This window comes from Humulus lupulus, chromosome 5 (assembly GCF_963169125.1).
Source record: "Humulus lupulus chromosome 5, drHumLupu1.1, whole genome shotgun sequence".
Classification (NCBI taxonomy): Eukaryota; Viridiplantae; Streptophyta; class Magnoliopsida; order Rosales; family Cannabaceae; genus Humulus; species Humulus lupulus.
In genome coordinates this window covers 227,070,887-227,215,065 of record NC_084797.1, presented here as the reverse complement: position 1 = coordinate 227,215,065, position 144,179 = coordinate 227,070,887, and the positions used below count along the sequence as shown (strand labels likewise).

Below are 144,179 nucleotides of genomic sequence, written 5' to 3'. Positions count from 1 at the left end.
ATTATATGCATGAAACTATAATGCAAGCTCATGCAACTTCATGGAAATTTAAAAACTAATATGCTTATTTAATCTATATGCAACTAATGCAACTCATTGCAATCTCAAATGCAAGCCCTATTGCAACCCTCATGGAAGCTTCAAAAACTCATATGTTCATTTCATCCTTATGCAACTTATACAACCCAGTGCAACCTCAAATGCAAGTCCATGCAACCAAATGCAGCCCCATACAACTTTAGAAACTTATACGTTTCATCTTTATGTAACTAATGTAACCCACTGCAACTTAAAATTTAAGTCCATGCAACTCAATGCAACTTAAAAACTCAAATGTTAATTTCATCCTTATAGAACTAATGCAACCCACTGCAACCTCAAAACAACAAAAAATGAGAATATTAATCTCTTATGCAACTTACGCAACCCTCTAGTATGTAACTAAAGCATCTTAAACAACCTCATTTACAACTTAAAAAAATATCATATGCAAATGAAATCATGTTAAGTAACTTCATTTGCAACCTACTCAGCTTAAAACAAGTTAAAAAAACTAATTTACAAATTACAACAACTTAAGCAACTATAGCATTCTCATTATGCAAATGAATCATCCTTAAGTAATTTCATGCAACCTATAGCAACTTAAAAAAAAATTCATTTTGCAAATTAAATTAAGTCATGTTAAGCAACCTACTATGCAACTAAAACAATTTAAAAAACCAACATGCTATTTGATTTTCAACTTGTTAAGAAACCTTCTATGCAACCTAAAGCAACTTACATTTTATTAAAACTATATTTGAATGATTGGTTGCAAGAATGTAACTATATATGTAACTATAAGCTTATATATAAATATCAATAGGTTATTGTCAAGTAATTGTGACATTTCATTCACATGATCAAATTGTATGAAGATGAAGAACACATTATTAGTAATGTATGCATGCAATTGGAGTAGGTGTGTGACCATACTTTTATTTTATGAATATATATATGATGACACTACTATATATATTTCCATTGTGTTATTTCAATTTAATCATATATATAGAACCAACTTTTTGTACAGCCAAAAGTCACTTAGTGGCAATTAGTATGATATATAAGAGAAGAGAGATCGAGAATAAGAGTCTTTTAGTGTAGACCGTAGTTTTAAAAATAAAAAAATTATGTTATACATTAATGAAATAAACTTTTACTTATCGTATAAATGAAACAAAAGTTTCTTATTGCATGCATACAATACTAATAATTTGTTCTTCATCTTCATATAATTTGATCATATGAATGAAAAAGTCACAATTACTTGGCAATAACCTATTGATATTTATATATAAGTTTACAGTTACATATATAGTTACATTCTTGCAACCAATCATTCAAATATAGTTTTTGTTGACTCGGTTCTTCGCCAACAGGTAATTATACGAATAAGTGGGATGGATTAGTGCTAATTGGTGAACCGTAATATGAAAATAACTATATTCTAGACTTGAGAAACTAACATCATGGGAAGATGATCACTCCTTTCTTTTTAGGTGGTTCGAAGCTTAAAATCCCTCTAGTCCACCAGTCGATATTATTGATATCTCTTGGCTATTTCTTACAGAGTATTTCTTTACAAAAATATGCCAACCCCTTGCACTGCCCAGGGTCTTGGTATTTATAGGAAGAGGATACCTGGGTTGGCAATGGGGTCGTCCCGTGATCTCTTTATCCTTCACATCATCTCTGTGACATTGATGATTAATTCTTAAAACCTTACAGTGAAGTGTGGTCTAATCAATAGGTAAGGATGGGTAATGGGCCGCCTGACCCAAATCAGATACGGGATGTCCGAATGCGCATGTTTATACTGCGCACCCGAGAAATCAGGAATAAAACAGACATGTGATGTCTGATATATGCACGTTTATATTGCGTGGTTGACTTTAAAAGGATTCGGGTGTCAGATCTCTGCGTCATCACGAGCTTAATGTGGCGCCAGCTCATGACACTCATACTGCTGACATGATGCCTCCGAGTAGTAGTTAACTCTCTAATCAGCTCGGGCTGGACAGATGGAGGCCCATTACAAACAGCTCCGGGTGGACGATTTACACGTGGCAGATCGAATTAGGCCATTTTCTAGCTCTCCAATAGTGCGCGGATATTTAGGGCGTACATTTGCCCCCCAAGTACCTGCTCGTGACCCATGATGTCATCTATGACCTTCACAGTAGGGGCTTTTAAGTTTCCCTTTCGACTCTTCATGTTCCGCCTACTGCGTGGGTATCATACACGTGGCGCGCTGTGGTTGGCGACTGTTCAATTTCCGAGAATTGCATTAAATGGCCTAGCCTGCCTTCGGCCGTTGTTTCACCTCTCGAGTTATGACCCTCGTATCTCGCATTAATTGATCGAACGGTCCTTGTTCCTTTGTCTTTTACGTATATATAAGGTTGGCCATCTTCCGTATTAGCCACCCTTCATTTGAAATTTTGTCCTCATTTTTTCTCCTTTTTAGTCTCAGAAGTTTTTCTTCTTCCGGTTATCATCCTAGAGATCCCTACGCTCTTGCCACAAGAGTTTCTTCGTCAGTCCAGCTTTGAAGGCTCCACCAGGACTCCGATTCCTACACTTTTTGCGACTTTCACACGGAAAAAACACTGTAAGTCCTCTGCCTATTTCATGTTTTGATCTTTTCATTTTTCTGTTAGGTAAACTTCTTTCTTAGTCGCACACTGTAGGTTGTTTTTGGCTGGTTTTTGGTGCATAGGTTTTGATCCTAGGTATATTGAATATATGAGAACATGTTTAGGAATGTGATGTTTAGGACAAGATAAATTTTGGGTAATTTTTTCTGGGTAGCTTTTCTGGATAGCTTTAGGGAATGCCTGTTTGGAAAGGGGAAGGTGAGAGGTTTCTAGGGCGCAAAACCGGGTAGCTTAGGGGTCACACTTCCTAGGCGGTTTTGCTTTTTAAAACTTTCCCTCCAAGGCAAGCATTATCCTGAACCTCTTGACACACAGATCCCGAGCAATCGGAGATCCGTTGGAAACGTGGGCGCGTGACCGTGGCAACGCGTGGCTTCACACACCGCGGGCTGAGATTACCTCAGCCCGTGTACGAAAATCACTTCTCGGGATATATTCCCTTTCCTATTTTTAGGTCTTCTATTTAAACTTTTCTTCATTCTTGTTCGTTAGGCGACTAGATGGGGCCCAGGAAGAACATACCCAAGAAGAGCATGGCTGACTCGTCATCCCAGCAGGCTAGCAAGTGGAAAGGGATTGCTGTGGATTCTCCCATCCCCCACTTCGGTCCCACAGTGGAGAAAGAGGTCGAGGTGGGACCTGATGCTTTCTTCAAGGCAGAGAGGATAGTCTTGAAGATTATGACCCAAGGGAGTGTCAACAAGATCCTGCTGTCCCATAACATTGAAATTGGGACAGGCGCTCTTGTTGCCTGTCCTCCCCTCGAGGGCGAGAGGAGCTGCACGCCTCTCGATGAGGAGTTCGCAGCTTGGAGCGACGAACACCTCAAGGCCGGGGCCTTCCTACCTCTAGACCAGTACTTCGCGGATTTCCTAAATTACGTGAAGATGGCTCCCTTCCAACTGTCCCCTAACTCCTACCGTCTGCTAGCAGGGCTGAGGTACCTCTTCCTGAGGCACGAGTGGGAGGTCCCTACACCAGCGGACATCCTTTTCTTCTTCTGCCTCAAAGCCAGTCCAGATCAACGGGGGCGAGGCGAAGGGTTCTACTATTTGACTCGTTTTCCCAACTCTCCTGCAGTCATCGAGCTGTCCAGCCACCCCAACGACTTCAAGGATCAGTTCTTCATGTCGATGGGGTTTCGCAACTGCGAATACCACTACTTCAACCGTCCTCGTATGTTCTCTCTATTCTCAGCTCGCAAAATCACCATATTACTTTATTTCTTTTCGTACGTATTGACTTGAACATCATCGTGCAGCCATTTTTGCGAGGACGACCAAATCGGTGACCCTTGGGGGTCAATATGATACCTTGGCAGGGCTCCCACCAAGTGAAAAAGACTATCGCCAGCTTGTATCTGATGAGACGATGCTGGTGTGTAAGTTAATTTCTCCGGGCCAGACTCTGGCCTTGAGGAGGTCGTGGGCTATCCTAACAGCTCGCGAGCCGGTGCCTATCCCCGAGGAGGATGCTGCGGACAGTGACGAGCAGGACGAGGAAGATGAGGTGTCGCTCGTGCGACGAAAGTGAGCTCTCGAGGCTGCTCAGGGCCTCGACGTGGATCAGATTCAGTCCAGAGCAGCAGCCGGCCCCTCCGGCCAAGGTAACCCCTATCTGTTTAGGGACTTAGACAGGGCTGCCGCAGACCTAAGGCTTGCTAGGTTTAACCCAAGCCAGCTCGTACATCATCATCGATATGACCCAGACCTTAACATAACCCTACTCCAGTGTGTAGATCAACTAGTGTTGTGCCATGATATGGGCCGTCCTAGGGGCACTGTAGTAGTAAACAACACCCTGGCTTTTAGGTTGGCCTTTTTTTAAGAGTACGAGACCAACCTTAGGTCGTGGCCCTCCCTTCTGGAGGATGTAGTCGCTCCAGGGCTTAGGTAGTATGTAGAGGAGTCCAGTCCTGAGGAAGATCCGGACCCAGAGCCCCCTCTCATCCTTGAAGTTATAAACTTAGACTCCCCCACAGAAGCTCTGAGGCCGGAGGTCGTGGCAATAGATTCCTCCTCTAGCTCGGAGGGTAGGACCTTTTCAATACACCTTTAGATTTTTCTTGTAAAAAAGTAACCTTACATGTATACTAACATTCCCTTCTTTTTGTTTCAGGCGAAGAGATGGCACAGCCCGGAGACAACGTCCTGCGATCCATCTTCCAAGGGGGGAATCCTCCCTCCGGATCGTCCGGGCCACTGGTCAAGAAACCCCGACTGACCAAGAAGACTCCTCCCGAGACCACCTCCAAGTCTCCCACTAAGGGGAGGGGCCTGGTCCCCGCAACTGCAGAGAACATGCCCCCACCTCCCCCACGACCTCCATCCCCTAGTCGGGAATAGGAGGCATCAGCTGAAACCCTGGCAGTTCCCACTCCCATCGTGCGCATCTCGGTTAACACCCAGGCCCTGGAGAAAATCCCCGAGGCCTTCCGAGGGACGGTCTATGAGACCGCAAGCTATACAGTGGAGCATTGCTACAATGCCACCCCGAGGGACTTGCGGGAGATCGAGACGAGGAGCCCCGAGAATGTCATGGAGTCTTCGCTTGGGATGACCCTCACGGTAAGTTTACTTAGTTAAATTTCTTTGCTTTCTTCCCAGCACATGCTTCTTTGCTTTCTTCCCAGCTTGTGCCTTACTATCTATGTCTTTGCAGGTGGCTTTGGCTCTACACTGTAGCATAGCTCGGTTCAGGGCCAGGATTGACGAGATCAGGGGCGAGTTCCAGACTGCTCAGGCCGCTCTTACGTCTGCCCAACAGCAAGAGCAAAGTGCCAAGGTTGCTTTGATGGCTGCCAAAGAAAGCGAAAAGGCTGCACAGGCCACCTTGGCTGCTGCGAAGACCGAGCTCGAGGAGGCCGAGGCCGCCATCATGGCAAAGAGGGTGTCTTCCAGCTCCTCCATGGAGGCCATGCTCTACCATTGTTGGGCCTTCAACCAGGATGGTGACTTCTCCTTTTTGGCGCCTGAGGTGTGGGAGCTATTCCTCAAGAAGTTCAAAGCCCGTCTACAACAGGAGTCGCCTTATGAGACTGGAGAGACTTCCGCTGCTGGCGAGCAAGAGACCGAGGGGGTGACCTCGTCGGAGCTTCCTGGGGGGGCTTAGCCCTTTTTTTTATTATTTTTTTATTTACTTGTAATATTTTACCACGAGGTTTTTTCTCCTCGAGACAATTGATTTCAGTTACCCTGAATTTCATCATTTATTTTTCTTTTTAATATGATGTGATTGATAAAAAAAAATCTAGTTCGCACTAGTTTATTGACTTTCTTCGCAACTACAAAGCATTGCCAGTCAATTTCAACCAACTTCTAAGTTTTAGGACCTAGTTATGTCCAGGACATTAATTTTTAAAAAGCTTAGTTCGCGTTAGTTTTATCGACATCCCGTGTTCTTTAGGAAAAACACTGAATTAATCAATTTAACTAACTTCTAAGCTTCGAGACCTAGTTGTGTCTAGGACATTTATTTAAAAACTTAGTTCGCGTTAGTTTTATCGACACTTCGTGTTTTTAGGAAAAACACTGATTAGTCAATTTAACTAACTTCTAAGTTTTTAGGACCTGGTTGGTATCCAGGACATTGATTTACCAACTTAGTTCGCGTTAGTTTTATCGACACCTCGTGCTCTTTGGGAAAAACACTGGTTAGTCAATTTAACTAACTTCTAAGTTTTAGGACCTGGTTGTATCCAGAACATTGATTTAACAACTTAGTTCGCGTTAGTTTTATCGACACCTCGTGCTCTTTAGGAAAAACACTGGCTAGTCAATTTAACTAACTTCTAAGTTTTAGGACCTGGTTGTATCCAGGACATTTATTTAATAACTTAGTTCACGTTAGTTTTATCGACACCTCGTGCTCTTTAGGAAAAACACTGGTTAGTCAATTTAACTAACTTCTAAGTTTTAGGACCTAGTTGTATCCAAGATATATGCCCCCCAAGTAAACAGAAAGGGATCTTTCTTGGTTACTTGGAACACGCTCTTCTAACACTACACGCACACGGAAGCATACAGCGATATACAAAAGTACTTCTCATTTTTTAATAAAACAAGGTGGCTTTCATAATTAAGCCTTACAAAATTATGACTATTGATAATATTTCTTTAGGTGTATAGCGTTCCATGTCCGTGGGACTGCTTCTCTATTAGGCTGAGCTAGTTTAAAGGTCCCTTCCTTCACAACCTCTATTATCTGATAGGGTCCTTCCCAATTTGGCCCCAAAACTCCGTCCTTGGGATCCTTATCGGCCAAGAAGAATCTCCAAAGCACCAGGTCGCCTAAGTTAAAGATGCGTCCCTTGACCTTTGAGTTGAAATAATGAGTGATATTTTTGTTGATAATGCGCGAGATGCAGCTGCAAAGCTTCTCATTTTTCGTCAATTAGGTCGAGGGACGCGCTAATCAATCTGTCGTTCTGGTCTCGGTCAAACGCCCGGATTCTATGCGAGGCTATCTTTGTTTCGACAGGAAGGACGACCTCGCTCCCGAAAGTCAAGGAGAAAGGAGCATGAACCGTCGAAGTTCAGTGCGAGGTCCGGTACACCCACAGCACCTGGGGGAGCTGTTCAGGCCAAACTCCCTTAGCTTCATCCAACCTTTTCTTGAGGCTCGCTTTTAGTGTCTTGTTCACAGCGTCAACCTGTCCATTAGCCTGGGGGTAGGCCATGGAGAAAAAACTTTTAATTATGTCGTGCCTCTCGCAGAATTCAATGAAAAGGTCGCTATCGAACTGGGTTCCATTATCCAATACGATCTTCTTTGGCAGCCCGAATCGGCAGACAATATTCTTAACTACAAAGTTGAGGACCCTCTTTGATGTAATCGTCGCTAGGGGCTCCACTTCTACCCATTTCATGAAGTAGTCAATATCCACCACTGCATAGCGAACTCCTCCCTTTCCCGTGGGCAGGGCACCAACTAAATCAATTCCCCAGACCGAGAATGGCCACGAGGGCGAGATCATCTTCAGCTCGACTGGAGGGGCTCGGGCGACTGTGGAGAACCGCTGGCACTTGTCACACTTTTGCACATAAGAAATCGAATCCTTAGACAGAGTGGGCCAATAATATCCTTGCCTTAATATCTTCAAGGCCAGGTTTTGCCCCCCAGCGTGATCTCCACAAAATCCCTCATGCATCTCCCGCAGAATAGTTTTTGCTTCGCCTGGCAGAACACACCACAGAAGAGGTAAAGAAAGACCACGTCGGTTCAACGTCCCGTCTACCATTGTATACCTCGGAGCTCGGTAAAGTATCCTCCTCGCGTCGTTTCGCTCTTCAGGTAACTTTCATGTTGTGAGGTACTCGACTAGGGGAGTCATCCAGGTCGGCTTGGCATCGATCATCTCGACCTCCCTCCCGGTTTCCTCTATGCTTGGCCTTTCCAAGAATTCCATCGGTACCAGGCCCAAGGTTTTGGCCTCCCCAGAGGTGGCGAGCTTTGCTAAGGCGTTAGCATTGGCATTCTGCTCCCGAGGTATCTGTTCAACTAGGTTGTGCTCAAATGCAGACAACTCCTTCTCTACCTGGGCCAGGTAGGTCGCCATCTTGGTTCCCCGCGCCTGGTATTCTTCTGACACCTGGTTTACCACGAGTTGGGAATCGCTATAGCACTGGATGGAGCTGGCCTTCAACTCCTGGGCCACCCTTAGCCCAGCCAATAAAGCTTCGTACTCGGCCTCGTTGTTGGATGCTTTGAATCCGAACCACAACACAGAGTGGAAACGATGTCCCTCTGGGGATATCAAAATGACTCCAGCTCCGGATCCGTTCTCGTTAGACGAACCGTCCACAAAGACTTTCCACAAGGCTTGTACCAGTTCGTCCACTGGTTCCTCTTGGAATCCCGTGCACTCTGCTACAAAATCAGCCAGAGCTTGGCTTTTGATCGCAGTTTGCGGCACGTACAATATCTCGAATTGGTTGAGCTCGATAGCCTACTTCAATAGACGCCCCGATGCCTCAGGAAACTGTAAAACTTGCCTTAAAGGTTGATCGGTTATGACATGGATTGAATGGGACTGAAAGTACGGCCTGAGCTTTCTGGAGGCCGTGATAAGGCAGAACGCCATCTTTTCCATTGTCGAATATCTAGACTCAGCTCCGAGAAGCCTATTGCTAATGTAGTAGACCAACTTCTGAGACCGGTCCTCCTCACGAACCAGCACGGCGCTGGCTGCATCTTCCATTACAGCTAGGTAAAGAAAAAGAGGCTCTCCTGTTGTGGACTTAGATAACAAGGGCAGCTCAGCTAAATGTGCTTTTAGGTCAAGGAAAGCACACTCACACTCATCGGTCCACTCAAATTTTTTATTTCCCCGGAGCAGGTTATAGAATGGAAAACACTTATCGGTTGATTTGGAAATGAACCGATTAAGGGCTGTCATCCTTCCTGTAAGACTTTGGACATCTTTTCGCGACCAGGGTGATGGCATCTTGAGTAGCGACCTGATTTTATCGGGGTTCGCCTCTATTCCTCTGGTGTTGACTATGAAACCAAGAAATTTTCCTGACGCAACCCCGAAGGTACACTTTTGGGGATTTAGCCTCATGTCTTACTATCTTAAAATCTTAAAACATTCCTTCAGATCGAGGACATGGTTATCGGCAATTTTTGACTTGACCAACATGTCGTCAACATACACTTCCATGTTTCTCCCAATCTGATTAGTAAACATCATGTTGACCAATCTCTGATATGTAGCTCCTGCATTCTTCAGCCCGAAGGGCATGACCTTGTAACAATAAACGTTAGTTAGGGTCATGAAGCTAGTGTGTTCCTAGTCCGCAGGGTTCATGGAGATCTGGTTATAGCTCAAGTATGCATCCATAAAGGACATGAGCTTGTGCCCCGCAGTGGCATCTACCAATTGATTAATCCTTGGCAAGGGAAAGCAATCTTTGGGGCAGGCTTTATTCAGATCGGAAAAGTCGATGAGGTCCGCCACTTCTTATTGGGCTTCAGGACTAAAATAGGATTGGCGACCCAGATCGGGTATTTTTCCTCGCGAATAAAGCCGCACTTTAAAAGTCGAGCTACTTCCTCTTCTAGGGCCTCAGATCGGGTCGTGCCCAGGCATCTTTGTTTCTGGGACTTCGCAGACACGTTCTTGTCCAAGTTGAGGGTGTGCATGATGACGCTTGGTTTGATCCCTATCATGTCTTCATGAGACTAGGCGAACACATCCAGATTCTCTTGTATAAATCTCAGCAGCTCCGCCTTCCTCTTATTACACAGGTTTTTCCCGAGCTTCACCACCTTCGAGGGGTCTTTCAGGTCGATGTTCACCTCTTTGAGTTCTTCGATGGCCTGGAGCTCGGATCTATCTTCGCCTATCCTGTGGTTGATATAATCATTCAAGGTGATACCTTCCCCATTGGCTTTCTGAGGTTTTTCTATCTCAGGAATAGGTCCTACTTCCTGAGATTCCTCATTCCCGCTTTGAATGGTCATCGTCTGCTGCCCAGGTCGTGATTTTCCCTTCATGGAAATGCTATAGCATTACCTGGCAGGGAGCTGATCACCTTGGACCGTACATATCCCCATAGAGGAGGGGAATTTGACTGCGAGATGGCGAATAGAGGTTATGGCCTCAAATTCCATCAACGTAGGTCGGCTCAGAATAACGTTGTAGGCGGTGGGACAATCGATAACCACGAACTCGAGGAGCTTAGAGACAGTTCGGGGCCCCTCTCCCAAGGTTATTACTAGCTCGATTGTTCCTATCACTGCCGACCCTTCTCTGGAAAATCCATACAACATCATGGAGGTGGCCTTCAGCTCGGTGACAGACAATCCCATTTTCTCTAGCGTAGACCGAAACATCAGGTTCACCGAACTCCCATTATCGACTAGTATCCTCTTAACTCTCCAGTTGTCGAGTTGGGTAGTTATGACTAGAGGATCGTTATGGGGGAACTGGACGTGACTAGCGTCCTCCTCGGTAAAAATGATTGGTTGCCTCTCCAATCGTTGTTGTTTGGGTGGATGCTGCTCCAGGACAAATTCCACTCCGTTATGAGCCTTCAACTCATTGACATATCTCTTCTGGGCACCTCTGCCCGTGCCGGCCAAATGGGGGCCTCCAGAGATTGTGGATATCTCTCCTCCTATTACAGGAGGAGGGTGTCCTGACTTCTCCGGGGCCCGGGCTGATTTACCGGAGCTTCCGGAGCTGGTTGACTAGTAGGCACTCGATTCCGTGTATATTGAGCCAAATGTCCGGCTTTGATGAGGGCCTCAATCTGATCCTTCAAATGCCTACAATCGTCAGTGTTATGGCCAATGTCGTTGTGGAATCGACAGAACTTGGAAGAGTCCCTCTTAGCCTTCTGGTGTTTCAAAGGCTCCGGCTTTTTCCAGGGCAGGCGGGCAGAGTTTGCTAGGAAAATGTGTTCCCTAGTGTTTGTGAGCTCGGTATAAGCCGCGTAGACTAGCTTAAATTTTTCCACGGGCTTGTTCTTCTTCGGACCGTGTTGGTCACCCTCGCTGCTCCATTTTCTCTTACCTCCACCCCCTTGGTTATTCTGTGCAACGGTTTGAGTCATTTTTACGACATCCGTTTCCACTCCAATGGGCTGATCAAAGGTTTGGCTGGTTCCCACAACTGATGCTCGCGCCTCTTCCAGGTTTATCCATTTCTGGGCCTTGTTCAGGAATTCATCCACCGTGCTGACACATCTTCTCTATATCTTTTTCCATAGCCCGCCTCCAACGAGGATTCCAGTCCTCAAGGCCATAAGCTTGGAACTATCGTCCGCGTCCCTGGCTCGAGCCGCGACGTTTGCGAACGTGCTCATGTAAGCTTTCAAAGGTTCCCTGGGCTGTTGCTTCACGTTTGCCAGGGTATCAGCTTTGACGCGGGTAGCTTAAGAAGCTCGGAACGCCCTCTTGAAGTCGGCAGAAAAATTCTTCCACGAGCTGATGGAATACTTTTTACACTGCTTGAACCACTGCCTAGCTGGCCCAGTCAAGGTGGAAGGGAATATCAAACACTTCAGCCCGGGACCGATATTATGGGTCATCATCAGGGTACTGAACATACCCAAATAATCTGACGGGTCTCCATCTCCATCAAACTTAGATAGATGGGGCATCTGGAAACCCAGCGAGTACGTTATGGATGCTATGTTGGGGGCGAAAAGCTTGAGTTCGTCCCTCGAGTCATACTCATCCTTCTCCTTTTCTGACAAGAGCTTCCTTATTAGCTCCTCCATCTGAGCTGAACACTCTAGGGTCTGGTCCTTAATCCCTTGGTTGTTCTGGGGCTGTTCAACAACTCCAGTTCCATTGTACGTGTTAAGCGAGTTATTGTCCCTCCAAGCTTAAGCTTGGTTAGGTGGGACATTCCCACTGTCACGTACTTCGGAAAAACCATCCCCTCGGTGAGCATGACTTCTATTTCTAGCCGGATCCCCCCTCTCCAAGTTGAGGCGATCTTGAAGGTCGACCCTCGAGGTGGCCTGAGGGCTTTGTGCTGAACTCAAGCGATTACGCAGGTCTCCACCAGATCTGCCACTTCGGTGACTCCCGGCCCATTAGCTCTTGTTGGAAAATCTTGGAGCTCGCTGCTGGGGGTGAGGATCTGGGACCTCCCTGCGTGCTCAGTTGCGATGGGAAGGACCGGCAGGAGGAGGATTTCTTCTGCTGCTCCCGTGCATCGGAATGTCTCGAACTGGACGGGGAGGAGATGGGTATCTTATCAGCGACGGGGGATGCCTAACTGGCGACGCGATCCTAGTCCCATCCGGGCGGATCAAATTAGCTCACGACCGTTCTACTCTACCATCTTCAGCATCCTGTGCTCGGCGGTCTGACCGCGACACGGGAGGGCTGGCCGTAGCAGGTTGTCTGCGCGAGCCTTCCCCAGATCTCCTCCGCAAGCTGCCACGAGCCCTTCTGGGCGCGTTCGACGGTGGAATCGAGCTAGGAGTCGAGGTTCGGACTGATCGGCTGAATTGCTAATTGGCCATGGGAAACTCCTCAAACATAGTTTCCTGGTTGTGGTGTGACGTGGGTGTAGAACTCGGGGTTGAGGTTCTAACTGATCGACTGGGTCTGGGTCGATTATCCCTGCGGGACTTGTGAGTCTCACTTTGCCTCTTTCCGACGTTAACGTTGGTTGCAAGAGAGGGTAGTCGGGCCAAGACTTCTTCGATTTGCTTACTTGCTCTGGATAGCTGACTCCTCAACTGTATGTTCCCCATCTCTATCACCGTCAAGAAACCCGAGTTCGGATTTGGCGGTCGGGGCGCCGAACTCCCGGTGTCGTCCTAGCCCATCAGTTGTTTTCCTAATCGCTGCAGGATCTCAGGGTTTGGTTCATCGGATATCGCGGCATGGTGGGCTTCCTGCCCATCATGTTGATCCGCCTCGTTACCATGCCTCGAACGAGTAACCACCATGATCAGGTTTTTGCGATAGCACCAATCTAAATCCTCTCAATGAAAGCACAAACTGTTGACGCGGTTCTTCACAAACTGTTGACGTGGGATGGATTAGTGCTAATTGGTGAACCGAAATATATAAATAAATATATTCTAGACTTGAGAAACTAACATCATGGGAAGATGATCACTCTTTTCTTTTTAGGTGGTTCGAAGGTTAAAATCTCTCTAGTCCACCAGTCGATATTATTGATATCTCTTGGCTATTTCTTACAGAGTATTTCTTTACAAAAATATGCCAACCCCTTGCATTGCCCAGGGTCTTGGTATTTATAGGAAAATGATACCTGGGTTGGCAATGGGGTCATCCCGTGATCTCTTTATCCTTCACGTCATCTCTGTGATATTGATGATTAATTCTTAAAACCTTACAGTGAAGTGTGGTCTAATCAATAGGTAAGGATGGGTAATGGGCCACCTGGCCCAAATCAGATACGGGATGTCCGAATGCGCACGTTTATACTGCACACCCGAGAAATCAGGAATAAAACAGACATGTGATGTCTGATACATGCACGTTTATATTGTGTGGTTAACTTTACAAGGATTCGAGTGTCAGATCTCTGCCTTATCACAAGCTTAATGTGGTGCCAGCTTGTGACACTCATACTGCTGACACGATGCCTCCGAGTAGCAGTTAACTCTCTAACCAGCTCGGGCTGGACAGATGGAGGCTCGTAACAAACAGCTCCAGGTGGACGATTTACACGTGACAGATCGAATTAGGCCATTTTCTAGCTCGCCAATAGTGCGCGGATATTTAGGGCGTACAGTTTTAATAAAATGTAAGTTGCATATGAGGTTATTGTAAGTTGCTTTAGGTTGCAAAGTTGTTGCTTAACATGCATTAATTTTCATATGATGTTATTGTAAGTAAATTTAGGTTTCATAGAAGGTTTCTTAACAAGTTAAAAATCAAATAGCATATTGATTTTTTTAAATTGTTTTAATTGCATAATAGGTTGCCTAACATAACTTAATTTAATTTGTAAAATGAGTTTTTTTTATTTGCTATAAGTTGCATGAAATTACTTAAAAATGATTAATTTGCATAATGTTCATGCTGTAGTTGCTTAAGTTGTTGTAATTTACAAATTAGTTTTTTTTTAACTTGCTTTAGGTTAAGTAGATTGCAAATGAATTTACTTAACATGCTTTCATTTGCATATGATATTTTTTTAAGTTGTAAACGAGGTTGTTTAAGATGCTTTAGCTACATATTAGAAGATTGTGTAAGTTGTATAAGATATTAATATGCTAATTTCTTGTTGTTTTGTAGTTGCAGTGAGTTGCATTAGTTATATAAGGATGAAATAAACATTTGAGTTTTTGAGTTGCATGGGCTTCCATTTTAGGTTGCAGTGGGTTACATTAGTTACATAAAGATGAAATTAACATATAAGCTTTTAAAGTTGTATGGGGTTGCATGAACTTGCATTTAAGGTTGCATTGTATTGTATTAGTTGCATAACGATGAAATGAGCATATATATGAGTTTTTAAAGCTTCCATGAGGGTTGTAATAGGCTTGCATTTGAGATTGCAATGAGTTGCAATAGTTGTATATAGATTAAATGAGCATATTAGTTTTTAAATTTTCATGAGGTTGCATGAGCTTGCATTAGTTTCATAAAGATAAAATTAGTATATTAATTTTTTATAATAAATTTGTAATGCATTAGTTTCAAATTAATGGTTTAAATTTGGCTAATGTTGCTAGTAGATTCTTGAGCTTCATTTACTTGTGGGAACAACCCTTGGTATATATATGTGCTTCTATTATGTACTACATATTTAATTGATTTTCTTACAAAATGTAAAAAAAAATTAGGGTTATAGAATAACTTAGCTTTCACATATATATATATATAAATTTCTATACATATATAATTAGATTTTAGCATATTTGAGTGAAGACAATCAATATGTAATTAATAATCATAGGACCACTGTAATAACAACTACATAGGCATGTCATGAATGAATTGAGTATATATATTTATCAATTTATACAATCACTACAACATTTTATATTATATATTACAGAAAAAATAACATTTTTTTAAAAGTATTATAATTAAAAACTAATATTGGGCCTACATTGCTGCAAAATAAAAATAAGGCCTACATATTTTGAAATAATAGAAATATAACAATAGCTATTAGGGCTTTTATCATTTATACTTACAGAGCCATTCTTACATAGTTGTTTGACTGATCAAATCCATTCTTGCAATTTGTTCAACCGATCAAAGTTTTGCTCCTCCGATCATCCTTCTCTAGCATCGTCCATGGAAGTTCAGTAGTCATCGCCCACCAATCTTCATCCTAGCTTCTTTATTTTCTAGGTTTGTTTTAATATTTCTCTTTCTCTTTAATCCCTTCAATCGGTATTTGGTAATAATTTTAAGATTTATAGATCTGTAAACTGATCATTAGTTTAAGTTCATTTCTAGACTAGTTATTGCTCTATACTGTACTTTTCTTCATCTTTGTTTAATCTACTGTTCATTTTCCTATTTTTTTTCCTTAAGTATATATGCAAAACTATGAACACTAAGGGCTTCATCTTCAGCTTTGGTTTTACGTTGATGGCATATCTTCTTCATTTACAAATTTTTGTTTGGTATATGGTGCTTTTCGTTTGTATTTTTTTCCTTTAGTGTTTGGTATTGTTTTTGTATATATGGTTTTTCCTCATTTTTTTAGTTCCTAGAAAGAGCATTTATTCAAATCTTATTATATAAGCCTCATCATTATATCGATCAACTCTAATCGTGCTTCTGACCTCTAGTTAGTTATGTTTAATCACTACAACAGGTAATAAGAATTGAGGACTTAGTTAATATTGAATTATTAAATTCATAGAAAGATAAGTTATACCTTTCTCTAATAATTTTGAGAATATATATTTCATTTAATTGTAGAGCCTTAGATGAGTATAAGCAAGGTGCTATGAGTTTTGTAGAGACAATAGAGAAAGCGACTAATTATCCAAAAAAAATTATTGTCCCTGCAAAGTGTGTCGAAACTTAAGTCACCAAGATGTCAACATTCTTTATGAGCATTTAATCATAAATGAGATTGATCAAACTTACAAAATATGGTTTCATTGGGGGGGGGGGGGGGGGGGGGGGGGGAAGAAGTATCTAGAAGTGATGATATTGAGGAAATGAATTCTTTTGATGCTTATAATGTGTTTAGTGCTACAAATCTCGATGAGTGTGATTTTGACGAACATGTAGAAGGCCCTGATGACAATTTCACTAAAAAAAATTAGAAGATGCAGAAGTTCCATTCTATCCACAGTGCACAAAATACACTAAGTTATCTGCTATTGTTGTGTTGTATAAGCTTAAGACTTCTAATGGATTGTCGGACAAATGTTTTGATGAAATGCTAGGGCTTTTCCATGATATCATTTGAATATGTGTTCCTCAAGTCTATGTACTCAATTAGAAAATTTCTTCGAGCATTTGACTTAGGATATGAAATGATTCATGCATCTATAAATGATTGTTGTCTATTTATAAAAGATAAAGAGAAGTTGGAAAATTGTCCAACATGTGGAACTTCTCATTGGATGTTAGACAAACTTACTGACAAGGTTTAGAAAGGTGTCCCTGCAAAAGTTTTGCGGTATTTTCCTATAATCCCAAGGTTCAAACAAATGTTTAGATCTAAGGAAATGGCTAAGGATTTAAGGTGGCATCACAATAATAAGAGCAACGATGGGAAAATGCGCCACCCGATAGATTCAGTTGCTTAGGAGTTAGTGCATGAGAAATGACCTTCTTTTTCAAAAGAAGAACGGAATCTTAGATTTGGACTTTCTACAAATGGATTCAATCATTTTAGTATTTTGAGTAGTAAATATAGTGTTTGGCCTGTGATAAATGTTATGTATATCTTGCCCCCATGGTTATGCATGAAACAAGAAAATATTTTATTGTCATTATTAATTCCAGGACCGAAGCAACACGGAATTGACATTGATGTATATTTAGAACCACTCAAAGAGGACTTGAATGCATTATGGGATAAGGGAGTTGAAGTTTATGATGCTTTTGATAACAAAACTTTCACGTTGAGAGCAATTTTGATGTGGACCATCCAAGATTTTCTAGCTTATGGGAACCTTGCTGGATGTAAAACTAAGGGGTATTGTAGTTGTCCTTTATGTGGTAAAGATACATATTCAGAGTGGTTAAAACATAGCTCAAAATTTTCTTTTTGAGGCTAAGTCCACTTCATCCTCAATTTAGCACACTTCACACTACATCCACTCCATCCCTTGATTAATTGCTAAGTCCTGAAAATACACACCAGCACAAGCATAATACTGCACCAAACCACCTTAAAGATTAAAAACACACTCTAAAATCATACTAAAATAGACCTAAAAAATTCTCCGAAACTTACCATTTACTCGCCCTCGAGTAAAGAACACAACAATAAACAGACTCGAGTAAAAACCTAAAAAGCAAACACCACTGAATCAAGCCAACAACAACAATTCAAGCCTCAAGTTATGATGACTAACACACTTATATAATCTTCAAGAAAGTCAACCAATAATCCAGAATTTCAGTCAAAACATTCTTCCAATTCACTTAAGCCCAAGCAAAAAAATTAAAGCTCTCCTAATCATGATCAATAAATAAAATGTACTTGAATCAATTCATGCTCACCAATTTTTTCATTGCAATTGTTACACCCAAATTTTGAGAATAAATAAATAGCCTCGAAATATAGGCTTGAAAAGAGTAAGCTCGAAAATAATAAGTGTTGGCTGTACACTTGTATAAATTGACATAATCCCAGATCTGCTCAGTTAATGGCACTCGAGCATGAGTTGCATTGTTCGAGCCTGATTTGCAGACTTGAAGGCATCGACCTTCTCCAAGGAACGAGTTTGGCAAAATCGCTAGATAATTCTAGATCAGTCTCGAAAGCGCATCAGCCTAACAATCAAGCTCAGAGACGCGCTTTGCATGCGAAAAAACTGTTAGAGAATCCCTATTCCTTAAGGATTTGTTGTTATCAGATATTAAATCCCTATTATCATGGGATATTATGTAATTAATGCATTATTTTTATTTATTTCAAATTTAAATGCTTGATTGTAATTTCTTGAAATAATGGGAAGATATTCTTTCAACCAGGTATATAAATAGCCTGGAGAATTTCATTTGTATTGACGCACAAATTCTATTGAGAGAAAACTCTGCCAAATCACTTTCTGAAAGAGCTTTGGGAGAGTAGTAAATAATAATAGTAACTCGTGGACTAGACAGATTTTAACTGCTGAACCACGTAAAAAGCTTGTGAATTCTTCTGTTTCTTCTGCAAGATTGTTTAGTGCTCTTCATATCTAAGTTGAAGAAAAATGGCTTCAACAGTTTGGTGCTTTCATTGAGAGCATTAAACAAATTTTTGTATTGTTTAATCAAAAACCTCTTGCATAACATCAATGGCCGCTACAAACAATCCTGGAACTCGGGGGTGACCATTACCACAAATCCCTGAAGAACGGACTCCTCAAACTGAGAACTACCATCGAAGGCCTGGGAAGCAGCCCATGGCAGATCAGAGCTAGGATGACAGAAGTGTGTCATCCGACTCCAAGGGGCCACTTGCTCCAACTCCTAGGCCCGATGAGGATTTATACTATAATCCTGAAATATATGTGCCCATTGTGGAATTGGAGAATTGCCGACTACGCGAACAGCTGACTGAAGCCACACGGCGTAACGAGGAATTGGCTAGGCAAGCCGCTAAGGCACATGCACCTCCTCAGAGGACCAGAGGGCATCCCTGTAGGAGTACGGCCACTAGAATGGCCAAACAAAGGGCTTAAAAGGCCCAGCTAAGGCCTAGAGAAAATATTGGCAACGGTCGCCCGGGGAGAAAAACTCAAAATGCTACTACTGGCAACCCTACAGTGAGTGTAACTGCTGGAACGGGGAATAATCAAGCTCCCCCTGTAGCTTGGAATATAACCCCGAGCCTATCAATAACAACTCAGAGTTAGTCCTTCCCAATTCTGGACCTTCCAGACACAACAATGGAAGGCCCCGACCGTCGTCAATAAGGCACCAAAGACCCTCTCGGAGTGGTAGCCGAGATAGAAACCATAGGGCTCAACTTGGACACGGAGGTGAACGAGAACCCCCCCGAGGATATAGGGCATCCTAGCCGGGGGGAAGTCATATGTCGAGGTCAAAAACAACTGGAGCGAGGGGGGCATTGGAAGACCCACCTTGCTACCATCGAGCCACACAACAACCTGAGAGACATGTTAGCTTCATAAGTGGAATTTTGGACATCAATAGGTCGATGAGTGTATACAACACCAAACCCAGAAATACTGGGAATTATGAGAACAACACTGATCTTCGAGATCATTTGAATCAAAAATGGGGGTAAGCTAACCCTTCAAACTTGAATTTACGAACACATTTTAATAGCCGAAAAGAACCCATGCAGCAAGTATACGAGAATCAAAATAAATCTGTACTGGAGTAGGGAGCTAGTTTTCACAAACAATAACCAACAGCCCCAAGCGCAAGCTCAACCTCCAATGGATTTAGTCCAAGAAAGAATTAACCAACTTGAAAGAGCATTCAGACTCCTTCAAGAGGAGAGAAATAAGGACAAGGTAGACGAATCCGATGAGGAGCTCGAGCCTTTTGCTCCACATATATCAAACACTCCATTTCCTTACGGTTTCAAGATACCCCATGTGGCACCTTTTGACCGGACCTCAGACCCATACAACCATCTGAGTATGTTTAACACAATAATGATCACCAGCAACGTCAGATATGAGCTTAGATGCATGCTTTTTCCAACCACGCTGATGAGACCAGCAAAATCTGGTTCGACAAGTTCCAAAGGCATTCGATCTCATCTTGGGAACAATTGGCAAAAGAGTTTAAGAAACAATTCAAGACCATGGTAGGTGTAAGGCCCGAAGCCTCGGCCTTGACTAATGTTAGACAACATCCAAGAGAATCATTGAAAAGCTACTTAGCAAGGTTTAACATAGAGGTGGCACGAGCTCAGAATGTCAAAGACAGTGGTCATCTTATGGCAGTACGAGTTGGGGTATTGCCAAGAAGTCCCCTTTGGGACGATATGGAAAAGAAACCTACAAGGACAATAATCGAGTTCAACAATAGAACTCAGAGATTATTCAATGTAGAAGAGGCGAGGTCAGCATTAAAACTGACCCCTCAACCTATTATAATTACAACGATGAATGTCAACGTAACCTCGACCTCGGCTACCCCCTCAACGTCGTGACCTTCAGGAGACAACCCTTCAAAAAGAAAGAAAAATGAAGGGAATAACTCTGAGACAAATGGGGGAAAAAGAAAAAAGGAGATAAATATTTTTCCATTTACACAATTTAAACTGAGCTTACAGAAACTCGGGAAACACATTTTTTTTGCAAACAAAAATCAGGTCACGTTTAGACGACCTGATCCAATGCGAAATAAAAAATAAAAAAAGAGATACCAATAAATTTTGAAGATTCCATAGAGATGTCGGTCATACCACCAATGAATGCAGACAACTGGAGAACGAGATCGAAGGTCTGATCTCACGAGGATATTTTGGGCAATATGTAAGAACAAAAATTCGGCCCAAGCGTCGGCTAGACAGAGGGCAGCTCCTACACAGCCTGCCCAACAGAACACGGCCACGCGCACAAGGGAGGATGATCGACCTCCCCCAATTGATGAGGAGGATGTGGTAACCATTTTTGGAGGACCATACCTCGTTGGGTCGCGTAGAAATGCCCAGAAAAGAGCTCATAGTAAATGCTCGGGGCATAGAGGCAAACCCGGATAAGATTAAGGCATTAATCGATATTCCCTCACCTCGAAAACATAAAGATGTCCAAAGCCTAACTGGAAGAATGGCGGCCTTAAGTAGGTTCATCTTGAAATCTACAGATGGATGCCTCCCATTCTTCAATCTTTTGAGAGGGGCAAGAAGTTTAAATGGTCGAACGAGTGTGAGCTCGCGTTTCAAAACCTTAAGAAGCACATCGTTTAACCACCAATCTTATCCAAGGCAATCACAGGGGAAGTATTGTAGTTATACCTCGACACAACTAAGCATGCAATAATTGCGGTGCTTGTTCGAGAGGATAAGAAAATGCAAAAACCTGTTTACTATGTTAGTAAAAGGTTATTGGGGGCATAGTCAAGATATCAGTTAATGAAAAAGGTGGCTTTGTGTTTTATACATGCATCTCGAAAGCTTCGACCTTATTTCCAAACACATCCTATACACGTATTAACTGATCAGCCATTAAGGCAAGTACTATCCAAGCCTGAGGCCTCCGGCAGATTGTTAAAATGGGTTGTCAAACTCGGGCAGTTCGAGATCACCTATCATCTAAGAACAACGATCAAAGGGTAGGCCTTAGCTGATTTCATAGTTGAATGTACGGGAATCACCAACGAGGAAGTTATAACCCCAGCCCGCGAGCTGTGGAGACTTTACGTCGATGGATCTTCTAATGAGAATGGGTCAGGGGCAGGAATCATTTTGATCACTCTGACGGGAAATCGTTTTCATTCAGCTTTACAGTTTGGCTTCAAAGCGTCAAATAACAAGGCTGAGTACAAAGCACTATTAGCAGGACTCCAGATAGCTTCCAAGCTCAAGGCAAAGGCCACTCACTGATATAGTGATTCCCAATTAGTCGTTAACCAGGTTTTAGGAGAATATCAAGCTCGTGGCATTAAAATGGCATCCTATTTGGAGAAAGTTAAGGCAACATTCGTGGAGTTTGAGTTCTATACCATAGAAAAAGTTCTACGAAAGCAAAACTCATATATGGATGCTCTGGCTAGGCTCACCACGACCAAAGAGGCTGACACACTCAATGTGGTGCCGGTCGAATTCCTACGGTCCCAAGTATAACTGAACTCGAGGAAGAAGATGTCAACATGATTGACTCGCAACCTACCTAGATGACCCCCATAATTGATTACCTCAAAACCGGGAGTCTCCCAGCAGACTGAAATGAGGCTAGGAAACTTATGTACAAAATACCAAGATACACCATGTAGCGTCTCGAAATATTACTTAGCTAGATAGTAGTAGCTTGTGCTGTAGTATTTTAGTTTTCGTGGTTATTAGTTCAAGCCGAGATTTAGTCGGAAACTTGTAGAGATAGTTATGGATTTTATAAGTTTAACTTATAGTTTAAAAATATTAATTTTAACATAAGGTTTGATTAATATAGTTGGTCCTAGAAATGATATTTATTATAACCTAAAGTTTAGATAGAATAATTAAGAACGTGACACTTGTCACATGCGTGTTTATTAAGGATTTAAGGATTTTAGATGAATAAATTAATAAAGGATAAACCTAGGAAATCTAGAACCTTCCCTCAGCTATTGGGATTATGTTTTACTCAGTCAAAGTTGTTTAAACAAACTTCAAGTGTGCAAAAAAGTGTTTGATATATCAACGTATGCCGATATATCGCAGCTATAGGAGCCGATATATTGCCTATGGGTGATATGGAAAACATGTTGACTTCGTACGAACGAAAACACAGAGGCTCGGGACAAAGGGGGAGGCGATATATCGCCTATAGGGGGCGATATATCGGCCCCACTTGTATGCTTTGAAAATCTGTGGAATTCGAGTTAGAAACAGCCCTCAACAACTTGGACTTGCTCTTGAACGTTTTTGACGGAGTTCTAGGCATCTGTTGAACAGAAAATTCAATTTTTATTCAATTATTTATTCATTTTAAAAAGGAGTTAGTTTCACTCCTTGAACTCTATAAATAGGACCTTTCACTCAGCCATTTGCATTATCATTCAAGTATTCTTCAGAGCTTCCAAGCTTCTAAGTTCATTCTAGAGAGAAACACTAGGGTTTTGGGGTTAAAATCTTTCTGATCTAAGCTTTTCTAAACACTTGGGAAGTAAGATAGAGTGATATTTTGGTATTGAGGTGTAGATCGAAGTTCTAATCTATCTAAGGTACTCTTAACCTCAGGTTTAGTTCATTATAGTTCCTCTTATTCTTTTCATTTTCTTCAAAATCTGAACTTGTTATAATGGCTTTTGGTTAGGTATTTGATTCCTTTGAAACTAAAGGTTTTTGGTAAGTTCTTATCTTGATGGTTTAGATCTTCTTTTCATCTTCTTTTCTTTAGAAAACTTATGATTTTTACTATTTAGTTTTAGAAGTTAGAAATCCCGTTCTTGTCTCCAATATCCCCATTTTTGGTAAGGAAAATAGGTTAGATTTTATGTGTTATGATTATTTTTATGTGCTATATGTGTATGTAAGTATGTATGTATATGTTTTATGTTGTAGTCACTTGGGAAATGTAGTTGCTTAGATAGCAAATAAGCAAATCCCAAGATTTTTATCATTATCGTAGACTATAGTTATGATTTAACCTACCTCGAATAGTAGCAAGAGGACCTAGATGGTTTATCATATGCTATATTTGTGTTTAAACCTATCTCTAATAGTAGCAAGAGGACCTAGATTGTTTCTATCACATACTACGGTAATGAGTTATTGACCATTAATATTGTAGTCCTATGTTTTATGATTTACGTTTTTACGTCATACGCTTTATGATTTATGTTTTTTTAGACTTATAACTTATTATATGTTTTTAGTAGATTTTCCTTGCTGTGAATTAGGCTCATTCCTTTTTATTTTAGATTGTGCAGGAAAATAAACTTGGAAGGCGGGATGGATTCATGCCAGCTTTGGCATGTGTATTGGGCGAGAACTGAATGAATGGACTGGTGGGAAAGATCGAGGATGACGTTTATATTGTGAGTCTTTTTAATTATGTATTATGATTTTTCGCATTTATTATTTGAATGATTAATAATAAAGGTTTAAGTTTTCGTTATGATTTTTATGTAATAACAATGGGATCCCGTATTTTGGATTTTTATAATAAAGTTCTATTAAATTATGTATGTATTCCAAAATAGTAGTTATGCTTAGTAGTTTTAAATGGTCTGAGGTCTTTAAGTTAGTCAGGTCATTACACACCATCTTGGAAGGGAAGTTGTACAGAAGAGGGTATTCCATCCCACTACTAAGGTGTGTAACTTTTCCTGAAGCAAGAATTTTTTTAGAAGAAATCCATGAAGGATTTTGCGGAGACCACACTGGGGGACATAGTTTGTCAAAAAAGGCGATTAGGCAAGGACACTTCTGACCTACAATTAAAGCAGACTCATTTGAATACATCAAGCGTTGTGACAAGTGTCAACAGTTCGCTTCGATACCACGAACTCCACCCATCGAGCTCACCATGGCCATTCGTGATATGGGCAATTGACCTCATAGGTTCCCTACCAATCGGAAAAGGAGGAGTAAAATATGTCATAGTCGTTGTTGATTATTTTACAAAGTGGACTGAGGTTGAACCTCTAGCTACGATCACCTCAAAGAAAGTTCTTGATTTCGTGGTGAAGAATATAATCTGTAGATACGGGGTGCTCAGGAAGATTGTATCAGACAACGAGACCCAGTTCGATAGTGATTTGTTCACACAGTTCTGTGAAAAGAATGGGATAATCAAAAGTTTCTCCTCTAGGGCCCACCCATAGGAAAATGGCCAAGTCGAGGCAGTGAATAAAACTCTGAAGAGTTATATTAAGAAAATGTTCGGAGAGGCTAAAGGGAAATGGCCAAAGGAATTACCACAAGTCCTATGGGTAGACAGAACGACAGCCCAGACCTCAACGGGACATACCCCCTTCTCCTTAGCTTATGGTTGCGAGGCTATGTTACCTATTAAGGTCGAAATCCCAACAATAAGACGCGAGGCATACGACCAGACTTCAAACCAAACCCAACTCGAAGAAACTTTAGACCTAATTGGAGAAAGACGAGACGAAGCCCAGCTAAGAAATGTTTCATACCAACAGAGGGCTACAAGATATTTCAACAAGAGGGTTGGAGACAGAAAAATTGGATTGAGAGATTTGGTGATCAGACGCATGTTTTTGGCCACATGGGACTAATTGGGAAAGATCATACCAAATCGAGTTCATCATTCGACCTGGTGTTTATAAACTAGCGCAATTGAATGGAGAATTGGTTCCACGAGCTTGGAATGGTGAACATCTACGACCTTATTATCAGTAATGTAGGATTGATGTTTATTCATTTTTAACCCATCATGTATTTAATTTATGTTTTTTATCAATAAAGCATTGATTTTTATTCAAAGTTTTGTGTATTTTTATTGCTATACTTTTTGCAAGCTCTGAAAATTCAATAACCTAAGATTGCAATCATAGGATATTAATGGGGCATAAGTGGTATACGATAATACCATAAGCTCGAAAATGTAGCATCAATAAAATTAATCAAAATGATAATAACAGTGTATGGATCACTAACCTAACAAAAATTATAAAAGTTTGGAACAAACTAGCAAAACCCAATCGACACGATCACAAGTTGGAATTCTAGATAAACCAACAAAAGTTTATAAGTCGAGACAGAGCTAGAAATTTTTGCAAATAAGTTACGACCTCGGAACCCCGAGACCATACTCGAGGATGAGGAAAAGTTACTATCAATTAGTAAGAAATAATTAGACTAACGAGGATACATGCCAACTAAGTATTTCCTAACAAAGATACGAGGTAAAAGTAATATTTGATTTTGAAGATAATGAAATTGAAAAATGTGCAATCGAATGGACTATGTATGAATACATCAAAATTTGAGCTTAAGCACAACAAGTATTTGTATAGATAAACAAATATAGAACTTTATGCATAAGCTCGGAATATTTTGAGGCCAAAAATGTGAAGCGTGTGATAAAGGAAAAAACATCCAAGGTAGAAAATATGCATAAATATTTCGAGCAAGAAATGAAAGCATACAAATTTAAACCACCATTAAAAGAGTAAAAAACTCAAATCTTGAGTTTCAATTGTCTTGGTTCAAAATGCATGAAAGGAAGTTAATTACAAAAGTAAAACTAAGGGATACAACCATTGTTAAAAAATGGTCTTCAAGGATCAACAGCCCCATCAACCATGGTCCCGATTTGCTCAGAGGCCTCCGCCGCCTCTTTAGCATTGAGCCTGGCCTCTTCCTCCTCCAGTCGAGCTTGCCACCTAGCAATAAATTTGGTCTCTCGATCAGAGAAGAAGCTGGGATCGAGGTCAGGATTATTAGCCCAGATCCGATACATCGCTATATCTATAGTGCGATATTTTTTGGTCTTAAACTTCTCAAGAAGATAAGTCTTCTCGCTCTTGATGAACTCGAAAGTCATCTTCTTGTCCTCTTCCAATTTGGTGTTGAGCTCTTGGAGTCTTTTGATCTCTGAGTCCCTGACCTCAACGTCCTTCCGTGTCACCTCAAGCTTGGCGTCCAGCTCAGGGATCCTCTTGATCTCTGCATCCCTCGCTTCAAGCTCCAGCTGAGCCTTTTTAAGGATGTCCCCGACCCTAAGTTGTGCATCTCTGGCCTCTTGAGCAAATGCCTTGCTTGATGTGACCTCGTAGTTTAGGAAAAAGTTATGCTGAACAAAGGATAAGAATGCCTGTAATGAAAAACTGATGTTAAAAGCAAAAATTCAAAGTTGGAATAGATACAGGAAGCTTGTCAGAAAGTCACTAACCGAAGAAAACAGTTCCCCACTCTTGTCGAAAAGAGTGTTGGCATCCTGGAAACTCCCACTGGAGAGCCCCGAGGTTGCTAAAGCCTCGAACCAGGTGCGAGTCCATATCACTTGAAAAAAAAGGAAGATAAAACATCAGCAGTTGATTAGTGTGACAGTTAGTAACCCATGATTTGTTGGGAGAAAGACCGGGTAAAGCTGTGCAATCCCACATCGCCTAGGGAAGGTCATGTGTGATGATTCTAAGACTGTGTAGGTAGGGACTACACAGTTGAAGAAGGCTTAAATGGATTGATGGGTACTACCTATGCCAACAAGATGCATCTTCTTTTCAGTAGCCCATCTCTTGAGAACTCCAAAGTTAAGCATGCTTGACCTGGAGTAATCTCAAGATGGGTGACCTCCTGGGAAGTTTTCCCAGGAAGCGTGCGAGTGAGGACAAAGCACGCTGGAAAGACTCGTGTTGGTTTATAGGGCCAGTCGTCATTCCAAAAAGCAGCCATAGTGACGTGGGGCGTTACAATTAGGTTACCATAAGTAATGAGACTCCAAGTGAAAAGAAACCTAACTGGTAGATTTTTTTTGAGCTTGAGCTCGGAGACCAAGAAATCCCCCAGTCTTCTGATGACTCTAATGGGGTTCCCTCTCTATAGGTGGGGGAAAGTCTCGTTAGATCCCTATAGATGTTGGTCCCGTATTGGATGAAAATCTCATCCCATACTTCATTTAGATTGTACATAGACTGGTATTTCCATAACCAGCTATCAAACCTATGGACTCTAAGGTCTACCCTTGACCAGGCCAGAAAGTTATTCCTGAGGTCCTTAAAATGAACCATTACATCAGGCTCATACCTAAGAAAGGTGGGAGACCTCATTGACAAGTCCAGCACTACCTTACCTCAATCCGCTGAGCTCGGCGAAGCCTCGTCTTGGGCTTCAGTACCCGAGCCTGGATGCTCAGGTAGGCGGGGAACGAAGATGTGGGCTTGCGAGTCTGAGGGCCTCATCCTAGAGGGAAGTTTGGCAGTGGGGATTGGAATGTCTTCCTATCTCGTATATTTTTGGATTCCCGAGTCGTCGGTGGACTCGCCTTCGTCAAGGAGGCCACAAGCTCGGAGCCTATCCTCATGGAGGAGGTAGGTGAGAGACAGCCGACCGTAAGGAAGCTTGAGAATCTCCTCCCTGTGGTCTTTCATAGCTTTGGTCGGTGTTGGTCGATGGTAGTTGGCTGTAAGCAAGAGTTGAGTGAGCGTTTCGGGCTCAAAAAACCAAAGAAAAAGAACAAAAAATGAATATGGCGAGACACTTACAAATATACTAGAAGGAATAAAAGCGAGAGGGACCAAGACCGTCTGTCCAGAAAAAGATGGTCTTGAAGTTAGGAGGATGGTTGGGTATATCCTCAAACAACCATTTCTCCTTGGGGTAGCTCGAGAGGTAGTAGAAGCCATCTTCGCCGTGAGCTCGTGAAGGTTACTTTTAAGACAAAAAAAGATAGAGGATCTCGTGCGCTGAGGACCCCTCCCACTTCATCTCATTGTACATCAACCTCAGGGCGACCAAGATCCTATATGAGTTGTTTTGAAGTTGGAATGAGGCGATACCGGCGTAGTCCAAGAAACTCCATAAATAATCCCTTAAGGGCAGTAAAGCCCCAACTCGCATATGCTCGCGACTCCAGGCCGCGAGCTTAACCTTCCTATCGGGATTAACATCACCAGGATCATAACAACTCCTCTTGTTGGAGGTACAAGCCGACACATCAACCTACCGAATAACTTTAAACCGTGGAAGGCCACCAATTCAGAGATATGTCCGGTGGAGGTCACAGAGCTCTGATAATGCTCAACTTCGAAGAAATTGTCCTCCGAGGTTGGAATAGAGAGGACGTTTGGAGGTGGTTGGCTGGGTCGGAGCACTCTCCATGAGGCTAAATGAGAGCTCACCTGGAGAGAAGGCTATGGTAACTCTACACTTAGGGTCTAGTGGCATTGGCCGAATCTCAGGGTCCGGATCGGGATACACCGCAACTCAAAGTTTTTTTCTCTTCCTCTCCTCGACCTTTTCGATCTGGAGTCAAAAATGGGCTCTTATGTCTTCTTGTTCGTGTTGTTCCTTATGCTCACAGATTAATCATTGATTTCGCATGAATGGCGATTCAAGGCAAGGAGATGATGGGTGGTAAGGCAAGCTCATGCCCCCGCTGTGTAACGACCCAACTAATTCTAGGACCTTGGACCATTAAACTACTAGACATAACTACTTACTTTGAGGAAAACATATATAAGAAATAATAATAACTTTTATTAAAAATCCAACATAAATATTGTGCAAATTACAAAGTAAAATATAAAATGTGGTATGGGTACCCATTGTTTCATAAAACATAAAAACATTGTTTAATAAACATAAAACATAAACTCTAAATACTAGTTGTAGAATTTTATCAAAAACATAGTTTTAAGAGACTAAAATAAATGTCATCCTCGATCGACACGCAGTCCACTCAGTCTGTTCATCCTCAACACACATTCCAAGCTTCCAAGAATCCTTCCGCCTCCATATCTAGTTTCCTGCATCACACTAAAAATAAAGGAATGAGCCTAATGCCCAGCAAGAAAAATCTACTAACAACATACAACATAAATCATAAACATGAGGCTATATCATAAACGTATACTATAAAACATATGACTATATAAAAACAACATCTACTATAGCTCTAACCCATGATCATGGTAAACATTTGGGGTTTGCTAGCTAACAACAATGAGCCTCAAAATACATTAAGGTTTGCTAGCTAACAACAATGAGCCTCAAAATACATTAAGGTTTGCTAGCTAAGCAACTATAAGCCCCTAAGCAACATAAAAACATTGGGGTTTGCTAGCTAACAACTATAAGCCTCAAAATACATTGAGGTTTGCTAGCTAAGCAACAATGAGCCCCAAAGACTACAATACATAATCATAAATCATAACATATCATAACGCATAACATATTATTACATGAGCATATCATAACATATAAGCATATAAACACTATCCTATTTTCCTTACCAACACCGGGATATTTGAGAATAAGGACGGGATTTGGAACACTCCTAAAACCAACAACAAGAATAGTGAGTATTTCGAAAGAAAAGAGATGGAAAGAAAAGAACTAAACCACCAAGATGAGGCTTACCGAAAAGAAACCTTAAGTTCAAAGAACTTGAATACCTAACCAAGAATGGAAAACAACGAGTTAGGATTTGAGTAAAGAAAACTAAAGGAAACTAAGGAACCATACAAAAATGAACTTAAGATTAGGAATACCTTTGAATATACTAGCACCGAACTACACCTTGATATTGAAAACACACTATAAATCTCACTTCCCAAGTGTTTATAAAGCTTAAGATGATAAAGCTTTTGTCCCAACCCAAGTGTTTATCACTCTATAGTAACCCTAGCAACTTGAAGTCTCTGAACGAAGAATGAGAAAAATGGCTGGGTACTAGGTCCTATTTATAGAGTTCAAGGAGTGAAAGTACCTCCTTTTAGCTTGAATAAAAATAATGAATATTAATTGAAAAATATTTGAATAATCATTCAACAGGTGCTGAAGACTCGGTCAAAATGTTCAGAGGCAGTCAAGAGGTTAAGGAATGAATTAAGCTCAGTTTCAACATCATTTGAAAATATGGCCCTAGGGCCGATATATCGCCCATCATAGGCAATATATCACCTGGCCCTATGTCCCGAGTGCTCGTCGTTTCGTTTGTTCGAAGTTGACGTGTTTTTCGTAATTCCCGTGTGGCAATACATCGGCTCTTATACTGCGATATATCGACATACGTGAATATATTAACACGTAATTGCACTTTTTCAACATAATTTGAATTGATTAATCAGGTTTGATTAAGTAATACAAGATTCCAGCAAATTCTGGAAGAGTCTAGAGCTTCTAAAAACTTCTATTTTGAATTATCCACTTAAAATGCTTAAATCCTCAAATAAACAAGATTGTGACAAATGTCATGCTCTTAATGGTCTTGGAAGATTCTAGAGCTTTCTTGAAATTTCTTTTATTTAAACTATAATTAAATCCTTAAATAAACATGCACTCGACAAGTGTCATGATCTTATTAATTCTATCTAAACCTTATAGTATTATAAATGACATCTTTATAATCAACTATATTAATCAAACCTTATGTTATAATTAATATTCTTAAACTACAGGTTAAACTTATAAAATCTATAAGTGTTGCTATGAGTGTTCAACTAAGTCCCGACTTGAACCAAAATCCACGAAATCTAACATACTACAAACTAATACTAACTACTACTAGCTACTACTACTACAATCTAACTAGCTAAGTAAAGTTCTGGGACTCTACACGCCGATTCTCTGAAGACTGCGACATCTAACAAGAAAGAAAAAGGCGAGGGCCCATTATAAAAAAGAAGAGGAAGAGATTTAGATCTTGCTAACTCAAGCTCGTAAGCTCAAGATAACAAGATCGCTTAATCAAGCCTGAAGGCTCGAAATGGTGAGATTAACTCAAATGCTAACACTGAACTGCTATAAATTTCAGGGCATCGAGGGTAACTCCATGTGAGAGTGGGGCAGTTATTGTTAGTTTAAGAGTATCCCAAATTTCTAGGAAAAGAGTGGGCAGCTACCCAAAAAGGAGATACTATTGGGACGCGTGCATTAAAACTCTAGTCCAAAACCCTATTTCTTAAGCTACACGAAACTCATATCCTAATACCCCATAACCTAAAAAGGTTCCATTTTTATCTGTTCTTACCAAATTGTTTTTCCTAAATAATGTTTTTGATCAGTACAAGTCTATACAATCAAAACTTACCTATTGCAAAGGTGTTTTCAAGAATCTAGTAGAAACCAAAAATTTTACGAGATAAAGATCAGGAAACTTACATAAAGATGATCTTAGAAAAGTGGAAATTGTTGACCAACACTACTACAAAATACCCTTTACGGGACACTTTTTTAGGACACGCACATAAATGCAAGTCCTTAAAAATATTTATAGAGTTTTTAGGACACTCATTGAGAGTGCTGAAAAAACACAATTTAGGACTCGCAATGAGTGTCCTAAAAAAATAAGCGAGTCCTAAAAAAATCTGAGCTAAAAAATGAGTGTTTTACTTAACAATTTTAAGGACTTGCTTTGGGAGTCCTTAATACTCTTTTAGGACTAGCTTTGCGAGTCCTAAAAATACCTAAATTAGGAATGATGACTTTTAAGGACTTGCTTTGCGAGTCCTAAAAGAGTATTAAGGATTCTCAAAACAAGTTTTAAGTAAAAGAGCATTTTTTTTATCTAAATAAAATTTGTATAGATGTAATTTTTAAAATTATTTTTTATAATATTAGAGTATAAAATTGGGAGTTTTATAATCACATTTTTTTTATCTAAATAATATATTCTGATTTTTATTTATAAAATAAAATAAAATAAATATAATTCCCAAATCCCTTTCTCCCAATCCCTACCCGATATCCTTACTTTCCTTTCTCCCTCTCTCTCGCATGCTCTCTGCTAGGCCGGAACGACGGCGGCAGAGGCTCGGGGAATGGTGGTCGATGGCGTTAGGGGGGTCGGGGTCGGGCTGTTCGGCGGCAGGGGGCTCAGGGCTGGGCTCGACAGCAACGACTGGTGGCTCGGGGCTGGGCTCGACAACAACAACTGGTGACTGGGCTCGACGGCGGGTGGGGGTTCTCGGGTCTGGGCTCGACGACACAGGAGCTGGGCAGAGGGCTGGGCTCTCCTATCTCTCCATGAACGCAAACCCATTTCAGCTCAAGATCTATTCCATTTTCAAGTTTGTATTTTTGTTGAACATTTTTATTTTTGCTGTTGATTTGAAATGATGGTTCAACTTGGACTTCAGTCAATTTACACTCTTTGTTAACTTTGTTTTGATGAAATTTCAGGCATGTTTATGTGTGGCATGCAATAACAGGCTACTGGGGTGGTGTTAGACCAGGAATTGCCGAAATGGAACACTCTTTGTTAAAGTTGATGTTCAGAACATTTTTGAGACTCTTGGGGCAGGCCATGGTGGAAGGGTGAAACTGGCTAGAAAATATCATCAGGCATTGGAGGCTTCAGGTATATGGTTTCATTTACTTGAAATACTAAATTAATATCAAATTACTAACAATGACTGTCTTCTGTGAGGCAATCATTACCTTTTTCCTCTCCAATTTTTCCTTCCTGCATGATGCTCAATTAATCTGAAAACTGTGGTAGTTATTATCCTTGTCAATAATAATAACCATATTGTTATAGTTTTGTTACTGCAAAACTTTTTTTTTAATGCCAATATGTGTTGTTGCGTAGCTTTGAAAGTTCATACTAGTGCATCCAGATTTTGTCATATCATTTATGGGCTTGTTGCGTCAATATTTAGGGAGTAGGGACTTTTCATGAAGGTTTCTTTATTTTATCGAATGGGTTTGCTTTCTACTCTAGGAAGGTCCAAGTAATGGGTGGTTCTATGAGTGCTTAATGTAAAGATTTACATCTTTTCCTGATTTACTTGGGAATTGGTGTCCTTGGTTGTATTTCTAAGATGATAACTTATTATCTGCAATAACTTTTGCAATAACTAATGAATCTCTTGTTAGAATTAATCGATATTAAATGTGGAAAATAAACAAGAATTGGTAAATATAGTGAAGCCTCAAGAATGCTATTCTCTCGCCAATGAAACTCGCTGCATTCAATCTCACACACTATTTTTCACTCATTAGTGCTTTTAAACTGATAGAAATTGTTTGATTATAAATTTGCAGGAGAAGAAGTGTATCTTCCCAAGGATGCATCTTTGCCAGTAACACTAAAATCAAGAGAATATGAAGTGTTTACTGTGGTTCCAGTGAAGGAGTTGTCCAATGGAGTGAGATTTGCTCCAATTGTAGCAATTGTGAATAAACTTATTTATGTATACTACAATAAAAATCTAGTTATAATTTTTCATGTTTGGTGTATTATAATGTGATTTTTCATGTTTCAAGGATGATTTTAGAAAGAAATTCATGGCTGTTATTTTAATCAATAAATTTTTAGATTAATTTGTATATAAATATTTCATTTAAATCATAATTTTTAATTTAAAATAACAATAAATAAATTTTTTAAAAATTAAAAATATAACTTTTAAGGTCACCCAAAGAGAGTCCTAAAAACCTTACTTAAAGGCACTCAGCAAGATCTTTTAGGACTCGCGGATATTCTTTTAGGACTCGTAGTGCGAGTCCTAAAAATATCATTTTAGGACTCGCAACATGAGTCCTAAAAACCTTACTAAAAGACACTCAGCAAGATCTTTTAGGACTCGCGCCATTTTTTTAGGACTCGCAGCGCGAGTCCTAAAAACCTTACTTAAAGGCACTCAGCAAGATCTTTTAGGACTCGCAAACCTTAGTTTTTAAGGCTCTCAAATAGAGGACTCGCAATGCTAGTCCTAAAAAACCTTTTTTGTAGTAGTGCAAAGAAGGGGAAGTAGAAATGATCCCACTGAGCCAAAAGTAGAGAGATTGCGTTGTTTCTTCGGTTTGGAGAACATGCAAAGAAAAACTCTGGTTCATGTTTTCTTTGGTTCGTATTTTCTTAAAGTAAAATGAAAGTGTGAAGAAAATTGGGAAGAAATGGTATATATATATATATATATGCCAAAGGGAATAGTAAGGGTCGGGTGAATCTAAGCCCTTGATTTGAGTTAAAAGGGGATCCAAAGGATCACGTTTGATTACAAAAACTGGCGGCAAAAAGGTAATAGGAAAGGACGTGCGTAGGTAGGTGTAAACACCCTGGGTAGCCAAGACCATTACATTGTATGTTTCAAATCGTGCTTAACTCGCTAAATGAGACATTAGGCCATAAACGTGCATCTAAATGTAATTACTGGTCCAGGGTTAAAAGTTTCGGTTAAAAGGAATGGACGTTTCATTAAAAACATTAAACCGTACATGGGATCCCATAATAACGTTTACAAAGTTTTTTACAGTTCCAAAATGATCATCATAACTCAAAAGTTACAACCCGCTGACCTAAACGGCAAAAATAGGGCTACACCCTAGTTCCTCTGAGAAACCTTGGCCGCGGTGGTGAAGCTGTCGCATATGTACACATCGCCACCTAAGCTCTCCAACTCATGGCTGGTCTAGCTTTCCTTTCCCTTTACCTACACCACGAAGCACCCATCAGCCAAGGCCCACCAAGAAAACTTAATGCAAGTGCATGAATAATATATACAGATTCAGATGCATATCTAGCATGCCCAGTAGTAATAACACTACTCATGATGCATACCATTCATATAAATTACTACAACATCATATGGGACCAAATTCCCTAAACAAATGAAACAGAATTATATCAGAGCCCATTGCCCAAGCACATGACTAATAAGTCACACTGGGGTTTCAGCGCCCTAGGATCTGGGACTAATAAGTCACCTTGGGGTCCATTGCCCTATTGTAATGACCCAAATTTCCTAATAAGGTTTGGGACCTTAATTAGGAGGCCGGGAGGGCCATAAATGATTTATTATGCCATTAAATGATTATATGCATGTTTATGTGAACTATATTAGAATATGATGATAAATGCATGCATGTGGGTTCACATTTCATTATAAGGGCATTTTGGTAATTTGGCCCGTTGAGAGCGTAATTGTGTATTTTCATGCATGTTGGTGAATTATTAATAAGACCACATTATAATGTGGATTTGTTCGAGCCATTCGGCATGAGACGATCTATGAATACAAGTTATTGGTCTGGTCATAACGGGGTTAATTTCGGGGCTCGGGGTGAGTCTCGGGGTAATTTGAGGATTAGAATGTTACCGGGATAAAAGGGTAATGGGATATGGTTTATTGGTATTTGAGAATATTGGGAATAATGGAAATTGGAGGGTGTTAATTATGATTAACGAGATAAGCGGGAAAAGACGGTTTTGCCCTTGGAGGCTGTTTAGGGTTTTAATTAAGCTTAGGGGCAATAAGGTCTTTTCACCCTAAGGATATATATTAGCCATTGAAGGCTGTAGAACCTTGCCAAAACAAAGTGAGCTTCTTTCTCTCCCGTACACCATTTCTTCTCCTTTTCTTCTTGGATTTTTTAGCTTAATTTGAGGAACCAAGCTAAGGAAGTGGACCTTGAGGGCTTAGGGTTGTGTTCCACCATTGAAGAGCGTTCTAAACTGAGCTTAAGGTAAGGTTATAGCCATTAAAACTCTGGTTTTGCTCTGTTTTCTATTGGATTTTGACTTGGATTTCTAGATTGGATATTGGTGATTGATGGGAGTTTTTGGCAAGGGTTACTTGGGTTATGATGCCTAGGACATGTGTATATGGTTTTTGGGTTCGATTGGGAGTTTGAATGGGGATTGGAAGCTTGTTGTTCAGGTTGGAAATGGTGGTGTCGAAGGAGGGAAAAACCAGGGTTGAAAACCCTAGTTGTAGCGCTATAGTGCCCATCCATGGGCGCTACAATGCTAGCCAGGGGGTGTTTCATTTTGCCAATAGCGCTGAGGCGCTAAGGGGGTAGCGCTATCCTGCTTTTCCAGATTCCTGTTTTGGGAACTTTTGAGGGTTTTTGGCTCGGGGTTTCAATTTCCAAGGCTCGGGATCGAGTCTACTCATCGTTTGGGTACAATTCGGGGTCCCAGGAGTGAGGTTTAGGTCAAGTACCTTTTATTGTTAATTTTCATTGATGGAGGTTATATTTGGTTATGACTAGGTGACCGCTAAGGAATCAAAGGAATCGATCATTCTCAAGGGTCGTTCTTTTATTATTCCACGCTTGAACCAGAGGTAAGAAACCTGCACCCCATATGTGACATGCATGGTTATTAATGAGGCATGTTGAGTGTTTAAATGTGGACATTGATTGCATATCAAGTGCTTGGCATTTTGTTATCTATGAATGGGATTGACTTATTAGCCAGAATCGGCAATGGTGTCAGTATTAACTGTGAAGTTGTGACTCATTAGTCAAGTTCGGCAGTAGTACTGTGCACTTGTTGTATGGTATTGGCTTATGAGTCAAGAACGATATTAGCGTGTTTAATGCAAGTTGAAAAGATTAGATCTAATTGACATAAGCATTATCATCAGAAGTATGAAATGCTTGACCGACCTTAAGGTCGATGAAAACTAAAAGCGCTTGTCTAGTCTAAAGGCTAGTTATTTAGAGCCAGGGCTAGAAAGGCTAAGGTGACCTACATGTCACATGGCTAGGAGGGTATGGGACCTCAGAGATAGACTTATCAGTTATCTGACCGAGATAGACTTATCAGTCATCTGACCGAGATAGACTTATCAATCATCTGACCAAGATATACTTATTAGTCATCTGACCGAGATGGACTTATCAGTCATCTGACCAAGATATATCAGTCATCTAATCGAGATGGACTTATCAGTCATCTGACCGAGATAGACTTATCAGTCATCTAATCGAGATAGACATATCAGTCATATGACCGAGATAGACTTATCAGTCATCTAATCGAGATAGACTTATCAGTCATCTGACCAAGATAGACTTATCAGTCATCTAATCTAGATAGACATATCAGTCATATGACCGAGATAGACTTATCAGTCATCTAATCGAGATAGACTTATCAATCATCTGACCGAGAAAGACTTATCAGTCATCTAATCGAGATTGACTTATCAGTCATTTGACCGAGATAGACTTATCAGTCATCTAATCGAGATGGACTTATTAGTCATCTGACCAAGATGGACTTATCAGCCATCTGACTGAGATAGACTTATCAGTCATTTGACCGAGATAGACTTATCAGTCATCTATTTAGAGAATGACTCATTAGTCAATTATTCAGAGAGACTTATTAGTCGTTTACTTTAGAGAGACTTATTAGTCATCTACCTCAGAGCGAGAGACTTATTAGTCATCTACCCAGAGCGCAGGACTCCATAAACATTTATTTGTACGTACTTGCATGCATGAGTAGGGTTATTACTGCTAGGCATGCCTATTAAGACTTAGTAACATGTTATTACTTGTTCATGAGCATATTGAGTTTTCTTGCTGAGCTTCGGCTCATGGGTGCTATGTGGTGCAGGTAAAGGTAAAAGAAAGCTGGAACATCCTTGAGTTGGAGAGCTTAGGTGACGATGTGTACATATGCGCCTGCTCGACCGCCACGGCCGAGGGTTGAAAGAGGAACTAGGGTCAAACCCTATTTTTCCGCTTAGGTCGGCTGGTTGTAAATCTTTTGTTGTAATTAACCTTTAAGTTATATTTTTGGAATCCCAATGTATACAGTAAACGTTTTAGTGAAACGTTATATCTTAACCAAAAATTTTAACCCTAAACTGCTAATCATACTTAGTTACACGATTATGGCCAAATGACTTGATTAGCGAGTTTAGTACTATTTAAAATGCACACCGTAACGGTCCCTGGGTAGTAGGGCGTTACACCTATCCTCTGTATAACTGACCTTGGAGTTGAACAAGCGTGTAATGCGCTCCTAATTAGATCCAATCATATTGACCAGCACTCAGCATGCTATTTCCGCCCTTGACTCATAAGTCAATGCTTTACGACAAGCACTCAACGCTATTGTCGTCCATGACTAATAAGTCAATGATTTTCTCAAGTATATAATGCTTAACAAGCATTCATCATATAACAAACATCCATATATAGAGCATTCAACATGCTTCATCAATAATCACAGGCATTATCATAATCATGCGCATTTACAGGGGCCAATGCCCAATCAAAACCATATTTAGTATTCAGGCGAAGCCCTAATCACGTATGTCACATAATGAGTGCAGTTTTCTTACCTCAGGTCCGAGTATAATGTAAAATAGAACGACCCTCGAGCACGATCCTGATCCTTAGCCCCTAGCGATAACCTAGTCACAACCAAGTATAGAATCCCATCAATAATGAGTAAATAAAGGCTTCTAAACTAAGTCCTAGCCTCCGAGATGTTGAATCCTACTAAATCGAGTAGTAGGATCGACCCCGAGCCCTTAGGTTTGAGTTCCCACACCCAAAACCACCCTAAGGCCAATTTTTCCCTTAAGTATTGCGGTCACACACCCCTGAGCCGCAGCCCCCCTCCAGACATAGGCCCCTGCCCCATTCTGCCTGCACCTCACGCCGCGGTCCGCCTAACAGGCGCTGGGACCCTAATGCCCATCAACCATGTTCTCTTCTTCGTTAAGCTTAGGTCGCAGCGCCCAAGAACAGGGCCGTGGCCTGACCTGGAACTCAGCCAAAAACCTTCATTTTTCCCATTTCAAAACACTCCATAAACCTATCCAAACATATCCAAATCCCAAAAACAAAGTTCCCAATCATCTCAATGGCCCAAAACCATCAAAACCTAAGGTTCAAACAACTCAAAAACTCATCAAAACATAGAATCCAATTCAAAACTTAAGAAACTTTAGGAAACAAAAAACTCAGGAATTCAAAGCTTAAATTACCTCTGATTATATTGTTTCTCGCTAAATATTCTGGTTAATAAGCTTCTAATCTTTCTTAGAATTACTATGACTCGATCCTTGCTTGAATCCGAGTCCCAAAACTCGAGTTTCCTTCGAAAATGCGAAGAACGGTAAAAATGAATAACGGAAGAGAGCGAAAAAGTATTTTGAACGTGTTTTCTTTCTGACAGGTTACTTCAAGCTTAAGTAACCTCAAGTAATTCCCAATGCTCGATGTCCCAAAAATGCCCCGAGGGTAAAATAGTCAAAATTCCCATAATTTCCTCCTGATCTCACTAATCCCCAATATATCATCAAATAACGAGCCAAATTACAAAAATTTCCCTTCTAATAAGAAACAAACCCACATGTTTAATTAATACACCTAAACATGCATATCAAGTCATATAATAATATAACTCACATAATCACATATTTACACGCATATAAAACACATAAACATTTAATTTCCATAATTTACCATCCTGGCCCTTGATTAGTACTCAAGTACTCTCGGTGAGCAATCCCCCAGTGACGCATGTCCACACTCGAGTGTGGTAGATAGGCACGTTTTCCAAAGGTGAAGTTCAAAAGTTTCCTTCTTAAAGGATTCGAACCAACACTTTTGAGGGGGCAAAATGTTACATCCAAATTTCGAGAATAAATAAATAGACTCAAAATGCAGGCTCGAAAAGAGTAAGCTCAAAAATAACAATTTTTGGCTGTACACTTGTATAAATTGATATAATCTCAGATCTGCACAATTAATGGCACTCGAGCATGTTGCATTGTTCGAGCCTGATTTGTAGGCTCGAAGGCACCGACCTTCTTCGAGGAACGAGTTCGGAAAAATCGCTAGATGAGGAGGAGGTTATTACCGGAATGACGAGTTCGAAGTCTGGATCAGTCTCGAAAGCGCATCAGCCCAATAATCGAGCTCAGCGACACGTTTTGCACGAGGAAAGAATGTTAGGAAATCCCTATTCCTTAGGGATTTTTTGTTGTCAGATATTAAATCCCTATTATCATGGGATATTATGTAATTAATGCATTATTTGTATTTATTTCAAATTTAAATGCTTGATTGTAACTTCCCGAAATAATGGGAAGATATTCTTTCAACCAGGTCTATAAATAGCCCGGAGAATTTCATTTGTATTGATGCACAAATTGTACTGAGAGAATACTCTGCCAAATCGCTTTCTAAAAGAGTTTTGGGAGAGTAGTAAGTAATAATAGTGACTCGTAGACTAGACAGATTTTAACTGCTGAACCACGTAAAAAGCTTGTGAATTCTTTTGTTTCTTTTGGAAGATTGTTTAGTGCTCTTCATATCTAAGTTGACTAAAAATTGTGTCAACAACAGTCAATTAATATCATTATCTCATAAGCTTGCTATACTTACTAATCTCCACTAATGTAGAAAACACATGCTCAAAAATCAATAGGACTTTCATAGCTTATAATTGAAGGCTTAGGTAAAGGCCAATGAAAAAGCCATTTAAGTTCAAATATACCATAAGCAAACAAAACAAATAAACCACTCTTAATATCAACCTCACAAACCCAAAACAACCCCAAATCACCCATTCTTTCTTGTTTTGAGAGAAAATTCATATACATTATTTTTTTCCTTTTTTTTTTAATTGTTTTCTGATGTAACCACACTCCCCCAAACTTATTTCTGTGTATTTTCAATTGAAGTGCATTTCATATTCAATATACCTTTTTTTTTCTTTCTCTCTCAATTCTTCTTCTTCTTCTATTGACACAAATTTCTAAATATAAACCTCATTACAAACCATCCCCCAGTCACTTTTCATATGCTCATGGTATATCAAAGGGAAGGAAAAATAACAAAGTTTCAAATAAGCTCAAAATAAATGTCAAACAAAAAGAATCAAATTAGGCTCAAATTTTGGTAACTAAGGATTTAATACATCAATGTTGGCTTGAAAGACACAAATATTCCAAATAATTGCCTAAATCACCTTCCTAAGCATGCATCATCTAGGATTTCGTCACAAATAGCAAGTAAACAAGTTCTGAGATAACAACATTTACATAATTTATTTTTAGTTTCAAAATTCAGCAAGCATAAAAATTGTTCAATTACACAAAATTTATTAAAAATCATGATTAAGCTCTCAATTGTTTAAATGGACTCATGTAAACAAAACAAGAAAACACCCTAAACAAAACATAACCTAATTAAAAGCTAAACAAACACCAAACATAGACAACTACAATATATATATATGCAATGAGCAAAACAACAAAAATCAAATCCCTTCCCCAAACTTAATCTAAGCATTGTCCCCAATGTATAAATAAAAGAAAAGGAAACGAAAGCTTCCCTGTAATCCAATGCATTGCTCCATTGTAGTGACTCTCATTGTTGTCCTCCTTGGGTTGCAAACTTACATGAAAACAAGAAAACAAAACAAAAACTAAATATAAACATGAAACTAAACTAGGTTGCCTCCCAAAACGCTTTGTTTTACATCATCAGCGAGACGCTTACCTCCTTTTTGTTCAAACTATCAACTCCTTTGCTTCGCATAAACTAATACTACCTAAAATTAGAAATTTAAGACACAAACCAAGTTAGAATTATGAAGGAAAGACAACCAAATTAGAATAAAAATTAATTATTTTGATATCAATAAAACAATCCCCGCCAACGACGCCAAAAACTTGTTGCGATAATTTCAATGTACAAGTATACACAATTGTAGACAAGTAATAATAAAGATAAGTAGAGTATCGTCCCACAGAGATTGTTATTAACTACCAATAATCAACTTCCTAATTCTATTTAGCTCATAAAACTTAGATTCAAGAATATCAGGAATAGAAACATGAATTAACAAAACTAATAATTAACAAATATCAAAAACAAATAAAAGCATACTTAATTCAATGGATGAAAGCCTAGGGTATTTAATTTCATCATCTATCCACTTTATTATTTCATCAATACAATTTCACTATTCTTTCTCTTATTGTGATAGCAGATTTACTAATACAATCTATATTCTTATTAGGATATATAAATTTCTCAACCTATATATGAATCTTCTACATCTCCATGATAAATTCCAAACATACGCCAAGCATTGAGAATAGAAATCCTAAAAGCTACTCAAAGCATATAGGTACTCTCATCCTATATCGAAATCTATGTCTATTTAACTATAGCATATTTAAACCTCACCTTTCAGATTTTGACTTAAATTCATATGTAATGCAAACAATGACGTCAAATTATTTACTTTCATTAAGCACAAATTAAATAGATCACAATGAAGAAGAAGAAATCATAGAATTTGCATTAACTAATAATAAAGTATCAAGAGACTACATTAAAACCCTAGAAAATAAAATTAGTTCATAACTAAATTCATAACATCCATTAATTCATAAGAAAATTAAAGAAGAAGAAAGAAAACTCTTGATGAATTCCAGTCTTGTTTTCCAAGATCCTCTTGATTTCCAGTGGCCAAAAGTGATTTGAATCACTCAAAATTAAGTTTTTATAGTAATCCTAGCGATTCCCTGTAAAAAGACCATTTTGCCCTCATAAAAATACAATTTCTGTACGCTGTATGAACTCAAGCGCCGCGGCCCAGAAATCAAGCGTTGCATCTCGCTTCCAGTTGCCCAGATTTCTTTAGCCTCTATCTTCTTTAGCACTGTGGTCCCACTTTCAAGCGCCTCAACCCCATTGTCCAATATTTTTAAATCACTTTTCGAACTTCATTTTTACTTTTGTGGTCTCTCTAGGCATCCAAGAACAATCAATCATCAAACTATATGCCAAAAACCACCAAAATCATCCTCAATTTAGCACACTTCACACTACATCCACTCCATCCCTTGATTAACTGCTAAATCCTGAAAATACACACCAACATAAGCATAATATTGCACCAAACCACCTTAAAGATTTAAAACACACTCTAAAATACTAAAATAGACCTAACATTTGGAAGTGAAGTTTAATTCCAAAGAACAACCAATAAGTACAACATCAGTAAAATTGTCTTTTTATAAGAGCACTTGTGAGAGAAATTGTGCCAATAATAATAACCGATTGGAGGAAGATCACTTCAGGAATGAAAGAGGTTTTATGGAAATCTATTCAGGTATAAAGTCCCATCTATATATATTGTACTGTATTTTATGATCATAAAGTTTGATACAGTTTATTGACACTAATATATTTTCATGTTTAATTTTATACTAGGAAAGATATAAGGTTGACAAAGAATGACAAAAATACTATATCTTTAGATCAATGACAAATATTTAGAGAGCTACACATCAAGTCTGGTTTCTAAAATTAGGAAGGCACCCAATGAAGAAGCAAGAATGAATCTGAAACCTGATAACATCAAGTCAGAAATTGAGTGGAAAAGTTATGTTAGAGAAAAAACTAGTGTTGAGTTTAAGGTACCTTAATTTCAATTTTTATTCTAAATGTATTACAAATTCAAGTTCATTTATGATTAATACTATTATCATTAATCATGGATTCTAATAGGCCAAAAGTGAGAAATTAAAAATATACAGACAAAACAATTACCTCACACTTGTAGATGTAAAGGATATGCACGCTTGACTGAAGAATTGGTAAAATTAGATCTATTCGTATGTGACATATAAGAAATTGATTTCATCTCAAATTTTTATTCACATTTTTGACATCCTTTTCTAGCTTAATAATAGTGAAAGCAAAGAAGCACCTTCTAGAGTTGATGTTTGGACTAAGACACATAAGAAGAAAAATGGTGAACTTGTAAATTCAGAAGTGGCTAAAGCTTTTGTATGAACTAACCTTATTTAATTATGATATTTTTTATTACATACTTTTCATCTAAATATTACCATTGATGATTTTACATATATGTTTTCAGGATTTAGTGGAAGAATATAAAAAGATCCAACTATTTCTTCAACCACAAGTGTTAATGATGACATTCTAACAAAGGTGCTTGGCCCTGAAAAAAATGCATATTTGAGGGATTTTGGAAGAGGAGTTACTCGATCAAAGTTGGCAATTTTTTATGAACGAGATGATCATATGATTCAAATAAAAGATCAATGTAATGAGTTGAAGGATAGAGTGTCACACATAGAGCAACTAATTCAACCTTTAATAAAAAATCAAGTAAGTTGTTTTTTCATGAATTTGGTTATAATTAGTGTTTTTTATGTTTAAATAGTTTTCCATGAAACTAATGGCTGACGTATAATATCGATATAGAATGAGCCTGTTCAAAGTGGGGAGCAATAAAATGCCCATGTTCCATCATCGTTTGTGGTAACTTCCTAATCATTAAGTCTAAAACTTTCTCCACTTCCTTTCAATGAATTCTAACTATTGCCCCTATTCTTAAAGAGTGTAAGGAACATATGTGGCCAAAAGTGCAAAATATTGGATTGGACTGGATCTGGAGATATTATTGCAGATAGATACTTCATTTCAAGTGATCCAGAAGATGAGGTCCATCATGTTCCTCTTGGTCCAAATGCCATGAAAGTGGGGATAGATTTTGCAAGGAAACCCAATGCATTTCTTTGGAGGCCTACATCTAACATCTGTCATATGGAAGATGTTGTTGGTAGTATAATTCTATGACCAACTAAAAAAGTTAGAATGAATTGACCAGGTTAGTAGATTTTGCAAACTCTACATTAGTACTCTACTATTTGTTATATATATATATATATGTCAAGTAATTTAATTATGTATATTTTGTGTTCTAATGCAGTTGGTTATGCTGCCATACATCTTCATATAGTTAGGCTCTTGAGGTGTGTTTTTATTTCCTTGTACTCTTTATAAAGGAAAAGATCTTGCTGGCTTGCTTTAATATTGTTGTTGTTGTTGTTGTTTCATTTATGAGTGAGACATGGATAAAAGGGATCAAATGGAAGGTCATGGTACACTTTTTGGGATCGACAATAGGCTTTCAAATCAAGTGGAAATAACAAAGCATCATAATATCTTTAGATATCGTTATTCACTTTTTAAGTGAAATATGGAAGTTTTTTCAAATTTTAACTAGAAGTTTATTATGATGACTTTGATTCTCTAAACTTTACTTTTTGAAAGTTGTTCACTTCTTAAGTGAAACATGTATTTGGACTGAGTTACCTAATACGATGATATTGACATTTTTGTAGATCTAATATTTTTTTTTATCATTATATTGTTATCAAGGTACAAAAAATAAATTTTATTAAAATATAATATAAATCTTATAAAAGAATCTATAATAACATATTTTTTATAACACTTAAATAATGTCATGAAATAAACATAATGTTTGGCTTTTTGACAAAATATTTATAAGCTTGATAAATAGATATTGTTGTATTGTGTAACAAATAAAAACTGTTATAGAATAGTCAATTATAACACTATTGATAACACTTAAAAATTGTTATAAAAGGCCCAGACTTTTAATAACATGGTCTATGTTAGCATTGGGTAAAGTGTTATAAATTATTTTTGATAACACTTTTTTAGAGTTATCCATAATATTTTTTCCTTGTAGTGAATGTTTAGAGGAATACTTAGCACAGGAAGAAAAGAGGAGTTAGCATGAGAAAAAGAGGGGAAAAAGGATCCCAATATATAAAAACTAAAGAGCAAATCGTATATATGAAAATACAAAATTAATTAAGTAGTATTTATGAAAAAAAATCGTCATAAATTGATAAGAAATTTTAGGAATAAAAATCATCTGTCCTATTATTTCCTATCACTTTCGTGTCCCTCCAATAAACAATTTCCACGTCACTTTGTTTTAAAAACCAAACAAAAGGAACTTAATGTGAAGTTACAGGAATGACTGAATTTGTTTTTAAGAACTTGTTCTAAAGTCTAAACACATATTTTCCATATATTTGGCAGTTGTTATATAGCATATAAATTAGCTTGAAGAAACATTATTTTTATTTTAAATAAAAAAAACATATTATCTAGTAGTCATACAACAAAATTTGTTTTTTCTTAAAAAAAAAAGAATTTGTATCCTTCTTTCTGGGAAAAAAAATTAACAAAGCAATTTAAAAAAAAACAAATAAAAATTATTGTAAACGTCTCAACACCTACAACATCTCTTCTATATAATAAGTGTGTAGATAACGAAAATTCTGTGTTTTAACGGTTTTTTTTTTTTTTTCCCGTTAACTTTAACGGAATATTCTTATATTTAACATTAGAATATAAACCTGACATAAATTTAATTAAATAAATAATTAAACAAATTAAAATAAGATATTTTTGAGATATTTTACAATGATAATTATTTTAAAATAATAAAACCATATATTTTATAACTTAAATAAAATTTAATTCAACTTAAACTTAATATTATATTAAACATATAATATATAATCTTTTGTTATCACTATCAAATTAAAAAATTAGAACAAACTTAAACTTAAACAAAAATTAATTAATTAAAATAAGATATTTTAAATATATTTTATGATAATTAAAATAATTCAATCATATTTATTTAAAAATAATAAAGGCATACATATCATTTTTTTATCTTATAAATTTGCATGATAGTTTATTTTTTATCAAGTGATTGGAGCTCTTTTTCTTCATCAAAGGACATTGTGAGATACATTAGAAACTAAAAATAGTTTATGCGTGTATACTAATGTCTACACTATAACTTTTTCTATTCTTATTTTATTTCTATTATTAATTTATAATTAAAAAAATTAAAATAAGATATTTTTGAGATATTTTACAATGATAATTATTTAAAAATAATAAAATCATGTGTTGACCTTGATTTTGGTCAACGACACGGAGTCTAAAAAACGACAGAAAAGTAATATAGAGCTTGAGAAAATGATCTAATGGAAAAAATAAAGAACACATAAAATTTATAGTGGTTCGGCCCCAGTGATTGGTAATGACCTACGTCCACTTGATACTATTATTAGTATTAAGCTTCAAAGGTATGATCAAAGAACTTGAGTTCCTGAGTTTCACAGACCTTAGAAGAAGAAAACAATACAATGATGGATAATAGTAATATTATTCTAAAGGAAAAAGATCGATCCCCTTCCTTAAGCTATTTCTTGAGTACTTATAGGCTCAGGAAAAGTTACATAAATTAGGAAATAATATATATCCTTAATAATTGGATCTGCAGGTCATAATGCAGAGATATTCTCAGATATCATCATAATTGTACAGATCTTTACATAAATGAACTGAGTATACGACCAGTCTGGTCGTATATAAAACATGATATTTCCATACGGAAAAAATCCTGGTCGATAGGCGAGCAATATCTGTGCCACGTGTCGGTCACATGTTGAAAATCTTTGCCACGTAATCAACAGCTGTTTTTTGGATAAACACCATGTATTTTATAGCTTAAATAAAATTTAATTCAACTTAAACTTAATATTATATTAAACATATAATATATAATCTTTTGTTATCACTATCAAATTAAAAAATTAGAACAACCTTAAACTTAAACAAAAATAAATAAATTAATTAATTAAAATAGGATATTTTAAAGATATTTTATGATAATTAAAATAATTAAATCGTATTTATTTAAAAATAATAAAGGCATACATATCATTTTTTTTTATAAATTTGTGTGATAGTTTGTTTTTTATCAAGTGATTGGAGCTCTTTTTCTTTATCAAATTCATCAAAGGACATTGCGAGTTACATTAGAAATTAAATTTTTTTTATGCATGCATACTAATGTCTACACTATGACTTTTTCTATTCTTATTTTATTTCTATTATTAATTTCTTTTTAAATATTATTGTAATTTGTATATATATATGTATATTTCATGTAGTCATGTAAATATATATATGTCAATATTGTACTTAGATGTCATATATGTAGAGATTATTGATATAAATATTTATATATACTATAAAATTATAATTCATTCTATTATGTATATATATATATATATTTTAAAACAGGGAACCAATTTTTATCAAAGTGATAGACAATATTTACAACTTTAAAACTAAGCAGATGTGCATTACACGTTACTTTTACCTAGCAATAATAAAAAGAAGTTGAAAGCCATGGTATTCATATGGGTAAGAACATATAAATATCTCTTCTATATAAAATGTGTGTAGATAACATAAATTTTTTTGTTTTAACGATTTTTATTTTTTTTCCATTAACTTTAATGAAATATTCTTATATTTAATAGAATATTCTTATATTTAAGAGTAAATTGTAAACATGACTTAAACTTAAATAAAATAAAATAAATAAATAATTAAACAAATTAAAATAGGATATTTTTGAGATATTTTACAATGATAATTATTTAAAAATAATAAAACCATGCATTTTATAACTTAAATAAAATTTAATTAAACTTAATATTATATTAAACATATACTATATAATCTTTTGTTGCCAATGCCAAATTCAAAAACTAGAACAAACATAAATTTAAGAAAAAATAAATAAATTAATTAATTAATTAAAATAGGATATTTTAAAATGTTTTATGATAATTTAAATAATTAAATCATATTTATTTAAAAATAATAAAGGCATACATATCATTTTTTTATCTTATAAATTTGTGTGATAGTTTGTTTTTTATCAAGTAATTGAACTTCTTTTTTCTTCATAAAATTCATCAAATGACATTACGAGATATATTTCAAACTAAAAATAGCTAATCCATACATACTACTGTCTACACTATGACTTTTTCTATTCCTATTTTATTTCTATTATTAATTTCTTTTTAAATATTATTGTATTTTATATATATTTCATATAGTCATGTAAATATATATATATATATTTATGTAAACGTTGTGTTTAAATGTCATATAAGTATAGATTATTGATGTTGACGCCGTTTTTCGTCAACTTAAAATGTAGAGCACGTAAACAATAAAGACTATGGCAAAGATGAATAGTATAGTAGAACAATGAGGATTTTTTACGTGGTTCAGCAGTTAACTCTGCCTAGTCCACGAGTCTTTTTTATCCTTCAGGGAATAATTCTCCAGAAATTCTCTCAAGATCACAAAATTTCGTCTTTTTCAAGTGTCCATGATCTACCTATTTATAGAGGGTTCTCAGAGTTCGTTCCCACATATTTCGGGAAGATACTCCTCTTCATTAATGGGAATAATGACATTAATATCTGTAACTCCTATATACAAGGAAACGTCCCCTGAAGACCAGGGGGCATATAACAGACTAGTTAATAACCCTTTAATATAGGGAAGTTACAACAATAAATATCTTTTGAATGCATGGACTGCGTCTCATCAGATGACCCACTAAGCCGTTCGAGGTCGGCAATCAGCATCATGCCAGTCTATGTCTTTAGGTAAGTTATGAGCTATGCAGCTTTCCCCAAGACCAGCTCGGAGCGGGTAAAAACCACCGAGGCTGTTACATTCCGAGCTCATACCCATGCCAAGCTCGGGCTACTTGATCCGAGACACCTGATAATGGATATACTCCGATGCTACGTCTTTCGAGCTTAGAAAGAACTCTGAGGTTACATATCTTCGAGGTTACCACCTTGCTTCGAGGGTTTGGCACCTGGACCACGAACATGCACTTTAGATATCACGAGCTCAAATCTGACGAATCCAACTTTCGAGGTCACAATCTCAGGTCTCAAAATATGGATGTAACAATTGATATAAATATTTATATATACTATAGAACTATAATTTATTCTCTTATATATATATTTTAAAAAAATAGTGAACCAGCTTTTATTAAAATTATAGATAATATTTACAATTTTAAAACTAAGCAAATAACATGTATTACACATTGCTTCTACCTAGTATATATATATATATATATATATATTTGGATTTGAAAATTTACAAATTACTTTTCTGTTGTATTTCTTAATTAGGAAGAAAGAAATTGATTTTACATGCTAATAAAAACAAAAAACTTTGAAATAAAATCACTGAACACTAGAAGTTAATATTTATATAGATCTATTTCTGTCCAGGTATATTGCACTTCATTTTGGTGCAATTTTATTTTCTGGCTTTTTTAAAAAAAAAAATATTTGTATATGTCTCAACGCTGGCTTTATTCAGATAAGTATTGTTTGAGATGTCTCTGTAAAAAAAAAAGTTATTTAATAATTTATTTTAAAAAATAGATATCTTTTCGTTAACTTCCTTCCATATTATTTTAAAACAATAATTGATGTGGCAATTGCTCATTGGAGGGAGGAAAGTGATTGGAAAAAATGTGAGGCGATTTTTATTCAAATTTTAGTGGTAGTAAAAGTGAATTTTTTTTTACAAAATGTAGTAATTGTGGTAAATTTCCATAAAAACCCCTTTTTAATAATATTGATCGGGGTAGAAAGTGGATTCTTGTGGCCTGGAGATTCCTCTTTCCTTATAGAAAATATATGTCACCGATCTGTATATTATTTTGACTTTCTATTGTATAATATTGATTGAGGTTAAACAATCCTTATAATATGGGCATACATTTCGGATATTTTTTTTTTTTATTGTGTGTGCAATTTTAGGAGCTTTATATAATCATCTCTTTCTTAATAAAGTTTAAGTCCTCACTTGCAAGTTTATTTTTCTGGCCATTGAATCTCATCAATATGTATATATATACACATATTTTAGAAATCTCTACACCAAATATGTCATCTTTATTTCTACAAAAATGACAAATTATTAATCAAGTAATAAAAACCTTAGCTACTTATCACATCATACTCTTCTTCATCGCATTCTATTTAGAAGATGGTGCTAAATAAACAAAATGTAACATAAAAAATATCGAAAGAATTTCCAAAACATTAAATATTGGGTGCAAATCTTCATTAACCCAGTACAAGTATCCTTACATAGAGATCAAAGAAGCCCTCTCCAAAAAAAGCTCAAATCCCTATAGCTAGCTACCTCATCAAATAATTTATTGAAATGGAAATATATATATGTATATATAACATATTTTTGCTGTTATTATTATTAAATCCATTCTCAAACAATGTTTCACCTTGAGCTCAAGTTTTTTTTCCTTCATCTCCAAACCTTTTATTACTCAAAAATGACAGAAATTGGGCTTCTAACAGAGTGTTTATGATCAGAAACCCATCTCAAATATCCCTGGCTGAAATTGCTCTGGGAAGAAGTAGGTACAGTTGTTGGGGTAACTGTGATTGTATAGTTAAGCTTCTGGTTCAATTCTGTGAATGTAAGCTTACTAGGATTGACAACGACTTTAGTTCCATCTGGGTCGAAAACCACCGAATTGTAGACCGAGTTAGCTAGACCAACATTGGTGACTGTTCTTGTGTAGGTCTGGGGCCCAGGTGACTTACTGTTGAAAATTAGAGAAAAGGAGGGATAATTGAGCTCTGTTGCTGATATGGTTTTGACTTCGTTGCACCTCACATATTGGTCAACGATGATTGAGACTTGTGTGTCTGAGTAGCTCAGTCCACAAAGATAAGGTATGTAATCTTCTGGTTTCAAGTCGTAGATCAGACCTGGATCTTGTGCTAATGCCGGATTTATGTGGCCTGAGCCGGTGGCGAACAAGTCTGCTGGATTGCTCTGATAATAATAATAATAATAAAAGACAAGATTAGTGTAAATTACAAAATCACATATATAAAATTATTTCACGAGAAAAAAATCATTTTTTAATGGAGTTGGAAGACCATTTTTAAACAAATTATATATATGCATGAAATTATTAGCTACATACGGTTTCGTCCGGGATGGGTTTTCCTCCGCCGTTGATGACGTAGGCGGTTGTCATCATGGCGGACTTAATGGCGGCCGGAGACCAGTTAGGGTGAGTGCTTCTGAGCAAAGCAGCTACTCCACTGAGATGTGGGCAAGACATGGAAGTACCTGAAGCGGTGTTAAACGTTGCAACTTCTGAAGACGAGTTGCCATGGGAGATTGGCCATGCAGCCAAAATATCGACGCCGGGACCTGTAATGTCCGGTTTCAGAATACCAGGGCTGGTTAGACTCGGACCTCTGGATGAGAACGAAGCAATGGTTGGTGCAGTTGAATCTCCCAGCGTAGTTCCTTCAAACGATATCGTAGCCGTTGGTGACGTTGTCGAGTTTATATATGCCATGATCTTCAACGACTCGGCGTAACTCACGTGACTCGCCGGGAGCACGTGAACATCAGCCGAAGTGACCGCCCCGTCTGACTTTCGATTCATCAAAATCATGGCTACACCGCCGGCTCTCTTCACTTCCAACCCCTTTGCGACTCTCCCGAGAGACCCGCCTCTGTCACAAGCCACGATTTTCCCGGCAACGATGTCTGCGCTTAGCGTACCGTTATCGCAGTAATTGGAGTTGTTAATTTTGCTTGCTCCGCCGTAAACGAGTGGCAGAAACACCGCTGAGTTTAGAGTCTTGGGTTGGTACATCGACTGCCCATCTAATGCCTCTCCGTTTCCAATCTTCACCGTTGCCTTGATTTTCCGGTCAATGGTGGAGGCTCCGACAGTGAGAAGCCAAGGAGCTATGTTTGACAAAGTGGAATGTTCAGGACCAGAATTCCCAGCCGAGGAACTCACGAAGATACCCTTTCGGATAGCAGAGAAGGCACCGACGGCGATCGCGTCAGCGTGCATGGGATCATTTTCTCCTCCGCCGATGGACAAAGAGAGAATATCAACGCCGTCGTTCACGGCAGCTTCCATCCCAGCCAAAATGTCACTCTCAAAACAACCTTCGAGTCCGCATACTTTGTAAATCGATAAGTGGGCAAGCGGTGCCATTCCCACCGCCGTGCCGTTGGCGTTTCCCAGCACATTTGCACCCTTAACAAAGTTCCCGGCTGCCGTACTCGCAGTGTGCGTCCCGTGTCCTTCCACGTCCAACGGAGGCGTTTCTAAAGGCTTTTCTGTTTCGTTAGTGGTTACAAAATTCCTAGCTCCGATCAGCTTTTTGTTACAGCCGCCGAAGCCAGAAAACTGGCACATGCCTTTCCATTTACGTGGCGGAGGAGGCATCCCATCGTCCTTGAACGAAGGGTGGTCCGGCTTTATTCCGGTGTCGAGAACACCCACTATGACACCTTGTCCTAACTTGGCCTTGTCCCACAACCCTAGCCCTTGGCGCAATCCCAAAAAGTCGGGGGTACGAGTGGTGTGTAAAGAGTAGAGTTTCTCCGGTTTAGCTGAGATGACACCTTCTTTGGCAGCCACTTGTCTGGCTTCCTCCTCCGTCAACTTGGCTGCGAAGCCGGTGGCCACACTGTTGTACGTGTGAACCAGACGTGGGTCCCTGCCGCCACCGCCGCCGCCTCCTTCGATTTCCGAGCTCATGGTACCAACAGAAGAACTGCTCGCAGGTAAAAATGTTTGATACCAAGGATCTAAAAAATTGTTTCCTCCGTTCGAAAGAGGGAGCATATTTTCTGGTCTTTTCACGTAAACAATGTAAGTCTTTTTCGTATTACTTTCTTCAGCTGTAGCCACCGCACAATTCAAAATCAAAACTGATAGCAAAAAAGGGTAGAAGAACTCCACCGCTGTCCATTGTCGTTTAGTCTCCATCTTCTTGGGAAAAGACAGTGTTTGGTGTCGTTTTATCAACTCGATATATATATATTATATACAAGGTAGAAACCTAAGAAAATGAACTTGAATAATAAAAAGGTCTAATGGGGTTGTAAAGAAGAACATAGGTTCGAAGAGGAAGATAGTTAGAACAACATTAATAGAACACTAACCATTACGTTAAACATGTTTTTTTTTAATTGTTATATTTTGTCGTGGCCAACTGCATGATATATATGCTAAGCAATTAAGTGCTTTCTTTAGAAAATTGTGAGATAAATTTAGAAACTATGATTGAGGGAGAGGTGGGCTAGGTAGTGTGCCGTTCATATTGGTTTTGACAGTTTCAAAAGTTGAAAACTTTCATGTGCATGGCTGGAATGGAATGGAGGGATTATCGTTTTTTTTTTTTTTTATGCTATATAGCAAGAATAGTAAAGCAAGACCCTGGTACTATTTTGACTACTTTTTGTCCTAAAATAAGATATGCTCCTCCTTGGCAAAGCCTAAAAGATGGGTGTTTTGGGGTTTGATACGTTTTTGGAATTCTTTTTTTTTTTTATCATTTTACTATTATTTTTTAAAATTACAAAAATTCAATTTTTAATTAAGTTTTTATTTTAAATATAAAATCTTTGTATTTTACGTGAATTAATTTACACCATACTTTTATGGGAAAATATTATATATGGATTTTTTTATCATACACAACAAAATCTCACTTTACAGTATAATAAGTCATTTATTTATTAAAGATATTGCTTAGTGCACACGTGTGAATGTATGCAAAGTAAAACTTTTCTTGGACAAATGTCACAAAATCCTCTAATTTTTGTTGAACCATTGGTAATACGCATCTATGCATTATATTCATTTTGTTACCTATGATAAATTTCACACTAAACATTATATTTTTCTCATCTACAAACCATATTCATTTTCTCATTTGATTTATTAGGCAATGTTTTCTTTTTTTACTTGTCAACCTATATATTTAGGAGTCATAAAATTAATGCCTTCACCTAATGTTACTATGAAATAAAGTGCAGCTCCTCTAAAAAAATTAAATCCTACCTCTAATAAAATAAATTCATTTGTTTTGTTTTGGAGTTAAAGGGCTCGGACCATCAAATAATTTGCTAAAATTGTAAAATGCTGTCATTGTTACTTAATATGATTTTAGACAACACATACCAATAATGGTTTGACAGAAAATGCTGTAATATTTTGGTCTTTTCAACCATTTTAACTCAATATTCAATCAAATACGACAGATATTTGGCTTCTAACAGAGTACTTATCAGAAACCCATCTCAAATATCCTTGACTAAAACCCTTCCTATTGGTCCTAGCTCCACCACTTATTGAGAAAATATTAATTGTATATACAACCTTCTGGTAAACCTCATTGAACATAATCTTATTAGGCTTCACACCAACCCCAGTTCCCTCTGGTGGGAAAACCTCCAAAGTGTAGATTGAATTAGCCTCACCAACATTCGTCACTGTCCTATTATAGCTCTGAGTTTCTGAACCCAAAATTATAGAAAACGATGGATAATTAAGCTCTGCTTCTCCTATGCTTTTCACAGCTGAACACTTTACTGTTTCTTGTGTAATGACCGAAACTTGATCATCTGTATAGTTCAATCGACAAAGATAAGGAATGTAATCTTCTGGTTCAATGTTGTAGATTAGACCTGGATTGTTTGCTTTGGACGGGTTCACATGGCCTGCCCCTATGGCAAAAATGTCTGCTGGAGAAGCCTAATTGTGTTATGATAAAGTGTTATAATATGGTCAAAAGATTAAGATCACAAGTGTGTATGTAATGTAAGTGACTAAAGATTCACTCTTTGTTTGTAGTACCTTTTCGTCCAAAATGGGCTTTCCTCCGAAGTTGACAACGTCGGCAGTTGTCATGATGGCGGACTTAATAGGGGCAGGAGACCAGTCAGGGTGAGAGCCTTTTAGCAGAGCTGCAATACCACTGAGATGTGGGCAAGACATAGAAGTACCCGAAATCATATTAAACGGTATGTTTGAAGTAGAGTTGTCCACCGAGGACGGCCATGCGGCTAATATGCTGACCCCGGGACCTACAATGTCCGGCTTTAGAATCCCAGGACTTGCCGAGTTTGGTCCTCTGGAGGAGAACGAAGTCAACGCCGGAGAATGAGAATCTCCTATCACAGTTCCTTGGAACAAGATTGTGGCTTCTGGGGTTGTCGAGGTTGAATTTATATAGGATTTGATCTTCACTCCGGCGGCGTAACTCACATGACTCACTGGAAGCACGTGAGGATCAGCGTATGTACTGAACCCATCAATCTTTTTGTTCATCAGAATCATGGCGGCGCCGCCGGCTCTCTTCACTTCTTTTCCCATTTCGATTCTTCCAATCTCTACACTTCTGTCACAGGCGACTACTTTTCCCGCCACAACGTCTTTTTGGAGCGATCCCGGCATGCAAAACGCAGAGGAATCGTTGCCATTCGAACCGGCGTAGACTAGCGGCAACAATGTCGTTTGGTCGTAGTCCTTAGGCTCAAACTGAAACAACGATTCGCCCTCGAATTCTTCTCCGGTTCCGAGCTTCACAGTGGCTTTTATTCTCCTATCAATGGTGCTAGCTCCGACAGTGAGAATCCACGGAGCTTCATTGGCCATCGTAAAGTAACCAGGACCCTCGTTTCCGGCCGAGCAGCTGACGAAAATACCCTTTTGGGCGGCGGCGAAGGCGCCAATGGCGATCGAGTCAGCGTAGAACGGAGTCGAGCCTGCACCGAATGAGAGAGAAAGAACGTCGACGCCATCACTTACGGCAGCGTCGATTGCAGCTAATATGTCAGCTCCATAACAACCAGCTTCGCATACTCTGTACATCGCCACGTGAGCAAAAGGTGCCATTCCGGCTGCCGTGCCGTTGGCTTCTCCGAACACATTAGCGCCCTGAACAAAATTCCCGGCTGCCGTACTCGAAGTGTGAGTCCCATGACCGTTCACGTCAAACGGAGGCAGACTTTTAAGCTCCCCTGTTTTGTCCAACTCTGTCACAAAATTCCTTGCTCCTATAAGCTTGTTGTTACACGCGCTGCCGGTAAACTCGCACGTGCCTTTCCATTTAGGCGGTGGAGGAGGAACCCCTTCATCACTAAACGAAGGGTGGTCTGGCCATATCCCGGTGTCGAGGACACCTATGATAACTCCTTGGCCTAATTTGGTTTCATTCCACAATCCTAATCCTTGGTGTAACCCCAAAAAATTTGGACTATGAGTTGTGTGTAAAGTGTAGATTTTCTCTGGTTGAACTGAAACGACGCCGTCTTTCTCCGCCAAGGCTTCGGCCTCCTCCGCCGTCAACCTAGCCGCAAATCCGGTGGCCACATTCCGGTATGTGTGAACCATACGAGGGTGCTTGGTTGAGCCGCCGGTGGTGGTGGTGGTATTAGCACTACTAGGAGGTAAAAATGTCTCGTACCAACTATCCATATGGCTAGTTGACTGAGCTGAAAGCACTTCGTAATGTTTTGGCTTCTTCACATGAACTATGTAAGTCTTAAAGCTACTTTCTTTGGCTTCTGCTATGGCTACTAAATGATTGAAAATGAGAACTGACACCAAAAAAAAGAGAGAGACTTGGTCTAATATGTTTCCACATTTCATTTTCTTAGAGAAAATTGATTAATGTAGAATGGTTGGTGTTTAATCTTTTACTTGATTTTAAAGAGTTGGTCTTGGATTTGAAATAGGCCGGCTGATGAAGATCTCAGCTACTTTGGAATTTAGAGTAAGTAATGGCCAAATGGAGGTGTGTAGAGATCACAATATGACTATATGCATGTAGAACAAAGCAGCAAAATATTGACCTTAATATTAGACAAGTTTTGACTTGGTAGCTGTGGCTTATATTTTGTATTTATATGTAATGGTAAGATAAAGTTCATTAAGTAAAAACAAATTAATAAAATAGTTTTGAATTCTTGACGTAACACTTATTAATTAGAGATTTAAAACTATGATTAAGAAAGAGGTGGGCCACTCTTTCTTGAATGAATATTGCATAAGGGTTTGGTGTAATGTGTTATGTAGTAGTCATTGGTAAAACTAGACCTTTTTTCCTAAGTGAACGGAATGTTATCACGTGCGGAGGAGACCATCTTAAGTTATACGAGAGTCTATTTAAGGGTTTCATTAGTTTGCCAATAGAAAATTGTGTTTTGTAAAAATGTAATTTTAAAATGAAAATCTTAATTTAGTTACTGAAAACATATTTTTGAAAATGTAATTGGTTCATTGTCTGTAAATTATTTTTTAATTTTAAAAAACTGAATCTGTCATTGGTAAAAAATCTAAAATATAACAGAAATAGAATATATAATTGGTTTACTGAATTTAAAAATTATTTTAATTTATTATTTATATACATAGGTAATATAATATTGAATTTTAATTTATCAATAGATTTATTCAAGCTTTTGATGAGCATATATTATATTTATACATGCATTATAAACAAAAATAATTATTTTCAATCAATATATAATATCATATACAGTAACATGCAAGCAATATTAATATTATATATTCTAATTTTTATTGTAAAAGCACTATAAACAAAAAAAATTTCATATCAAACACACACATGAAAGGTGTTCATATTCTAATCTTTTAGGTTTCATAAACAGGTGTTCCCGAATGAATTTTTTCATCTTCTTTTCTTGGTTTCACATGAAAACAGATCAAACATCGACACCATTATAGGAGAGACTCTTGAAGATCATTGTACTAATTATTCTTACCCAGGCAAACCAACCACAACGGAAATGAATATTTGAAAAAGCACACACACAAACATAAACATAGGGGTGTGGACTATTTGTACTATGAATTCTAGGATCCCATGTGTTGAATCTCTACACTGAGATATGCTTATGTCTGCTTGAACAACTACCTGATTAAGATCATAGAGCAAATTAAGACACACACACATATATATATATAATAATTATGAAAGAGCCCTCCAAAAAAAAATTGTCATGATGTGTTTACCATGCACCAAAAGCTTGGCATTGTTGGTTTTATTCCAAGTTTTTGGTTTTGGAGATAGTGTTTTTAATGGAGCTGGTCTGGGTTTGGATTGAAGAAAGCTCTCGAAGAGCTAACCAAAATGGAAAGAGTTTAGAATATACTTGAATATTGCGGCTAGGTCATGTTCATTGATGATGATTTGTATTTATATAATACCGAAACTGTACTGTTTTTACAAAGATAAATGAGCAGAGCAAAAGACAAATTCAAATAAAACAATATGACATCAAATATAAAATGGACATAAACGACAAACATTAAATTAAATAAAAAGCATATTTAAACTTAAAGTAAAGAAGCTGGTCACGTGGTGCTCTGCATCAGTCTTCCTTGCTATGAGAAAAACTCGACTCTGAGTTTGTAGCTGCAGTTGGAGCATCGTTAGGAGGGTGATAGGTGAACAAATCAGCAACGTTGAAGGTGTTGGAGATACAAAGGTCAGATGGAAGCTCAACCACATATGCACTATCATTCACTTTGTGGAGGATTCGACATGGGCCAATTTTCTTGGGCATGAGCTTGTTGTAAGTGCTAGCAGGAAAATATTCCTTACGGAGATGGACCATAACCAATTAACCTTCAGAAAATGTCTTTAAACGATGATGTTTATCAGCAGACTCTTTGTAAGCAACAGCTGATTAAATTAAACAGTGCTTAACATCTTGGTGCATCTGGACGATTTCATCAGCAAGTTCAATAGCAGACTTGGATTTCAGTTTCGGAAGAGCAACCAAATCAATAGTCAAATTAAGAACCTTAGTGTAAACTATCTGAAATGGGGCAAGACCGATAGAGCGATTAGGAAGAGAGTTAAAAGCAAATTCAACCTGAGGAAGAGCTAAACTAAATCCCACTGTTTGGGTTTGTCGTTGGCAATACAACGGATCATGTTGCCCAATGATCGATTAACAACTTTGTTCTGTCCTTCGGTTTGAGAATGATGTGCACTACTAAAGTTGAGAGTCATGTCTAGCCGCTACCACAAAACCTGCCAAAAATGGCTTATAAATTTGACATCCCGGTCAGAGGTGATAGAGTGAGGAACACCATGAAGACGGACGACTTCGTGGAAAAATAACTTGGCAACAAAACTAGCATCAGCTATTTTCTTACAGGGAATAAAATGAGCCATTTTGGAAAATTGATCAACGACGACAAACACAAAGTCGACATGTTGTGCTGTCTGCAAAAGACCAAGAACAAAGTCCATGGTCAAGTCTTCCTAAATGTTCTTTGTTATCGGGAGTGGAAGATAGAGCCCGATATTTTGATGTTGTCCTTTTGAGGTTTGGAAAATACCACAATGTTCAACAAATCGAGTTGCTTGGGGCTTTAATTGTGGCCAAAAGAATCTGTCCTCAATCAAAGCAATGGTTTTATCGCGACCAGGGTCTGCTACAAGACCGCTAGCATGGAGCTCACAAATTAGTTGCTCACGAAGTGAGGTATTGGGGATGCATAGTTGATTCCCTTTGAAGAGATATCCACTATTAATGTTAAAATCCTTAAATGGTGTACCTGTCTTGCAATGGGACCAGATATCAGCAAAATCAAAATCAGTGTCATAGAGTGTAGGGAGTACCTCAAAGACTACAATTTATGTGTGAAGAGTAGCTAGCAGATGCGATTTTCGACTCAAGGCATCAACAACTTTATTAGTGGAACCATTTCTATGTTTGAAGACATAAGAGAATTTATGCAAAAAGAGAATCCAACGAGCATGCATTCTATTCAAGGACTTTTGGGAACTAAGAAATTGTAGAGCTTGGTGGTCACAATGCAAAATGAAATCCTGCTACAATAGGTAAGGCTCCCAATGGTGAAGAGCTCTCACAATGGCATAGAGTTCTTGCTCATATATAGTCCAACATTGCCGAGCATCATTAAGTTTTTCGCTAAAGAATTCTACAGGTCTACCATCTTGAGAGAGGACAGCTCACATGCCAGTCATAGATGCATCTGTCTCAACTTCAAAGGGTTTGTCAAAGTCTGGCAGAGCCAACACTGGAGCATGACACAATTTTTCTTTTATGAGCTTGAAGCTTGCATCTTGTTCGAACCCCCAAGTGAAATGACCAGCGCGCAAACAATTAGTTAATGGAGTCATGATCACACTGAAATTCTTAATAAATCGTCTATAGAAAGTAGCCAACCCATGGAAGCTCCGAAGTTCTGAAACAGATTGCGGGACTGGCCTATCAGTAATAACTTGTATTTTGCGAGCATCCACATGTATCCCATCAACCCCAATAATGAAACCAAGAAATAACAAATGATCAACTAAGAATTCACACTTCTTCAAGTTCAAATAAAGTTGATTGTCGTGCAAGACTTTCAAAACTAACTCAAGATGCAACAAATGCTCATCCTCATATTTGCTAAAGATTAGGATATCATTAAAATAAACAACAACAAACCTGCCAATAAAAGGTTTTAGCACCTCGTTCATCAACCGCATGAAGGTTCTAGGAGCATTGCTAAGGCCAAACGGCATGACCAGCCATTCATAGAGGCCTTCACGAGTCTTGAAGGCAGTCTTCCATTCGTCACCTTGGCGAATTCAAATCTGATGATAACCACTGCGAAGGTCAAGGCGCGAAATTACTCGCGAACCATCAGTTTGTCAACCATATCTTCCAAACGGGGAATGGTAAAGCGATACTTTATAGTAATTTTGTTGATGGCACGACTATCAACACACATTCGCCACGAACCATCCTTTTTTATGACCAATAAAGCGGGAACAGCACAAGGGCTTAAGCTAGCTCGTATTAGATTCTTAGCAAGAAAATCATCAACAAGACGTTGTAAAATGCCGTGCTCCTTTGGTGCTAGTCTATAGTGGGGAAGATTCAGAAGAGTGGCCCCTACCTGAAAATCAATATGATGTTGAATCTCCCTCAATGGTGGCAGCTAGTTAGGTAAATCAGACGGAGCCACTGAAGGAAATTTTGAGAGTAACTGTCCAACAACTGGAGGGACAATAGAGGAATCGGTCAAAGCCTCTTTCACGAGCACAATAACCAATACAGAGCTGTCCTTAAGAGCAACACCAAAATCAATGGCATCAAAAGGGTGTCTACCTTTGGGGATGTAGATGGCAGCGGTGAAGATGGGATAAAAGGTAAAAGGGCAATCTTCCTTCCTTTCCAATGAAACACATATGTGTTGTCTCGACCCTTGTGTAAAACATCCCTATCAAAAAGCCACAGTCTCCCCAAAAGTATGTGGCAAGCATCCATCTCAACCATATCACAACTAACATCGTCATGATAATTCTTGCCAATAGAGAATGAGAAACGACAAAGCTCGGTGACCTTAGCTTCAATACCACACTTAATCCAACCGAGTTTATAAGGTTGCGGGTGTGGAGAAGTTTGCAAAGCAAGAGTTTTCACCAAGGCTTTCGATACAACATTCTCTGTACTACCACTGTCAATAATGACATCACACACCTTGTTGTTGATGGTGCACCGAGTACAAAAGATAGTATTGCGTTGGCTAGGCAATGATTGCTTAGAGGCCAAAATAATTTTTTCCAGAATACACACAATTGGGTCACCCTCGTCACCGACAGCAAAATCAGTATCATCATAAAGAGTAGCAGAATCATCAACATGAAAAAAATCATCTCCATGCGCACCGTCATAATCATCAATCACAAAGGCAGTCCTGCATTTAGGACACTCGTTGGAACGGTGTCCGGGTTCAAGGCAGCGATAACATCGATCAGGGCCAGAACGGGAATACGGATTATGAGATCGGGGAAAAGATTGTTTACCCGGAGTTGTAGGTGGTGGTTGTGGTCGCGACGGTGGGGCAGAGGAAGAACTAGGTTTATTTGTAGGAGGAGCAGAGGCAGAAGATGGAGTAACATCAGAAGTGGGCCGCCATGAAAAAGAGGAGTGTATGGGAGCATGAACTTGTTGAGTTTCCACTTTGGTTGCCAAATTGACTGCATCAGAAAGAGACCAAATAGAGTGCAAAGATAGTGGGTACTTAATGTTTTCACGCAGGCCACCTAAGAAATAAGTGACTTGTTGTAGCTCGGTCTCTACCAAATCTGTTCGAGCATTGAGACGATAAAACTCAGAAGCATAGTCAGCCACAGAACGTTTATGTTGACGACATTGTTGGTACTGTTGGTAGAGAGTTTGTTCGTAGTCCAGATGGAGAAAACGGGCACGGAGGAGTTGTCTCATTCTAGGCCATGAACGAATTGGTTGTTTGCCAGAGCGACGCTGATGATTTTGCAATTGGTCCCACCATGCAACAACACCTCCTTTAAGTTTATAGGAAACGAGCTGAACTTGAGAGGTAGCGACAACATTCATGCACTCAAAGAACTTTTCAATTGTGGACAACCAATCTAGAAAGTCTTCGATATGTAAATGGCCATCAAACCAAGGAATGTCAATCTTCATCTTAAAGTCATGTTGTTGATTGTGACGGTGGTGAAGAACAAGGTGGTGAGAAGCAAGAAGTTACAAGCTGGGCATTACGACGAACATGTGGAGGGCGAACATTGGGAGCAGGAGGTGGTGGCAAATCAGCAGCAATAAAGGCATGTGGTTGAGGAATAACTTGATCACCAACAGGTGGAACATTATGATTACCTTGGGGACGTGGATGGAGCTGGCCAAAGGCATCACAAACCTCTTGGATGAAGTCTTTACATTGATCTAAGTGTTGCTCCATCGTGGTCATCCTTGCCCAAAGGGCCTGCACGTCGTGGTTTTTTCCGCCGGCATGGCGACCATCGCCTGCATCATCTGTCATCAGTACAACTGGGGAAGCTTGGGGCTCTGATGCCAAATAATGGAGCTGGTCTGGGTTTGGATTGAAGGAAAATCTCGAAGAGCTAACCAAAATGGAAATAGTCTAGAATATACTTGAATATTGCAGCTAGGTCATGTTCATTAATGATTATTGGTATTTATATAATACCAAAACTATACTATTTTTACAAAGATAAATGAGCAGAGCAAAAGACAAATTCAAATAAAACAAGATCACATCAAATATAAAATGGACATAAACGACAAACATTAAATTAAATAAGACACATATTTAAACTTAAAGTAAAGAAGTTGGTCACGTGGTGCTCTGCATCAGTTTTGTTGAATTTTTGTGTATAGTACCAAAAAACAAATACAGAACTTGAATCAAAATATAAACTGTAAAAAAAAAAAAAACCAAATTTTATACTGGCTCAACCAAAGATAAAACTTTGGTCTACATCCAATTGAGCTTCATCATGATCAACCCATTATTAACATCAACATCACACCACAAATTATATAAATATAGACCCCAAAATAATAAACTCTACCAAACAAGATATGTAACATCAATTTCAGCAAGGAAAACTAGTAATTGTAAATTAAAGCAATAAACAATTCCATATCCATTTCAGCAAGCATGGAAAACTTAAATTAAGCATAAGGTTTAGCTAAATACAAACTCCAACTTCAACTCAAATACCAGGTTTTCCTACATGTATTTTAATCCAAGCATCCAACATAACTTCTAAATAAAAATATTAAGACTATAGTCATTTTGGATTATTGCTGCCACTTTTCTTTTTTAACCATATAGATATAGATTATATGTATAACCATATAATCAATGTGCAGAAAACATGGTGAATTTTCACATCTATTTCAAGCTAGACTAACATTACATAAATGTGCTTAGAAACATGGTTAATGGACTAAAAAAGTACTTAGAAAATGAAGCTTAAATCCAAACAGTTCTTGCCATGTAGGAAAAGCAAGTATCAACAACTTTAACACAATCATAGATTACTTTAAGCATTGCTTTAAGTTCACCTTCAAATATATTGCCAACAACAATTATCATAGCTGTCAAAATCTTAAACAGACCATTGCAATCTTTGATAACTACTATGTCGTGCCCTTACCTTACTTGAAATTACAGTCTCTTATAAAAAATTTAACAAACACTTGAAGGACATATTTCATATACAAATGGAATTAAGCACAACTTCCTTCTTCCTTACCCATTTCTGTTTGAGATTTTTTAGTCAACTCATCATTTATCTTGTCATTTTACTTTCTTTACTTCTTTAAAGACCTCTAATGGCAGTGGAGCTCTTAAGGTTTCCATATTCACCAAGTGATAAAAAATATCTAGGACTCGAGGAAATGGAGAGAATAGAGGGTTAGAGACAAAATAATAAATCTAATTTTAGGGGAATAGGATAAGGGCTAAAAACATATTAACAAATATGATTTTAGGAAAAAAAACATATTCACACTCGGATCAAGAGCAAAAACACATTCAAACTCAAATCAAGAGCATTTAAACTCAGATTTATTGCTCTTTCATATTTATTTCTCTTTCAATATCAAACATTAAAGTTCAGATCAATAGCAAATATAATCAAAGGCCAAGTCTTCAAACAAAACTTTCAAATAATTTTTTTTTAGATGTAAAGCATAGAGAGAAAGAGAAAGAGCTCACCTTAGATGGAGTGTTGGCAACTACGTGGTGGATTGGTCGACTCTGCAATGGTGTGGTAGAGAAAGACTGAGTGTTGAGCTGCTTAGAGGAGAGAACGAAGTGGAGAGACTTTTTAAAGAGTTTTTTAAAAGTGAGAAAACGTGGTTTTATCGTTTTTTCTTTTACAACGTAGAATTAGGATCTTATTTGGATCCAATTTTAAAAAATATTATACCAATCAAGAATTTATATGGGTCCCACAAATGTTAAAATTTGAAAATGATAAAAGTGGATCCAAATCCACTACCAATCAAACCCTAAGCATTTCATATTCATACGGAAATTTCATATTATATGCATAATAACATCATTGATTCGGCATTGAAACACTATCAATTTTGCATCGAAAAATCATCGTTGTGGACAAAAAAACAAGTTTTCAGGATTGCATCACAAGAGCATCGAAACACTATCGAAATTGCATCGAAACACCATAAAAAAAAGCATCTAAATTACATCAAAACGATGTATTTTCGATGCGAAATCGATGCAATTTCGATGCTCTTGCGATGCAATCATGAAACTTGATTTTTGGCAAAAACAATACTTTTTCGATGCAAAATCGATGGTGTTTCAATGTAAAATTGATGGTGTTTTGATGTTCTTGCGATACAATCATAAAAACTTATTTTTTTTGGGGCAAAACGATGCTTTTTCGATGCAAAATCGATGATGTTTCGATGCAAAATTGATGGTGTTTTGATGTTGTTGCAATGCAATCATGAGAACTTGATTTTTGGCCAAAACTATACTTTTTCGATGCAAAATCGATGATGTTTCGATGCTCTTGCGATGCAATCATAAAAACTTATTTTTTTGGCCAAAACGATATTTTTTGATGCAAAATCGATAATGTTTCGATGTTTTTGCGATGCAATCATGAAAACTTGATTTTGGCTATAACGATGTTTTTTCGATGGTGTTTCGATGCAATTTCGATGCAAAATCGATGGTGTTTTGATGCTTTTGCAATGCAATCATGAAAACGTTTTTTTGGCCAAAATGATGCTTTTTCGATGCAAAAGCTATGATGTTTCGATGCTATTGCGATGCAATCATGAAAACTTGATTTTTGGCCAAATCGATGTTTTTTCGATGCAATTTCGACACTCTGCACTGAAATTTGACGAAAACTTTGAAGATTCATATTTTTTCACTTAAATGTTTGTTTCAGATTATTTATTTTTTTAATTTTGGTATTTTTTCTATATCTACAATATTAGAATGAGAGAGTGAGAGAATGAGAGATGTTAGAGAGAGAGTTCGAAATGAGAGAGAAAATGGGTGTTTGAATGTTATGGGTATTTTTGCCTAAAAAATTGAAATTGTCATATATTTGAGATAATAACTTATGTTGTGGTATATTAAAAAAAATTCACTAAGTTATTATGCATATATCATGAAATTTCCCTAAAAGTAGGATGAAACTATATTTCATAATAATAAAAAAAATTACTTATTTGTTTGTAGTAAAAAGTATTGTTATTTTATTTATTTATTTTGGAAAAGAAAAGTATTGTTATTTTATTGAATTTTAGAAAGTATCAACAGTGGCATTCTTCTTTATAAAGAAAGGTTTATTTTGTAAAATTAAATGGAATTCGTCTATAATAATTCTAATACAACTTCCGAATAAAATTTCTCACTTCATCTCTAATTAGATGATAAAAATTGGTAAAATTAGACGGAGTACTCACTATTAGAGGACATTTTTAATTTTTAACCAAATTTTAAAATTCTTTCATTTATGCCCAACTTTTTAATCACTCTTCCCATTATGCCCTTTCTCCCATTCACACACACTGAAACACAGAGTCACGCACAACCTCACTTATCTTCTTCTTCCCCATGACGCATATGATATTTGAGTATCTCATCAGTCCACTTTCACCACCAACAATTACTTCTCTCACTATTAATTTCAGTCCCGACATAGCCCTCACTCCGGCAACTCAAGTAAATGATCTCTAAAAACCAGATATAAATTAACTAAATATTGTTATTGGGTATATTTAATTAATGATCTCTAAAAACGGGTAAATATGAACAAATCCCTAAAAATTTCCTTAGTTTTTTTTTTTGCCAATGTAATCTCTGAGAATATTATTTAGCAAAATTTAAATTTTCTATGGACAAAATTAGTACTCTATTTTATTTTATTTTTAAAAAGTAACAAACAAAAATGAAGTGTGATTCTACTAAAAGGAATGTACTAGAATAAAAGTTCACCAAGTACCAACTAACAAAAATAGTCCACACCACAACAAGGTCTTAAAAAGAGAAGCTTTGAGAATAATAGAATGGCATTTCTGAGGTCTCTAGCTACCACAACAACTGCCATTGCTGCCATACCTCTAGCTTTTTCCCTTTCTTCTTCGTCTTCATCCTCTCGATCTATTCCATTTTCCAGACCCCAGAACCTTCCTTTTCTCTCTTCCACCTCAGCTCTCTTCCCAACCCAATTGTGCCTCGCTAGAAGCTCCGCTCCGCCTTCTGCAACTCTCCAAATGGCCGGTCCCGCGTCCGAATCCTCTACTCAGGTTCGCTCAAATTCCCAATTCTTGTTTTCTGTTATTTGTGCATCTATCTTTGATGGGTTGGAATCTGATTGTTGAAATTTCTTGATTTTGAAACGCAGAGTGATTCTGTCTTGCCGGAGTTATTGGTGAGTTTGAGTTTACACTACTTTTAACTTCTTTTATTTATTGGATTATTCCCAAAAATTGAGATTAATCAGTTTCAAAGTTTCATTTTATTCTTCTTTTGTGGGTATCTGAAAGTTATAAAAATTATGGTTTTGTTTGGCTGAACTAGATTTGGTTGTGTAAAGACTAAAGTTTTGTCTGTAAGAATAGAAATTACAGGATTGTATAAAAGCTAAAACGTCATGAACTTTACTGGTGATTTCAAAATTCAATTAAGGGTTTATGGTTATTTTGATAAAAACTTACAATTGTTCGTCTGATATGGGCAGACAGAGTACATGGTGGATATGAAGTGTGAGGGTTGTGTTAATGCTGTCAAGAATAAGTTGCAGACTTTAAATGGTAGGGTTGCAGAAGTAGTTTTGTTAAACAACTTTCTGTTGTTTTCTTCTTTGTTGTAGTCTGTAAATTTCAAATTTGTTTGTATATCAGGGGTTAAAAGTGTTGAAGCGGACCTGAGTAGTCAGGTAGTAAGAATTCTTGGTTCAACGCCTGTGAAAACTATGACAGAGGCTTTAGAGCAAACCGGTCGAAAAGCCAGACTGATTGGGCAGGGTGTCCCTGAAGGTTGGTTGCTCAAACTTTTCTATTTTCTGTTTTGTGATTCTTAAGGAACTTATAGAATTATTCATTAAGTTCAGTGTTCACATATTTTTCACTTTTCAGACAAGAAAATACGAGTTATATTTATACTCGACTTTATCAGGGCTACCAGTTTATCGCACTCCGTTATAGTTGATATACCAAGATTGTAATTTGATAGAGGCTACACTCACTGAAAACCACTAATGTTATTTTGTGATCTAAGCATTGAGAAATATTGTATCATTAGCTTTTAGGAGTGAATAATCAAATTCAGTAGAGCTAAATGAATAAACCAATTAGCTGGTAATGCAATGATCGGTTAATTCTTTTACCTAAAATCTTGAATTAAGCAGTAAAACTCCTGGAGTGACTGAGCTTACATTTACCTGTTTGGAGCTTCTACAAAATGAAAAGAGTTGGCTATATTATCCCATACACACGCCCCTCAGATAGGCACTAGGAGACAGTCAGGTTTGTTTGTCTACACTCGGTTTTGAAATGTAAAGATGAGGTGGTGAGTTCTTGCTTCTATATCCTAGCTAGACAGTATTGCATTTATAGTTTGTAGTGTTTCTTCTCGTTCATGATGGTTTCACTAGATGAGAAAAGGCTTTACTTTGATGTATTCTGATAGTTTGATAATAGAACCAAGTACAATATCTCAGGTACTTAACAACCTCCTTTGCTCTGCAGATTTCTTGGTTTCTGCTGCTGTGGCCGAATTCAAAGGCCCAGAAATTTTTGGTGTGGTACGCTTGGCTCAGGTGAATATGGAGTTGGCTAGGATTGAGGCCAACTTTAGTGGGTTGTCACCTGGTAAACATGGCTGGTCTATCAATGAATTTGGTGATCTGACAAACGGTGCTGCAAGCACTGGGAAAGTGTTCAACCCACCAAGAGAAGAAGGACCTACCGATGAGGTTGGTTTCTGGCCTTTTTTTGTTCTTTAATTATTCAATTTATAATTTATGTACTGTTTAAGCTATTTGAATAGCACGGAAATTGCCTGCAATTGATTTTGATAACAAAGTGATCAATATATTAACATTCATGTAACTCGTCTGAAAATGTAACAATGTCCTTTTGCCAACTGCGTTTGCTGGGTGATTTTCAGCCAGTTGGCGACCTGAGAACATTAGATGCTGATGAGAAAGGTGAGGCCTTTTACTCAGGCGTCAAACCGAAGTTGAGAGTTGCTGAACTGATCGGACGGTCGATAGCAATCTACAAAACAGAAGACAGATCAGATTCTGGCATCGCAGCTGCAGTAATAGCCAGAAGTGCCGGTGTTGGTGAAAACTACAAAAAGCTTTGCACCTGTGATGGCACCACCATATGGGAAGCCCCCAACAGCGTCTTTGTCCCCAGCAAGGTCTAATGGCTTGTAGCAAACACCAAACAGTTCTAATGCTTGAGTTGAATTTTAAGCCCGGCAGAAGAAAAATAGCCTATGTAGCCTGTAGTCCTTGAATTTTATTCATTGAAAAACTAAAAATTACCTGTTCAATGTATTTTCTATACAATATTTGAGGTAATAATGGATAAGCCAAGAGCTCCTACTTTGTAAGAATTGAATCAACATGTTCTGTGAAAAATAACTAATCAGACATGTCATTTTCTAGACCAAATAGTATCAAAATATCTGCTCAAATCATATCACCCTTACAATAGTATCAAAAAAAAAAAAAAGATTGCAATTTATTCTTCGTGATGATTTTCATTGGAAGGGTAAGATAGATTCTATGAATCATCGGAGCTCGAGAAAGTTAGCCGGGACGGAGTCAATGAGTAAGATAGCCAAAAGAGTGGCGAATTTAGACTTTGGGAGGAGGCAAGAGACCTTCTCTTTTGGCCATTTCATACAGAGCAATGGCAATCAAAACCTTTGCATCAGCTGTCATGTGCCACAATTTAGCATAAGGTACAACACGGACCTTGATCAGCTCGCCATGATCACGGAGACCTGTCTCTTTGCCTTCCAGCTGCGCAATAACTCCTTTATCAACCTGCCCTCTGTATAGAAACATGCTTAATCCTTCATCGCACCCTCCCTAATCATGGAAAAAGCTTACTAAGAGACAGAGGTCCAATTCAACAGTATCTAGTTTATAAATTCATCTGGAATTTTGATAAATTTGAAACAGATGCAAGAATCTTAAATTGATACAAAAATGGATGATAAAATATTCAAAAACTATGTCAATGATTATAACTTGCATTGACATTCTTGGTAAGTTTTAAGAGCTATATATCTGGAAAATTATTTTTGTAACTTTCTTTTCAATCTCATTTCCTTTCTTATAAAGGCAACAGAAACATGAAACTCGCCAAGGGATAAATGCAATCGTAACAGGCACTTGTGCATGAATTCTTCTACGTGCTTAAATTAATGTCCTAAATTATGCTCAAATCCTTATTAAAGAAAAAGAAAAGCAAATGCCAGCTTACTGGAGAAGGAATAACACTGCGTCCAGTAGATGGATCAAGGAAGGCTGTGAGGTCTATCATGTCTTCTACACTTAATTTTATACCAGTTTCTTCTTCAACCTGCCACAATCAAGATTATAATCACACGTTTAAAAACGTTAAACTAACAAATATCACAATCACATAGACTAGAGACCTCACGAACTGCAGTCCCAACAATATCACCCTCGTCATCATCCAACATTCCAGCAGGCAATTCCAAAACGAGCCTACCAATTGGGACTCTAACCTTGAGAAAACAAACATACAAGAATTTGCAGCAAAGATTTTAGCAATGACAAAAGAACATTAGTCATCATTAGTCATCATTCCCTTTCTATATTTCTCCTTTTTAGCTAAAGACTCAAAACAACATAAGCCGAAAGTAGAAGGATCAAACCTGCTCAGTGAGAACAGCATAAGTCTCATCTTCTGAGTCCAAAAGAATCAGAATGGCTACAGCCGGTCCTCGGGCAAAAACAATACCTGGAACCTAAACACGGTTCAGTCAAAACAGAAACAAGGAGAAGATGACTGAAAGCAAGCATCAAAGAAGTAATGGAAAACGACAAAACCCAGATCAACTTGTTGACTAAATACTTGGATGACAAAGACCAAACGAAATGGATAGAAAAGAAAATTAAAAGTTTAATGTCATTGTTAACATATAAATCTAATAGACTCGAAATACATGGGGGGAAATGATTATATTTATAATATACCTTTTTGCCAGTAGATTTGTCAAGAACATCTGCTTTAAATTTGAGAAACCCAATGCGCTTTCCAAACATATCCACTCCCTAATATGAAGAAACCATCGCTCAATGTCAACCATTACAAAGTAATGATATGTGCACACAAAACATTAAATAATGAGTGATGTAACGATTATTTCAATCAACCACATGAAACCCATTGTTTTAAAAGTCACTAAAAAATGTTTTGATGCATATTCTGTGTGTTATTCGGTGAAATGCTCACCAAGTCCTCAATCTAAACCAAATGGCTTTTTTTCTTTTCAGCAAGTGTGTTTTGAAAAGGAATTATGCACAGACCAAATGTCCCTCCTTTATTTTCCAATCAACCAAGAAAAACAATACGAGAAAATTGAGTGAAAAAAGAACCTGAATTAAGACTTGTTCTAGAGACAAGTCACCTCCAGACAAAATCCCAGTCTCACTTTCGATGTTCTTCAACCACTGCTTGAACAAAGATGAATCTATGGCGCTCCTATCCAAAATAAATAAATTAAAAAAATCAAGCACAAACTTTCCATTTTTTTTATTTATTTAAATTTTTTTGCTTGTAAAAAGGGTTTCACAAACCAGAATTCCAAATCGGATACACCAGGAGCAGCGACGATTCGAACGGGGCGAGCTAGTTGAGAAGCGAGAGTAATAGAATGAGTCAGGGCTGGCGATTTGGCCGACATTTTTCGCCGGAAGACGGCGGGCGTGTGAAATGGATTGAGAGGAGAGAGAAAGGTCAAGGTTTTGGAGAGAGAGCGGAGCTGGAGCTGGTGCTGCAATGGCGGACACATGGTAGCTCGAAGAAGCAGATTCGCCATCTCTGACGTCTTCTCCTTTGCACACGTGTTTTTCTTTTTTCATTTTTATTATACGTATTTCAGAAAAATAACCGACACCACATGATAAACGACAAAAAGTAGATAAATCGACAAGAAAAAAGGAACCATATTTAAGAGACACGAACTTGATAAGCATCGAAATGAGAATGAAACCCAAATACTATATATATATTTTGTTTAAATATTATATCTTTAAATATATTTTATTAATTAAGATTAAATAAAATCACTTTAAAAAATTAATAAATATATATTAAATATTAGAGAAAGCTTATAAATAGAAAAATAATATTAAAATATTATATAAAGGATATATAAATATTATGTAAATATTAATATAGATTAAATAAAATTTGTACATAACTATTATAAATATATGTATAAATAAGTTTATGGAATATGTTTTTATGAGTTTTAGCTAAATATTATAGAAAAAGTGTATTACAAAATACATTACCAAAATATATTTTTTATAATTTACCTCAAACTTTTACATTATATTATACATCAACTTATCTATTTTTTCTCTACATCATTTAAATATTATATTTTTAAAAAAATATTTGATTCATTTTAAGAAATAAAATAATTAAATATAATAGTATCACACTTATATATATATACAAAAGTTTAGAAAAAAAATAATAAAATATTTATAGCTTGATGAATAGTACTTCACTACATATAGAAAAATATTATTCATTTAGGTAAAAAAATCTAAGTTTACATCACTCATTAGGTGGAAGACTATTTAATAATTTTTTCTCTATATTATAAAGAATTAGACATTTTACCTCATCCATTAGTCTTAATCTTGGGCTTTCATTCTAACTAGATCTAGAGCACACATTTTAGAAAAACGAAATTTATAATAAACTTAATTTCGTTAAAAAATTATATTTGTATGGACTACCAAAGTTTTTTTTCTTTCAATTTTACGTTTTAATGAAATTTTTATATTTTTATGATTTTAACTGTTTTTCTTCTTTTGTGTTGTTTTGTAGTTGTTTCGATTTATATATAGTTGCTTTCGTGTTATTTTTTAGTTATTTAAGCTTATGTATAGGTGTTATGTTAATTAGTGTTTAGTTGCTTTCAAATATATATTTTGTATGTAGTGGGTTGACTTCTATTTGTTTTCCCATTGTTGTTTTTAGTTATTTTTGTAAATTCTATTTTTAGCAAAATATTGTTTGATTTATTTCTTGTGATTTCAGTATTCAATTGAAGTTTATTTCATTTTATTATGTTCATATTTATGTTCTGATTATATAAAATTTTGATTATATCAATATATTCTATTTATAAAATGTTTTACAATATACTTAGCTTTTAACATATGAATTAAATAATAAATGTTAGTCTATTTTATAGCTGACTGGTTTTATTTGACAACCTGATTCCTATGACCAGATTTCAACAGATAGGATCGGATTGACCCTCATTAAAACCGAAGATAAGATCTTGCAATGACAGCTCAGATACGGATTATTCTGTAGCTACAGATAGTCTATCTATTTCTTCAGATCACGGATGATTCAATGTAGTTGATTGGTTATTTAAGGAAACATTTTCTAGTGAACTGTATGCGTTCAGACCTAATAAAGGTTGTCTTATGTAAGTATGTTTGTGTATAAATACTTACCATAGCAGCCTTGTCTAAGTTAACTCTTTTGTCTATTTGTAAACTTATTTGACATCTTTAGAAAAAAGAGTGTTTCTTGTGTAGAGATTTGTGGTTCGGCTATACTTCTTTTATTTTGTGTCTTTGTATTTATTTTGTGTATTGAAACAATTCAACAAAGAGAAGAACAAAGAGCAAACCTTCGTGAGAAGTTTCATCTAAGACTTGTCTCGAAAGGAAACAAGCACTCTTCAAGCAAATCGAAGGGAGTTCGAGTTCTTGAAGTTTCAACGAGGTTCATTCATCAAATGGAAAATACATCAAGCTTGCGGCATAAAATTAGAGGGAGTCTAATCTTTGCTTAAGTCAAATACTTTATATTTTTTTTAAAATTTATTAATGAATCTTATCTCTTGGCGTGGCCCCGTGGACTAGTAACATCTGAAATGATTGTTGAAACCACGTATAAAACCTCTGAGTGTTTTTACTTTCTGTTTTATCCTTCTGTTGTGTATTTTTGTAGTTACAGAATCTCTGTCTGCAGCTACAAATATATGTTTCAGTACCAACATTTATTCTGCATTTAATCAATTGACTTAATTAAATATAAAATTGGTAATTATAAAATACAAAATTTCATTTTTTATACCGTATTTTTATAAATAAAAAAACTTTGAAAATCGTAATTTTGAAAACATAATCTAGTATTTTTGGAGAAAAAAAATCATTGACAGTTAAAAAGTAAAAAAAAAACATTATGGGCCCGTTTGTTAAAATAGAAATATTATTTTATTTTTTTCTTTATTTTAAAAAAATAAAATATGTTTGGTAACTATTTTGTTTTTTGTTTTTAAAAATAAAAAATAATAAACGCGTTTGATAACTTTTATTTTTATTTTTTGTTTAACAATATGATGTGTTGATTTGAAGAAGAGAATAAAAAAATAAAAGAAAAATTAAAAACTGTTTAAAAAAAATTTGAAAGTAAAAAAATTCTATTTTCAAATTTTAATTAAAATTTTAAAAAATAATAAATAAAAATAGAGTTACCAAACACATTTTATGTTTAATTGTCAAATGTTTAATTAATTAAATAAAAAACTATTTTTTTAAGTGTTATCAAACAACACCTATATTTATGAAAAAATCCTTTAGAAAAATATATGGGAAAATTTACATGTTTATCAACAATTTGATTAAAAAATTATACATGTTTATTACTTGATATTTATCTCTATAATTATATATATATATTTCTTGCTTTTCAAATATATACGTAGTGTGCATGTATAACTAAATTATACATAGATAAATTTTTTCTTTTTAATTGTAGACACCTCAATTAAAGAAAACACAACACTAAAGGTGAAGAACACAACTCAAACAGTAGTTGTTGATTGAAGAATTGTGAGGGAGTTGTGAGGTATACAAACAACAAAGTAATTATTTTAGTTGTGTTTTAATTTCTTCATAGTTTATGACTTACTTATTCATTTGTTAAATATGTGTGAGATCGTGGAACTAGTTTTGTCTTCCTAAACTTTCTTTTAAATTTTTAGTTTTATTTCTATTGTGGTGAACTTTAATATCGGCCATTTAGTTTTAGTTTATGGATGACTGTAACTAATTATAATTATGTCTATGTGTTATGCTTTATTTGCTAACTATGCCTATACAATATTACCTTAGCGTACAAGGCAGGGCACATGGCCCCTAATCTTTCTTCTACCACGAGTTAATTGACCTAAACAAAAATGAAAATAATAAATTAAGAATTGGATTCTAATTCACATCCAAACATAATTATACACCAAACAAACTCAGATCTTGTTTTTGCCTTGAAAATAATTATTAAAAGTCAACGCTTCAAAAAGTTATTAATTGACCAAAACATAAAGAAATATCAGTAACAAATAACAACAAAGCCATGTTTTAATCATATTCATATCATCACATGGCTTAGCTTTGCTCAAAATCATATATAATAAGATGTATCCACTTGTATTTTATATTATATCCAACGTGAAAATATAATACCTTCACCCTTTTGAAAATGAAATAATAATAATATCTTTTAAGGCGTGTTTGGAACTTTTCTACTCGTTTGTGCAAATATAATACAATACTGATAAAAGAAGATATAGGTTAGATAAAACCTCAATGTACTAGTAGTCAATAGTATTAAAGGCATGGATTATTGAGGAAGAAAAAAACAACACAGAGCAATGATGGAGTTGTGGAGTAGTATTCTGTGTCTGATACTCACATGGGCAATCATCCAAGCCGTTCATTCAATCATGAGATCCAAACCCAGTTCCGGCAACCTTCCACCGGGACCAAAACCATTACCAGTCATCGGAAACCTCCACCAACTCGGTGACAAACCCCACAAGTCCCTGGCCGAGCTCGCCAAGCTCCATGGCCCCTTGATGAGCCTCAAGCTTGGTCAAGTCACAGCCATCGTGGTTTCTTCATCGGCCGTGGCCAAAGAAGTCCTTCAAACACATGACCAGTACTTGTCGAACCGAACCATCCCGGATGCGCTCTATGTTCATGGTCATGAGAGCGTTGGTCTTCCATGGATTCCGGTCTCTAACCTGTGGAGAAATCTTAGGAAGATCTGTAACACTCAACTGTTTGCAGTCAAAGTTTTGGATACAAACCAAAAACTCAGGCGGAGGAAAGTGAAGGAGCTTCTTGAGGAAATGGAAAAGAGTAGCTTGAGTGGTGCAGCTGTGGATATTGGCAGCGCAGCTTTCTCTACGACACTTAATTTGTTGTCTAACACCATGTTTTCTGTCGATTTGGCTGACTCGGAATCGGAACTGGCTAGAGATTTTAAGGATATTAGTTGGAATATCATGAAAGAGGCTGGGACACCAAACTTGAGTGACTACTTCCCGTTGCTTAAGAAGATTGACCCTTTGGGTATAAGGCGTCGCATGAAGATTCACGTAAGTAGAATATTGGAACTTATTGAAGGAGTGATCGGCCAAAGGTTGAAGCTAAGGGAATCTTCGAAGTCCGTTAAGAACGATGACGTTTTGGATACCCTTCTCGACATTATGGAAGGAAACAACAACGAAATCAACAGACACCAGATCGTGCATTTGTTACTGGTAATAGAATATTCTATTCCTACGCACTGCTGAATGCTTTGATTTCTAAATTGGTATTGGGTTTATATTTGTTTCAACAATTCAATTTGTCCTTTTTCTCACTTGAGAATTTCATCAAGCAGGTTCTGTTCGTAGCGGGCACGGATACGACTGCTGCCACTTTTCAATGGGCAATGGCCGAACTGCTTCGTAACCCAGAAACCCTGTCCAAAGCCAGAGCAGAACTCGGCCAAATCATCGGAAAAGGAAACCCAGTTGAGGAATCCGACGTTTCTCGGCTACCTTACTTACAAGCCGTGCTAAAAGAAACGTTTCGACTACACCCAGCGGTTCCATTGTTGCTCCCTCGTAAAGCCGAAACAGATGTCGAAATCAACGGCTTCACAATCCCAAAGGGTGCTCAAATCTTTGTCAACGCATGGGCTATAGGCAGAGATAAGAACATATGGGATGAGCCAGATTTGTTCAAACCGGAGAGATTCATAGGGTCAGAAGTGGACGTTAAAGGAAGGAGCTTTGAGGTGATACCCTTCGGAGCTGGGCGAAGAATATGCCCTGGATTGCCTTTGGCTATGAGGATGCTGCCATTAATGTTGGGGACCCTTATCCACTCTTTTGAATGGAAGCTCGAAAATGGGCTTAAACCAGAAGACGACGTTGATATGAACGATAAGTTTGGCATCACTTTACAAATGGCTCAGCCCTTACGAGCTGTTCCAACTCTTGCATAACCTTATTACAAATGGCCATCATGTCGACGTCGTCGTCGTCGTCGTCGTGTGAACCGTACTATATTTCAATAATATTTTTTATAAAACTTTTTGTCTGTAACTTAAGATTTTAAAGACCCATTTTTTATGTCTCACTAATAATTTTATTTGAGTTAGCTGATCAGTTTTCTCATATGTCATCTTGTTATCTTTTCTTATCAAACTATGTACGTCCAAAATCTCACCGCCCAATTTTCCTGTCTACTCCATATCTATATGATAATGACACCTGTATTTCAATTAATGATGCTACTGTACATTACATTGTTTTCCAAAACACCTTTGTCCCCAAAAACGAAAAATGAACAAAACAAAAAACTAACAATTTTTTTTTTTAAAGGGAAACACTTACAATTAATATATCAAACTTATTTAACTCACCCACATAAAAAATTATTAATATATTATTATCTTTAAATTACTAACTTTTTTCTTAATAACAAAATCACCAAAAAAAACTGAACAAAAAGTTAAGGGTCTGATTGGTTCGCGATTAGAAAACTGTATTTTTGAAAAGTGGGATTCTGAAATGAAAATCTGAATTTAGTGACTGAAAACATGTTTCTGAAAATGTGATTGGTTTAATGTCAGTAAACTGCTTTTGAGTTTTAAAAAACTGAATCTGTGATTGAGATTAAATTTGAAAATATAACAGAAACTGAATATGTGATTGGTTTAGCTGAAAGTAAAATTTAATTATATTGATAAATTAAAATTTAATAATATTGCATTAATTAAATTCATAACAATATTGCATTGTCATTAACTTTGATTTTTTTTATATTAAAGTTATATTTTTTTAGGACACGATTGATTAGTGATTTAAAAATTGTATTTTGAAAAAGTATGATTCTGAAAAAAGAATCTAGATTTAGTGTCTGAAAATATGTTTATGAAAATGTGATTGAATGTATTGTCCGTTAACTATTTTTTAGTTTTATAAAATTGAATAATTTTTTGGTAGAAAATCTAAAAATTGAATATGTAATATATATATTTTTAATTTTTTGTATAATAATAATTGAAGTGAAAATATTTTTTTATTTATTTGTTGTAATTTTTATTTGATCAATGATTTTTTTTAGCAAATATATTGTAAATTAGAATTAAATTATATTCTGTTATATAATTTTATAATTAATTATTTTACTAAATTTATATAGATAAAAATTTTAAAAAGTAGACTGACTTGTAAAAATGACAAAAGAAAAAAAATCAAGACTATAAGAAAAATAGCAAGAATTTTTTTTTTTTAAATAGTAAGATTATACTGAAAACATTAAGGGGCTAATTGGTAGTTAATTCAAAAATATAATTTTAGAAAATTATTTTCAAATCAAATGATTTGAAAATAAAGAAAACAACAATTTGTTGTTTTCTCTTTTGCTGAAGTATTTTAACTTAGTTTTCAAAAATGATTTTTTTTATTTTCTAAAACAAGTGTGCCAATCAAGTTTTCATTGCTGTTTTCATTTTTTAAAATCTGAAAATAATAAAACTGTTTTTGAATCCCCTACCAATCACACCCTAATAATTTACTAAAATATATATTTATGTTTAATTAAAAATATGTATTTCATCTTTTAATTTACTTTTTAAAATAATATTAACTAATATTTTAATCCTTTTATTCTTTTTTATTATAATTTTTATATTTTTACTTTTTGACAGTGTTTTTTAATTATATTTTTTCAAGTTTTCTTTTATAATATGCAATATAAATCTAATTATTTTGTTCGGATTTGTATGGATTCAAAAATATTTCTATATAGTAATATACATTATATATTTTGCTTGAGCTTTAGTTCTCAACAGAACGTTGGTTTCATTTTTTTTTTAAATAAAATTAAAAAAAATGAAAAGCTAAGACTAAAGAGATTTTAAGGTTATAAGTTATAAAAATATGTGTTTATATTTTTTTGTACCCTCTATTTTTTTTTATTATCTGTTTGGATCCTGTGTTTTAAAAAATTTATTTTTGGACCCTATATTTTGTAAAATGGTTCAAATAGATCTATAAACTCAATTTTGATAGAAAAAAAAAATTGAATATAACAATACAGTTTTTAAGCAGAATGATTTTATTTTTGCTCTAAATTGTTTCTTTGGTGAATTATTTATGATTTCAGTTGAAATTTTTTTAATCAAAATCGGGGTTAGAGTTCTATTTGAGCTATTTTATGAAATATAAGGTCCAAAAAGTAATTTGTCAAAACACAGAGTCTAAATAAGTAATAGGACAAAACACATAATCCCAAAAAATATAAACCCTACATATACATATATCTTAAGATTTAGATTAATACTGATGCATATTATAAAAAAAAACAAGGAAACAAATACAACTAAAAAATTAAAACATTGTCAAAAAAATAAATATATACATAAAAAAAAGAATAAAACTTTTGCTACTATATTTAAAAAGTAAATTAAAAAATAATATACGAATTCTTAATTCAGCATATATAAATACAATTATTTTTTACAATGAATTTGTATGCATTATACATTTATTTAATAAATTACTATTTTTTTATTCTGAAAAGTTAGTTTTAAGATGATAATAATAAAAATTTATAGATTAATAGTTTTTTTTTGGTAAGTGTATGAATTAAAAATAGGCTTGATACATTAATTATTTGTTTTTTTTTTTTGTTCAGTTTTAGTTGATACATTAATTATTTGTGTTTTTGTTAATTAAAAATAGGCTTGATACATTTTGAGATTTATCACTAAATCCGCACTCATGAGTATCTCAATCTTAAAGTCTTATGATCTTGATATGTAATAGTAACAAGTTGCGTCAGTTAGCTATTGTGCTAGTGTAACGCTCTATTTCCTTACAGCAGTTACTAAGTGAGTTTAAAATGTGTAATTAACTCACTAATTGAGGTTTTAGGTTAAAAGTGTAGCTAAACCGTAATAAAAGTCATACAATTTGAAAATATAATCATTGTAACGCCCTAAACTCCATGAACTATTACAGTGTGCCTTATAAATAGAGTTAAACTCGCTAACCGAGTCATTTGGCCAAAATCGTGTAACTAAGCAAGATTAGCGGTTTGGGGATTAAAATTTTTGGTTAAGATATAACGTTTCATTAGAATGTTTACTGTATATATTGGGATCCCAAAAATATAATTTAAAGGTTTATTATAACAAAATATTTACAACTAGCCGATCTAAGCGGCAAAACAGGGTTTAACCCTAGTTCCTCTTTCAACCCTCGGTCGTGGCGGTCGAGCAGCTGCATATGTACACATCGTCACCTAAGCTCTCCAACTTAAGGATGGTCCATCTTTCTTTTGCCTATACCTGCACCACATAGCGCCTGTGAACCAAAGCCTAGCAAGAAAACTCAATATGCTCATGAACAGTAATACCAGGTCATCAAATCATAAGGCACACGCCTAGCAAATATAGCCCTATTCAAGCAGGCAAATGAGTCCATGTAATGATGAATATACAACATCAACCGATGATCATAATTATCATCCCGGGCTTTTAGCCCCAAATAGAAGAGTGACAGTTGTCACTAAGGTGGGTTCCGTTCACTTTATAAATAAGTAATCATTTCACTAGCTTAAACAAGATAGGTATTTGGTGAAACAATCACCAGGATAAACCTACTGAGTGACCACAGGGTCACTAACATGGGATTCCGCTCCCTTAGCCATGTGATGATAGGGTCACCGGGGCTCTGTAGATAAGCAATGCTACCAAACATATATCATATGTCAAATATCCGAATACAGGGCATTCAGCATGCTTACTTAAAAATTGCTAGCATAATTAGGATCATGCATAAACACAGAGGCTCAAGCTCTGAACAATCTCATATTCAATATTCATAGCATGCCTTAATCACATGTTTCTCGTGCAACACATGCATCACACTTAATCACTTGACATGCCTCAACAATAACCATGCATGTCACATTTAAACATCCAACATGCATCAAGAATAACCATGCATGTCACATTTAGACATCCAACATGCATCAAGAATAATCATGCATGTCATATACATAGGGTGCAGTTTTCTTACCTTTGGTCCAAGCACAGGTTACCAATAAACAAGCCACAAGCACGATCCTTACTCCAAGCCTCTAGTGATAACCTAGTCACAACCACAAATGGTGATCCAATGAATTCAAGTTCTAAAACCACTCCCGGAACCAAGACCTAGCCTCCGAACATCAAATTCCATTAAATCGGGTAGTAGGAACGATCCCGAGGCCTAAGGTTTCAGTTTCCCTAACCAAAACATCAATTTGGCCAAAAATGACATCAAGCGTCGCGGCCCTCCTGGCAAACGCCGCGGCCCTCAGGCCAAACAGAACCTCCACTTGCTTCTTCAAGCCTAGGCCGCGGCGCCCAAGAACAGGGTCGCGGCCCAACCTCGGACCAGCCATTTTTCCCCGTTTTCAACCTTTTAAAACCTTCCAAAAACCTATCCAAACATCTACAAACTCAAAAATCAAAGTTCCCAAACATCCCCATGATCCAAAACCCATAAAACTCAAGCTTTAATTCAATAAAAAACTCATCAAAACACAAAGTCCAATTCAAGCTTAAAAACTTAGAACTTAAAACTTGAATTACCTCTGATTGAGTTGTTTCCCAACTAATTCTTCCGGTTAATAAGCTCCTAATCTTTCCTAGGATCGCTATGCCTCGATCCTCGCTTGAATCCGAGTCCTAAAACTTAAGTTTCCTTTGAAAATGTGATCGAGAGATGAAAATGGAACTTTGAGGGAGAGAGAACGTTCTGAACGTTTTTTTCATTTCTTAAAAGGTTACTTCAAGTTTAAGTAGCCTCAAACAAATCCTAACGCTCGGGGTCCCGAAAACATCTCCGGGGGCAAAATAGTCAAAACCTCCATAATTTCCCCATGATCTTACTAACTCCCAATTTATCACCAAATATTGATTCCCATTTCCCAATAACCCGGTAATGCTCTAAATACCCCTTGACTTACTCCAAGTCAAGCATAAATCCCGTTGTGACTTTCCCACTAGCTTACCTCCTAGGATCGTCTCGTGCTGAGTAACCCTGGCATAACCAAACAATAATAAAGCACCATACACATATCACATATATATCAAATATGCCCGAAATGGCCAAAATATGAAAATCACCCAATTACTCAAAAATGGGTTCACAAGCATATTTAATACACCTAAATATGCATATTATCATTTAATAACACAATAAACCAATTATGGCCCTCTGGGCATCCTAATCAAGGTCCTAAACCTTATTAGGAAATTTGGGGTATTACAACTATCCCCTCCTTACAGAAATTTCGTCATTGAAATTTATCTGAACTGCCCGGAGTATCAATTCCGCACAACTGATCCCAGTTCTCAGGTCGCTCCCTTGACCTCACTATTTCTGCAACATACCTTAACCCAAGGTATAACTTTGTTCTTCATAACCTTATTCTTTCTGTCTCATATCTGGATTGGTTATTCCTTACAGGATATCTTAGCCTCAAATTCCCAGATTCTCATAACTCAACTCATGAGTTTCTTTCAACCCATGTCCTCAGCATGGAAATACAAAATACACTGTATACAACTAACAATGCCAAAGATAAGGCCGATTCAAAGTCAACCTAACCAGTCATATCCATGACTCAAACTGTTATACTATTCTAGGGCTCAACTTGCCCTTAACTCCTCACCCATTTCCATGGTGATACTTTTAAGGAAGATACAATCTTCTACCTAGAACTTTATGTTCTTGCTTTCCAATTCAGTAAAACTTTTCCATTTACTCTGAGAGGTGAACATCCAAGCTCTAATTCTAATAATCTCAATGGTCCCCTGAACCACATCAAAATCCAGATATCACATGTCACCCATTTCATTCCAATGAATGGGTGACAAACATGCTCTACCATACCTTATCTCATAAGGAACCTTTCCAACACTGGATAACTCTATTTCTCTCTCTGATTTACCATCAGCCGGAGAATAATGAACTGTACTGAATGCCATTTATATATTCATCGCCTTCTCTAACCCTTCCATGACCTAGAAGTAACAATAGAGTCTTCATCTGATAAGGTAGACCTTAAATTCCATGAAGGCGCACTATCTCTCTCACATAGAGATCTGAACACTGATCAGTTGTATTACTTGTCCTTACTGATAGAAATGAACTCACTTGGAAAACTGGTCCATAATGACCCAATGCCAACTCATGCTGACCCACTAACCTGGACAACCCCACCGCGAAACCCATCGCGATGCTTTCTTATTTCCACTATGAAATACTCAAAGGATATGATGGCCCACTGATTCCTGATACTCTGTCTTGACCTGCTAACAGGTTAAGAACTCTACCACGTATTCCATTATGCCCCTCTCCATCTCAGGCCACCACTATAAAGCTTTCAAACTCTGATACACTGACATGATGCTTGAATGAAGAGAATAATAGAATAGCATGAGATTCATCCAGAATCTCCCAATTAATCTCAGTGTCCATCGGATTCCACATTCGATCCTTATACCATAATAAATTCATATCTGACACTGTAACACCCTTAGCTAATCCAGCTAAGACTTTCCACTCAATCTTTCCTATTTGTGGTTCACTTAATTGTTTTTCCTTTTTATCTTCTCTGAGATAATAATCTTAAACATAAAACTTGCCATCTGGCCCACCAGAAACTCTATTCTAGTTCTGGTCAGATACTTTAACCAACATGTTGCATAACCAATCACTTTTCTCTGTCACTAAGGTGTCACAACCACCTACTAACTGATTCTGATCTGCAAAAAGACTCAGAACTCTTTCACAAAGCACCTGTAATATTCTTACCACCCAAGGAAACTCCTGCCCTTAAGGCGTTCCTTGACCTTGGCTAATTTTCGCTGAGAATACACCACAATACCATCGTCCAAGAGGATCACAAATCCCATTCAAATAAACCTTTGAATCCTTTGTTCATCTAATTCACAAACACTTGGCATTAAACAAATTCTCAAAACCTACTCAGCACTCCCAATGCCATTATTTGATATAAAACAGTCTTCTACAAATACTTCTCCTTAATCTCTAGCTGGTAATAACCAGATCCAAGATCCACCTTAGAGAATACCATCTTACTCACTAGCTGAGCCTTTAAATCCTACAACTCTGCTGAACCATTCAAAACAGTGCCCTAAATCTGACTCCATTCCTAGCACCAATCCAATCTCCATTCTATTTCTTCACATAAAGGAAACCCTGGAAAATCCCTTGGAAGAACCTCCAAAAACTCACAAACCAATCCAATTAGTCCTGATCCCACTGGCACAATCTAAGTGGTATCCACCACACTAGCTAAGAGTTCTATGCACCCCCCTGCAATAAAACTCTAGCTCTCAATATAGATGTGTCATCAGCATACCAAATCTATGCATAGTGCCAACTGTCTCAAGGCTTCCCACTCTCAAGCCTAAGAGCTACTATCCTTTCCTTGCCATTTAGCATTTCCCCATAATTACTTAACCAATCCAAATCCAAGATCAACCTAAAGTCAGTCATAACCAACTTTATCATAATCACTGATGAGTCATTTTCATTATAACCATACTCATCTCTTAAGTCACCAATACAGTACCACCTTCCCATCACAACATAACCATGTGATCAACATATTCTCTTTATGCCCCTCTATATGCAACAAATAAAGGAATAGCATGGCACCAAAACCAGTCAGCATAACTTAAAAATCAGAACTAGAAAACTTATCTACCACCCCTGAGGAACTAGTCTCAGTCTCTGACTGCCTTGGAATAAACACTCTAGCTGGAGTCGAGCTGTCCATCCCCTTTTGTTCATCCGTCTCTCAAATTGGGCAATCCCTTATGATATGCCCAACCATTCCACATAAGAAATATGTCTTTGGTCCACACCCCTTCAAATGACGTCTCTTGCACCGAGCACATACTAGATAAGTCTTCCAACTTTCCTTCTTGCTTGCTCCAATAAGTGAAGGTACCACTATCCGAGCTCCGTGCTCCCTAGCACTCTTCTTCTCATCCTTTATGCTCTCAACAACAAGAGCCTTCTCTACCACCTGAGCATAGGTAGAGATTTCATGCACTGGGCAACTCTAATGGATTCAATCCCTGAACAAACTTTTCCTTCCGAGTTACAGCTGTGGGTACCATGTCAAAAACAAACTTGGCCAACCCATCAAATATGTTAACATACTCGGTTACTGTTGAATTTCCCTGAACGAGATTCACAAACTCCTTCATCTTAGCAGTCTTGGCTACATCACAATAATACTTCTCATTAAACAGCTGCCTAAATTCTTTCCAATCCATCACAGTTGTATCTCGTGTCTGGGATACTACTTCCCACCACGTCCGAGCATCATCCCGCAATACACATGTAGCACATATCACCCTATTGTGACCCACTAGCCCCATACTGTCAAGAATGGAACTGATCATGCCCATCCATTGCTCAGCTCTGAATGGATCTAGGCCCCCCTCGAAGACTGGAGGGTAATACTCCTGGAATCTTCCACAGAGAAATTCCCATCTGTTCTCAACCCTAAGCTGAGCCAAAGCCGATGCCACTCCTGGCATAACCAAGGAAGAAGTGCTCCCCAACAGATTCTGATGTTGCTTCAAGCACCTAATCTCTTCCTCCTGCCTCTGCAATCTTGATTGCAAATCTGTGAATATCTGCTGAAAATTTATAGGAGCAGATGAAGAACTAAAACCCTGGCTGTAATTCCCAACCTCTGTATAACCACCACCAGGCCTCATTATCTGCCTTGGATATACACCTGCTAATTGAATTTGCAGTCAATAACTTGACCCATTAATCATGATGAGCATATCAAGAACTTTCCCCATGGGAACAATCTTACCACACCACATTTACAAACCACTTGCAGTGCTATAAACATGCCCATGGAATTCATACATCAATCATAATCCCTGCTCTTCCAATATTCCTCATGCTTCCAACTCCGGCATGCATATATCACATCTATATATTCATGGAGCAGGTAATCATATGATCACATTCATATATATATATATATTCACACAGCATATAATCATATAGTCAAGAGCCAGGCTCTATCAGAATCTCATTAGAACGTTTACTGTATATATTGGGATCCCAAAAATATAATTTAAAGATTTATTACAACAAAATATATACAACTAGCCAATCTAAGCTGCAAAACAGGGTTTAACCCTAGTTCCTCTTTCAACCCTCGGTCGTGGCGGTCGAGCAGCTGCATATGTACACATCGTCACCTAAGCTCTCTAACTCAAGGATGGTCCATCTTTCTTTTGCCTTTACCTGCACCACATAGCGCCTGTGAACCAAAGCCCAGCAAGAAAACTCAATATGCTCATGAACAACAATACCAGGTCATCAAATCATAAGGCACACGCCTAGTAAATATAGCCCTATTCAAGCAGGCAAATGAGTTCATGTAATGATGAATATACAACATCAACCGATGATCATAATAATCATCCCGGGCTTTTAGCCCCAAATAGAAGAGTGACAGTTGTAATCGTCACTAAGGTGGGTTCCATTCCCTTTATAAATAAGTGATCATTTCACTAGCTTAAACAAGATAGGTATCTGGTGAAACAATCACCAGCATAAACCTACCGAGTGACCACAGGGTCACTAACATGGGATTTCGCTCCCTTAGCCAAGTGACGATAGGGTCACCGGGGCTTTGTAGATAAGTGATAATTTCACTAGCTTAAACAAGATAGGTGTTCGATGAACTAGTCACCAATATAACTTATCGCATGACCATAGGGTCACAACCATGGGATTCCGCTCCCTAGCCACGTGACAAACAGTCACCTAGGCCTTTGGCCCTGGCTCTGAGTAACTAGTCCTAGACTAGTAAAGCGCTTATAATTTTCATTGACCTTAGGGTCGGTCCAACATTAATGCTCCTAGAGTCATTCAACGCTAATATCGATTAGATCTAATCTTTTATCGGCCCTGCGTTCATGACGCTTATGCCGTTTCTGACTCTCAGGTCAGTAATACGCGACCAGTGCCGACCCTGACTAGTAAGTGCCATACACAAGTAAGCAATGCTACCAAACATATATCATATCTCAAATATCCAAATACAGGGCATTCAACATGCTTACTTAAAAATTTCTAGCATAATTAGGATCATGCATAAACACAGAGGCTCAAGCTCTGAACAATCTCATATTCAATATTCATAGCATGCCTTAATCACATGTTTCTCGTGCAACACATGCATCACATTTAATCACTTGACATGCCTCAACAATAACCATGCATGTCACATTTAAACATCCAACATGCATCAAGAATAACCATGCATGTCACATTTAGACATCCAACATGCATCAAGAATAATCATGCGTGTCATATACATAGGGTGCAGTTTTCTTACATTTGATCCAAGCACAGGTTACCAATAAACAAGCCACAAGCACAATCCTTAGTCCAAGCCTCTAGTGATAACCTAGTCACAACCACAAATGGTGATCCAATGAGTTCAAGTTCTAAAACCATTACCGGAACCAAGACCTAGCCTCCGAGACATCAAATTCCACTAAATCGGGTAGTAGGAACGATCCCGAGGCCTAAGGTTTGAGTTCCCCTAACCAAAAAATCAATTTGGCCAAAAATGACATCAATCGTCGCGGCCCTCCTGGCAAGCGCCGCGGCCCTCAGGCCAAACAGAACCTCCACCTGCTTCTTCAAGCCTGGGCCGCAGCACTCAAGAACAGGGTCGCGACCCAACCTCGGACCAGCCATTTTTCCCCATTTTCAACCTTTTAAAACCTATCCAAACATCTCCAAACTCAAAAATCAAAGTTCCCAAACATCCCAATGATCCAAAACCCATAAAACCCAAGCTTCAATTCAATTAAAAACTCATCAAAACAAAAAGTCCAATTCAAGCTTAAAAACTTAGAACTTAAAACTTGAATTACCTCTGATTGAGTAGTTTCCCAACTAAATCCTCCGGTTAATAAGCTGCTAATCTTTCCTAGGATCGCTATGCCTCAATCCTCGCTTGAATCTGAGTCTTAAAACTCAAGTTTCCTTTGAAAATGCGATCGAGAGACGAAAATGGAACTTTGAGGGAGAGAGAACGTTCTTTTTTATTTCTTAAAAGGTTACTTCAAGCTTAAGTAGCCTCAAAAAAATCCTAACGCTCGGGGTCCCGAAAACATCCCCGGGGGCAAAATAGTCAAAACCTCCATAATTTCCCCCTGATCTTACTAACTCCCAATTTATCAACAAATATTGATTCCCATTACCCAATAATCCGGTAATGCTCTAAATACCCCTTGACTTACTCCAAGTCAAGCATAAATCCCATTGTGACTTTCCCACTAGCTTACCTCCTAGGATCGTCTCGTGCTGAGTAACCCTGGCATAACCAAACAATAATAAAGCACCACACACATATCACATATATGCCAAATATGCCTGAAATGGCTAAAATATGAAAATCACCCAATTACTCAAAAATAGGTTCACATGCATATTTAATACACCTAAACATGCATATTATCATTTAATAACACAATAAACCAATTATGGCCCTCCCGACCTCCTAATCAAGGTCCTAAACCTTATTAGGAAATTTGGGGCATTACAATCATCCATTGAAAATTTTAAAGCGATATACATTTAGGATCCCAAAGTACTATTTAGAAATATTTACAACTCAAAAATGTATTTAGAGTCGACTAAACGACAAAATCAAGTTTAGTACAAACATCTCCCAAAAATACCCCTGGCCGTGGCAGCCAGGCAGGCCAAACATATACACGTCGCTTCACAGTCTCCGTACTCATGGTTGGTCGACTTTCCCCTTGCCCTTACCTGCACCATAGAGCACCAGTGAGCCGAAACCCAGTAAGAAAACTCCACACAAGCAAATAACATATGCATAACCATCAATTAACACATAACAAAACCGCCAACAGGCTAAACACATACGGTCATGCCGTCCCAGGCGCTTTACCAAGCCCTGGGTTCGCGGTCTACACCGTGAGGATATCCCAGGTATCCTATAGGGTCTCACCTTAGCAACTCGCACTCCGCATGTTTAACGCTGCTCCCGGCCCCATGCCGTACTCGGCCTTGCCATTCTCAGCTTTCGCCGTTCCCGGCTCTTACCGTTCATTCGCATATATGCACACATAGCATAATTAAAAAAAAATACTTAAAACACGTATAAACATAATCAATGGGGGGCTACACCCTGCAACACAATCATATAGGTCCGTGCCCTGCAACACAAACTATAGGGCCTCGCCCTGCTCTACGGGTACAACAATTTTCTTACCTATGTCCCGAGCTTTCCAAGCACTGATATCCCGAACACAGTCCCCTAGTCCAAGCCTCGCTGAAAACCTAGTCACAACGCATCAACAACATCCATCCATCAAGTCCTAATCCATTAAACTTTGGGTCATAATTCTAGTCTTCGGGACCTTGAATTCTATCAATCCAGGTGATAAAATCCATCCCGAGCTTAACTTTTGGATTCCCAAGCCTAAAACCTCCTTGGAGTCCAAAAAACACACTAAGTGTCGCGGCCCCATGATCCTATGCCACGGCCCGCCTCAACCAAAAGCCAACCCCCAAAACACCCCATGCGTGCCACAGCCCAAGCTAGGGTGTGTCACGGCCCGCCCTTTTTCCTGGCCTCCCTACTGTTCTAGGGGGCCGCGGCTCAGCAAGAACAATGTCGCGGCCCGACCCTTCGAACCCAGAAAAAACCTCCATTTTTACCACCAAAACCAAGCCAATTTACCCCCAAAATCAACCTAACAATCCAATTCATTTACCATAGAAGTCCTGGAACAGTCTCAGTAACAAAACCTAACAAAATCTAGCTTAAAAACTCATCATATCCCAATTCTAATCTCGAACTTCAAAACCTCAAGAGAACTAGAAACCCAGCCAATAATCACATAATTAATTAGCTAAAATCACAGTTTAAAGCTTACCTTAGCCTCTGCTTGAATCCACAAATTGAAACTGAGCTAATCCCCAAGCTTAGAGCTCCAATTCCTAGCTTGATCTTCAAAGTTCCCATTGTTATGGCTTAGAGAAAGAGAGAGAGAAAGAAGAGGTTTGGGTCGGTTTCCCTTAGCTTCTGAATACTTCCTTAGTTTTTTTTTCCTTACTTAAGTCTCTAAGGTTACCTCAAAGGCTCGGGGTACCAAAAACGTCCCCGAGGACAAAACGGTAAATTTTCCCGATATTCCCTCATAATCACTCTAACTTCAAATATATCTCCAAAGATTTATTTTCATAACCCGATAACCCCATAAAACGTCTAATGCCCGAAATACCCCTCGACTCGCCCCAAGTCGGATATTCGACCCCGTTGTGACTTTCTTGCTAAACAGCTCCCTAGGACTGTCCCGGATCGTGCAACACATATATATCACAATATTCACAATTATTACATTTATGCCCCCAACGGGCTAAAGTTACAAATATGCCCCTAATAACCAAACGAGGCCCACATGCATATTTAGTTCACCTAAACATGCATTTCTAATCACATACTCATCAAATTCACATATTAACATAATAAACCACTTATTGCCCTCCAAGCATACTAATCAAGGCCCTAAGCCTTATTAGCAAATTTAGGACGCTACAACTAGATTGAGTTGTATCTTCTCGGGTCGGCTTACCTTTGGTGAGACTTTATTACTTACCTCATTTATCTCCTCTCCCTAAACTGGGCATATATAATGTTGTTGAGCTGATGGATAATTTTATGTTGTCTTTTATTTATCTTTCTCCTTCAGAAGACTTGGCATTCCACCCACTAGGTTTGGAGTGATCATCTTTCGAAGTGGTTTCGACCATCGTCATGTGCTTGTTCTTTATGTAATTTTTGGTCGTAACATCCTCGTTCTTTGACAATACTACTCAAAAGCCTAAAAGAAAGGGAAAGCCCAAGCAAGTACTCAGTTTCATATTCGTGAATAAATTGACTGCAAGCTTTGCATTTTACCATTAGAATGCCATTCATTAAGTGTCCAAGAATCATGGATATATAACATCTTCCCTTAAGTCCTTACTTGTGCTTTGCATAGTGAGGACTTTTTAGCTTCTTCTGCCAATGTGATTTCTAGGAAGGATTTTGAAAAAGGTATTCGAGCACACTCTTGGGTATTTAACTTCTGGAACACACTCCTTAATGATCGTTGATTCGTTATTCCTTGGTAGTTTGTCGAGCACACTATTAGGTGTTCAGCTATTGGAACACACTCTTGAATACTTGGTGCCTATTGACCTTTTTTGGCATAATAGGTCTGGAATTTGGCTATGCGCCTAGGTACCCACTGATACTTCAAGCATTCGTGATGCCCTTATTAAAGTTCTTGGGCACACTTCTGGACATTCATCTTATAGAAACCGCTCTTGGGTGCTTGATTGTATGTTGTGCTCTTGAAGCTAAGCACCCTTCTAGGCATTAACCTTGTTCCCAAGCTTTCCTCTAAGCCTTCAACTTTTGGAACACTCTTCTGAGTGTTCATATTGAAATTTTTTTTGATCAAAATTGAGGCCACAGTACTATTTTATACCGATTTTATCATTTCAAGTTACCACATGAGTATTATTTATAACAAATGGTCCAAATTTGTATTTCGCTAAAATACAAAGTTACCAAATAAGTATAATATTTTAAAATATTACATATTGTTTATCTTGTGATTGGTTAAATACATGGTGAAATTGGTTAGGCACGAAGAGATGCAAAACCATAACGATTTCATAAAAGTCAACATGTGAGAGTTGACTTTCGGTATAGGCATTTATAAATCATCTTTTTAGGTCCAAATGTTTCTTTGGAGTATATGAGAGTACCGAAAAGATTGGGAGCATTTGGGATGTTTTGAGACAAGTTTTGGAGTGTCAAAAAAGAGGCATTGGCGATGCGTCACCTCTGGGAGACGACTCGTTGCTCGGCCAAGAAATGGTAGACCAAGCGACATGTTGCCTGGTGCTAGGTGACACATCACTTAGCAGGTGATGAATTGCCTAGTGCTAGGTGACGCGTCGATTGGGCCGTTCGTACGGGTCCGTACAGTGATGTGATTTTGGCTCTAATATTCAAATTAAAATGCTCTAATCTCATTGGTTGAGTCTAATGAGGTTCCTATACTATTTAGATGGTTCATATGAGTTAATTGGTGACTTGATCACTCATCACCTCTCTCTCTCTCTCTCTATAAAAATAACTCTCTCTCTAGCTTTCAAGATTATTAGTTTTCTCCAAGATCTTCATCAAGAAAGCTTGACTTGTATGAAGGATCAAGGCTTGTGAATCCCAATCTCATTCCATTGTAGTAGCTTCAAGAAATTCCAAAGAGAAGGCTAGGAATAGATTTTTTTGGACAACAAATCTTACATTTGTGTCAAGTCTTGTCATTTTTGTGTTTCACATAAAATCGTAGCCTTGTGATTTTGTATTTGAAGGTTGTTTTTTGATCACTCTAGAATATAGAGTTATCTTTAATACTTTTAGCTTATATTTTGATTAAAAAGATGAGTGATTTGTGTCTTTGACTTTAGAATTGAGTAATTTTCTTTTATTTGGGTTTAGGAGTTAGTTTTGGTTCTATGAGGGAAAGTAAGTAGGAAAATGATAAATTTGATGAAGTTGAGTGAAGTGGAAATGAGCTAATGTGATTTAAAATAATAATTTTTTGTGCAGGAATTCTCAGGTTGCTGCAGCAATGCTGAAGCATTCTGTCCAGGCAACAAGCATTTCCTGGGTCACGTGGGAAGTTGCCACCTCAGCAGTATAAATCAATTTTTTTAATTAACTTGACTCGGGCTGAAGATTAAATGAAGAGATTTAGGCATTTAATTTTGTTGGTGCATGTTTAGCAAAAAGACAACAAATGGGAGGAAAAAGGCCCATGTGAGAACAAAAAAGGGAAACTACCCTAATGTATATATCATCAACCTTTCCCTTTTTCTTTGAGGGGGCACGTACAGTAGAAGCAAGGGACAACCAGCAGCCACCATTGAAGAAAGTGGAGAATGAAGAAAAAGAAAAGAAAGAAGAAATTCCAAGATGAAGAGAAGAATCCAAGGAAGAAAAGGAAGAGGAGGAAGATAAGATTATCGATTCATCATCTTTTGCTTGTTTTCTACTCTTTAATCTCATTTAAGTTTGTAATTTCTTTAACATTTTCTATTTAAATACCCATGGGCTGTTTTGATTTTGGATTTGTGCTCTTGAATTTAGCCATGAACTAAATCTTTTGAGGCTTGAATTATTGATGAACACTATGTCCTAATTCCAATTTTCTAGCATTTTATTTTAGCAATTGACCCATTGTTCATTTAAATGTAATTATTGATTATTTCTTGTTGTTGATTGGCCACCCATGACCCATTTCACCAAATTTAATTTTTCTTACTTTTAGATTGTCATCCTAGTTTATTTTGAAGCATTTTCAATTTATTTTTCATCACTATTAAATTGCTTGGTAATTAATTTGTGCATAATTATTTGTTAATTCAATCCCTGTGGAGATGATACTCAACTTATCACTTTATTACTTGTTTGTCGACTGTGCACATTTGCACAATTTTAATTGCTTAAATTTATCGCAACATTTTTCAAGAAAGGTACATTCTATACTTTGTTTCCTTTGTGTTTATGTAATTTGTGATTATCTACCAATAGAGTTAGATTACTTGTTGTTTATGCTTTGAGTTGTAATACAAAACCAAGGTTGATTAAGCCTTATCTCCAACAACCAAAAATCTCTATCTTTAACATTTGTTTTGTATCAAAGTTTCTCTGTCTCTAAGGCTTTTCTACTAACCAAATCCATGGAAGAAAGCTCCTCAATCTCAGCTCTCAAGATCTAGTGAGACTAGATAGGTTTGTTGGCTCAAATTTCGTAAGATGGCAAGACAAGATCAAGATGAATAATAAAACACTACATTTGTGCAGATTGATATAGAACAATGAACCGTCACGAACCTAGGAACCAATACTGTAACGTCCCAAATTTGCTAATAAGGCTTAGTGCCTTGATTAGTGTGTCAGGATGGCATAATTGGATTTATATGCGAATTATGCGAATTTAATTGAATATATGTGTGATTATGTGGCATATATGAGTTATATGGTGATATGACTACTTATGCATGTTTGTGTGTACTAAATATGCATGTGAGCTCGTCTTTGTTAAAAATGGCATTTTAATAATTTTGACCCGTTAAGGGTATAATTATAATTATATGTGTTATGTGATTGAGACCACATTACTATGTAGATATATTTGTGATATTCGGCACAAGGAGATCTTAGTGAGCGAGTTAGCTGAAAAGTCACAACGGGGTCAAATACCCAGCTCAGGGTGAGCCTAGGGGTATTTTAGTAATTTAGTATATTACTAGGGTTTACCATGGAATGAGAATTTATTTAGTGATTATTTGGGTATTTTGAGGTTAATTGAGAATTTATAGTGTTATTTGAGGTTTAATGGGAAATGTGGCAAATGACGATTATGCCCTTGAGGGCATTAGAGAACCAAGGTAAAGGCTATGGGTATTTTGGTCTTTTCCCTATCCTTGGATTACCTTAGTAACCTAGAAACTTTAGGAAACTCATAAACAAAACAAAACACTCAGCTCACATAATCTCTATCTCGTTTCTCTCTCTCTCTCTTGAGGCACTTAGGGATTTTTTCTTAATTTTGGAGAAGAATTGCTAAGGAATTGAGGGCTTGGGCAAGTATTCAGATTAGGAGGCAGCAAGGAATACCAAAAACTTAGGGGATTCGAATTATGCTGAGGGATTCAGAGGTATAATTTTCCTTCTTGTTATTTTCTTTAGTGTTCTTGATGGGTTTGAGTTTTTAGGACTTTAAGTTATAATTGATGTGTTTAGGAGCTTAATGAGATTTTGGGTGTGTATCATTGGTTATGTGGGTGTTATATTGGTGTAAAAAATTATGAAATCTATTAAATTGAGTTTTGGGGTCGGTTTGCGATTTATGAAATCACAGAGATTTTCGGGTTCGCAGGGTTGCACCGCGGTGCTGTTCCTAGAGCGTCGCGGCCCGCATGAGCTCAGGGGTAAGGGTGATTCTCTGAATCCCATTATCATCACAGCACTAGGTGGGCTGCACTGCAGCGCGTTTCCAGGGAATTGTTATGTTCGAGGCCATTGGTATTTGTTTAGTGCTACTGAAATTGTCAAGGTACTCAATGTGCCTTCTGTTGTTACCAATGATACAGTGGATTTCAACAAAGATAAGGTATTATATGAATTAGTGGGACAAAATATGGTTTGGGAACAACACTCGGTTCTCAAAGTGACCGTTCTCACTCATTACTATGCCATGTTTCACAAATTTTCCATTAACAACTAGATTCCCACCCCTCATTCATCCACCATTACCTTTGACACGACCTTCTTTCTGATAAAAGTAGGGACTAGTCTCCAAGTTGATCTTGCCGCGCTAATTTTTTATCAGATCACTGCCTTAGGAAATGCCAAAAAGAAAGTTCAATTGTAACGCCCTACTACCCAGGGACCATTATACTGTGTATTTTAAACAGTGATAAACTCGCTAACCGAGTCATTTGGCCATAATCGTGTAACTAAATGTGATTATTGGTTTAGGGTTAAAATTTTGGTCTAAGATACAACATTTTACTAAAATGTTTACTGTATACATTGGGATCCCAAAATACATTTTAAATGTTAATTACAATAAAAGAGTTACAACCAGCCGACCTAAGCGGCAAAATAGGATTTAACCCTAGTTCCTCTTTAAACCCTCAGCCGTGGTGGTCGAGCAGCCGCATATGTACACATCGTCACCTAAGCTCTCCAACTTAATGATGGTTCAACTTTCTTTTACCTTTATTTGCACCACATAGCACCCGTGAGGCGAGGCTTAGCAAGAAAACTCAAACATGCTCAGAAGCAGACAATAACATGTCACCAAATCATAATTGTAACGCCCTGATTACTCCAAGACAATTACTGTGAACTTTGAACTGTGCTTAACCCACTAATCAAGTTCTTTAGTTATAAACGTACATCTAGGTGTTATTAATAGGTTAAGGTGGAAATGATACATTTTATTTAAAACATAAAACAATTCATGGGGCCATAAAAACTTTTACAAGTTATTTACAATACAAAATGGTCATTGCAGTGTAAAATTTACAACCCGCCGACCTAAGCGATAAAATAGGGTTAACCCCTAGTCCCTCTGAGAAATTCCTTGGCCGTGGTGGTCAAGCGGCCACATATGTACACATCGCCACCTAAGCTCTCCACTCAAGGCTGGGTGAGCTTTTCTTTCCCTTTACCTGCACCACATAGCACCCATGAGCCAAAGCCGAGCAAGAAAACTCATTACTTCATGTATATAATATCAAATGATGATCATGATAATCATCCATGACTTATAGCCCTAAACGGAGGAGTGATAGTTGTAAAGTCATTATTGTGGGTTCTGTACCCTTTACAAATGAGTGATCGAGTCACTAGCTTAAATAGGATAAGTGAGTGATGAGCAAGTCACCAATGTAAACCAAATGAGTGACCATGGAGTCACTAACGTGGGTTCTGTACCCTTAGCCATGTGACGATATGGTCACCTAGGCCTTTTGGCCCTGGCTCTGAGTAACTAGTCATGAAACTAGGCAAGCGCCTTTAGTTTTCATTGAACTTGGGGTCGGTTCGACACTAATGCTCATGATGAGTCATTCAATACTGATGTTGATTAGATCTAATCTTTATCGGCTCTGCGTTCATGACGCTTATGCCGCTTCTGACTCATAGATCAGTAACACACGACCAGTGCTCAATACCGCTGTCGAACTTGACTAGTAAGTCACAGCTTCACAGACGGATCTGACACTGTAACGCCCTGGTTACCCCAGAACAGTTACGGTGAACGGTGAACCGGAAATTTGACCTGTTACTAGAGTCCTTTAGTTAAAAACGTGCTTTAAGTGTAATTAACAGGTTAAGGTGGAAAACTAATAAAAAGGAATGGATATTTTCATTACAAACTGCTCTGCAGAGCTAATCAAAACATTTACAAGTTGTTCTCAGTACAAAATGGTCATTACTGTTTCAAATTTACAATCCCGCCGACCTAAGCGGCAAAATAAGGTAAACCCCCTAGTTCCTCTGAGAATGCCTTGGCCGTGGTGGTCAAGCAGCCGCATATGTACACATCACCACCTAAGCTCTCCACTCAAGGCTGGGTGAGCTTTTCTTTCCCTTTACCTGCACCACATAGCACCCATGAGCCAAGGCCCAGCAAGAAAAACATTATAAAACATGATATAATATCAACAATGATCTTAATAGTCATTCAAGACCAACAATCCAACCAAATAGGTGACAGTCACAAAGGTGGGTACAACCCCCTCTAGCCATGTGACGTTAAGGTCACTCGGGCTTAACTGATAAGTGAACCTTTCATAAGTTTAACCAGGATAGGTGTATGATGAATAGTCACCAACATAACCCTCCTCATGACCATAGAGTCATAACCCTGGAACAACGTTCCCTAGCCACTTGACAAACAGTCATCGGGGCCACATGCCCTAGCTCTTAATAACTAGTCTCAGACTAGCCAAGTGCTTATAAGTTCATCGACCTTAGAGTCGGTCCAGTGTTAATACCTTAGAGCCATTCAACACCGATATCGATTAGATCTAATCTTCATTTGGCTCGATGTTCATGACGCTATGCCATTTCTGACTCTTAGGTTAGTGTCCCTGACTAGTCAGTACATATACAGATAATCAACATTCACTAGCATTTAATATGCAATCCATGTCCACATCTATCAATCAACATGCCTCAATAGCCAACACGCATGTCATATATACACAGGGTGCAATTTTCTTACCTCAGGTTCGAGCGAGAAGTATAATAAGGACGACCCCTGAGAACGATCGATCTTTTAGTTCCTTAGCGGTTACCTAATCACAACCAATTATAATCTCCATTAATGAGAATCCACATGAATAGGGTCTTAACCTAAGCACCACTCTCGGGACCTCGAAACATGCCCACACGGTGAGTAGATTCGATCCCGGGCCTTAAGGATTGAAACCCCAAGTAAAAAACCCTTAAAAACACTCAAAATAGGACTTTGGAGGAACAGGGTATCGCTACAGCGCTCAACCCCTAGCGCCCCAGCGCTAAACTCAGAACCACCAACATGCCAATAACCCTCCTAAGGAGCGCTGTAGCGCCCTAGGGTGGGCGCTATAGTGCTACCTCCAGACCAGCACTGTCCTGAACCGACCTTCTTCAACTCCTTCGATTCTAACCTGATTCCCAAGCTTCCAAACCCCATTCTTGATGCCAAATGAACCCAAAAACCATCCTAACACACCCTAAACATCACAAGCATGGGAACCCTAGCCAAAACTCCCAACAAAACCAAGAATTCACCCTAGAAATCTCAGCTGCAAAACAAAACCAAAACAGGGCAAACCAGAGAATTCTATGGTTAGAAACTTACCCAAAGCTCAGTTTATGATGCTCTTCAATGATGGAACACACTCCTAAGCTCCCAAGGCTTGCTTCCCAAGCTAGAATCCTCAAGATTGGTTCTAAAATCACAAAGAAAGGTGAAGAGAAGAAGGTACGAGAGAACTTAAAATCTTGCTCTGTTTTTACTATCTTCTTTCAGCCAACACTGAATATATCTATCCTAGGGGTGAAATGTCCATTTTACCCCGAGGTCAAATAATAGTTTCTAAAGGCTCCCAAGGGCATATTTGGTGCTTTCCTCCTATCTTGTTAATCATAATTAACGCTCTCCAATTCCCGCTATTCTCGATAATCTCAAACACCAATAATTCACATCCCGTTACCCTTTAATTCCCGGTAACACTCTAATCATTAAAATCACCCCGAGACTCAACCCGAGCCCCTCACTTAAACCTGTTGTGACTAAATCGCTAATCAATATTCTAAGATCGTCTCATGCCGAATAGCTCAAACCAGCCCACATTATAATGTGGTCTCAACATATATCATCGACATGCATACAATTATACAATTATACCCTCAACGGGTCAAATTACCATCACACCCCTGTAATTAAAATGTGGACCCACATGCATACATTTAACATCATATTATAATATAATTCACATATACATGCATAATATCATTTAATGGCATAATTAAACAAGTATGGCCCTCCCGGCCTACTAATCCCGCCATTAAAACAAATCAGAGAATTCGGGGCATTACAGACACCATTGCCGATTCTGACTAATAAGTCAGTGCCATTCACAAGCAAGCAAGATTTGCTAAGCATTTGATATGAAATTAATGTCCACATTTAAACACTCAACATGCCTCATGAATAACCATGCATGTCACATATGGGGTGCAATTTTCTTACCTCTGGTTCGAGCAAGAATTAATAAAAGAACGACCCTTGAGAACGATCGACCTTTTGATTCCTTAGCGATCACCTGGTCATAACCAATTATGAGATTCCATCAATAAAATGAGTAATAAAAGGTTCCCGGACCAAGACCTAGCCTCCGGGACATTGAATCCTACTAAACCGGGTAGTAGGAACAATCCCGAGGCCTAAGGTTTAAGTTCCCATGATCAAAACACTACTTCGACCACAAAAACCCTCAAGCGTTGCGACCCCACCTCTCTGAACCGTGACCCCTAGCCATGATAGAGGCGCTAGCCTCAGACACCTGCACCAAGCGCCGCGGCCCCCAAACCCATTAGCTCCACCGCCCACCTGCACCAAGCTCGGGCCGTGGTGCCCAAGAACAGGGCCGCAGCCCCATCTGGAAACTCAGCCATAACTCTGATTTTCCACTTCTAAATCCTTCCAAAAACCTACCCAAACATCTCCAAATCCAAAACTCAAAGTTCCCAAACATCCTAATGATCCAAAATCATCAAATCCCGAGGCTCAAACAAATCAAAAACTCATCAACACACAAAATCCAAATAAAAGCTTAGAAACTCTAAAACTCAAAACTTAAAGCTTAGATTACCTTTGATTAAGTTGTTTCTCGCTAAATCCTTCGGTCAAGAAGCTTCTAATCTTTCCTAGGATCGTTATGCCTCGATCCTCGCTTGATTCCGACTCCTAAAAACCAAGTTTCCTTCGAATTTGCGACGAACGGTCAAAAAGGATAACGGGTGCTAGAGAAAAGGTGTTTGAACGTAGTTTTCCTTCTGACAAGTTACTTCAAGCTTAAGTAATCTCAAGTAAATCCTAATGCTCGGGGTCCCAAAAACACACTCGGGGACAAAATAGTTAAAACTCCCGTAATTTTCTCATGATCTCACTAACTCCCAATGTATCATCAGATAATCATTCTCATTATCCAATATCCCAATAATTGACTCCGTTATAACAAAACCGCTAACTTGCATTCTAAGATCGTCTCATGTCGAATTGCTCGAACATATCCACATAAGAATGGGATCTCATCCATAAATCACAAACATGCACCAAAATATACAAATATTCCCTCAACGGGCCCAATTACCAAAATTCTCTTATAATGAAATGTGGATCCACATGCATGCATTTAACATCATATTATAATATAATTCACATAAACATGCATATAATAATTTAATGGCATAATAAATCAATTATGGCCCTCCCGGCCTACTAATCCAATCATTAAACCGCATTAGGGATTTTGGGGCATTACAATAATAAGCATGCCTATCAGTAACAACCCTATTCATGCATGTAGGCAAGTACAAATAAATGATTATGGGGTCCTACGCCCTGAGTAGATGACTATCAAGTCAATCTGGGGTCTTGTGTCCTGAATAGATGACTTATTAAGTCAATCTAGAATCCCGCACCCTAAATAGATGACTTATCAAGTCTCTTTGGGAACCTGCGCCCTGAATAGATGATTGTCAAGTCAATCTGGGGTCCTGTGCCCTGAATAGATGACTTGTCGTTATCTTGGGGTCCTGCGCCCTGAATAAATGACTATGGAGTCAATCTGGGGTCTTATGCCCTGAATAGATGGCTATGAAGTCATTATGTGGTCTTGTGCCCTAAGCCATGTGACCAACAAGTCAACTGGGCCTTTTAGCCCTGACTTTGAGTAACTAGCCAAGTGCTTTAGTTTTCTTTGACCAATAGGTTGGTCAAGCATTTAATTCTCGTGTTGATTATTTCTAATCATTTTGGCATGCGTTGAATACGCTAATGCCGCTCTTGACTCATAGGTCAATTTCATACGACCAACGCTCAGTACTATTGCTGATCATGATTGATAAGTCAGAGCTTTACGACCAGTACTAAACACCATTGACGTTTCTTAACTAATAAGTCAGTGCTTTCTCAATGAGGTAATGCAAACATGCATATATTATATGTCAAATATCCAGATATAAGGCATTCAACACACTTAATCAATAATCGCATGCATAATCATAATCATGCATAATTATAGAGACTCAAGCTCTGATCAATTCCATATTCAACATTCATGCCATGCCATAACCACATGTATCACATACATCACATGCATCTCATACTGGGTGCAGTTTTCTTACATTTGGTCCAACCATAGGTTACCAATAAACGACCCTCAAGCACGATCCACTTTCCAAGCCCCTAGTGATCACCTAGTCACAACCATAATATAAAATCCCATAAAAAACGAGTAAATAAATACTTCCGGACCAAGCCCTAGTCCCCAGGACGTCGAATCCTACCCAACTAGGTAGTAGGATCGATCCCGAACCCTTAGGTTTAAGTTCCCACGTCTAAAAACCAAATCTGGCCAAAAATGCACAGGCGGGTCGCGACTTGGCCCTAAGGGTCGCAACTTGCCTCCCTGAAAGAGAGCCCTCTGCCTGGGCTTCAGGGTGTGGGCCACGACTTGGCCCTCTAGAGTCGCGGCACGCCGCCCAGGCAGACTCTTCCTAGTTCTGGGTTCACTCAGGTCGCGACTTCCTAGAACAAGGTTGCGACTTGACCACGAACCCAGCTATTTTCTCCGTTTTCTCCCATTTAAAACCTTCCAAAAACCTATCCAAACATATCCAAATCCCAAAATCAAAGTTCTCAAACATCCTAATGATTCAAAACCATCAAAACCCAAATCCCAAACCATCCTAAAACTCATCAAAACATAAAATTCAATCAAAGCTTAAAAACTTGAAGGTTAAAACTTGAATTACCACTGATTGAGTCGTTTCCCAATTAAATCCTTCGGCTAATAAGCTTCTAATCTTCCCTAGAATAGCTATGCCTCGATCCTTGCCTGAATCCGAGTCCTAAAACTTGAGTTTCCTTCAAAATGTGATTGGTGTCAAAAAGGGAACGCGAAAGGGAGAAAGAACGTTTTGAACATTCTTTTTATTTCTAACAAGTTACTTCGAGCTTGAGTAACCTCAAGCAAATCCTAATGCTCGGGGTCCCAAAAACGCCCCCTGGGGTAAAATAGTCAAAATCTCCAGAATACCCTCCTGATCTCACTAACTCCCAATATATCATCAAATAAGCATTGTCATTACCCAATATCCTGGTAATGTGCTAAATACCCAATATACCCCTTGACTCACTCCGAGTCAAGTACGGGTCCCGTTGTGACTTTCCCACTAGCTTGCTCCCTAGGATCGTCTCGTGCCGAGTAACCCAAACATACTCACATAATAATGTGGTCTCACATACACATATATCACATATATGCCAAATATTCCCAAAAAGGGCCAAATTATGAAAATTTCCCAATTAAACAAAAATGGGTCCACATGCATATTTAATACACCTAAACATGCATATCAATTCATATTATAATATAACTCACATAATCACATAATGATGCACATAAATATCACATAATTCCATAATTTGTCATCATGGCCCCCTAATCAAGGCCCTAAGCCTTATTAGGAAATTTGGGACGTTACACCAATATTTGGTGTTCCCTCATTTGATCTACAAGTTGCTTGATTCTCAAAGGCCTCTCTGATTGGAATATGAAATTGTGAAACCTCCCACTGCTGGTCTAGATTACAAACTCAAGAAGGAGTCCTCATCTACCAAGGCTGACGATGTTGATTCTGTCGTCACTGAACTTGCTGATGTCAAGACCACTCTAGAAATTGTTTAGAGAGAAGTTCATAGTCTCCAGAATTGTCTATCGGCCATAGAGCAACTTCAGCGCACCATGATGTCTCAACTTGCTGCGGGTCCTTCCAAATGAAGTCATCTGTCCCTGTTTATGTTTTGGTTGCACCGTTTTCAGTTTAAATAAATTGTAAAAGAACGCTTTTGTGTCTTTTCGTTTGGCTTCTTTTGTTTGTGTTTGTTTTCCTCATTTGGCTTATTGATAGACAACAAGGGGGAGAAATGTTTTACCTTTTAAATTTATTTTGTCATTGTGATATTGATTATCTTGTTGTGTTATTGTTGTTATTGAGATAACTATCGCAGGGGGAGTAATTACATTACTGTTTTGCTTTAACCTATTTGTCTTTGCAGGATCTTTCAAAATAAAGTCTTAAAAGATTTGTGTCTATCAAGTTGCCAAAGAGGGAGATTGTAAAAACCCTTATTGTCTAACTTTATTTTAGACAAAATATTTTAAATTGAGAAAAATCAGCAGCATATCTTTAAATAATTATCACACAATTCAGCTGGTGTTTTAGTGTGAAAATCTCATTTAGTGTGAATACAATTTTTACCTTATTTATCACAATCAGTCTTTATTGGTAAAATATTGTATTTAAATTATCTTGTGAGAATATTTTCAGAGATTATATTCAATCAGGAACAATGAGTTTTTCGAAAATGAACATGGTCAAAAGAAATGACCAAGTTCGTTTTACCAGATAAGTCTGATGTCGTTGCTGACTCAACACTTTCATTTTTTGTCGACACGGAATTAATCTGGCTGGCAGATTTTCTAAATCAAAGAAATTTGCAAATATTCTTGTATTGATTACAAGATCTCAGAAAGAGCTGGCCTTGGAAGATTTCTACACTTATAAATACCCTGCCAAGGCCTTTGGAAATTTTACCTCCTCCATTTTGTATTTTGTAAATATTTGTTGTTATTTTTTTAGGAGTGTTTCTTTGTAGAGATTAAGTTTGTTCACCTTAATCTTTGTGAGAGTATTGAGTGTACTTGTGGATATCTATCTAGTCCCTTGTAAACAGGTAGTGTCTATTGTGAACGTGTTCATAAGGATCTTCGGGAGATGATTTTATCTAAGTATCACTTCGGGAGGAAGTCAGTACTCCCTATTCTTTGAAGGAATTTCAAGAGAATCAACGTTTCGTCAAAACCAGATTCGTAGAGAAGAGTACAACAAGATTGTGGCAATAATTTAAGATGGAGTCTTACATTGTTTAAGTCAATGCTTTTGTATACATTATTTCTTTACTAATTGGTTTATTCTCTGGGCGTGACCCCATGGATGTCAGTTATCTGAAAGGATTTCTGCACCACGTAAAAATTCTCGTGTATTGAATTTTTACATGTTTTTATGTTTCTGTTTAAACAGTTGCATAAGTAGTGTTAACACAACTGGAATCTGTCTAAACAACTTAATCAGTATTCCGCATTTAATTAAGTTATTTATTTTAAATCACTTTGTAATATTAAAATACGGAATTACATTTTTTTAATACTAATACATCTTTTTAGGTTTAACCTCTCAATTAAAAACTATTTTTATATAACGATTTTATTGTATTATATATATGTGCATGTGCATGCATATATACAGAGAGAGAGATCGTGTTCCAAATTTAGAAACTTGTTTCGAGTTGTAAATTATTTTAGGGTTATCATTGCCTTACTACAATAACAAATTGTACCTTTCTTTTTTTCTTAAAGACTAATTAAGATGATGAGTTGTCATAATTTATAAGTTGTCATAATATAGTGTGATCATAAACTCTTCTTTAAAAATATGATGATCATAATATATTTAGATAACATTTCACGTTAACAAATATCAAATCAAATAAAGAGCCTATAAATTTCCCGTAATGAAAATTATTCACTTGCATAAGAAAATGCTAAATTGTAGAAAGAAACTACAACAACATACTTGAATGAAGATTAATAATTAATTAATTACGCTATATAGTATTTATCTTCTATGTTATATATATAATTACTTTTCTTTTTCATTCTATATATGATATGTTAACCATAGTAGTTAAAGCTAAATTAGCCTAGCTAACATTCTGCACTGCTATAAAGTAAGTAATTTTGTTTTACTCCAAAAGTGAGAAATTATCTAATAAACAACTGATTTCTTCCTGAAATAGACATTGTAGATCAATCATATATGCAATTGTATTTATTAGCTAGTAAAAAGTCAAATATTGTGAATAAACAAGAAAATAAAGCCTAGCTAGCTTAAAGTTAATTGGTTTAGTAATTAAATAGAGTTGAGCGTAACACTCAAGGTGTCGTGGTGTAGTTGGTTATCACGTCAGTCTAACACACTGAAGGTCTCCGGTTCGAGTCCGGGCGACGCCATTTTTGGTCTTTATATTTTTAAAAGAAGAAACAGACTGTTGCTTTACACAATTTTTTTTCCTTAAGACCCTAAACCTATTTGGAAGTCAAAATTTAAGATTAGAGAAGGCAAAATGACGGATTTTTGAAATACCTATAAAACAATTATAATTAAAATAAATGTTTGTACATTTTTGGATCTGTATTGTTTTTATTACCTGTTTGGATCTTGTATTTTAAAAAATTCATTTTTATTCTATATTTTGTAAAATAATTCAAGAAAAAAAATAAATATAACAACACAACTTTTAAGCAGAATGATTTTATTTTAGTTTTAAATTGTTATTTGGTGAATTATTTGTGATTTCAGTTGAAAAAACTTTGACCAAAATCGGGTTTAGGGTTCTATTTGAACCATTTTACAAAATATAAGGTCCAAAAAATAATTTATCAAAATACAGGGTCCAAACAAGTAATGAGACAAAACACAGGGTCCAAAAATGTATAAATCCTTAAAATAAAAGACTAAATTGTGGTTAAAATACCTAATGTTTTCAAAATGTTGTATTTTTACACCCAATTTTTTTTTTTGCGATAAATATACTCAATGTCTTCAAAATGTTGTATTTTTACACTTAAACTTTTTTTTTTGCGGTAAATATACCCAATATTTTTAAAATATTGCACTTTTATACTTATTTTAGTATTATTATTTTGAGAAATAATAAGAAAGTAAAGGAAAAATATAAGTTTTTAATTATATTCTATTTCTTATTCTTTCTCAAAATAACTATTTTAAAACTTATATTTTTCATTCATTTTTTTTTAATTATTGTTAACTGTCTTTTTCATTGTCAACTTAATTCGAGAGATTAAAGAAAAAACAAGGAAAGAACACATGGTTTTACGTGGTTCAGGCTATAAAAGAGTCATAGTCCACGAGTCTCTATTATTTAGTGAGCTTGAAGCTTGAAGCTTGTAGTAGCAAACTTTAATGGTGATTCTCAAGCAGTGTATATATTGCACTGACTACAGAGTTTCTCTCTCTAAAAAACTGAACCTTCTACAAGGAGATACCCCAGGCCTATTTATAGAGGCTGATGTCATTTATGTTAATCATCTCTCATTAATATTAGGATATTAATGTTAAGTTAATACATAAAGGACTGTGTTAAAATAAAGACTATGACCCACGCTGATTCTATGAGGCCTATTGCAGAAAATCACACACCAACTTTATAGGGAACATATTTGTGATTGTCAGGGTGCAGCGCACGTTTGCCCATGTCAGACGGCGTTGTGGGAAATGTCGATTGTCGATTGTCCAAAAATGTCGAATGTCAAATGTACTAATTGAGGATCACCAAAAGTTGTCAGATGATCCTCTCGAGGCCCACACCTATAGTGATTAACACCTGGCATCAATCTTGGGGCCGAGGACCGGAGTCCTGGACTTAAAGAATGGCTGAGTGAGATGGGCCCCTCAGGGCGTGACCTCACCTGGAGATATCCTCTCCCCGAGGGAAGACCTCGGGGCATGGCCTCACCTAGGAGTATCCATGCTTCAGAAACTGGCTCGGAACGTGGTCTCACTCGGAGACATCCTCACCTGAGAGAAGACCACGAGGCGTGGCCTCACCTGGAGACATCCCCGACTCGGTCGTACTAGACTACATCGAGGAACTCGTACCCCAAGGACTTCATGGCATGTCGCTAATTACTCATAATTGCCACGTGTCGGACAACCAAAACACAAACAACAATTATATATTAAATTGATGAAAAAAATATAATTTTTTATTATTTTAAATCATTTTTTATTAATTTTAATAGTTATTTTGAGAAAGAATAAGGAAGTGAAAATAATTTAAAATTTTAAAAATAGTTAAAAATTTATATTTTTCTTTCACTTTCCTATTGTTGACCCTCGAATTGGTCAACGACACGGAGTTAGATAAACGATATAAAGTAAGATGAAAATGAGAAGAACTCCAGACAAAAAGATAAACGACACAAAAAATTTACAGTGGTTCGGCCGCAATAGAATGGTAACAACCTACGTCCACTTAGTGTTCTTATTGATGTAGTATTCCAAGAACTGTGATCAATGAACTAGGGTTCACGAGTTTCACTAAATCTCGTATAAATACAATTGTGATGGATGACAACACTCTATTTCTCTCTTAGAATCTCTAAGCTCAAGCGTTCTCAAGCCAAATGTCCGAAGAACCAAAAGTTCCCTCTCTTGAGCCCTTTGATTCTTATTTATAGGCTGAAGGAGGTCTACATGGGCCAATGGGCCTTAATCACACTTAATAGATGCGTATCTAAATAATAATAAAAATTACAATTAATACGTAATTACAAGATTGCATATTTGAAGGAAATAACTAAGTATATGCGACCAGGCTGGTCGCCCATAATTATGATACTTGATAAGCCAATGATCTCCTGGTCGAGGGTCGAGGAGGATATGCTCACTTAAAACTGCCACGTGTTTCCCACCTGTAGATCAATCCTACCACGTCATCAGGTAGTCCATTTTTGGGTAAACATTTGCCCCCCAAGTTTATTTTACTGCGACCAGCATAAAGTAAACTTAAATGATCAACCCTTCGCATGACCTGTCAGAGCCGCCAGTGCCTTTTCGAAAAAGGTAACCAATCATGTCATTGCAGTTTCCCAAAAGGCGATTTGACGGCTATCACATTTTTCCATGCCTCGAAAAATCATCCTCCATCATTACCTTATTAATCGTGCCTTGACCAATATAAATAATTCCTCAGTTTCACTTTTTACTTTTTACTCTCCCTTTTTTCCTCAAGAATACTGAAGAACGAAGCCCAAAGTACCCAGAAAACTCTAACAACTTTGGAGATCTACGGAGTATCTGCCAACGCATCAACGCTCGTGAATTCGCACCAATTTTTTTTATCCAAGTACAATTCCTGAGCTTCATTGTTTCTGATATGCCATGCGATAACTATCTCTTGAGTTTTCTGGTGTGTTTTGGATTCTGAGTTCCCGAATGTTCTTGAAGAAATTATTTGGGGTAATCGAGCATGTAGGTGTTAAAATGATAGGATAAGGAAAAAAACACTAAATGAGGTTTAGGAATTGGCTTGGGAATTGGGATTACTGATTTAGGGCACAAAATCGAAGTAAAAATTCGATTTTTAGGCACTCGGAAAAAACTGGGTTTTTCCCTCCCTTTTTCAAAGTTGAAAAGTTTTCTTTGAAAAACTTTTCATTTCTGCTTTTTAATCCGTTTTCCAAACTGTTCACATACTATTTAGTGTTTACGTTAGAATGTTGCTGGTCGTATAAAAGCTTAACTTTTATTCACGAGCAACGTTATCCCAACGCTTCCACTTCTTTAGTCTATTGGTCGTAGATTCTCATCTCCCTTTCTCTGTTCGCAGATTTTCATGCACGACCCGTGGGGAGGTGAGAGGCCAATCGACGACGACCTGCTTGCACTATTGTTCGAAGATCAAGAACAACTGTCGTTGCAATTCTCAAAAATTCCTTTTTCTCAACACAACCCCGCAAATAGACCACCGACTAGCCCAACAAATATGAGTCGCGTAAAATCCATTGCACAAAGAAAAAAGAAAACAACTAAGCCTTCTACTAATCAACCTGCTCCTCGGGCTAAAACTCCTCCGACCACCCCTCAACCTGCAAACACTTCCCCGCCAGACATTCAAACCAAAGCCCAACCTCACAACGTCCTCTGACCCAAGGTTGAATGGTACGTGGCACCTCCTAGTATCATTACAGCTAGGATGGTAGGGAATTATCTCAAGCAGTACGGCCTTCCTGGGATGACCCTCATCAACCTTCGATCGACAAGCGGGTAAACCTGCTTGGGGGCGCCTTCAGTGCCTGGTCCAGGTATCACATCGAGGCAGGGGCAACCTTACCTCTACATCCATTTTTCCAGGGGGTGGCCAATTATTTCGAGGTCGCTCCTTTTCAAATCACCCCAAACGGATATAGAGTACTTTATGCTCTCTATATCATTTACAATCACAAGAAGTGGCCCGTTCCTACGCCACATGAGATTAATTACTTGTTTGATCTCAAATCTAACCCCAACCACAACAACACGAGATTCTTCCATTTCTACCACTAGGAATCTGCTTGCACCTTCCTGAGTGACACTACCCACAAGTCCAATGTGGGGAAGTACTTCCAGGAATACTTTTTAACACCAGGCCTGGTCGCCAACAACCTGGCCTTCAGTGAAGGAGGTAAACCATTTACTTACTAGTTGTTTGGTTTCTTTTAGCTTTTCTATACGTATTTTAGAACTTTGGTGTCGTTCAGGTCCATGGCATCGACCAGTCCCCACTCCAGACATGGAGATACGAGCAGCAGCCCTGGCCAACATGACAAACATTGAAAAGAGTGTCAAAGAGCTGGTCATGGAGAATAACCTAAGGCTGGTTGTCCTTCTTGCACCTCACCAGGATGTGAGGGAATCGACCGCGGGAAGTGCTACTGGGGGAGAAGTTCCCGAGCAGCACCAGGATGTGTCACAACCCCCGAGGAGGAGGGCTACTGGAGTGACCATCAGGGAACCTTCCAGCACTCCGCGAGCAGCTGTTGTCCTTGCCCAACATGGGAAAGGCAAGCAGAAACTTCCTTCACACCCCGAGCCCATACTTGAGTCCTCGGATGAGAACGGTACTGCTTCTCACTCTTAGACAGTTTGCCCATTCTCTGTCATTTATTTGATGGGGATGACAACTTTAAATACGCGACTAGTTTAGATTCAGACTTCTTCAAGGTAGAGAGTGAGTGTAGTAGTAGTACAATAGATAATGTAACGACCAATAGTTGGAGCTCGGGTATTTCACTAATAAATTCTTTTCTCTCCATTTCCTTGTCTTTTTTGCATAACAACTTGCCTTGACTGATCGTATGCTTCTTTTTTGCATAAATGCCTGCCGAGAAGGCATTCGATTTGTACACCAATCCCACTACCACAACTCCTGCGAACAGGAAAAAGTCGAACCGGTGTCAACCCGGAGAAGGTTGCAGTGACCCTTCCGCAAAAAGGGCTCGGACGGAGGACCCTCCTGTACCAACTCCCTCAAAAGAGATGTGACAGTCAGTATCCCGTGATCTGTAGGGGGAAAGACCGGGTAAAGCTGTGCAATCCCACATTGCCTGGGGAAGGTCAAGTGTGATGATTCTAAGACTGTGTAGGTATGGGACTACACAGTTGAAAATAGCTTAAATGGATTGATGGTGTAATGCCCCGGATTCCCTAATGTGGTTTAACGGCTGGATTTGTAGGCTGGGAGGGCCATAATTGTTTAATTATGCCATTTAATGTGTTTATGCATGTTTATGAGAATTATATTATAATATAATGTTAATTGTATGCATGTCGGTGATATATGTTGAGACCACATTATGATGTGGGTTTTTTCGAGCTGTTCGACATGAGACGATCGTAGGTTATTGATTAGCGGTTTAGTCACAACAGGTTTAAGTGTCGGGACTTGGGTTGAGTCTCGGGGTGATTTTGATGATTAGAGCGTTATCGGGAGATAAAGGGTAACGGGATGTGAATTATTGGTGTTTATGATTATTGAGAATAGCGGGAATTGGAGAACGTTAATTATGATTAACGAGTTAGGAGGAAAGTACCAAAAATGCCCTTGGGAGCCTTTAGGAAGTATTAATTGACCTAGGGGTAAAATGGACATTTCACCCCTAGGATAGATATAACACTCTTGGCTGAAGAAAATAGTGAAGGAAAACAGAGTATATTTTAGAGTTCTCCCGTACCTCCTTTTTCTCACTGTTCTTTGTGGTTTTTGAGCCAACTTTGAGGATTCTAGCTTGGGAAGCGAGCCTTGGAAGTTTGGGAGTGTGTTCCACTATTGAAGGCCTTCATAAGCCAAGCTTTGGGTAAGTTTCTAACCATAGTTTCTCTGGTTTGCTCTGTTTTGGTTTTGTTTTGCAACTGAGTTTTCTAGGGTGAATTCATGGGTTTTGTTGGGAGTTTTGGCTAGGGTTCCCATGCTTGTGATGTTTGGGGTGTGTTGGGATGGTTTTTGGGTTCATTTGGCATCAAGAATAGGCTTTGGAAGATTGGAGATCGAGTTAGAAACGAAGGAGATGAAGAAGGTCGGTTCAGGGGTGTTTTGGGCTGGAGGTAGCGCTACAGCGCCCACCCTAGGGCGCTATAGCGCTCCTCAGGAGGCTTTTTGGCTTTTGGGAGGTTCTGAGTAGAGCGCTGTGGCGCTAGGGGTTGAGCGCTGTAGCGCTACCCTGTTCCTTCCAAACCCCGTTTTGAGTGTTTTTAAGGGTTTTTGACTTGGGGTTTCAATCCTTAAGGCCCGGGATCGATTCTACTCACCGTGTGGGCATGTTTCGAGGTCCCGAGGGTGGTGCTTAGGTTAAGACCCTATTATTGTGGATTCTCATTAATGGAGGTTATAATTGGTTGTGACTAGGTAACCGCTAAGGAACTAAAAGACCGATCGTTCTCAGGGGTCGTCCTTATCATACTTCTCACTCGAACTTGAGGTAAGAAAACAGTGTATGGATACAGTTGCACCCTGTACAGGTATATGACATGCATGGTTTGATATTGAAGCATGTGGGTTGATATATGTGAACGTGGATTGCATACTAAATGCTAATGAATTCTCATTACCTGTTCAAGACACTGACTAGTCAGGGAACGACTCTAAAGTCGACGATCACGCATCGAATGGCTCTATGGCATTAATGCGGGACCGACCCTAAGGTCGAAGAACTTATAAGCGCTTGCCTGGTCTACGACCAGATGACTATAGCCAAGGTATATGACCCCGGTGACCGTTTGTCACGTGGCTAAGGGACGTTGTCCATAGTTTCGACTCTAGAGTCGTGAGGAAGGTTATGTTGGTGACCAATCACCATGCACCTGTCCTGAACAAACTTATGAACGAAACACTTATCGATTAAGCCCTGGTGACCCTATCGTCACATGGCTAGAGGGAGCGATGCTCATTACTGTGACTTTTGGCTATTGTCACCTATTCGTTGGACTGATAGTCCTAAATGGTTACTGTGATCGTTGTTGATATTATATCATGTTTTATTATGTTTTCTTGCTGGGCCTTGGCTCATGGGTGCTATGTGGTGCAGGTAAAGGAAAGGAAAAGCTTGGCCAGCCTTGAGTAGAGAGCTTGGGCGGTGTGATGTACATACAGGGCCGCTTGACCGCCACGGTCAAGGAGTTCTCAGAGGGACTAGGGGTTTACCCTATTTTTGCCGCTTAGGCCGGCGGAGTTTGTAAATTTGGAACTGTAGCAACTCTTTTGTATTACGAACCACTTGTAAACATTTTAAAAGGCTCATGAATAGTTTATTTACTTAGTGAAAAGTACCCTTTCCTTTTTACTGGTTTTCTACCTTAACCTGATAATAACACTTAGATCACGTTTTTGACCAAAGGACTCGGGTAGCGGGTCAAATTTTCGGTTCACCGTTCTCCGTAACTGTTCTGGGGTAGCCAGGGCGTTACAGATGGGTAATACCTATAACAACAAGATGCATGTTATTTATGGTAGCCCATCACTTAATAACTCTAAAGTTAAGCGTGCTTGACCTGGAGCAATCTTATGATGGGTGACCTCCTGGGAAGTTTTCCCAGGAAGCGTGCGAGTGAGGACAAAGCACGCTGGAAAGACTTGTGTTGGTTTGTAGGGCCAGTCATTATTCCATGAAGCCACCATAGTGAAGTGGGCTACTACAAATGGTATCAGGGCCTTGACCCAGCCGGAAATGTGGCCGACGAGGACGCCGGACCCTAAGGGGGGTGATTGTGACAGTCAATATCCCGTGATCCGTAGGGGGAAAGACCGGGTAAAGCTGTGCAATCCCACATCGCCTGGGGAAGGTCAAGTGCGATGATTCTAAAACTGTGTAGGTATGGGACTACACAGTTGAAGATGGCTAAAATGGATTGATGGGTACTACCTATAACAACAAGATGCATCTTCTTTTCAGTAGCCCATCACTTGAGAACTCCAAAGTTAAGCGTGCTTAACCTGGAGTAATCTTATGATGGGTGACCACCTGGGAAGTTTTCCTAGGAAGCGTGTGAGTGAGGACAAAGCATGCTGGAAATACTTGTGTTGGTTTATAGGGCCAGTCGTTATTCCAAGAAGCAACCATAGTGACGTGGGGTGTTACAAAAGACGACTCCTCCTCCAGGTCCTGTCGACCAGAATCCTACAACTCCCGCCAACCCAAGTCCTACTGCTCAGCCAGATAAAACTCTGGTTGAGGCTATACTGAACTTTGCCTGCACTTTGGCCAGCGACAGGCTGAAGAAACTGTCCAGACACCGGCGCAGTTTGGAATCCTTTAGCAGCGCTCCCACCATGCCAGTCAACCAGCTCTTCAGTTGCGCACTGAACGAACTACTCACTGTAAGTCGCCGCTTTCACTGTGGTTTGATTGCTTATCTCTTTGATTAACACTAACAACTTTTTTATTTTTTCTCTGATCGCAGGGGATTCTGACAGTGAGAACTGGTTAGCGCCGCTCAGAGGAGATGGTTGCCAAGAATACTGAAGAGGTCAAAGTGGTCGAGGAAAGGCTCGCCGAACAGCACAAGGTGGTCGAGGCCAAGCATGCTAAGGAGTTGCGAACAGCTGAGGCTAAGATCGCCAAGCTCGAGGAAGAACTGAAGAAGAAGGAGGACTCCATTGCCAAAATCACTACCTCCAAGGAGATGTATAAGGAGACCTCGCTGATAAACTACCAAGAAGCCAACAAACTTCAAACGGAGTTGGAGATCAGCCACAAAGAGACTGTCAACCTCGAGCAGACCAACGCCCGCAACCTAGAGAAGTATGAGGGAGTGGCGTTCCAGTGCTTCTATATGTTTTGGAAGAGTAACCCCAAGGTGGACTTTACCTATCTACCAGACCATATAAGGCAGGTTGAGTTGGCGAAGTACATTGCTCGCCTGGAAGAGGAGGAAAAGGCTCAGGGATCTCCTGAGATATCTTTGGCAACAGGCTTTGAGGGCGCCAATGAAGATGTCGGGCCCACAGTCGACTAGCAGCCACAAGAGCCTCAGCAGGATCCTTCTGCTGCTTCATGAATTTTTACCTGTATTTACTTTAATTTGTAACTTTGGACACACAAACTACTGTTCGTGATGTCAAGACAATTTTTTGCTGCGCGGGCAACTTTTCCTTTTAATTGACAATTACATCCGAGCAGAAACTGCCGCGATGTAAAGGATTTTACTTTTAATATTATAATATTTTCACTTTATTATAACATATGTTCGCATGACCGAACTTATCATAGCCCTTTGTTTTGATTTAACAAATTTTAAACAAAATTTTGAAAAATACTCTAAGTACCGTAGCATGCTTTCCCTTATTTTGCTCGTGTGTTTACATATACTTGTTGATATGCTTTGCTTACTTAGTACCTTATATGCCCCCCAAGAGATTGAGGAGCTTAAGGTCCTCGATCACTTGCCTTGACCAAGACCTGTTCGAACATTACTGCTCGTAATAAATACTTATAAAAATGATAATAGAACAAAACAACACACGTAATGAGCAAACACTTGTAATAAATACAATAATTGGAAAGAATAACTGGTTGCGCACAGTTCCTTTTATTTCTTGTAATAAATGGACAATCATGTCTGTACGAGTGATCAAAATTTTGATCTTACACTTATAAGCGATTAGTCATATAGCTGACTAACCCTACATAAACATGTAAAAAGTGAAATTAATACAAGTCAATTCTTTAAAAAGAATTGTTTATTGATAATACTTACGTAGGTGTTCTCCATTCCAATAACGAGGAATGAGATCTCCATTTAAGCGAGCAAGTTTATAGGTGCCTGGTTGAAGGACTTCTTCGATTTGGTATGGCCTTTCCCAGTTAGTTCCAAGCACTCCAGCAGTTTGATCACGAGTGTTGAGGAAAACTCTTCTAAGTACCAAATCTTCCACATTAAACTTACTTTCGCGTACTTTAGAGTTGAAATACCGAGCGAACTTTTGCTGGTAAGCTGCTACTCGGAGTTGAGCTTGCTCGCGCCTTCCATCGACCAAATCCAGAAATTCCATCAATAACTGACTATTAACGTTTTGATCGTATGCCAACCTTCGATGCGTTGGCGGATCTAACTCAACAGGCAACATAACTTCATACCCATAGGCCAAGGAAAATGGAGTATGGCTTGTCGTTGTTCAGTGGGATGTTCTATACGACCAAAGGACTTTAGGTAACTGTTCTGGCCATGCCCCCTTTGCTTCTTCGAGCCTTTTCTTCAATGTATCCTTCAGTGTCTTGTTGACAGCCTCTATAACGCCCTGGATAGCCAAGACCGTTACACTGTGTGTTTATAAAGTGCCAGACTTGCTAATCAAGTCGTTTAAATAAAATCGTGTCATTGAAACTATAAAGGAACTAGGGTTAAAAGCGTTTTGGTCTCAAAGCCACATTTTCATCAAAAAGCATCATCTGTTACATGGGATCCCAAATATATTAAGTTCAAAGACCGTTTACAAAAGACACAAGGTTTATATACAACAACCGGCCATGCTAAGGCAAAACAAGCAGTTAGGTGATCCCTGTCCTGGTCCACTCCTCGACCGTGGCGGTCGAACTGCTGGCTATGTACATTTCACCTCGGAGCTCTCCACCTCAGGCTTGGTCCAGCTTGCCTTTGCCTTTACCTGCACCACGTAGCACCCGTGAGCCAAGGCCCAGCAAGAAAACACAACAACAACGGAGCATAATCAATTAGCAAATAAGTCAATATCTCACATTGCATTACATAATCTCAACCATATCATCAATCAGTATAGTCAAGTATTCCACATATTAGGCATATCAATTCATATCATTAACAGTTCACAAATGATAACTTGGGCTAGCGCCCTCAGGCTGCTCCCTCCGTTATCCTGTTGTCCTTGGCTACCAGTGGCCAATCCGCGCCCTGTGCGCTAATATCATGTACGGTACTCCTAGACCGCTTTTACATGTCCCATGGCGTAATACCAACATTGACACGACACAATTCTCAGGAGCACTTAGTCCCATCACAATCAAACAACCGGGTGCAGTTTTCTTACCTTTCAGTTCACTAGCTTCCGATGCCCCAAAGCCGCGAGCACGGTCCTCTACCCCGAGCCTCTCCAAAGACCTAGTCACAACACAAATGAAACATCCCTTACCACTAACCATTCCAAAACTACTTCCCGGAACCAATCCCACACTCTCGGAACCCCCAAATCCCTAAAACAATGCACCGAAGACATCCCCCGAACCCCCAGAGCAAAGGCTCAAAATTGCAAAATCCCATGTTCTGAAATTGGCCTAGCGCCGCGGCGCTGCCCTATAGGGCTGCGGCGCCCAGCAAGTCAGAGAGCTTGCTCTGCCCAGAATCAGCCTCGCGCCGCGGTGCCCAAGAACAGGGCCGCGGTGCTCCCTCGCGAACCCAGATTTCTAGGTTTTTCCTTGCGTTTTTCCCGAACCCAAACCACTCCAAATCATTCCAAACTCATACCTAAGCCCCAAAACCAACTCAAAACCCCTAATAGACCATACAACAACCTAAAAATGTTATACCCTAGCTCAATTACACAATCATTTCCAAAGTTCACTCTTGACTTCCATGCCTTAGTAACTTAAACCAGAAAGTTAAAAGCTTAAACCTAAACCCAAACCACACTTCAATTTCCCTAATTCATAACAGAAGTAAACTTTACAATTACATAGAATCCTTACCTTGAATGAAGAGTCCAACCTCTAGCTTCCTTGCTTCCAGCTCCAAGTTAGGCCTTATAATCCCACAAGCTGAATTCCCACAAAACAGCCATAACTATCCTTGAATTTCCACATTCAATCTCTGAAAATCCAAACTTAAGTTCAACAAAGCAAAGTTCTAATCCTTACCTCTGAATAACCTTGGCCTAGGCTTGATTTGATTACTTCAAACCCCTTGATTCTCCTTCCAAGACTCAAACTCAGCTTCCTTCTTCTACTTTTCTTTTGCTCTACTTCTAGGTCTCAAAATTCAGCATAAACCACTATCACCAAGTATTATACGTGAACCACCCTTCTCCCTTCAGCTCAAGCTTGTCTATGCCTAGCCAATTGACCATTTTACCCTTCCTTACATATCCCTTTCCTAACTAAACCTCAAAGGCCCTTTTGTCATTTCCTTTCCATTGCAATTCTACCATTTCTCCTTCTAAACCTGTTAATCTCTATGGTTACTAACAGTTACACAGGTTACCATATTACCAGTTACCATTATCTCACAAGAGCTAAATTAAAAAATCCCCAAAATACCCCTAGGCTCCTCCCGAGCCGGGTATAAAATCCCGTTGTGACTTTTGAGTTATCTAGCTCCCTAGGACCGTCTCGGCACGTGCATCACATTAATATCACCACACCCACGTGGTGCCAATCACATAACATAATTACCACATAACATAATACACATAGTCATATAACATGCTTTAAATCATAATCATGCATCTTAATCATTAAAATCACACATAATTCCCATTATGCCCTCCAGGCACACTAATCAAGGCCCTTAAGCCTTATTAGTGAATTTGGGTCGTTACAGCCTTAACCTGTCTGTTTGCTTGTGGATGAGCTACTGAAGAAAAACTCTTGATAATCCCATACCTTTCGCAAAAATCGGTGAACAGATCACTATCGAACTATGTGCCATTATCTGAGACAATCTTCCTTGGCAACCCATAGCGACACACGATGTTCTTGACCACAAAATCCAGAACCTTCTTGGTCGTTATCATTGCAAGTGGCTCAGCTTCGGCCCACTTCGTGAAGTAGTCAACAGCAACCACGACATACTTGACGTTGTCTTTTCCCGTGGGCAAAGATCTGATCAAGTCTATATCCTATACTGCGAATGGCCACAGGCTTTGCATCTGTTTTAGCTCATTAGAGGCTGTTCGCGATATCTTGGAGAATCTTTGGCACTTGTCGCACTTTTGAAAAAAAATCCACAGAGTCTTCATTCATCGTTGGCCAGAAGTATCCTTGCCTTAGAATCTTTTTTGATAGACTCTGCCCCCCAGCATAATCCCCGCAGAAACCTTCATGGACTTCTCCCATTAATTCTTTGGCTTTGTCCTTTGTAACACATCTTAAGAGTGGCATTGAGTACCCCCTTCTATATAAAATTCCGTCGACCAGGATGAATCGAGCCGATTACCTCTGGAGGGCTCTTGCTTTGTTTCTGTCCGACAGCAATACCCCACGTTCTAAGTATTCAATGAAAGGTGCCATACACGTGTCTGTTGCTTGGATTACCAGGGAGGAATATTCTACTTGGATGCTCGGTGCGGATAATCGTTCAACATGCACGATATTTAAGGTGTCAGCGTCCTTTGCACTTACTAACTTGGCCAAAGCATCAACGTTTGAGTTATGGTCGCGAGGTACTTGCTGAAGAGTATAATTTTTGAATTGTACCAATAAGTCCTTTGGCTTGTTCAAATAAGCAACCATCTTCAGACCTTGGGCTTGATATTGTCCAGTAATTTGATTAACCACTAATCTTAATCCTTTGGGAGTCATTATAGATTTCAAGCGACTTTATGTTCATATCCTTGGCTAATCTTAATCCTGCGAGCAAAGCTTCATACTCGGCTTCGTTATTGGACGTTGTGAAGTCGAATCTGATTGCGCAATGGAATCGATGTCCTTCAGGCGTAACTAAAATCACACCTGCTCCAGCGTTGTGCTCGTTAGAAGAGCCATCTATGAATAACTTCCAAGAAGGAGTTTGGCTTTGAGGTTCAGGCTTTTCTGTCGGCTCAATGTCTTGGAGCCCAGTAAGTTCTGCAATAAAATCTGCTAGAGCATGTCCCTTCATAGCTGATCGTGGCAAGTAAGAAATATTGAATTGTCCAAGTTCAACAGCCCATTTCAATAATCGACCAGCGACTTCCGGTTTCTGCAGGACTTGCCATAGTGGCTGGTCGGTGAGTACTGCAATGGGGTGAGCTTGGAAGTATGGTCGCAACTTTCTGAAGGCTAAGATCAAGCAATAGGCTAATTTCTCAATGGGTAGATATCGCAGTTCTACCCCTATTAGCCTCTTGCTTATATAATACACAACTTTTTGCACATGTTCCTCCTCTCTTACCAGGACAGCACTAGCAGCATATTCTGTGACCGCCAAATAGATGAACAAAGTTTCATTTTCAACCGGCTTGGACAAAATCGGTGGTTGTGACATATGAGACTTTAGGGCCTGGAAAGCCTGCTCGCAATCTTCCGTCCACTCGAATTTCTTATTGCTCCTAAGTAGATTAAAAAATGGGACGCACTTATCCGTAGATTTGGAGATAAATCTACTTAATGCGGCAATCCTCCCGGTTAAGCTTTGAACCTCTTTTATCTTTATTGGCAACTTCATCTCAACCAAGGCCTTGATTTTTTTCGGGATAGCTTCGATACTTCGTGAGTTCACTATAAATCCCAAGAATTTCCCTGATCCAACTCCGAAGGAACACTTAAGGGGAATCCGCTTCATCTGATATTTGTTTAAGACGTTGAAGCACTCTTGCAGGTCCCCGATGTGTTCTTCTGCATTCTTCGACTTAACCAGCATGTCATCAACATATACTTCCTTGTTTACACCAATCAGCTCTTTCAACATGTGATTGACTAGTCCCTGGTAAGTCGCACTAGCATTTTTCAAACCGAAAGACATTACTTTGTAACAGTAAAGCCCTGTATTGATTCGAAAGCTAGTGTGATCCTCATCAGGTGGGTGCATACTGATCTGATTGTACCCAGAGTATACATCCATGAATGATAGGATCTCGTGCCTTGAAGTGGCATCGACTAGCTGGTCGATCGTTGGGAGTGGGAAACAATCCTTTGGGCAGGCTTTATTGAGGTCTGTGAAATCCACGCATGTTATCCATTTGCCATTTGGCTTGGGAACCAGTACGGGATTAGAGACCCATGAAGGATAAAATGCTACCATGATGAATCCAGCCTCCTTTTTTGTTGTACTGGTGGAAATTTTTTATCTATGTTCAAGACATGGCTGATAACTGCTGGGTCAATCCCAACCATATCTTTGTGCGACCAGGCAAAGACCTCCTGGTGCTTCTTCAAAAATTCCACCAGTTTTTGTTTTGTTGTTGTCTCTAAGTTTTTATCGACTTTCACAACCCTGGTCGGATTTGACTCATCGAGTTGGACCTCCTCGAGGTCCTCGACTGGTCCTACATCTTCCTCAAAATCCCCAAAGTGAGGATCTAAATCCTTATCCTCACTTTGAGCAACACCCTATTTGGCGACGTGCTCACTTGATTGGGCTTGTATCTCATTGGCCAATTGCAACCCTTTTTCGGCTCCTTCCCTCAATCCACCCTTTTTTGCTTTAGTAATCGAGGAATTGTAGCATTCCCTCGCTTCTCGCTGGTTTCCCAACACACATCCTATCCCTGCGTCAGTTGGAAACTTCATGGCGAGGTGCCAGACCGAGGTTACGGCTCGTAGGTCGACTAGAATAAGCCTTCTAATCACAACATTATATGCAGAAGGGAAATCAACTACTATAAAAGTAGTGAGTAATGTCCTATTCGTAGGTGCAGTTCCTGCTGTGACCGGAAGCCTGATCGACCATGTTGGCGTGAGCCCTTCACCAGAAAAACCATAAATGGTTTGGCTGCTCAAAATCCTTCACTGACAACTTCATCCTTTCCAGCGAAGACTTGGACAAAATATTTACTGAGCTCCCTGTGTCCACTAACACCCGCTTAACCAGCATATTGGCAATTTGGACATCCACGACTAGAGGGTCCGAATGAGGTAACTGGACATGCTGAGCGTCATGCTCAGAGAAAGTTATCAGTTCTTTCTCTGTTCGAGCTTTCTTGGGAGTTCCCTCTTCCATATTCAACATTTCAATGTCTTGGTCGTGGTGTAAGGTTCGGGCGTATCGCTCCCTTGCCTTCCCACTATCTCCTGCTAGGTGTGGGCCGCCACAGATGGTTAGTAATGCAAGGTGTGGACTATTGGCCATAGGAGCTGGTTGTAAAGGGGGCGAGCGTTCGTACAGGTGCCTGCTCGCTACCTCCTTGAGCCTCTCGCTGAGAACCTCTAGTGGCTCGTTCATATCTCCTCAGGTGTCCTTGTATGATAATGAACTTAATTTCATCTTTCAGCTGGTTGCACTCATTGGTGTCATGACCATAGTCGTTGTGAAAACGACAAAACTTGGTTGTATTTCTCTTAGAGATATCTTTCCTTATCGATGCTGGTCGCTTGTAAGGGACATTGGTGCTGGTCTCTTGGTACACCTCCGCCCTGTTTTTGACTAAGGTCGTGTAATTGGTGAATCTTGGCTCGTATCTATTACCCTTAGGGCGCTTATTCTCAGATGTCGATGGCTCATTGTTTGCCCTTTTCCACCATTTTTCCCGTTGTTTTTGCCGTTGTCGTTGGGTTTATCTGACCCATTGACGGCTTTGGCGGGATCTTCCTTTGGTCCCTTGTCTCCTGCAAGCGACTTCCCTTCGTTAGCAATCACTTCTTCGAGCTTGAAGTACCGGTCTGCTCGATCCACGAATTCTTGGGTACTCTTCACCCCATTCTTCCTTAAACTATTCCAGAAGGGTAAGTGGTGCCGCACTCCAGCAGTAAGTGCCATCATTTTCCCCTCATCGCCAACCGTCTTAGCTCCAGCTGCCGCTCGCATAAAACGTTGAACATATTCCTTTAAGGACTCTCCCTTCTTCTGGCGTATCTTGGCCAGTTGGTTGGCTTCAGTCAGATGTATTCGACCAGCTTAGAATTGCTTGTAGAGCTCATTTATGAACATCTCCCATGACACTATGCTAGCAGGAGGGAATTTGAAAAACCACTTCTGAGCAATTTCGGACAAGGTGGCCGGAAAGATTCTGCAGTGAGCATCATCCGACACCTTCTGGATGTCTATCTGTATCTTGAGTTTATTCACATGAGATACTGGGTCCCCATATCCATCGAAGTTGGGAAATACTGACATCTTAAATTTGCTTAGGGTTTCTACCATCGCTATTCTTTGTATGAATGGAGTGCCTCTTCTCCGATCATACTCGATGTGGGATGTTCGGCTCCCTACCAACTGCTGGATGGCCTGATTCAGCGCATCGATCTGGGCATGTACTGCGTCTGGTATTGCTGGGGCGACCGGTGCTGGAGGGGCATACTCATCGTGCCTTTCTTGTCTATCGTTAAGCACATCCCTTAAGTCTTCATCTCTACGCCTTTGCTCGCTAGAGCCTAATCAATCAAAGACGTTAGGTTGCCTAGGCTGTCCCCCAGCGTTCTGGCTCGCAGGCTTATTTTCTCTTGGTGGAGGGTTCCTCTATCCACCTTTCTCTCCTTGCCCTCAACCAGAATTCCCTCTGCCGGAATCAGCCTCATTGTAATCATGACCGTCCCTAAAATGTGACCTGTTGTGGCGCGACCAGTTGATCGCATTATTTCCTCCTCTTGCTGGTACCTCTCAAGCGTCAGGGGGAGGCCTGCGTTGGTCGGTGGGTCCCCGGGCATATTTATGTCATGGGGGGCCCCTGACCGCAGAGCCTGACTTGGGATGCCTTCTATTAGCAGAAAGATGTTGTCCCCTGCTTGGAGGATTCAGTTCCTTAGCAGTTTGGCGTCTAGGGCTTCGAGGAGGCTGCCCGGCCCTATTCTGCCTTTGACGCTGGGGATTATCTCGACCAGCACGAGAAGGTGGCTGCTGCTCAGGATCTTGAAATGGAATATCTTGTTGAGTAGTAGGGGGTTGCTCCGGCCTTAGAGGACTTACCGGTTGAGGTGGATGACTTGAGTCTGGGCCTTGTTGTGGTGGTACACTTGGTGGCTGATCCGGTTGAGAAGTTGGCGCAGGTTGTCCCCGGACTAACTGAATGGCTGCTTCCAGGGCGGCAGTGGCATCTCTCTGTCGGCGGTCCATGTCGGCCTGCTGCTCACTCAACTCTTGACGTTGTCGGTCAATTTCCCTCTGTTGCAACGCCATCGTCTCAGCCACATTCTCCTGATTAGCCCTCAAATTGGCTAACTCCTCCTGCAACACAGTTAGTGTTGTCCTCAAGGTCTCTGAATCCATTTCCTCCTCTTCAAATTCCAACTATGGCTCATCTTCAGCCACATTTTGTGGAGGAGGTTGGATTGATGTGGCACTAGAAGTTTGTCCCATCTTCCTGGATGTTTTTGCTATTTGATCTTATTGAAAGTCTTGAATTCGTCTCTCAATGAAAGTACCCAAAATGTTGACCCTCGAATTGGTCAATGACACGGAGTTAGATAAACGATATAAATTAAGATGAAAATGAGAAGAACTCCAGACAAAAGATAAACGACACAAACAATTTACAATGGTTCGGCCGCAATAGAATGGTAACAACCTACGTCCACTTAGTGTTCTTATTGATGTAGTATTCCAAGAACTGTGATCAATGAACTAGGGTTCACGAGTTTCACTAAATCTCATATAAATACAATTGTGATGGATGACAACACTCTATTTCTCTCTTAGAATCTCTAAGCTCAAGCGTTCTCAAGCCAAATGTCCGAAGAACCAAAAGTTTCCTTTCTTAAGCCCTTTGATTCTTATTTATAGGCTGAAGGAGGTCTACATGGGCCAATGGGCCTTAATCACACTTAATAGATGCGTATCTAAATAATAATAAAAATTACAATTAATACGTAATTACAAGATTGCATATTTGAAGGAAATAACTAAGTATATGCGACCAGGCTGGTCGCCCATAATTATGATACTTGATAAGCCAATGATCTCCTGGTCGAGGGTCGAGGAGGATATGCTCACTTAAAACTGCCACGTGTTTCCCACGTGTAGATCAAACCTGCCACGTCATCAGGTAGTCCATTTTTGAGTAAACACCTATTATTTCTCAAAATAATAATAAAAAATAAGTGTAAAAGTGCAACATTTTATAAAAATTAGGTATATTTACCGAAGAAAAAAAATTGAGTATAAAAGTGCAAGATTGAGTATTTTAGCCGCAATTTACTCAAAATATATTAAAATATATATCAATTATAATACGTGAACAATTTAGAGCAAACAATACCACCGTTGCCAAATCGTGCTAACTTTTAAACAAAGAAAACCGACAGGTTATCTACCTTATTTATTTCGGAGAAAAATTATATTATTAACGTCAAGTCACCAAATTCATCTCTCCACCAAGTTAATTATCTATTATTCAAGCTTAATAAGGAGTCGTGTATCTCAAATTTGTGGTCGTACTGCTCTAAGAAAAAAATGTATTTTTGGTGTTATTTTATACTTAATACTAAAAGAAGATAAAATTACATTTTATATGAGATTTTTAATAGTGTGTAAAAATATAATTTAAAAAAAAACAAAAAAGTTAATCTATGACTTTTTTTTTAAAGAATTTTCATTTTTATGGATTTATTTTTTTATATTTTTTTTATAAAAGTTAGTTTATGCCATAGTTATACTCTTAATCAAGTTTTATTAATTTGGAATTGTATGTTTGTAATTTGATTATTATTATTTTTAGCTTATTTGTTTTTTTATATTATTTTTATATTACTAATTTTATATTAAAATTTTCTTTGGTTGTTTTGCAATTTTTTTTTAATATGAATTGTGTTTATTATTTTTTTAATTTATTATAAACATTTTTTTTCCTTTTTTTTAGATTGTATAATTATTTTTTCAAATTCTGAGTAAGGTAACCAGTTACTTGATTGATCTTTGATAGTTATGTAAAAATAAAATCCTAGAGCTAGGTTAAATAACATGTATCAGGAACGGTAGTCAGATACCCTAAGAGGAGTAACATTCTGCCATAAGAGGGGTGACGGGTTACTCATATTAAATATGAAAAAAACATCAAATTTGAAGGAAAAAAAGGAAGAACACTTCATTAAAAAATGAAGAAGAAGTAACTATGATTTTAATAACATGGTAACCAGTTACCATAGGGATTTCAAAAAGCCATAAAAAAAGTTGAAATTTTCAAATTTAGTCTGTAAATTTACAGATAGCACTGTAAATTTCAAAAAAATTTGAAAAAAACGGAATTTTCCAAAAATTACAAAAATACAGATAACAATTTGTAATCGCCTGTTACAATTTTCTATTTAGTCTGTAAATGTTGTTTACAAAATTGTAACATATGGTTACAAACTTGTAAATTTTAGTTACAAATTTGTAAACTTTGGCTACAAAAAAATTATATTGTTATGAATTTGTAAACTTTGTTTACAAAAACAAAAGTTTTGTATTTACGATTAGGGCTGGGCATGGGTTGGGTTGGGGGTGTTGTAATGAGTCAACCCAATTACATCGGCCTAGAGAATTCTAACCCATTTAAAATATTTTTAATATATAACTCAACCCTACTAATTACATTAAGGGTTGGGTTGGGTTGGGTTATAACCCATTTAAAAAAATATATTCAAAATCTAATCAATAATGTAAAAAAGATGAACAAATTAAAATCTAAAATGAAGAAAATAATATCTTAGTAGTTTTTAATACTAGTTAGTACTTAACAACTCAAATATTACAGTCATCCAAATTCGAAACACAAGTCATTAAATTATTACAATCATCCATGAAAGTAAGTAGATAGTTAATAAAAATTTAAATAGAGTAAAAAAAGCTTGAATCCATCAATCAACAATATACCTTTCTATTCCTTGAGATTTAACACTTTGACAACAATATTTCTCCTCTTTCTTTAGGCTTTGACAATACCAATCAGATCCTCCTAGTGTATAAAAATAACATAGTTTAGCAATAATATAAAATACAATTAACAATTTTAATAAACAAAATCACATGACAGAATATAACAAGCATTTTTAGTTAGTTTAACCAAATCGAAAAAATAATACAAATTACATATATGTATAATACTTACTGTTACTATAATATTGGTTTTATATATATTTAGATAATATAATATATATATACATATTGTTAGTTATATATATATACTTATATATATTCATATTCAAATTCAGATTCTGATAATACATACATAATATATATATATACCTCAGGTGCCGCCAGCCTGGAGTGGACCCGCCTAAAGTGGAGCGTGAGCAATCGAGGTGCCGCCTGGAGTGGAGCCGACGTGAGCTTCGCCTGAAGCTTTGCCGAGGATGGAGTGGAGCCGCCGTGTGAGCTTCACCGACGTGAGCTTCGCCTCTGGTCTGGTCTGGAGTGGAGACTTGATATACAACACAGGTGCAGTGCAGTGCAACCGTAGAGAAGAAGAGAAGGCATGTATATATGTATGTGTAATATGTTATGTGATGTATTCGATTTTTAGGGTTTATTCATTGGGTTGGGTAGTAGTCGGTCCGGGTTGGGTCGAATGGGCTTCGGCCTGCACTTGTTCGACCTGGTCGGCCCATTTCTGGGTTAGGTTGGCAGGTTTGGTCGGCTCAATCTCATTTATGGCCAGCCCTATTTACGATTATGTCACTCCGTATTTTTGTAATTTTTTACAGATTCCGTATTTTTAGTATTTTTTTAAATATGAAGTAAATATGTGAATTTCCCAAAAATTAAATATCTATATTTTTGTAAAACAACTTTAAAAATCCCATAAATATAAAAAGAAAATCCATGAATTAGGTGTCAGTTTTACAACTAGTGGTGACATTATTAATAATCACTATAAACGTAAATTTTAAACTAATACCTAAAAGTATTGGTAATTGACGCTAATAATCCCAAATATATGCAATGAAATCATAAAATATTTTGTCATATGATTTTGAAGATCAAAACAAAAACAACCAGATAAAATGAAAAACAAACAACAATCTGGACTATTTTAAATTCAAAATCATATCTTACAATATCATATCTCAAATACAAAATAAGATTTATAGTGTAGAATAAAATCAAACCTCAAATACAAAACAACACCAAATCTTAAATTCAAAACCACATCTTAAATAAATAAAAAATCACATTTACATTAAAAAACACCAAATTTTTAGACAAAACTATAGCTCAGCTAAGCTTTGCTGAGCCCTCCCTTACTATGAACTCATCCATGCGAGAAAGAGAAGGAGAATGGGAAGATTCTATCACCACTGTTACACAAGAAAAAGAGCCCTAGCGACCTTGCCACTATTATGAACTTGTCCACACGAGAAAGAGAATGAGATCATAAAGAGACCTCCACCACTGCTATGGGAGAAAGAGAGCTCCACCGAGCTTTGTTGACCCTGCCATTGGTACGAACTCGTCCATGTAGTAAGCCACGCACCCACACACTAGCCACCACCATCCCACGACTCGTTCTTGTTGGAGCTAAACGCATCAACCAACCCTGAAAAAATTGAGAGAAATAAAGAGAATGAATGAAAATTTGAGAGAAACTGTGAGTGAAAATTTGAGAGAGAAAGGGAGAATGACTTTGCATGCAAGAGATGAGAGGAAGAATATAGTGTAGTGTCTAGGGTTTTTCTTTATCATATGAGTTTATTTATATGTTGTCGTGGAATGAGTAAAATTATAATAGGTGTGGATCCTTGTCTAACGCCAATACCTTTTGCTTTGAGTATAGGTGTCAGTGATCAATTGATGCTTATTATACTCAAATTACAGGATTAGTACTGACACTTATACTTAACTTTTAAAAACTTTCTCGCTCCAAAGAGTCACACCAAAGACCTGTAGGATCTTATTTATATAAGTCTATATGCATGCTCCCTATAAATATATATTTAAAACAATATACATAGTAGAAAGCATAAAATCATACAAGCATGTGAACATTAGAGAGACATGTAAATACAATAACAAAACCATGAGAGTACTTAAGATATGCTTAGCGGAACAATGACTACACCATTTGGATTCCCTAACCTTATGTCCTTGCTGAATGCTAGGTTTTACAAGGAATCAAAACCGCTTTGAAACAAGACCACAGTCTTCCAAGTCTTTCTCTAAAACAACCTAGTGTTTGTGTGGGCATGTAACGACCCAAATTTACTAATAAGGCTTAAGGGCTTTGATTAGTGTGCCGGGAGGGCATAATTGGAATATATGTGATTTAATGATTAAAAGTATGCTATATGACTATTTGAATATCTGATATGCATGTCTATGTGTATTAGTATGCATGTAGGCCCTAATTAGGTTAGAAATGGCATAATTGTAATTTTGGCCCGTTGAGGGCATAATTGTATATATAAGTGATAATTGCTGAGACCACATTATTATGTGGATATATTTGTGATCTGTGATTCGAGACGATCCTAGTGAGCAGGTTAACGAAAAAGTCACGGCGGGGATTTATACCCGGCTCGGGGCGAGCTTGGGGGTATAAATGGGAATTTAGAGAATATATTGGGGTAAATTATGACATTGAGGAATATAATTGGTGATTAATTAGGTATTGGAAAGTAAGCGGAAAATATTAGAGACACTCGAGGAATTAGCGGGAATTGGGTGAAATGACCAAAATGCCCCTAGGTGGATTAAGAGATTTAGAATTAAAGGGGAGGGTATTGTGGTCATTTGGCATATAAGGATAGGCATAACTGAGGCTTTATGCTTAGTGGAGTTTGTAGAATGAAATAGAAGTCTGAAGGAAAGAAAAGAAAGAGAAAGAAGGGAAAGAAAAGCAAAGTCGGTTTAGGCTCTTCTCCACTGTTTCTTGAGGTCTTTTGGAGCTAAGGTTCAGAGGAGAGCTAGGTCAAGCTGAGCAATTAGGTTTCTGAGTTAAGCTTGAGGAATTGGCAGGGCAAACCATTCAGTTGAGGTAAGACTTTGAAGTTTCTTCAGTTTCTGGTTTTGGTATTGAACTAAGGTGTCTAAGATGAATTTGATGGGAACTCTAGGGAATTCAAGCCAAGGGTTTGAGGAGGAGTAAGCCAAAGAGTTGTAGAGGCTGACTTAAGGTCGAATCCCCATTGAAGGTATGAAATTCTAAGCTCTAAATTCTGAGGTTTTGATTGTTGTGCTGAAGTTTCTGAACTCTAGGTTCATCTATGGTGAATTCTATGTTTAGGGATGCATGTGATTGGGTTTTGTGTATTTGGGATGCTTGGGATGAGTGGAGTGTGTTGATAAGCTTGTTTTTAAGTTTGGTTGAAGATTGGAAAAGTTTTGGTAAGGGTTGGCTCGGGGAAATCGCAGGAAGGAAAAATGCAGGGTAGCTGGTTCTGTGACTAGCGCTACAGCGCTAGCCTTTGGGCGCTGTAGCGCTAGGCTAGGTTGTCTGGGGGTTTTTTCTTCTGCTTGTAGCGCTGTAGCACCCTCCAAAGAGCGCTGTAGCGCTACCCTGCTTCCAGAAGAGGGTTTTTGAGTTATTTTCAAGGGTTTTTGCTCGGGGGTTTGGGGTTCGATTCCACCACCCCGTTTGGTGGAATTGGGGTTTCCCGAGGTCTCGGGATTGGTCCCGAGGTTAGGTTTTGGACTAGAGGTTTGGTGATGATTCTGATCTATGGTTGTGACTAGGTGTGCGCTAGGGCTCAAGAGGGATCGTGCTCAAGGATCAAAGTGAATGAAGCTAACAAATTTAAAGGTAAGAAAATTGCACTCGGTTATTTGTTTGTGATGGGACTAAGTGCTCCCGATATCTGTATAATGTCAATGATGGTATTATGCCATGGGACATGTGATAAACGACCTAAGGGTGCCGTATACAATATTTGCGCACAGGGCGCGGCTTGGCCACTGGTAGCCGAGGACAGCTTAATATTCACTGAGCTCGGTTTAAGCGGGCCGGAGTCAGTGGGATAAATAGAGGGTGCGACCTAAGGGCGCTAACCCTAGTTATCATTTGTGATTAATTATTGATGTGAAATGATATGTTTGGTATGCTGAATACTTGATTATCATGGATGTTTGGTCTAATGAGAACTTGCTTATGTGATATGAGATAGTGGATTGTTTATTGATTGATTATGCTCTGTTGTTGTGTTTTCTTGCTGGGCCTTGGCTCACGGGTGCTACGTGGTGCAGGTAAAGGCAAAGGCAAGTTGGACCAATCCTGAGATGGAGAGCTACGGGGCTGGATGTACATAGTCAGCTATTCGGTCGCCATGGTCGAGGAGTGGATGAGGACAGGGAATGCCTAACAGTCTGTTTTGCCTTAGAACGGCTAATTACTGTATTTAAATCTTGAATCTTTGTAAATGGTTTTAATCTTATTATTTTTGGGATCCCGTGTAAACAGAAAACGTTATTTTTAAGAAATGCAGCTTTTGAGACCAAAATCTTTTAACCCTAGTTCCATTGTAGTTTCAGTAGCACGTTTTTAATTGAATGACTTGATTAGCAAGTCTGGCACTTTTATAAACACACAGTGTAACGGTGTTGGCTATCCAGGGTGTTATAGGGCAAGTCTCAACACATGAAAAGAGAATTCCTAGAGACAAAACTAAGAGAGTGTGGACGGCTAGGTATAGAATATTGTAGTGGATTTTTACCTTGTCAAATTCATTTGACCTAGTGCATTTTATAACACTGGTATATATAGGCAATTAGCTATGACATAAAATAGGCTTTAGTTTCCCATTTTATTTTAATTATTTAATTATTATAATTAATTAAATACTTGTCAAAATTAACCAATTATAATTTTGACATTTATTTAATTCATTTTATTAATATTGATACAAATATATCAATACTAACAAAATTGTCTTAATTAGCTATAATACTCTCTTATTTATAATTTTTAATAAAAACCTCAAAGTTTCTTCTATTTCTTTTCTCACAAAATATAAATAAATAATTTAACATTATTTATTTCCATTAACCTAGTCAATATGATATTTTTATAATTAATTATTCAAGACTACAAGGTTCATTTTTATAAGAGATGAAATGGGGACCATGGATCCATGAACTCAAGCTTCAATAAGTTACTGTGAGTTTATTTATAACCAATAAACTCATTACCTTATTAATTCCTCGTGACTCCACTATAGACTCAGAATTGCACTCTTGAATTCATAGAACGCTTTACACCAAATGTAAATTCGTTATCCATTGTTATAACCATAACCATTATCCAATCCTCTATAGATGATCTACTGATGAGATGAGTGCAAATTACCGTTTTACCCCTCATTGGTATTTTATCCTTAACTCTCACTAAGTTCCTTGTAAATGATATTTTCGTAAACTTAGTTACAGAAATGAGTACTTTATCATTTAACACTTGAACCAAGCTATAAGGAAATCATCATTTCACTTCTTAAATAGAAGCTATAGATTTCATGTCTATGATAAATATTTTCACTCAATTATATCGAATCTCCATTATGTAAGTATGAGCTAGTCCGTAGGGTAAGCCGGTAACGAACAAATCAAAAGACTTGAATAATACAATTAGCGAAATATTAATCACTCACAATTAAGATCGAAATTGAACTATGGTCAATGTTGGGAATATATGACTTTACTCTTTGCAAATCAACAATGAATTAATGATAATAATGCAATATTCCAAACCCTTGATGTTGATCAAGATTCAAATTCAAAGTATGAAGGCAATTCTTGATAATCAAATAAACATGTTCATGATATGAATGTTAATCTTGAATATAAAGAACTAAATGATTAAATGATGATAAGATGAATTTAGATACATTTAATCAGCAATACTAACAATGAATAACATAATAGAATTACAAAACGCAAGATTAGAGTTAGAGAGATACAATCTATAGAGCAAGTTATGTGCATATATGTGAGAGATCACATTATTATGTGAGTTTATTTGGGTTACTTGGCACGAGAAGATCCTAGGGAGCAAGTTAGCGGGAAAGTCACAACGAGACCCAATACTCGACTCGAGGCGAGTCAAGGGGTATTTTTGGGTATCTAGCTCAGTATCGGGTTATCGGGTAACGAGAATGAATAATTAAGGATATATTTAGAGTTAGTAAGATTAGGAGGGGATATTGGGGATTTTGACCCTCTCTCTCTCTCTCTCATTTTTCTAAGTGAGTTACTTGAGGAAAAACTAAGGAAATTGTTGGATGAAGCTTGGGAGATTGGAGGCATAGCTCTAGAATTGGATTAGCTACAGCTTGGGGGACTTAATCACAGCTGAGGTAAAGTTCTAACCTCTGTTTTAGTTGAATTCTGTTAAAGTTTTTAGTGTTCTTGAGCTTGTGGCTCAAGAGTTATATTTTGAGTTTTTGGTGGGTTTTTCATCAAGTTTAAAGTGAGTTTTGATGCTGGTAATGTGTTGAATCTGTTCTTGGGGTTGAATTGTGGTTCTATATTGATTTGGGGTGGTATGTGGTTGAGTTTGGCTGAAGAAAAACCAAAGGATTCAGGGTTTGTATGGTCGGGCCGCAGCCCTGTTCTTGGGGTGTCGCGGCCCTCTTGAACCCAGAGGTCAGGGGAGGTTTCTGATGCGAGGTCGCGCTGCGATGCTTGTTAGGCCGGGCCATGGTGCGTGTTCAGTGAGAAGGGAGGTTGGGGCCTTTGACTTGAGCGGACCCTAGCTCTGATGCTTGGGGTCGCGACGGTTAACGGGTTTTTAGCCACAAACGATTTTTTACTGCGGGAACTCAACCCTAAGGCCTCGGGATCGATCCTACTACCCAGTTTAGTAGAATTCGACGTCCCGGAGGCTAGGACTTGGTCCAGAAGCCTTTAATTGATCATTATTGACGGGATCCTATATTATGGTTGTGACTAGGTTACCGCTAGGGGCTCAAAATCGGGATTGTGCTCGAGGGTCATTCTTGTTATTACGCTATACTCGGACCTAAGGTAGGAAAACTGCACCCAATCCGTGATATATGTGATTAGGGCTTGACCCGGTTTTTGATTATAACTATGAATAGGGCTCGGGCCCCTGTGAATGACGTGATTGAGTTATGTTTGCGCTTGTTAATTAAACATACTTGAATATTCCGTTTCTGGCTAAGTGTTATATGATTGTTTGCATGGTTTGCGTAGCTAGGGCTCGGCCCCGTTAAGGAACATGGTTATTGCTATGTTTTCATTTAATTTATGGTATTATATGATTAATATGTATGCATACTTATATTGTCTGAAGTATGCTTATCTGTATCTGTATCTGTATTTGAATACCTAGCTCAGGGCTTGACTTGTTAGTCAAGAACCACAATAGTGCGCTATGCGCTGGTCAAGAGGCTTAGGCCCAATCAAGAACGTACTATTATGTTGGCCAACCCTATGGTCGGGTGAAAACAAAGCGTTTGGCTAACTCTATGGCTAGTTACTCAGAGCTAAAGGTGAAGTCCCAAGGTGACTCTATGGTCACATAGCTAGGGCATAGGGCCCGAGGTTGACTCTATGGTCAACTATTCGGGCAGCGGGCCCTAGAATGATCTAATGATCATTTATTTGTAATTGTATGCATGCATGAGTAGGTTATTATTGTTGGGCATGCTAGATATGTATATAGAACTTATGTTTACTATTCATGCACATGTTTAAGTTTTCTTGCTGAACCTTGGCTCACGGGTGCGATGTGGTGCAGGTAAGGGGAAAATAAAGTTTGACCAGCCATGAGTTGTAGAGCTTCGGTGGCGGTGTGTACATATGTGTCTGGTCGTCCACCACGGCCGAGGGTATCTCAGAGGAACTAAGGTTGTATCCCTTATTTTGCCGCTTAGGTCGACCGGTGGTAACTTTTGATGTATGTACACTCTTTTAAACAGTTGTTTGTAATATTTTGGGATCCCATGTATGTATGAAACTTTTGAATGAAAAGTCAACAGTTCATTTGACCAAAAATTTTATCCCTAACCCTTGACGTTAACCTTAGTTGCACGTATATAAACAAATGACTTGAATAACAAGTCTGACACTATTTAAAGTACACAGTGTAACGGTCCAGGATTAGGAGGACGTTACATTTACATTTTTCCTCTCAAAACTAAATATAACCAATTTTCTATGATCTAGATGATATTTTTTTTTAGCAAAAATGATGGAAGAAATTGGAAGAAAACAAGAAAAATGATGGAAAATAGGTGAAACATTTTTCTCTCTCACGGTGGTAATGGAGGGTTTTCGGGTCTGTTTTGTGTTTCAGAATGAGGAGATGTGCAGGTGGAAAAAGGGTTTTAAAGACCTTTAATTTCAGTTATTACGAAAATATCGAAGTTAAAAATTTTGTTCTACTTATCTTTAATAAAACCAATGTAATAGGTTAATTCCTATGAGTGCCAAACCAAAAAGCGAAGTTAAAAGTTCGTTAAAAGCTTTAACTTCGCTTTTTATGTATTTCCCAACAATTGTATGTATAAAAACCAAAGTCTATTTTTGTAGTAGTGACACCACTTGTGTCCAACAACATAAGAATGTGACATATCTGTTGATGCCGTTTTTCGTCAACAGTGAATATAGAGCACGTAAACAATAATTAGTTATGGCCAGAAAAATATAATAACACAAACAGAATTTTTTACGTGGTTCAGCAGTTAACTCTGCCTAGTCCACGAGTCTTTGTTATTAGAACTTAAGATAATTTTTGGAAACTCTTCAAGAATGAATTCTCCAGAGTTTCTCTCAAGATTTCAAAATTTCCGGTCCTTTTCACAGGTACAAGACTTCTCTATTTATAGAGGAAGTCTCAGGATACTTTCCCACACGTTTCTGGGAAGTTATCTTTTACATTAATAAACTTAATGGCTTTAACGCCTGTAACTCCTATATACAAGGAAACGTCCCCTGAAGACCAGGGAGTGTGTAACTGACTAATAAATATCCATTTATTATAGGGAAGTTACAACATCAATACTTCTTGAATGCATGGACTGGGTCCCTTCAAGTGATCTATTAAGCGACTCGAGATCAACGATCGGCATCATGCCCGTCTAAGTCTCTGAATGAAGAACGAGTTTCCTTGTTTTCTCAAGATCAACTCGGAAAGGGTGAATATCACCGAGGCTGCCTTTCCCCGAGCTCACACTCATACCCAAGCTCGAACCAATTGATCCAAGGTCACCCCCGAAAACGGACGCCTTCCGATGTCAGTCTTTCGAGCTTATGAGAACTTCAAGGTTACTTATCTTCGAGGTTGCCACCATTGTGAAGACTCGGTGCCTAGGCTACGAATACATATTCTAAATATTGTGAGCTCACACCTGACGAATCCAGCTTTCGAGATCACAATTCTCAGAGCTCGAAATCTGGGTGTAACATTTTGCCCCCTCAAAAGTATTGGTTCGAATCCTATGAGAAGGAAACTTTTGAACTAATTTCTTCGGGAACTGCACCGTCACACATGTTTGAGTATGGACACGCGTCAGTTGGGTATTGCTCACTCAAAGTACTCGAGTGCCTTGGAAACCGGCCCACGATCGTTCGCCTGCCATCTTTTCGGCACCATCTTGTCATTTATCCCTGGCCGTCGGATTTGATAAGGATCCTGGACAATGGCTCAGATTAATCCCCCTTTTTTCACTTCTGATTGTCTATATATAGGGCTTCAGTCATCCTCTTCTTCTTACTTTTACGATTACCAGAAAAAAGAAGAGAGAAAAAACAAGAGACCAACCCAGAAAGTTTTCGCTTTTGCATGTTTTCCCAGTCAAGGAAGCAAAGGACCACCAGCCTGTTCGAGATCGTGAGATCATACCTGCCTCTTCAATCATCAGTTTCTCTGCAACCACCATTTTCAGTGTGTAAGTGTTTGATCTTAACTTGTATGTATATCTTCTTTTTCTTTACGCCAGTTTTCGTCTTTGTTGCTTCTGCATTTCTGGGAATGTGTTGATTTATTCTTTAGTTTGATGTACCAGTATATTTTGATCATTAGATAATCGTTTAGGTTCCCCACTACTGCTTTAGAATCCAGTTCAAATGTAGGAAGACTCAAATATGTTTTTCTTTTTTGGGTTTTCAAATTTTGAAGGACTTATCTTGTACACCAAGATATCGGGTACAAAATCTTAATTTTAAAGAATGCACGATACCCAAAAATACCATTTGTAAATAACCGCCACCTTTTTCCCTGATATTTCGGGATTCTCAAAAATTAAATCCACTTTCTTCCCTTTTTCGTGAAATACACGTCGTGACACTTAATCGGGTCTCCAGGATCGAACTCGTCTCGTACCCAAGCATTCCCAAGCTTGTTTCACCATGCTCGGTATTCTTAATTCCTTGCTTGCATGGCCCTCGCCATTTTTTCTTTCTTGCTAGATGTCACAGAATCTGGAAAGACGGTGGGGGTCGCTGCTGACAATTTCGTACTCGCCAAAAACTCCGAGCCCAGAATCGCTGTTTGCTCGGAACCAACGTCTGATTCGTGAATACGATCTTGCGCGCGAATAGGAAGAAACCCGAGCTCACTATCGCCGCCAAATCGTCGAGGTCATAGAAAAGAAGAGGAGAATCCTTCGAGAGGCTCTTTATTCGGAATCTGATTCAGGGCCCAGGCCGATCCCCCTCGATCCTAGGTTAAAAGTGACCATCGCGTACAACCCGGGAGAGCTCCAATTCTCACTGATGGGGGAGCCCTCTACCTCACAGCGGAGAAGGGAGTTCTTTGAGGCCGAGCACTACTGGAGCTCGGTTACCTCGCTAGGTCAGAAAAATGATATCCTGGCCTTCCACGGTCTCAGACTGTTAGGCTCCTTAAGGTGTCGAGCCCTTACTTCTAGCGAGCGAAGATGCTATGCTCCAGGAGATGGAAATCTTGATAACAAGCTGAGGTACGCGGCTTGGAGTCAGGAGCATATGAAGGCAGGAGTGTTACTGCCTTTGAAGTCTTTCTTCAAGGACTTCACGGACTTTGTTGGGTTTTTTTTTTTTTTTTTTTTTATATCTTCCAAGTTTGTTAGCACTATGCTTAACCTTGATTGGAACTGTGCAGGTGCTATGGATTCCGACCTTGAAGCCGTGCTCTTCAGCGATGAGGGAGCTCAAAAGAGTAAGCGCCCGAGAGGCTCGCGGAAATCAGATCAACCATCTAAAATCCCCAGGCGCACTGAGAAGACCCCATCGGCTCAAACTGCTGCGAGCACAGTTGAGGATCCGAATGCCTAGGTCGATGCATCTGTCTCGACCGCGCCTACCACGCTTCCTCCAGCCGCAACTCTCCCAACACTCGGCCGACCCCTGAAGAAACCCTCAATCTCCAAGGCACTCATGCCGTCGGCCCGCCCTCATGTTGAAGAGTTCGTGCTTGATGCTACTGCTGGGACCCACGGAGCCGTACTTGGCTCGGACGTCCTTTCTCGAGTGGGTCAGAGTCTTTCAGGATTCGACGCTAACCACTGGGATTTTGTGAATAAGGCCCCAGACTGTAATACTCTCTATGATAAGAGTATTGGACTTACTGCCGCGGTAATTTTCGCAACTCACCTTTAATTGCTTATGTCTTGGCTTGTGTTCTAATTCAATCTCTGTGTTTCAGGCCCTCGTCGTCTCGGCACAGCTTAATTATAAGTTGACCAATGAGGTGCACACGAGCATGTCTCTGGCCCAAGAGTCGAGGGATCTCCAGCTTAAAATGGCTGATGAACTCAAAGACTCGAAGGCCGAGCTTGAAAAGATGAAAACTTGTCTTGCGGAGCTGGAGAAGGCCAATGCCAAACTCGAGGAGGAGAAAGCTGCCACTTTCGAGATAACTGAAAATGAGAAGGCCCGCCTTCTTAACGAGTTCAAAGAGAAGAAGGAAAAAGTGGTCGACCAGGCCATGTACAAGATCTGGGTCGATAATGCTGACCTCGACACCAGCTTCCTAGGTCCTCTTGAGGCGAAGTTTGTAGAGCGGTGGAATGCCCGACTTGAGGCGGATGAGGTTGCTCAGGAGGCTGCTCGGGGGGCTGCTCAGAAGGATAGTCATGCTATTCGTCCTGAGGGGTCTAGTGTCGCTGATGCTGAGAAGGCCAAGGGAACTGCTCCTTCTTGAACCTCACCTCGGGGCTGCGTCCCTTTATTTTTGTAACTGCTCTAATTTATGCCCGTAGGGCTGATACAATTTCTTTTAATACATATGCTTTACATTTCTTGGTTTGAAATATTTTGCACATTTTATATTAAAGTCGTGTATGTTTGTTTATTCACACAAACATAGTCTGGGTTTAGGCTCGAGGTTCAATGCCTTCATGCACAAATTGCTCGAATTACCCGCTTCCGATCTCGTTATTCGTCAAGATCGGATATTACTTTAACCATGAACTTCGAAAGTACTTGTATGGTGTGTAATACGAATGGTTTAGTTATATCTCATGTTTTAGTTACTTTTTCTTGTCCTCGGTTAGCCCTCCGAGGTTATGAGTTTGAAACTATTTTTTATAAGATACTCCAGCCTCGATCTCGACTTAACTCGAAGTAGGTTTATGTTCCAAGTTATCGCCGATTAGTTTTAGCTGGTTTGCTCCAAACCTTTTAAGGTCATGATTGGTTTGTAATCCATACACTTATATGTTTTTAATAATTTGGTTATATCCAAATTACCTTAGCTCGCGCATTTGGTTACATCCAAACACTTGTACGTTTTTGACAGCTTGGTTATATCCAAACCATCCCAACTGGCGCATTTGGTTATCTCCAAACGCTTGCATGCATTTCGTGTATGTTATTTTATTTTTCAAGCTGATGGTATATATACCAATGATACCCCTTTAATATCCTATGAGTGTGACCATAGGTTATTAAATTAAGAGAGATTGCAAAAATGAAGAAAAACATAACATATTGAAAGAAATAAATCTTTATTTGATGAAATCCAAAAGTAGACAAAACAGTACGGATAAACAAACATGGTAACAGGAAACATCCTTCCTATACTATTGGTAGTAAGGTCTTAGGTGTTCGCCATTCCATGCTCGCGGTACCAGGCTCCCATCCGATCTCGCTAACTTGTAAACACAGGGCCGGATGACTGATTCTATCTGGTATGGTCCTTCCCAATTTGGCCCGAGCACGCCAGCTGCTGGATCTCGTGTTGCCAAGAATACACGCCGTAGCACCAAATCTCCCATGCCGAACTTTCGATCCTGAACCCTCTTGTTGAAGTACTTGGTAGCTCGCTGTTGGTAGGAAGCGTTCCTCAGCTGAGCTTCGTTTCTTCTTTCCTCGATCAGGTCTAATGTTTCTTCGAGCTGAGTGTGGTTCGAGCTTTGGTCATAAATGTGGGTTCGAATTGTAGGGATTTCGACCTCAATAGGCAACATAGCTTCGCAACCGTATGCCAGAGAGAACGGGGTATGTCCTGTTGATGTTCGAGCTGTAGTCCTATATCCCCATAGGACTTGGGGCAATTCTTCGAGTCATCGTCCTTTTGCTTCCTCCAACTTTTTCTTTAGCGAACTCTTGAGAGTTTTGTTTACAGATTCGACCTGGCCATTCGCCTGAGGATGATCTACTGACGAAAAACTCTTTATTATTCCATTCTTCTCGCAAAAGTTGGTGAACAAGTCGCTATCGAACTGGGTTCCGTTGTCGGATACAATTTTCCTCGGCATCCCATATTGGCATACGATGTTCTTTACCACGAAGTCAAGGACCTTCTTGGAAGTTATTGTTGCTAACGGTTCAGCCTCTATCCACTTTGTGAAGTAATCTACGACAACTACAGCAAACTTCACACTGCCCTTGCCAGTTGGGAGAGAGCCTATGAGGTCGATTCCCCATACCGTAAATGGCCATGGGGAAGTCATCATGGTCAGCTCGGATGGTGGAGCTCGAGGAATCGTGGCGAACCTCTGGCATTTATCGCATTTCTTTACGTACTCGAAAGAATCCGATTTAATGGTAGGCCAAAAATAACCTTGGTGTATGATTTTCTTGGACAGGCTATGCCCCCCAGTATGGTCTCCACAGAACCCTTCATGAATTTCTTCAATGATCTTCTTGGCTTCGGGTGGAGTCACGCACCGAAGTAATGGCATGGAATATCCCCTTCTATACAGCTTTTCGTCCAAAATGGTGTAACGGGAAAGTTGATACATTAACTTCCGAGCCTGGTTCCGATCTTTTGGAAAGACTCCGGTCTCAAGATATTCGACTATCGGGGTCATCCAGGTAGGCTCAGACTCAATCATATACACGTCTTCCTCCTTCGGCTCGTTAATGCTAGGTGCCGAGAGGTGTTCTATTGGCACAACATTTAGCTCATCATTCTCGGCGGAAGTAGCGAGCCGAGCTAAGGCATCTGCATTTGAGTTTTTCTCTCGGGGAACCTGTTCGATCACATAAAACTCGAAATGTTCCAATGCGGATTTTGCCTTCACTAAGTAAGCTGCCATTTTTGTGCCACGAGCCTGGTATTCTCCCAAAATTTGGTTAACCACAAGCTGGGAGTCGCTGTAGCAATGTATTGCTTTAGCTTTGAGCTCTTTGGCTATACGAAGTCCTGCCAGTAAAGCCTCGTATTCAGCCTCGTTATTCGATGCATTGAAGTCGAATCTTAAGGCAGAATGAAATCTGCTCCCTGCGGGAGTAATCAAAATGACCCCTGCCCCCGATCCATTTTCATTAGATGACCCATCGACGTAAAGTTTCCACAGCTCGTGGGCCGGGTTTATAACTTCATCGTTGGTCATGCCAGTACATTCCACTATAAAGTCTGCCAATTCCTGTGCCCTAATGGTCATCCTCGGGTGGTAGGTGATCTCGAATTGTCCGAGTTCAACCGCCCATTTAAGAAGTCGACTTGAAGCCTCCGATTTAGACAAGACTTGCCTAAGTGGTTGATTAGCCAATACATGGATGGGGTGCGCCTGAAAGTAGGGTCGAAGTTTACGAGATGAATGAATTAAGCTGAGAGCTAGCTTTTCCATCAAGGGGTATCTCGACTCTGCCCCAAGTAATCTTTTGCTGATGTAATATACGGGCCTCTGTACCTTTTCTTCTTCTCGCACGAGCACTGCACTTATTGCGTGTTCGGTAGTGGAAAGATATAAGTACAGTACTTCTCCCATAATAGGTTTTGATAAGATGGGGGGTTCTGCGAGGTGCTTTTTAAGCTCCTGGAAGGCCAGCTCGCACTCTTTTGTCCATTCAAATTTCTTGCCTCCCCTTAAAAGGTTGAAAAATGGAAGACAACGGTCCGTAGATTTCGAAATAAACCTACTTAGCGCCGCCATCCTGCTGGTCAGACTTTGAACATCCTTGTGTCTTCGAGGTGAGGGCATGTCGATCAAGGCCTGGATCTTGTCTGGGTTGGCTTCTATTCCACGAGCGTTTACAATAAAGCCCAGGAATGTTCCTGATGATACCCCGAAGGAGCATTTCTGAGGATTTAGTTTCATGTTATACTTTCGGAGCACGCCAAAGCACTCTTCGAGGTCGTCAACATGGTTATCGTTAAGTTGAGACTTGACTAGCATGTCATCAACATAAACTCCCATGTTGTTCCCTATTTGCTCCGAAAACATCATATTCACGAGCCGCTGGTATGTGCCCCCAACATTTTTGAGCTTGAATGGCATGACATTATAACAGTATAGCCCCTTGTCCGTTATGAAGCTCGTATGCTCCTGGTCGGGAGCATGCATGGGAATCTAGTTATATCCATAATAGGCATCCATGAAAGACATCAGTCCATGCCCCACTGTGGCATCCACGAGCTGGTCAATCCTTGGTAAGGGAAAACAGTCCTTCAGGCAAGCTTTGTTGAGGTCCGAATAGTCAATACAGGTTCGCTACGTCCCATTAGGCTTTGGGACCAACACCAGATTGGCTACCCAGTCAAGGTAATAAGCATCCCTAATGAACTGGTTTGCTTTTAACCTGTCGACCTCCTCCTTCAGTGCCTTTTTCTTGTAGTCATCCAGCTGTCTTCGCTTTTGTTGATTTGAAGGGAAGCTTTTATCAATATTTAGCGCGTGGCTCGCTATGTTCGGACTTATTCCTACCATGTCCGAATGTGACCACGCAAAGACATCCTGGTTTCTCTTCAAAAAGCAAATTAGTTGCTATTTGGTTTCTTCCTGGAGGTGTTTCCCAACCTTTACCTTTTTCGAGGGATCGGACTCTTCGAGCTGGATCTCTTTGAGCTCTTCTAACGGTTCGAGATCAACTTTCTCCTTAACCCTCGGATCTATTTCTTCATCAATCTCCAAGACCGTCCCATCTTTATTCTGAACAATGACGAGTGCCTGTGCGCTCGTTTGTTTCTTTCCTCTTAAGGAAATGCTGTAGCATTCCCTTCCAGCCAACTGATCTCCCTTCAATGTCCCGATGCCACTAGGGGTCGGGAACTTAACGGCCAGA

At 38.4% G+C, this 144,179-nt stretch overlaps 6 protein-coding genes, 1 long non-coding RNA gene and 1 other non-coding gene across 8 annotated transcripts; 4 read left to right on the top strand and 4 right to left on the bottom strand.

Moving 5' to 3' along the window:
• Positions 1–32,444: 32,444 nt before the first annotated feature.
• LOC133834027 (uncharacterized) lies at positions 32,445–33,899 on the top strand. Its single transcript, XR_009893276.1, has 2 exons — positions 32,445–32,660; positions 32,773–33,899. It is a non-coding gene; the product is annotated as an uncharacterized LOC133834027 (long non-coding RNA).
• A 17,300-nt stretch (positions 33,900–51,199) lies between these two features.
• LOC133834026 (subtilisin-like protease 3) lies at positions 51,200–53,851 on the bottom strand. The gene is made up of 2 exons (XM_062263555.1): positions 52,100–53,851; positions 51,200–51,945 (listed from the first exon to the last, which is right to left on the bottom strand). The coding sequence occupies exons 1-2, from the start codon at positions 53,774–53,776 to the stop codon at positions 51,427–51,429; spliced, it is 2,196 nt and encodes a 731-aa protein (XP_062119539.1). The 5' UTR covers positions 53,777–53,851; the 3' UTR covers positions 51,200–51,426.
• Positions 53,852–55,137: 1,286 nt separating this feature from the next.
• LOC133780021 (subtilisin-like protease 3) lies at positions 55,138–57,589 on the bottom strand. The gene is made up of 2 exons (XM_062219906.1): positions 55,793–57,589; positions 55,138–55,690 (listed from the first exon to the last, which is right to left on the bottom strand). Exons 1-2 carry the CDS (start codon positions 57,587–57,589, stop codon positions 55,181–55,183), a joined length of 2,307 nt encoding a protein of 768 aa, XP_062075890.1. The 3' UTR covers positions 55,138–55,180.
• Positions 57,590–61,615: 4,026 nt separating this feature from the next.
• LOC133780020 (uncharacterized) lies at positions 61,616–63,438 on the bottom strand. Its single transcript, XM_062219905.1, has 2 exons — positions 62,098–63,438; positions 61,616–61,885 (listed from the first exon to the last, which is right to left on the bottom strand). Exons 1-2 carry the CDS (start codon positions 63,436–63,438, stop codon positions 61,616–61,618), a joined length of 1,611 nt encoding a protein of 536 aa, XP_062075889.1.
• A 4,355-nt stretch (positions 63,439–67,793) lies between these two features.
• Positions 67,794–70,450, top strand: LOC133778293 (copper chaperone for superoxide dismutase, chloroplastic/cytosolic). The gene is made up of 6 exons (XM_062218173.1): positions 67,794–68,079; positions 68,178–68,204; positions 68,514–68,586; positions 68,677–68,811; positions 69,523–69,749; positions 69,944–70,450. The coding sequence occupies exons 1-6, from the start codon at positions 67,840–67,842 to the stop codon at positions 70,205–70,207; spliced, it is 966 nt and encodes a 321-aa protein (XP_062074157.1). The 5' UTR covers positions 67,794–67,839; the 3' UTR covers positions 70,208–70,450.
• On the bottom strand, positions 70,368–76,253 carry LOC133778292 (nudix hydrolase 14, chloroplastic). The gene is made up of 8 exons (XM_062218172.1): positions 76,192–76,253; positions 72,621–72,895; positions 72,420–72,525; positions 72,018–72,095; positions 71,696–71,788; positions 71,453–71,545; positions 71,278–71,376; positions 70,368–70,880 (listed from the first exon to the last, which is right to left on the bottom strand). The coding sequence occupies exons 1-8, from the start codon at positions 76,213–76,215 to the stop codon at positions 70,644–70,646; spliced, it is 1,005 nt and encodes a 334-aa protein (XP_062074156.1). The 5' UTR covers positions 76,216–76,253; the 3' UTR covers positions 70,368–70,643.
• Positions 76,254–76,594: 341 nt separating this feature from the next.
• Positions 76,595–78,531, top strand: LOC133778291 (geraniol 8-hydroxylase-like). The gene is made up of 2 exons (XM_062218171.1): positions 76,595–77,626; positions 77,749–78,531. The coding sequence occupies exons 1-2, from the start codon at positions 76,733–76,735 to the stop codon at positions 78,355–78,357; spliced, it is 1,503 nt and encodes a 500-aa protein (XP_062074155.1). The 5' UTR covers positions 76,595–76,732; the 3' UTR covers positions 78,358–78,531.
• A 28,349-nt stretch (positions 78,532–106,880) lies between these two features.
• Positions 106,881–106,954, top strand: TRNAV-AAC (transfer RNA valine (anticodon AAC)). Its single transcript has one exon. It is a non-coding gene; the product is annotated as a tRNA-Val (tRNA).
• Positions 106,955–144,179: the final 37,225 nt, after the last annotated feature.

Coding starts and splice junctions, on each gene's coding strand:
- LOC133834026 (XM_062263555.1), bottom strand. CDS start 53,776: ATGCTCCCTCTTTCGAACGGAGGAAACAATTTTTTAGATCCTTGGTAT. Junction 51,946..52,099: donor AACCCATCCCGGACGAAACC/GTATGTAGCTAA, acceptor TATTATTATCAG/AGCAATCCAGCAGACTTGTT.
- LOC133780021 (XM_062219906.1), bottom strand. CDS start 57,589: ATGAAATGTGGAAACATATTAGACCAAGTCTCTCTCTTTTTTTTGGTG. Junction 55,691..55,792: donor AGCCCATTTTGGACGAAAAG/GTACTACAAACA, acceptor TAACACAATTAG/GCTTCTCCAGCAGACATTTT.
- LOC133780020 (XM_062219905.1), bottom strand. CDS start 63,438: ATGAAGATTGACATTCCTTGGTTTGATGGCCATTTACATATCGAAGAC. Junction 61,886..62,097: donor TGCCATCTACATCCCCAAAG/GTAGACACCCTT, acceptor ATTGATTTTCAG/GTAGGGGCCACTCTTCTGAA.
- LOC133778293 (XM_062218173.1), top strand. CDS start 67,840: ATGGCATTTCTGAGGTCTCTAGCTACCACAACAACTGCCATTGCTGCC. Junction 68,080..68,177: donor CGTCCGAATCCTCTACTCAG/GTTCGCTCAAAT, acceptor TTTGAAACGCAG/AGTGATTCTGTCTTGCCGGA. Junction 68,812..69,522: donor TGGGCAGGGTGTCCCTGAAG/GTTGGTTGCTCA, acceptor TTTGCTCTGCAG/ATTTCTTGGTTTCTGCTGCT.
- LOC133778292 (XM_062218172.1), bottom strand. CDS start 76,215: ATGTGCCCTGCCTTGTACGCTAAG. Junction 71,789..72,017: donor ACAAATCTACTGGCAAAAAG/GTATATTATAAA, acceptor AACCGTGTTTAG/GTTCCAGGTATTGTTTTTGC. Junction 70,881..71,277: donor GCAGTGTTATTCCTTCTCCA/GTAAGCTGGCAT, acceptor TTCCATGATTAG/GGAGGGTGCGATGAAGGATT.
- LOC133778291 (XM_062218171.1), top strand. CDS start 76,733: ATGATGGAGTTGTGGAGTAGTATTCTGTGTCTGATACTCACATGGGCA. Junction 77,627..77,748: donor AGATCGTGCATTTGTTACTG/GTAATAGAATAT, acceptor TTCATCAAGCAG/GTTCTGTTCGTAGCGGGCAC.